We start from the raw sequence: 126,004 nt of genomic DNA, 5'->3' as shown, positions 1-126,004 counted from the left end.
CCTGTGTCGGGACAGGAAACCAAGACCTGTCCACGCAGTGAAGTTCGATGTGTGTTGCTCGTTAAGCCGCGCCGCTCAGGGCCACCCGACAACCTAAGATGACGGGTGCAACGTCACGCCACGCGAGAGTACGAGACGGGCCCTCCGACGAGCAATCGGGTGTCAGCTTTCATAACAACCCTCCCTTCTCGCGACACCATCGCGCTGCGCCTGATGCATAGAAGAGTATGAGTTTAAAGTGCCATCGCGCTATTATTAGAAGCAAATTTCGGTGTGCTTTTATTCAAATTTTCATGCAAAGTTCCCTTCAAAAAGTTTTGTATGTATTTAATCCTTCAACACATGTGTTCAAATATGACAATATTATTTATTGCATTCAAATAAGAGTCCGTTTGTTAAATGTCGTCCAATGTTTAGTGTAAGCGTTGACAGAAGCAACATGCACGTCCACAATTGAAGATTTATTTCACGCAAAGTCATTGTCATGTCTGCTGTTGAACAGTCTCTGCCACGCTGAAGTGAACTTAGGGGTTGGGGAGTCCGCGAACTTTTCCAAAACATCGTCTCGCTGTTTTAACGCTGTTTGGGTGCGTTTTCAACGTTCAGGACACCCTTACTTTTTCCCACGCGCTATGTCAGCCAACACACCTCTTCGCGGTTTGCCAAAACGATAAAAAGTGTTTATGTTCGCTTATTATGGCTATGCTATAAATCGACACTTTTCGTGTGCAAACAAGATTACCAATAACAGGGTTGAAGCCCAATTTGTGCGAGGGCCAATGCCAAACAAACCGCGCCGACGTCCCTTGGCGACAAAAAGACAATGTAGAGATTGACTTTCACTGAATGTGTGTGGCTATCCGGGCTCACCACGTGTGGGGTCTCCGCCGTGAATATTGGGGGCCCGTATAATCCATGCGCGTGCTAATGGCCACCGTGGGTGGCAACAAATACAGGCGTCTCGCGACAGAGTGCTGCCGCGGCAATGACCCTGTCATCAGATACGGCCAGCAATGGCGCGCAGTCATCGGCCAGTCGCTACACACTGTAATCAGATCACTTCTGCGTACTTTCGCGCTGTGACCGTCGCTGCTGGTGTTGTTGTGGTTTATTTCAAACAACCTCGGCTTATGACCTACCTTAAGCTAGATATATTATTGATAAATGTAGGAGGGCCGTAGTCCGCAGGTGTTTCACAGTTTTTGTTGCCTCTGTTAGATGAGTAGACTCAGGATTAGCAAGACGTGCAACTTGCAGTGAGCTATAAGACTCTTCAAGGATCTAGTATCGCAATCTCAGACATCTATATTTTGAGGAATTGTGCAATGAATGTACTACGATTCAGTCAGGCTGACTATGGCGCGCGGTTTGTCAGCTCAGAGCAGCTGCGTGTAAAAAATCGGTTTTAATAAATTATAACCTGACAAACCCCCTTACTTTTAGTACGGTGAAAACAATCATGCCCACAATTGACCACTGTGACGACTTGCATACGTCACTAACACTTAGTTCTGTTTTTAAATTATGTATGTTGTCAATTAACTGGACTAGAATTGGTCTTCTTGTGTAATAGCAGTGCTGTAAACTTGCAGTTTGAAAAAACATATGCCAGGGGAGGCATGCAACATTCTGCAAGTTTTAAAGTGTGGGTGCATGGCCTGGCGATTTTTTTACATCTTGAAACTTCAGTGCATTGAAAATATATTTAATTATGGATTTATAACACTATTATCAAATTCAATATTTGATCCATGCGTATTGAAATTCTTCTTTGAAAGTATGGTATTTGGCTTCGGGGCTTTCGCTTTAACATATTCGTCAAATTTTTTGTGTCACGACAAAGGGCCACGCGGAGTTCTTCGCGCGCAAGCACGATTCATCTGTCGATTGTGACGTGAACAATAACCAGCGGCTGGACCACCTAGGTGCGGGCGTTGTTGGCGCTTCTTGTGCCGTTGCTCGACGCTAAGCTAACTCCGCGAGTTATTTCGCCCGAGTCACCTTCCCATGTAAAGCTGTTGAATTTCACTCCGTGGCTAATCTCCTTAATGTCAACCTCATCGCGCCCGAACAGGTCATGTAAATACACCAAGGGCCCACCCGTTAATGGCAAAACGTAGCAGGCAAATGAGGTAGGCTGTGTTCCCGGTCTTCAACAAGTGGTTGTTGATATATTTCGCATCGCCACCTCGACAAAGCCGTCTGGCTATAACTTATCTCGCGTGCATGCCACCCTTCAGGCGAGTCGGCAGCATGGTATTCCTTGGCGCCCAAGCGCGACGAGCCTGTGCATTAGGTGCTCCGACATTTTCCTGTCGCCCACCCCTGCTATCCTGCCATTATGTACCCGAACGTGTCGTTTGGTGGGCGAGTTCTGTATAAACACCGTCACACATATTCTGCCCGGCTTTGCGCCCCCCGTAACCCCGCCGCCGCGAGGTCCTATTGTTCTCTAGCCAGCCGATCATTCGGCGAGGTTTTTTGCTTGTCGCCTCTATTTTCAAACACTTTTACCTAAGGATCGGTCTTAAGTGCCCATCTCCCGGTTTAATACCGGCATACGTTCACCTCGCGATGAAGTTGATCAGTTATAGTTCGCGGGGTTCAGAGGCGCAGACTCTGTCTCCAGTCTACCATAGGAAGAGCTGCTTTTTGAGAGGTTTGCGCAGGAGACAAGATTTATTCAGAGTGCGCGGATTAGCCGCACACCCGCTGTTTGCGGCGGCCCGTTCATTTCGGAAAAGTTAAGTTTAAGGCCAGCCTAAAAGACTGTGCTTAGACAGCACGTGGCAAGCTAGCTGACAGTTATCAGTTTGTTGTGTTCCGTGTTGCCGAAAATGCGGACGATGAAAGGGCGTGTCGGAGCAGTGCAAGTGGTAGAAGCGACTCACTGGTGATCGTGGTTAATCTTGATCAATGATGGAGTAATGGGAGATGTGTTTGTCTTCGCATACTTTCCCGCTTGGAGGTAGCTGAGACCGATACGCACTGCGGCTAAACCAATAGTATAGACTGGGCGCCAAGATAGGCAGTTTTCGTTTGCCAGCAGTATTAATTCAAGCCCTTGCTGTTACAAAAGTATAAATTTAAAGCAATTTAGCTTCTAACCTTGGATGTTATTGTGATTGTGTAGCGTTCCAGACATGAGAAAAGTTAAATATTTACACCCTAATTATAATTTTTATTGAAAGATTTTCCGGGTTCTTTTCCCGAAAAAAGTTTAGCGGAAGAGCCTGCTTTAAATCCGCTGCTTTCTGAAGTGGGATCTATTTCTTGTGTCGCAGCGTCGGGCCGAAGATTTCGTAACAGTCTTTCAAGGCACAGCCTGGAATCGCGGATCAGACGGAGGCCGCGGCTGGCGCCTGCGGACTTACAGATCGGAAGGAATACAACGTCCACCGCATACTGGGCGGCCACCTAAATCGTCAGTGGGTAATACACCGGGAAGATGGATGGTTGGCCGTAAACGATGAAGACGATAAACTACGAGATGTCGGTCTCTTCTTCACGTACGAGCGTGATGCATGGTTCAGCCGGGATTAGCCCTCCTTCTCAGGTGAGTCTCTTTGGTCCCGTTTCACGCGGGCATTATTTATCATTCCCAACAGACATTTCAGCCACCGAAGCAGTTATTTTAAACGCAGGCGACCGCGCCTTGCATTTTGGTTGGATTATTACGCCAACAAAGAGGATTTCGGTTTTGCACGGAAAAGTCAGGGCGGCGTCAGTGTTTCTCTAAATCAGTTAATTCTGTTCAGTAATTATGTTGACGAAAAGTAAGACCACCGGCAGGTGCTTGTATTAACAATATCCCTTCAGCAACTTCCCAGGAAGTGCACAGATTACGTCTGCCAGTTGCTTTTGTTGTTTTCCGGTTTTAATCCAAAGGAACTCAACCCAAAAAGGCATAATTGAATTGGAATAGGTCTGTTCATTTGAAAATCGGTCGTTGTCGGATTGGTTCTTGTTTGTTGAATGCGGAAACGTGATCACGGGATATTGAAAAAGTAATACTTGTTGCGTGTGAAAGCGCGTGTTTTGAGTTTAAGTCAGAACAACACCAACATTTGATAAAAATGTGAATAGCATATTCTCAGTATCGAGTATTTACGTGGAAAATATTATTTTAGTTGATGTTTGTCTTTTTTGTGCTTTCTGTGCACAATCTAAAGCACCGAATTTTGAACAAAAAGGTTCCGCAAAGTTTCCTGATTTAATATCATTTGTATTAAAACTTGTGACAAATGGTATTGGAAAATGGTTTCAGGCAGGGAATGTTAAATACGAATATGATTTTATATTTTCAATTATCGATTTGTTTGTTTATTTACCGACAACAATCCAAACAACATCAGCGCAACTATTTTTTCACCGGGGCAACTCAAAAATAATGCCTCGAGTTGGAGTCAAGTAACAACCTACCCGCTGGTTATTTGTTTTGAAAAGGTCTTTAGTTAATGAGTGCAGGTGCAGAAAATGATAAGACACAACCAGAGGAAAAGAGACTTCTAAATCATGGCGAATATCGCCTCACACCATTTTAGAACACTTTTTTAAATCTCCAGCTTTCTATGCAGTCAGGTTTTGAATGTAGTTTTCGAAACTTATACATTCAGCATGTAAATCCAGTTGGCATTGGTGACTTGATTAAAACTGAAATCCGAGCCGACATGGGAATACAATACGTCGGTGGTCAAATAGTGCTGTTAATGTCAAAATTTAGGTTTGCATCCAAGCCAGAGTTTTTTCCCAGTAACGTTCCGGATATATAACTTTTTGGAAAACGCCACGAATCTCAAATATGATTGATGGATAATTCTGTCAAACACAGACAGACTGATATTTCCGTCGCGGCTCTCGGAGTCTGCAAACATGTGTAAATACATTAAGACACTCCATGGAACGTTTGTTTCGGAGTTGATTAATTGCAAAATTCTCGGAATAGGTTTGGCTCGGTGTGAGATTAGTTGTAACGAGTGGATCATCACGTAGCAACCGCGAATGAACCGAGGGTAAGTCCAGGAGAACACATTTACATGACTTGCGTTTGTGATTCCGTGAAGTTTGTTGTTTAAGAACGCGTGTCTTCGAAATCGTCGTCGTGTGAAGCCCATACACCGGAACGTAGCTGAAGATAGCATGTCGCGAGAACGTGTTCGCGTTTAAATGTGTTCACGAAATTATATGTACAGTTTGGTTTTAAGGAAGCTACCTAATTACATGAAAAGCTAAATTAATATAAAGCCAGATGTGCAAAGCTATATGTGATAATTTATGACGCATCTACAGGTTTTATTAAAAATTACATGTTTTCACGACTTGGACAGCAGCTACGAAAACCACTTGCGCTGGTATTTACTTGGAATGCTGAAACTGGTGGTTTACGAGTTTTTCCTTTTGTAAACCACAAACCGCATAGTTTGAGTCGTTATAAACGTAGTTTGTGCCCATGGATGGGTTAACGCTAAATGTATGGATCAGGAAACGTAATTTAACATCAATATGAAGTAAGATGGGTTTGGGTAAAAAAGAATTTTCTGTGAACGCTGGTGTAAAAATACGCATGGGAGCGCCCGAGTCAACTCTCACAGTCCGTTAGAAGTTGCGTGCACGGACCACCCAGTAGAGCGGTTATGAAAGTTCGCAATTACGTAACTCTGTGTTGACGGCAAACGACAATGTCAAATGTCACTTTGCGACGTTCCTTTTTATCGCTTAATTACGTCATGGTATTGGGGCGGCAACTTCGTGACAGGCGAAAGGTAATGTTTATCGGATTTTGAATAGGGATTTTGGACCACGAAGGCAGCGAAATGCCTGCAGTAAATCCAAAAGTATATCACAGTGACCTGTCCCCCAGTCGCAATATAAATCGCGAGACAGACCGCGTGAAAATAAAGCGGTTGAAAAAGTTACAGGCGGCGGTGACGATGTCGCAGACATCCGCTGTGCGACAAAAGATGGGTTTTCATCTCGTTCTGTTTACGAAAAAAGGTGACACTGGATTTCGTATCCGGAAATTTAGTCATCGAAAAGCACCGGTCTTAAGTCGTAAAAATGTGCGATGCGCTCCTCGTGACGTGTTCACATATTTGACATTTGACTCCTCGCGAGGGGTCACGATAAACTCTTTTTGCGTTGTCATAACAACTAGTCCGTTGTAACAAAGGTTTGTTTTCGGAGAAAAGGCCACCTGACCTGAATACAGAAAAACATGCAAATGTTTGGCTGCTCACGAACCCGCTTCAAAGACTTGAGCTCTGCCAAATAGCTGGAAGTTTCGTAATACTGGATGTGAAATTCCTAAATGCTGGAGTGCAGTGCTATTAAATTTTGACAACCAAGTTATGCAGATTTAATCAACCAATAACTATTTATTTGAACAACGAAAATTTAACTTAGTGATCGTTTCACACATTGTTGAACTTGTAATCAAAAATATTGCCTCTATAATTGCATCATGAAAATCAAGTATTTTGGATGGGAAATATGGATTAATTACCTTGTAGGATAATGAGTTGCGTGCAGTGTGAGTTTGTCGTCCGCAGTATATCATGTTTGATGGAGTAGACGTTTACAGTCCTTTGCGGACATACAAACCCCCGGAGCAGTAGGACTTCTTACTCAATATCGTCGGGCAACCAATAACACAACAAAGTTGGGTACGTGGGTTGACATTAACAACGTAACAACTGCGAGCGCATAAACTTAGCAGTTAAAACAGGCCGTATTCACTGGCCCACAAAATCGCAACAGGTCCATTCGCGGCGTCGCGCTCCACTGGGGCCGCAGAAGAAGGCGGCGTCTGTCGCCCTGTGTGGTCCATCGCCCAGAGTCGGGAGATAGAGCGCAAGAGGCGCAACGAAGAAATAGAAGCAATTTCCGCGCGACAGTAATTCGATCGTGCTCTCCCGTCCGTGTCGGAGGAATCATTCGATCTTCACGGCTTGCCCGATCACAATCGTCGCGTAAATTTCCCCGCAGTGTCGGTGACGTGTTTTGCGTCAAGTGCAAATTCGCAACGAAATCGTCAGTTCGAAATGTTGCGGTAATTCGTAACATGCCTTCGCAGTCAAATCATTGGGTTATGAGCGGAAGAAGTGTAGGATCGCACATAACGCGGCGTGCGCGCGCCACCCAGTGTAGACAAGGCTTTGGCTTCTCAGCATGGCAGTTGGTTGAACTATTTTGAGAATTGAGTCTTTTATAAGGTTGACGTAATTTTATTTGTGTTGCTAAAACGGTAACAAAAGAAAGCACTATTATGTTTAAAGCACTTGCACACGAGCAGGAAATCAGATAGAATATGTTTAGTGTTGGAAAACAAATACGACCAAAAGTTTGACGAGCGTGGATAAAAATTATGCGCGTTTTATCGCATAAGATAAAACCGTGTCTTGTTGCCGATTGTCCCTAAGGACCCGCCTCTTTTCTGCGTCTTCGAAGCCGCGAGGTTGTAGTTGCGATAAACGCGCCAGGTCATTCGCGTTTTTTTCCCGTCCGTCGGCGCGCTATCGCTTACGAGATCGTGAAGTTTTTGCGCGAGGGAAAAAATGAAAACAAGGCAGCTCGCACGGTGGCTTACTTCGCTCGGTTGGATCTATTCATGAGACTTCGCTTGAAGAAGACCAGGCCGACAGTGCTGGTGGCTGTACTATCTGGCCAAGTCACTCAGTCAGCTAGTCACTTAAATCGAGAGCGCGAGCACATCGTGGCGGATTATAGGGGGGGTAGAGAAAAGTTAAGCTGTGGTCACTGACCTCATGCACCCAAAAAGTTTACTCCTGTTTTGCGCGGATTAAATCGTTCGCTTTGATGTTTTTGTTTAGTGGAGGGATTGTAGTCAGCTGAGGCCAGTGAAAGGAGTTAGGGATAATCTCACGTAAACCAAGACAGAACAGGTGCCCTTGTATTGTGAAAGGTGTGATCCTATTGTGAGTTTACCTGAAGTGACATGGTTGTTTGTATGGGATATGGCTAATCGGCAGTTCCCAATGGTAATCGTTACATAAGTGGGGGCAACCTGGGTTGTGACACCATTGTGTCTTTATGCTATAGGATCAAGTGCACCAGTTACATCAGACTGCTAAGTCAGCCAAACAAATGTAGCAGACTTATTACAGTCGCACCGCACGTCAATTTTGTCTCGACAAGGTCTGCCTTACCAAATGTGCTATAGCTCGCGGCGCACTGTCACACAATACGGTGATCGCTTCGCATGCATTTAACCACCCGTAAACCCACTCCGTGTTTTTAATGCTGTCCATGTCAGCTCCAGTACGCGAGACGCAGGGTAGACCTTGAATGAACGTTTACAGCAAAAAGGCTTAGGTCAAATTAAGGGTTTCTGCCACTCCCGACCAGTAATTCATTGCCCCATTGCGACTGCGGCAATCTATTTAAGCCCTTAATAACTGAGTAGAAATGAGTTGTTGAGGCGCCCGCCTACAACCTTCGATCATCTGTGACTGCTAGGGTTGTGCAGTGTTTTACCTTTTCTTCCAATCCTTTAGTTTCAGTCGTTTTAAACAGAGCATATGCGTTAGTCTGTCAAGTGTCTGTTGTCTTATAATGAAAACGACATCTTCCGAGTACTATTTTTCTGAACCACGTGCTGCTCTGCTCCAAACATGGCATAACTCCGCGCGATATGATGGATGGAAATCAAGCACGTGCTCGCAACGCTGATGTCAACGTTTCGGGCAACTCCCCGCCTGATGGAAAGGCCGGCGGTACTACGCTCGTGGTGGGCGAACAGACAAGCCACGTGATTACCATCACGCCACGTACCCCAAACCAATCAGCAACAATTAGAAATGATGACGTAAATACATTGCACGCGGATGGCATTTCAGGGCAAATCGCCAATCAATCGGAGGATACCAAATCGTTGGAAAATCGTGATGCAAACACTGCCAGCGACGCGTATTTATCCGACGGTACAATCCGTGCGCGTCCAGTCAAGCCCTCTTCGTCGCCAGTGCTTACACGAGGCAAGGATAGGGATCAGCTTTATTTGGCCAGTTTTTCATCGTCTTGCGATTCCGATTGGAGGCTGCTGAACAGTTCAAGCGAGTCGTCACAGTGGAACGCTGACAACCGTAGTTCTTCCTCCAAGCTAACTGAACTATCTGGAAACAAGGTGCAAAAATCTCTGACCACGAACCAGCAAAATAGTTTAACCAACAGGAAGACATTAAGCAGACGAAAGTCCCGATCGGGTTCGTCTTTGGATTCAAGTCGTTCGGAGCGTTCTGCGAGCATGACCAAAGACGAAACTAAAGCAGAAGAAGATGCAACGAGCGCCGCCAGCTCGGACAGGTCGTCAAGGCATGAAATCTTACCTGGCCTACAAGACGAGCCTTTGACAGAGCGCGATGTTCCGGGCGATTCTTCTTCACCAGGCAAGGAAGTTGTTGAGGACCCGTGGATTCGCGCCTCCACGGCCACAAATACCTCGAGGGTCCGTTTTGCAGCCACGCAAGCTGACTCCGTCAACGTGAGTCGCACAGACCACGTAGCTTCGGTATCCCCTCCACAGCCCGAAGCCGAAAGGAGGGTGGTCCCCGAAATTTCGGCCACGTCCCGAACCAATAGTCAGGAAGAGCTGGACAGAATATCTCAGCAAAGGCGAAGCAATAACTCACCTGTGCCTAACGGCGCTCAGCAATCGTCCAACTCTCAGCAGTTACGAGAACGGATTCGCAACGACCTCGATCTGTTGAGTAGACCAAGTTGGTGCGACGCTAAATTTGCACTCTCGCGTGTCCAGCAAGTAAGTAAGGGTGGCGTAACAGTCACGCCACTTTGGTAATGACACCAAAATAGTCAAATACGTTGTACTGCATGCAAATAAGGTGACACGATTGGCCGACGAATAATAAGGCATCGGGCGTGCGTGGTAGAAAAAGGTTGATGCTCACACAGGTCAAATGGGTGCTTGCAGTATAGATTGTGATTGTGTTCGTTTATGCAAGTAAAACAGACATTCGGGCATTATGAAGCGTTTCGTTGATGTCACAGGAGTTAAATGTAAATTTGCCAAACCGCCATTTTGAAGAAGTCCATCAAAGTGGCGTGGTGGTTTTGCTGTCGTGTGTTCTTGCAATTGTATTGAACAAATCTAAATTGACTTTCACGGAAAGTCACGTTGAAATGTCAGCTGTACGTACTGCTGACTGATGACGAAATGTTTATGACCTCTTGGGGGATTGGTTGGGGCGTATCGTTCACGTGACTAATAGTAGTTCCAAAAAATCGTGACGTAATACTTTTTGGTTTGTCCCACGGTTGCAGCAGCGCTCCACAGTTTATCGGGTTTCATTTGACAATTAGACTTGGAATTGTGAAATTGTCTCATGTGTGGTGGTAAAGCGAATAGGGGGAACTCACGGTGATGCGGCAAACGAAAAAGTGGAGTCAAATCTAATTTCCCACGCGGCGGCAACGGGAAACGGCTGAAATAAACACTGCAATTTGGAGTGGTCCGCGACTTTCATTAAATCTTCGCAAAAGCGGATGGCGAGTTCGGGGTTGTGTACATTATTTCAACGCCCGCTTTGCTTCGTTTCTCGTGTTAGGCCGCTTGGCGGAAATCGTGCGCATTCCGCGCGTCACAGACTGTGAATCGCGCGTACGTTGGGGTGGCCAGCGCTTTGGTGGCGTGATGTAGTTGTCGTGTTACACAATAGGTCTTGTCATCATTATGCCATTTCCTCATCCATTCGAAGCTCGCAACGTTCAACACGTTTATTAGATTTGACGAGTTGAGCTAAACTTTGTTAAGGTTCGTGGGTTTAAACTGCAAAAACAATCTTCAGATACCATTTCTGTCATAAATTAGGATGAATGGATTTGTAATCCTTTTAAACCAGGTCCGCCATCGCAACTGACAAGATTATGGGGAAGGTCTAGAAAACGTGAATGCCGATCTTCCCATTCGTGGAAGCGGCGCTTCAAACCAGTTGGGCCAGTGTGAGCAAACTGTCGTCAGTAATTTCCATCCGAAACCTTCCCGAACTCCAGTTCGCGCTTCAAACGCAAAGCGCTCTCCAATTCGTAACTGACGCTGGGCCGGCTTTTTGACGACAGGCCTCCCGTCGGGCGCACTTTTCGGGATTTATTTACTCGTCAATAGGGCCGCGCGAAATCGCATCCCCTTATTAGATTATTTCTCGCCTCTCCTGTGCGTATTTTCGCGACGAAGAGGTTTGATGGTAAAGGGGCTCCGCGCAGGCCGCCGACGTCGAAACACAATCTGAGACATGGCTGCGGGCCAAAGCGGCAGCGGAATGTGTGAAATGGTGCGAGTCCTGATGCTCTTGACCCGCCAGGATGCAGCAGACGGGCAAATAGCATGCAAAGACAGTTCAGCCGAGACCGCGACCTCCATCCCGTCCTGGCCATTAAATTCAAACCCCTTACATTTGGATGTTGATTTTGAAAGCATTAACATGCGCCAGACGACAGTAATGACTGCCGGTTGAATGAGCGGTAATAATATCAGCGTCGGGCGCTGTTTCCTTCGAGTGCTGCTGTCATGAGACGAGCAAAATTAACAGCAAGGTGATTACTTGAAAAGAGAAACACTGCGTTGTAGGAAGTTGACCGCAACATGAAAGATATTACCTTCACTTCGATATCACGGCGTTGTGGCGTCAAGCATCGCCTGTCGTCCAACTATTTCTCGTCGCTCAAAATGGAGTAAGTCGGTTCTGTTTGCGGTCGCGTTATTTTGCCCGGGGCTGGTGGACGGACTGGACCACCCACCAATCGTCGCATTCTCCATTACTATGTTATGGTGTCAAGGCCTACGTCATCGCATCGAAGCGTTCGGTATTACCTTTAAAAAGCTGGTACCGTTCTTTTAAATTAGAATACAGAACCGTGCAAAGACACAAACTTACTACTAGATCCGTGTTAACGGTTTCAGTCGGTGAATGTAAACAAACAACGTGAGACATTGAACATGCCAGCGACAATTTAAACTGCCGTTTACCGAAATACGCTTAACGACTTGTCGTGGTGTCAAGTGTGAAAACTATCGTAGGTCTGTGTCTGTTTACTGACTTTCCGCACTCGACGCGGAAGTCGGATTTGGCGTGTTTCGTCGAATCGTCGAACAAGCAATGTTTTGGTCGGCCATGCATCATAGGCAGATTGTCTGCAAATCTCTCATCAATCAGAACGAGCTAATTCCGTTCGTTTCTCTGGTTTCGACCTTTGCAAATCTCGGGTTGCAGCGGTGAAAGTGGTGCAATAATCTGTTTCTGACTTTCCAGCCAAGATAAGTGCCATTGCCCACCCTGTCTGTCCTAGGTTAACGGTTTTGAGCGAATTATTCAAAAGCCAGTGGGCGCGAAAGAGGCCCATGACGCAATCCCATGTAGCAGTTAGCACTTAACAACGCTGCCGTGTTGCGGTCTTCGGTGGAGTTCGCCGTGACAGACCAAAGCATTTCTGTTAAGCAGCGAGGCGTTTCCTGAGCCCGAACTGTGTGTAGTGATCACAGATTTGTCAAAAACTTCTGTTGCTTGTTGCTTGCCAGGAAAACAATTGGATTGGTCAAAGCCCGCTAATCAACGTACAACAAGTGGCTGTTGACATTGCCGACGTTGGTTCAACGTAGTATTCATGTTGTCACGTGTACAGACTTTAATGTTCTAAAGCAAAGACGTGTTGTGTCATATTCATATACAGTTTGTTTACACTGGGCAGGTTTACTATGATAAAACATTTACACGAAAACAGTTTCGTCAGCTTTAACTTCAGACTTGCCTGGTCGGCGTTTATGGCGTACTGGGCGTTAAATAATGTCAGAATCGAAGTATAACCTCGGACATCATATAGACAAACAAACAAACAAACCTATAGTATTTTCACGTGTGAACCAATGTTGCGTCATCTTTTCCAGGGCAAGGCGGAAGGCAACCAGTACGCACTTCGTCTCCGCGCCTCAATTCATCAAATCCTCTTCAAGGCTGGATGCGCTATCCAAAGAAACGCCTTCTCTGTGCTGTTCGTCGGTCTTCTGCTTCTAAGCGCTTGCTCTGTGGGTTTTCGTGAAGCAAGAATGGAAAACGACATTGAAAAATTATGGGTCGAAAGTAAGTTATCTTAGTTAATATCTTAGAATAATCTTAGTTAAAATTTTGTAGAATATCAAATATTTCTAAGATATCGTCAAATTTAAATACCTTGCAGTACATAGTAGGTGTAGGAATGTCGCAGTTACTTCCTATTACATACCTAGGCAATATAGGGATTCGTTATGCAGTGACTTAAACTATAAAGTCAGATACATGCAACATTACACATTCCCAATTTAAACGACCCTGTTATTTCGTAACTGATTGTGACGTCGAGTATTGATGATAAATTATTTGGATTAGCGAATATTTCATCCATAAATTTACCAAAAACCTAATTGTCAGCACGATTAAATTATTATAAATCATTTGACACACGAACAATCTTTTTTGGGGAAATTTTGGGAGTGGTCTTCCGTACTCAAAAGGGGGAACGAAGACAACCCACACCCGACAAACTTGGGCATCAAACTCGATGGCGTCTGGTAACAATTTAACTCTTGCGCCGCCTCATTGACTGGTCAATTTACCTATTGTGGTACTCTTAATAGTGAATTAATGTACTTCGGCGTGTGCCGCCTGAAGAAAAAGATTGCAAGGGCTTAAATTATACATTGTCTTATGTGGTTTCCACGCCCACCAATTTACGAATTACCACGAGGGCGGCTTTGGGACTAAAACGGTATGGCACACCGAAATCGCGCAGGTGGTCGTCACTGGGCCTTATTATCGTAACCTCATTATGGGCGCACCATTTGGGTGAAATTAGATATTGGGAAATCAGTCGCAGAGACGACAGGAGATGGCTGAACGTCGTCGCGGGTCGGTGGCAAGAGATATCGGCGATAGTGGGACAGATATCGAATTTTCTTCCCCGGTGCAAGTGGTACTGGTGCGATAACCTTTGCCAACTCGGGTGCTGCGGTTGTTGTGAAGGACTTTCTCGCGGGACTCCAGTCCGGTCGTCTTTTGGGGACGTTCTTATTCAATTTCGTCGATCCTTAATCGTATCTCGGGCTCTGATCAATACGTCGGACGCGGTGTGAGTTCTGCATGCTTAAACCGCCATCAGAACGAATCGGTTACTGCCGGTTTTGAAGCCCGGGGGTCCGGCATCTTGCTGCTTGATTCCGTCTGTTCTGGTCAACCTATGCCAATGCAGATTTCTTTGGCGCGCAAGTTTCCCACCTAAGTGCCGGGCGCGCCACCTGCAGATAGAGCTGTATTGTCGTTTTTGCCATCATGCGAATGACAGCATGAAGTAAGTGGCTGCCTCTTCTCACGTCAATCAAGATCACGCCAAACTTATTCTGCACTTCGCGGTCGCGTGTCAGAGCTGTCGACAATTTCGTGTCAGGTTTCGACGCGTTTCGATGCCTGAGCGTCTTGACTCACCATCACCATCTCCTTTTCCGCACTGCACCGATGGGTGGTCTCTGCGAGTTTGGCGCCAGGTGGAAGGCTGTTGTGTCTCTATGCTCGGATGACATTATTGATTTCCTGACATATCACGGAGGGGCAAGTTGGGTTCAATAAGTGCGCGACTTCTGTACACACGGTGTGTAATTATCCTATTTACGACGTTCGCATCAGTAGCAAGCCCTGTTGATTACGGCCTTCCGTGTAGTTGGACCACAGGTCAGTTTCCTATGCGTCCGACTGCTATGTCACCTCAATACCACATAAAGCAGTGCCGCTCTTTGCCAGATGCGACCCGTTCCGGCCTCCATCACCTGGCAATAAGGAGGAGCGTGGTGTTTTGACCTGAAACCATAAACAACGGCGGGGCCGCACGCGTTGCAGCGGCTGGAGGCACGTTGCCTTTAAATCCGCCAGCGCCAGATTGCTTGCGTGTGTGGCATGAACTTTCGCTTTGTTGTGCACAAACAGTGTAAACACAGCAGGGCAGCGAGGCTTGTTGCTGCACAACAGCGACCTTCCAACTTCGCCAGTGGAAGCATACGGAAACGGCGCCTCTCTAAAAATAGTAATATTGATCTTGGGGCGGTGTATTCTAACACGCCGACGTTAGCACTGGTTTTACCTTCAACTTATCAAGATAAAGCGGAAAAATAATTTGGATTTATTGCAATGCCCTTCTTGGGTCTTGCCAGTGAAAACGTTGTTTCAAATTTTAAATCTTGCAGATGTTCAACATTTGCTTTAAAATAACAAAAATATTTGCAACCGTTAATTTCCTGCGGGTTTACAGTGTTTGGCGCGAGCTGTGGTGCGCTTCCAGGTTTTCGTTGATAAAATAGGATGCAGCCTTTCTTTTGTGCGTTGGTGGCACCCTTCTGCTTACCTTCGAACGTTGTCACGGGCGATGGGCGCAAAATGTGGAGACTGTTTTCAAAACAGCATCTTTTTCGCCACTGCTTGGGCGATAGTAATGCAGCGAAGCGGCGAGAAAATTAGCGGAACTCACTCGAAGCCACCCAGTGTCACCGTTCTGCATCGCTGGCGTGCCAACGCGAAACACAGCCTATCTGTCTTGAAATACCGCCACCTCAAACTTCACCACAGCTTCCCAACTCTGTTGGTGAACTTTACAAGGATCGTACCGTTTTGCTGCTTGAACTTGTAGAATTTGCTTGTTGCGAAATATTTATCACATTACACTTTCAAACTTCCATATTAGGTACTATATTCTATAGTTTTACGGACGTTCAGCGATAGTTTTGTGATGAAGCTCGGTAGCTTGCTGAATGACACGTGGCACAATGCCTCCATACTTCCTTCCCAATGAACCGAAACATTTGCGTCAACGTTTCGAGGCCTCGTGACCCCGGTTCAGATGTTTTATTTTGCTGACTTCAGGATTTGACGATCACAACTTCTCGCACTTTGGAGCAGACGCTGAGTATTTCTTCACCTCCCACTTGTAACAAACAAAGTCAACTGGTTTCTTAATAAAGCAGTTGTCGCCATATGTTTTGTATGTTCGGCTAAATGTCGACGATTTGATGGATCGCAGCACAAGGTGGGTGGATAACAGGAAACCGCGGTGACAAGAATGCTGATTTACACAGTCCTTTGTCGAATGGTTGTGGCTCGGCGGTGCCTGTGATTCTGTAAACACGACTAATGCCTCACGTCGAAGTCGGATCTGCTTCTAAATCCCGGCTGCTTATTTGCTTTGCCTTGCACTGCAAACGTGATAGAAGTGGTTCGATCGCGGCTGGTGGGCGACCAGATAAAGGAATGACAACAACGTGCCCCGTAATCTCACTGACGCCAGCGCCCAAGCCATCCGTCGTTGCCCTTGCTGTCTTCACTGGCCCTCAAGGGATGTAAACCCTCAGCTCACCGCAAGTTATTTTCTGTTTCACAATCTAACACGGAGAAGCGTGCTTGATGAGAAATTTGCGGTCATTTGCGTCTGAATCTTGCAACCCCGCAGAACCCCTCCGCGGTAACCCTTGACCGCCTAAGGGAAGCAAAGGCTTAACGGCCTAGCGATTTAGTCGGTGCGTGTCTTCGCGATGAAATGTACTTATTTTTTGCATTGCCCGACGGGTTAAAAGATAAGAAGCGGCCTGGCGCCCGATCGAGATATGCCAATCCACGTCGGGCGGAGTCTTGTTTGAGGTTGCGATTTGTTCGTGTGTGTCTCTCGCACCTCTGTGTAGCCACAGCGTTCAAAATCTACTTAAAAGACCTGTAATAAGCTTATCTAAAGGGCAATCGCCGCGACCTCTATCCTTTGTCGCAGCCTTCGTTCTGTAAAGGCGCCACAGTGCCACCGCTCGACAGCCACGCTAATTCGATCCCCCACAACATGCAATTACGCGCCGATAACGTTATCTGCATGCTGTGGCGCCGCAAAGAATGGGAGATTTAGTCCGGGCAGTAACACAACCGCGGCCATAAATAGCGGTCTAGACCCTCCCAAGACGAAAAGTGTTGAGCAGGTGGTGCACAAAGGTTGCCACTTGTTGATCACAATGGCATGCTGTCGTCGCTTTATAGAGACTGCCACCCACCAAAAGTGCTGTGGCTCGGAGAAAAGCATTGAACAGTAACGTTACCGGTGCGGATTAGGAAAACAACACCAAACCCTTGATTGCTGTGTACACTCAGCGTCAAATGATATGCAATTAACGTACAATAGTATGTCCAAAAATGCGCAGACATCCTAATGGACTGAGTTGTCACATTTCATGGAAAATGAGGGATTTTTCTGTAAACACAACACTACACGAACATACGCGCTATTACCAAGCTTTTGGTATGGCTGGAGAGTACCTCGAAAAATGTTGCCACGAGACCATTAGACGTTAACGACTCGTCACGTTTTCTCAAAACTTTCCTGCTTATTTTTAGCAAACGGCCAACTGCAGTCGGAAATTGAGTACGGTAAATCGGTTACTGGAGGAACAACCTCGAGTTACAGCGCACAGCTTCTCATCCAAACAGGCGAAAACGCTGCCACTGTCGAGGCATTAAAATACCACCTGGAGGCCGCTTTGGCTGCTACTCAGGTGTCTGTCTACATGTTCAACCAGTAAGTGAATGCATTTTCCCGCAAGTATGCTTTCAAGATTTCGCGTATTAAATGTGGACAAACTTTGTAGAACTTGGAGCTTCGAAGATGTTTGCTACAAGCAAACTATAAGCACGGAAGACGGCAATATTTTTGGAATTGTGAGTTAAAAAACGGTCATTTTATTGCCCTATGAACTACAACCATCGCACGACCAAAAACTTTCCAACATTTTTAGATTCTTGACAAAATTCTTCCTTGTCTTATTATCGGACCACTTGACTGTTTTTGGGAAGGATCCAAGTTGTTGGGACCGAAAACTCCTCTTGCTACAGTTTCGTAAGTAAAAAAAGAAAACAGATGTTTGGGAAGATATAAACATGTAGCAGCATACTCAAGCCACGTTTCCACAGCGTTAAATGACAATGTCTACCCTGAGGCATTTAAATTTAGTTGGCATGTGAGGTTAATGATATTTTCTTTATTTACTTTTTACATATCAATGTTAGGAAGTAAGTAAGAGTTGCAAAGGTTATGTTTCTTTCGCAGAGGGGACATTACTTGGAAGACTTTAGACCCGATCGGGCTGTTGGATCGTATGCTGGAAACCAGCTTTGGCTCGTTTAATGAAGAACTGCGCACTTACCGCGCTCTCATGGTGCAGGTAAAGCCTAAAAAACTTGAGCAGTGACAGTTTCAAGTAACGCTGCTTTAAACCAGTCACCGATGTTCGAGCGTTTTCCTACTGCGAAATGGCATTTGCATACGTATTAACGTAGTGTATATATTCCAATAGGGTGGTATTACAACTGGCTACGTCGAGCGATGGTGCTTGGACCCCTACGACCCAGAGTGTCCTGAAACGGCCCCTAACTTCAAATCAAAAGATGTAAGGAAACCTTATTTTGTGTGAAGTATACTCCATGTGACAAAATACCAAGAACATTATTTTTTGGATGCTCCCTAAGCCACCAATACTTACCAAGCAACACTGATAAATGTCCGATATACCGTGTTTAACCCCCAACTAAATTTAACTTTTAAATTTTTTAAGCTTCCAAATGTAAAGGAGATTTTAAACGGCAGTTGTGCGGCCTATGCCACGAAGCTTATGCGATGGCCACTGGACCTTATTGTCGGCGGCATCAGGAGGAACGCCAGCGGTGAACTTACCAAGTAAGGGATGCACATTGGGCGGAGGGTTTGCAAATCGTTTTGTGCGTTCGTTCGCGTGCGCGTACAGGCATTTGGCGCTAAAGTAAACAGCGGCTGCGATCCGGCGAACTCGTGGGTCGCCTATTTTCTGACGGGGGGTTGTCAGGTGGAAAGCTGTTTCTTGGACCGAGCCCAGGACAATGGTAAAGGTTGCGAAAGGGCGTAGCTAGCTAGACAGCCTCTCCTCGGTCTTGACAGTGACTTGTCGCGGCTGTCACTTCACAGCTTCTCAGACCAGCCAGAGAACACCTGTACCTTAATCCACGGCTACTTGGTGATGGATTGCGACGGTTTATCACCGACCACCGCCGCGAAACATCGTAAATGCAGCATGGCGTTCATTGTTTAGCGCAATTCACGGCCTGGAGGCGTTATCACCGCCAAGAAGACTAACTTGTGACAGTCGACATGGTGATAGATTTTCTAGCAATCCTTAATGTGTCCTCAAAGTTTCAATCAAAGTAAATCAATTCATTCTCATTTGGTACAGAATCACCACTAAAAAAACTGCAATAAGTACTGACAGAACCATTGAGGTTATAGAGTTTGGATGTAACATCGTTGAAATTTAAATAAAACTGTGGCAATAAAATGTCTGCTTGGATGTTACCTGAGTATTTACAGCTTACACAGACCACAAGAATGACACGGCGTTTATTTTGTCACAGTGCCCAAGGACTTCAGACGTTGTTCAACTTAATGGCCACCGAAAATATGTTCGAATTTCACGACCAGAGTTACAAAACTGTGAATATCGATTGGACGATCGACAAGGCCAAGGACGTTTTGTATACTTGGCAGAGAAAGTTCGTCAACGTAAGTCACAAAATACTCTCCATTTGAGGTTGACTTCTACAAGCTCAAATATATCACTCTGTAAAATAATCTTCGTGTGACTAATTATCCGCGATTTTGCACAGAAAATGTATTCACTTAAGCAACCGGCAAACGCAACTGTCAACCAGACTTTGGATGCTTTTAGCATTGCAACAGCCGAGGACATACTGTTGAAGTTCTCAAACATCAGCTTTGTGCGAGTATTGGGAGGCTACCTTCTTATGGTAAGATGTTTGCGCCCTCATTTCGGGCTACTGATTGAATACATGATTGTACTGTACATGTCAGCATGCGTATAGGAATACAGTGCCGTGTATTTTAAACCAAGATATTATTTTCTGTTTGGCGATGGTGTCGCTGACATTCGCGACATTGCAAATAAAAACGACGCCGAAAATCCACACGAAAAACAAGGCAAAGCCCTAAGCTAAGACCTAATTGTTGACGGGGCCAAACCCCTGGGCGGTACATATACATATAAGGAGCAGAGTGCTTAAGAGTCGTCGCCGGACAGAGCCTTTGATCGACGCGAAGCGTCATGCGCCGTTACGCAGCATCAAGCCCGTGCAAAACATGCGATGTCGATTGCAGATGGGTTACGCTTGCCTCACGCTCATGAGAAAAAGTGCTTCGAGGTCGCAAGGCTTGGTCGGGTTGGTTGGAGTTTTGCTCGTGGCTCTCTCGGTTGCCGCCGGCCTCGGAATGTGTTCAGTTTTCGGGATCAGTTTCAACGCAGCCTCGACGCAGGTAATATTCCACGTTTTTTTCACTCAAAAGCAACGATTTTTTGTCGTATTTTTTCGATTTACCACAAATATTTTCCAGGTCCTGCCCTTCCTGATGTTGGGTCTCGGCGTGGACGACATGTTCCTCATGGCGCATCACTTCGGGGAAATTGCTGTCCTGTCCTACATACCCTTTCAGGTACGACAAGCGAGGAGAAAATTGAGCTCAGTCTGTTCAACTCGGCCTACAGCATTGCTGTGCTATTTATGAGATGATCGATCAAAATAATAACCGCAATTACAGAAATCCGGCGCCGTGGCAGATATAAAATTGTAAACCCCAAGGGTTTTTACGGGCGCCCAATCCGTCGCGGCCGCAAGATTGTAACACAGTTCTTGTTTCTTTCTAGGAGCGAACCGGGGAATGTTTGAAGCGGGTTGGAGTCAGTGTCGTCCTAACCTCCATTGCCATTTTGTCAGGGTTCCTCTTCTCGCTTATCATTCCCATGCCAGCACTGCGTGCCTTCGGTTTGCAGGTGAGAGAAAAGCGTACGGTCGTAGATTTTGCACCTGGCGCCACCAATAACGCACGGGGCTTGCTTTGGAGCGTGACAGGGGCCCCGTGACACGTAACGCGCCTTCAAATGGGCGACGGTGGGCCCAAGACAGCGGTCGTTCTCATGCCGCCGCCTAATCCTAAACGAAAATACCGAGGTCACGCCGCGATTGATTTATATCAGCAAGAGGGTAGGAGGCCTGGTTGGGCGACGATCCATCAGCTGGGTTACAGGGCCAAGCAACTGAGCCCCGGGCCCTGGCGAGGTGCGAAAGGTTAAGGTTAATACCGGCGATGACGGCTCGACCGGCAGAACAAACACCGGTGTAGATTTACAAAGAAGCCCGGCTACCAAATCTCACCCGGTTGTTTTTGACCGGCGTTGGTTCCTGTGAAGACCTCTGCAGTCTCGGAATCGATCATCGACGGATTACTGAGCCCGAAATCTGCTGAAGTATTTTCCCTGGCGAAGAGTTTGAATTCATGGGCATTCTTGTCGTAATGACGTTTCAAAAATGAGCTTAACCTTGTCAAAAAACTTTTTTTCCATGAACAACGAAGCGTTTTGCAAAATTGTGTTTACCGCCTATCATTTCTTTCAGCCCAGTTAGTAAAACAGCGTTGGATATCGACTGATTTTAGACACAGGTTTTTTTCTAATGTGCCGACAATAAATATATGTTAACGAATTGCATTCCATTTATTGCAACTTGATACACCTGATGTTCGTGGGTGTATGAGCCTACACGTAGCTAAATTCACCGACGTAGTGGGACCAATCGAGCGATTCTAAAAAAATGGAGTTAGTCCAAAAGTACACACTGGTACTGCTCTCACACACCCAACATTCTTTTCAACAAAACTCCACCTAAAACAGGCGTTTGAAGTACCGAGGCGTCGGATGAAGACCTGTCTGTTCCTTTCTGGCCAATCAACATCGGACTGTCAAGGTTTCGTGGGACCACCGGGTCTGTTTTATCCACAAAAGCAGAACTGTGATTGACGAGAGGCCGTGACGCCTTCTGCCATAAACCTTTTTTACTTGGCGTCGCTTTAGGCGCTTATGCTCGCTTTAGGCGCTTATGCGCTTAGGGTTCGACAACCCCGCGTTCCAGAACATATGCAAATGTCATGGGTTAAAAACACTGCCAGTGTGCGTGCAGAAAATTGCATGCTCACCTACACTGAACACAACACCGTTGGGGATTCAGAGCAAGACTTTAAGCCTTCGGAAATGATTTTCGAAACCTGAGATTTGACGTGGTAAGCCGAACATTTCTGAATTCAATCTTTTTGAAGATCTTTCGCCATGAGCATGAACGTTCATTCCTCACTTACCCGTTTCAACCGGCGAACAAACAGATCAATTAAAGAAAATGTCCGCTTGCCAAATTGCAATCGGGTGTGTGTGATAAATAAATAAAGCATGTAAATGGGCGTGGGCATTCCCTGAAAAAACAGACGTCAAGTTCTCAAGCGTGTTTTCTGGTTGTTCTCATACGAACCGAAACGAGCGACGACAGATGTTTTGAAATGAAGCGATTGAACGCGGGCGTCCGCTGCCAGAAAACAGCGTATTCGTCCTGTGTGGCCTTGTTGTCGTCGATAGCCCGGAGCCACCGAGCTAGCGTATGTGGGTCTTTACGAGTCTCCAGTTTGGATTCTTAGTCTTTTCTTTTGCCTGGCAGAGCGAAAGTTGTGTATAGGTCGATTGAATACAGCAGTACTAATCCAATGGGCTCCATTGAACGTTCCAATGCTAACATTTTAGTTTCCAGGGATTTAGGAAGGGCATAATCGCTTTGCACTGAAATGCGCAATACTTAATTGAACTTTTATCTCTTGTTATGTACATTTGACAAGAAATTGCGATTCCATTTCGCTTTGGACAAAGTCTGTGGACCTGAGCCCTCTTTCAACGCGAGTTTTTCTTTTCAGGCGTCAATCGTCACCCTCTTCAATCTGATTTCCGTGTTAGTGATCTTTCCCGCTATTCTCAGCCTTGATCTCGAACGAAGGAAAGCGAACCGACTGGACATCTTGTTCTGTTTCCGCAGGTATGCCAAGTGGAAACTTACTCAAAACGCCCGCAAATGGCGCCCTTATCCTGTAGTTTCATAAAGATATAACGCTGTTGTTACGTTTCAGTTCGACCACCAACGAGGTGATTGACCTGAGTGAGCAAAACAACCCTCCGAGGCCTGCAAGTGACCACACATGCCATCAGTGTCACCGGCAAAACGGGCCTCTGCCTGGCTCGACAACCATCACCATGCATCACACTATACAGGTATGACACAGGCCCGTGTTTATCGCTACGAAATCACACCTGTAACATGATTTAAAATACGCTAATAACAGCGCCTAGTGTGTACTACATTACCACGACTGCATACACAGGCCTACTCCAACGATTCCTATGTGACCGTCCTCGGGCCGGCAGCCAATACAAGTTTCCAATCTCCAAACGGTCCCGATCGCAATGGGGGCATGGACCCAACACACGACCTCAACCCACGTACCCCGCCCCCACAATACAGCCCCAATGACCCACATCAGTCGGAAGCGCCCCCACAGAGACCAAGAGTTGCATTTGCGGAGAGCGAAGGCCCGCCACCTTCCTTGGAGAATGGCCCCGAAAGGGTAACTTAACTTTTTGACATCAGCGTCTGTTTATTTAAATCCAATTTATTCAGGGGTAGAATAATAGCAGAACCCAACTTTGCTTTTTGACAAGCTTTTATTTAAAATACTCAAAACTTAAACCCACACCTCACGGTATTTACAGCCTAGCATGCGGTCGACCATCACTCCTGCATCAAGCGTAAGAACTCTGCGAACCAACGGAAGCAACCCACCCACCAACCTCACCACTCCCATGGAAAGTGTACGCAGCTCCACCCACAGCCTCGTGCCGCATCGCAGACGATCGTCGACTCTTTGTTGTGGCGGCAAGCGCTCCGGGTCTCTCTACGCAAACTTGGCTGTGCTCCCCAATATGACTTTGAACCAGCTGGGCGAGCGCTACTACTCCCCCTTCCTAATGAAGAACTCCTCTCGGGTGAGTTGTGTGTAGTTACACGTGGGCGTGACTGCGGTGGGTGATTAACAGGATGCGTATGTTTATGCGAGGTAAGCACGTAATAGCGCACTTTCCAGAGAATACACTTCATGCTGTGCAGCCTTATGTCGTTCCGGTTTATTAATGCGCAAACCCACTGAGTAGTGTTTTCATTGCTGCTACACTCAAGTGTAAATGTACGTGTGTGGGAAATAATCGAAACTGATTAACGTTCCGAATCCTCCGCACCCTGAAATTATGCCCTCGAAACGTATATTATCTGCTTGCAATCATCACACTAACGCAAGTACACCCGCCTCCTCTTGCAGATCTTCGTGCTGGTGTTATTCGGCGGATTGCTAGCTGCCTCCATATACGGATGTACCCAAGTAAGGGACGGCCTGGATCTCGGCGATGTGCTTCCAAAAGGAACTCGTGAGCATCAAGCGATTGTCGCCCAAACCACCTACTTTTCATTCTACCCAATGTACATTATCACTAAAGGTACATCACGCGACAGGCTCTTACGCGATCTCCAGTTAGCTGTTTTGTGGTTTCAATACTTACCTGAGCCCACTGTAATTTTGTAGAGTTCGACTATGCCCGTGAGCAACGTAATCTCTATCGCCTTCACAACCAAGTGGGAAATATCAGTTACGTCATGAGGCAACCGGACGGCAGCGTTGAGAAGTTCTGGCTTCATTATTTCCGTGAATATTTGATCGGTACGAAAAATTCTTTAAGGATATTTAGAGGTTGATCAGAAATTTTGCAATCTCTTTTTTGGTTTTGTAGAATTGCAGAAGAGTTTTGACAAAGACTGGGCAGCAAACAGGGTTAATTCATCAACATGGTCCACAGACGTGAGTGATAAGACGATACTGGCGTACAAACTTCTCGCACAAACTGGTCGAGTTGAAGATCCCACGGATATTGGTCGCATCGGTTGCACTCCTATTGGCTCCAAATGCGATCGGGTGTGTATAATTTTATGTACGATACGCTAAACTTTGAACTTGGACCAATTAGGGATTACTCAAAGGACAGCGTCAAAAAAATATAGGATTACCCTTGTGTTCAATTATATATCCGTTTATATATTTTTTTTTCACTGCTAGTTTTCGGGATGCGTTATTTATCATAAATGCATCAATTTTGCAGTAGTTTATATACTCTTTGTATTTCTGGTCTTGGCTCATGCGGTTGACTAAACATACGAACCTCTAATCGTTTCTCAAAACAAACAAAAAAATATGTGTTTTCTGCAGACAAATCGCGTTCGTCTTGTATCGGATGACGGGATTATCAATGAGGATGGTTTCTACAATTACCTTACAGTGTGGCACAGCAATGATCCTCTGGCGTATGCCGCATCACAAGCTTCCATCATCCCGGTCCCAAAAACTTTTCACGATTCCCGCGATGGATTGAACATGATCATCCCCCCATCATCTGGCATCATATACTCACAGATGCCGTTTTATCTCAACGGTAAAGTTGTAATATTGTTTGCGGTAACTTGTGTAGGGTTTAAACTGTTTAATCGTGTCTAATACCAACCGTGTATGAATATTTTGCGTCTTGTTGTCTGATATAGTAACTGATCATGCGCAATTGACTTTGTATAAAAAATAGTTTTTAATGATTGCCTGGACAGTAACTGTATTTAAATTTCTATGGACATAATCGAAAAAATTATTTACTTGGGAAATTACAGGCATGCGAGAAAACGAGGATTTCGTCACGGTAATTCGCAGTGTGAGGAGTATATGCGAAACCATGGCCGCTGAAACAGACCTCAACACCTATCCCAGCGGTTACCCCTTCACATTTTGGCAACAGTACATTGACTTGCGCTACTGGCTGTTCATCTCTCTTGGTGCGGTGATAGGAGCAGTGTTTATAGTTCTGTCCCTCATCCTGTTCAACCCTTGGGCTGCTGCTATCATGGTATGCACATAACTGATTTATTTGAAACTGTGCGATTTGGGGACTGAACATTTTGGGAAAAAATTTTTACATTTATGATTTTCGTGCACAAGTTGGACAAAATATTGCGTTGCTTCTCGAACCATCTTAATCTGTGCTGTCTGTATTTGCGATTACTGTAATTGTTTGATCTTTATTTGCAAAATTAGTGACAGAAATAGGGCTTCTGTCCCGAAAATATATTTACTCTAATTGAAGTTTCGGTAGCTAAGTAACACACCTCCATCGGAAAGCTTGGCGGCTGCAGTAGCAAATTCAATTACAATTATTTTGAACCGCTATCTTCTTGTTCCACCATTTTGTTCACCTCCGTGTTCAACGTGGCGTGAATGACACGAGCCCACCTGCGCTGTGTCTTGTTTACGGAACAACCAGGAAAAACGCTAATGCTCGCGCGCTGGAATGTAATTAAACGCGCTTGAGCGTCAAATCTGCGGGAGAAACAGATCCGCTCGCGGCTTGCACGTTTTCACTGCGCTTCCCACCGACTTTCTGGTCTAATCCGCTAAAATCGACGATCGGTCACGCTTACTGTTGTATAAACTTTAGGAATGTTTTCAGGTTTAATTTCTACAATCGCCGCGAACAGTGTCTCAAACACAAGTTCTGTATTGAATTTTGTGCTCTTTCAGGCGCTTTTCCTCGCCATGATCGCCACCGAACTGCTAGGTTACATGGGCTGGGCGGGAGTGAAACTCAGCGCCGTGCCAGCTGTAATACTCGTTGCTGCCATTGGACTCGGCGTCGAGTTTACTGTACACATTACCTTCGCCTACATCACATCATGCGGGACCAGGTAAGTTGACAACTGGAGTAAACTGTTATCTCTCCCGCTCCTGGGTTAGTGATTAACGTTTGTTTTGCTACAGGAAAGACAGAGTTGCGAGGAGCATCGGACATATGCTCGGTCCTGTAGTTGACGGTTCGATATCTACTTTACTCGGGGTGGTTATGCTGGCCGGATCAGAGTTCGAATTTATAACAAAGTAAGAGAGATGACTTTCGGATAACTAGTATTTACATATTTTGTATATTTTCTGTTATTTACCCTATAGGGTTTGTAGTATACTACAAATCGCCTAATCACCATTAGTTCTATTTAGCCACATGGTTACCGTGGTGAATGGTACATCTTTTGGCCACGCCATATTGTTCAAATAGCACCAACAACCATATTAGTGTCCAACATCGATCTTGAAATACAAGCACTAAGATCATTTTACATTTGCTCACATTTCAACCTTTCATAATAGGATCTAATTGAATGATTTTTTCTAACCCAGGTATTTCTTCCAAGTGCTCGGGATTCTCATTTTGTTAGGAGTCGTCAACGGCCTCATCCTTCTTCCGGTGATCTTATCACTAATCGGTCCTCCTGCCGAGGTGATCCCGATTGGTGGAGGACCACGTCTGAAAACACCGACTCCTCCTCCGTCGCCTCCGGGCGAACTCGAGTGTGATTGTCACCATCACCAGTGCTCGTGTCGACACTCGCGAGCAAACAGCAATCAAAACAACAGCAACGTCTGTCATTGCGCGAGGTACGGTTAGACTTCAAATTTCCTGCATGACTTGGGTTTAAAGTGACGACGCTTACGACAAAAACTATCCCCTAGCTCTGTGCCAGTAAATTTTGTAGCAAAATTTGTCACAAAATCGCAAGATCTAGTTGTTAGAAACGAAAATCCAACACTAAATTTGTGCTGTTAACGACGTTCCGTACACGGTGGCATGACACTTGTTGATATTGAAGTACAATGTTTATTATTTTTAAAGGTGTATGCAGTATCGACGTCACGGCGGAAGATTCGGCCATTATACGTCACGCGATGACGTGCCCGTCCACAGACGCTACCAGACGCGTTACGGTGCCCCACCTTACGATCACCCTCCCGCGGAAAACTATGCCGGAAGATGGCGCTACGGGGACGCTGGTTACGACCAGCGTCATAATAGAGCGGACAATGGGCGTTTTGTGCGCATGCGCGACCCGGCAGAGGTCCCACATTCATATCATCCTCATTCTATTCCTCCGATCCGGGAGGAGGAAGAGGCATCCAGAGTGTATTTGCATCCGGGAGTGGATTTCGTTGTTTATAGGGGACAGCAAGCGGAAACGCGGGCGCCGCGCAACATTCACTGTGAGGTAAGAGAGGGATGAAACTAACGCTTATTTTTACCTACTTGAAACCACCGCTTGACGACCAAACTCTTAATTTTTTCAATGTTTAATGTTTTTTTGTACTTATACGCAGCAAACGTTATACAAATTACACTCTTCTCAGGCATTGAAGCATTTTCCCTTCACAAATGGTTTTTTGATATATGTATACAGCCAATTGAATGACATACGTATATATCCATTTCGACAAAGGCGTTTTACTACTTTTAGAATTTTAAATCTTCTGCGGATTTTAATCCGATTCATTCTCCGGAAGAGACGATGAGAAGAGGAGATCCGATCGCTCCCTCCCCTCGCATCATGAGACAACGTGAAGCTCCACCTGGCGACAGAGGACAGCGTATCGCTACCCTCAGTTCATCCCTTACAGTCAACCTTCACCACTCGGGAAGACCGGTAAGAACAAAACAATGTGACTAAATGGGAATAAAGTTGAAAGTATTCATACAGTTTTGAAAAAAATTGTATTTGCATCCCATGCATGTAGCCGTTATATTCAGTTAAGGGATAAACTTATGGAAGGGAAAGTGAAAGATACTACCCACCATTTAAAGGCATTTCGAAAGCTGACCTTATAGCTACTGTTATTTTTTACAGAAGGTGGTGTCATTTGTCGAACCAGCTCCCTCGCCGTCGGACGGCATGCATTCAGATTTCATCTGGCAACCGACAAGCCATGATGATACGCCCGCACCCCTCGAGTTTGCTCGCTTGCCTAGACGCCGATTTGACATTTCCGCGTTAAACCGCGTGAGCGGAGACGACACCGGTCTGCCCCACACACCAGAAACGCGTTGAAATGCTTCTTTACTTCTTGTATATTCCTTGTTCTATTTATGTGCAACACCATCCCGGAAACCTGGCTTACGTCAGACGAACCCTGGACATGAACGCATTTTTTGCTTTTGTGCCATGAGCTGACCGTGACAGAAGAATTGCGCGCAAACATTTAGTCTTCAACGTGCTGCGAAGTGGCACACAGAGCGTGTATAAGGTGTATTTGAATTGCAGATGTGCCGTCGCCGTGCCCACCGCTCGCTTGCAAACACACGAGTTGCCACAGTTGTAATGCTCCCTGCTTGTGATTGTGCACAGCTTTGAGTGATGTAATTTAAAACAAACAATAGGTTTCGAAGCAGAGAACGATTGCGTGATCGGGTTTATCACAACATTCTGTTGCTTTTATGACAACCCGGCGTTTCGGAAACGTCGATACGAAAGGCATTCTTTCACATCATCACTACCGCTCAACAACAATCATCCAAGCACGACTTCCTATACCCCACCATGCAATCGTGCGTTAACGCCACCAACCCTTGTGCCCCCTCTCAGCCATATATGATATATCTATGCGTGATCATGCAGCTATAAGCCACGCTTGTTTCGATGCTGTACAATAGTCGTTACGTCGCCCTTTTGTGAGCGCGCTGCCCCGATCGACAACTTGCTGCTCGAGCCGCTGCCTTTTTTGTGATTACGTTATTTATTAATCCGTATCTTTTCGTTTTTTGGCGCAGCGCAAAGGCTAATGTGCATTGAAGCGTTCTTCACATTGTTGTTGGTTTGAAATACGCCGTCACCTTTTACGTTTGTTGTTTTTCTCTACTTTTTTCATTCATTTGAAATATAATGTCGTTGTGTATGAGCCAAATATACCTCATTACATCCACTACACGGCGTTTGTACAATAGTGCTGCTGCGAGCAGTGGCATAGAATTTGCATCAACCACATTGTTCGAAGCGCTAACGATGATCTGAAGAAAAGGAAGTGTTTCCAGGAAGGTTGCCAGCCTATTTTCATCAGTCATAGGCTTGAAATTGTCCCCAGGCATATAGGCTTGATATTCGTAGCCAGTCGATCACGCCGACAAAACAACCCACGCAACAGCTTGTTTTGCTAAAAAGCTAAAACAACAAGCAATCCGGTCGAACCAAGAAGTAGTAGATATCTGTTTGTCGAAAAGTACGTGAGAAATACAAATTCAGCCAAATTCGAGGTAAATCACACTTGCACCATGCACGAATCCTATTTTTTGAAACTTTGCATGCCCGCAGCCGTTTAGATTGGGAGCGTTGCTGTAACATCAATGCGGAAAGAACGCCCGCGTTGTCAGTCGTGCCGTATGAATGACGAGCCATTTCCTCTGCTTATGAGGCCCAGCACTTATTGTACTGCAAAAGCCGGGCCATATGTTGTAGTGCGGCAAGCGGCGCCTTAAAGTTTAGGTCGGTAAAGAGCAGGAAGCGTTTTTAGTTCAGCTAACCTCTTAATGGAATCATACTGTATCAGCATTTATCAAACAGTCTGAAAGCACCTAGCAGTATAAAATAATAAGTGGGAAACTGCGGCCTTCGGCAACACTTCAGCGAAAGAAAATGACGTTTTATAGTTGGTTTCGGAAACTCGTTGCTTCGATAATGGCGCTCGATGATATCCGAACTCTAATAGAATTTGTATTGCTAAATTACCGTAAAACTTTTACAAATTCACTTACGTAACAAATTCAGACGCCCGTTTTGTAGAGCATACAGGGAACATACTTCACGTTGTTAGCAACAGTTCTGCGCGTGGCGATAACCATTATACAACACGCTTTACGTTGATTTGTCAATCGCCTTACTGTTTGTATTACCCCAGTGTCGTTCACTTCAATAGGGATCAACGTTGGGTATTAGCTGTCACGAGGAGGGAATTGGAAATCAATTGCAACGCATGAAAAACGTGTAAGAAGTTGATTATTGAATTTTTCGCGCTGAGGTTATGCTCTGGTGACGGAAGAGTGTGGCACAGTGTGTATACTGAGAGGCTAACGGACAGCGCATCGATCGCACATTGGAATATTTTGATCAAGACAACTATTAAACAGGATGTCTTACCAACAAGACGAAGGTGAGTGAGATACTGTGTATTTAGTGTTAGCGAACGGGTTTGCTGAGCAGGTAATCCCATAAACCTATACAAAAGAGTACTGGGGAATGTGCAAACCCCTTGACCCCAATATATTTCACAAGTTATCGACAGCTATGTCATATAACCTTGATATGTGGCCTTGTCGGTTCGTGATTGCGTTGCATGAAGATTGGCGCAATATTGTCACTCGTTCATGAATAATTGATGATAGCGGGAGCTCGCGTGCACGTTCGAATTCTGCTCGTGCTCCGAAACTCGCTTCTATTGCTATATCTCCGCCCTGTGCACCACGGAGGGCGATAAGGGCAGGGCGTCCCTGGTTTGCTCGCACCAGGCCTCATGTAATATAAGCTTCCGTCTATACAAGCCTTTATTGCGTGACGTCACACCCAGCTTTGTGCTGTAACAGTGCTACAGTGCCAGCCAGCAAAAATCGACCATTGTTTGTGTCGCTTATTGGCCAATATTTTGCCCATTTGCAACATGTACACACTGTGATGTATAAATTTAGAGAAGTAATGAATTGCATTTCAAACGAACATTGAATGTCTACAGGCGAGGACAATTTGGACACCAACTACGACTTCCTCATTAAAGTGTTGCTGCTCGGGGACTCTGGAGTAGGCAAGACGTGCTTCCTGCACCAATATACCGAGGGAGAGTTCAAACAAAAGTTCATCGCAACAGTTGGGGTGGATTTTCGTCTTAAAAAGCTGGTATGTATATGCGCAGTGCGTCAGAGCTCTGTACTGCGACGCTTCATTGTATGTGAAGTAATTGTGTGGTTTCACATGCCTGGCTTGCATCACAGTTTTACGAGTTTCCGGAGGATGATGACGAAGACTCGAAAAAGAAAATTCACCTCCAGCTCTGGGACACGGCTGGACAGGAAAGGTAAACGTGGTTGTGGAGTTCTAAAGTACGCAATTGTTTTCCAAGATACATAATAACAACAATATATTTATGTAAACAGGGTGACTACATTTCTCCAATTAATGTTGGAGTTTAGATACTATTACACGATTTAAGATACAAAAAGCTTGACAGTTTTTTTGTTAACTTCGCTTTATTCGCACGTGACATGCTAACGGAAGTTCGCACATGTACAACATAAACCTACATGATGATAAGTTTCCTGCAACATACAAACAGTATGTCATCATTTCTTCCGTGGCCGCGTGTTACTAAGCTCCTGGCATCCGCAATATCGTCATGAATAATACGCGTGTCGTTAAACAACGCGTTTGACAAATGGGGCAAATATTGACATCGTCGATTTATTTCAGATACCGCAGTTTGACGAAGGCATTTTTTCGGGACGGAATGGGTTTCCTGCTTCTTTTTGACCTCTCTCGGGAAGCGAGCTTTCAGGCCGTACGACAATGGCTAAGTAAGGACGGAAGCGTTTTAAGGGACTTGCGGTCGGGAAGCTTGTTGTTGGGATCAAACAAGATGTAGAGAGCGTGGCTAATTTAAATTTCGGATCCGCTCCAGCAATCCACGATAACCAGCAACGTAGAAGGGAAAATATTAATAATTGATGGCATCGTTGCATGGATTGGCGAACAATGCAACTCCGATGTAAATTGATGTCAAATTTGACTTGAGTGCCATTTTAAAGGTTATCGCCTGAACAACACCCCAACGACAAATGCAACACAATTTTAAGGACATAATCATCCACACTGTTGGCGTTTGATACCATGTGCTTTCAAACGTTCGGTGTAATTTATGAATATGAATAACGCAGTTACATTTTAATCCCCCGAGTGCCGCTTATCATACACTGTTATTTTGGTCCTATACGCATGTCAGTAAACCGGTATGACAATCCGTGCTGTGCCCTTGCATATTTCATTCAAACCCGTGTAAAACGCGTTCCACGAAATGGCCGTTTAATCACTCAAGCTGTGAAAAATTAACAACATAAACGCATGTTTTCAATCCATTTGGCCTAACCACGCGTTATTTATTAGGTGAGATTAAAGAGCAAGCGTACTGTGACAATCCCGACATTATCTTGATCGGAAACAAGAACGACCTGCAGAATTGGGAAGTGACCAGCGAACAAGCAAAAGATTTAGCAAAAAGCGTGGGGTAAGGTCAATTGGCAATAGTTGTAAGTGATGTACATACTTGAAAAAAACAATTAAAATCTGCTTATTACCATTTTTTTCTTCAAGCTATTTTTGTTTGTTTTTATATCTAAATACTAAAGTCTTAAGGCTTTCGCAATTCTTCTGTTACACAATTGACTAAAAAAACATTTATCACAAAATAATTACGTCTTTTTTGGGAATAAATATAACTTAAATATCAGAGATTCCAACAGATATCCAACAAAGGAAATCACGAGAAAAAGTATGGTAGATTTAAGCGCTAGCGTGGCAAACTGAATCAAGTCGTCCCATGTGGTTTAAAAATAACTAAACAACCCATTTTGCGACGCTTCACAATTGAATTACATTGGCGAAACAAATCGTTGAGTAATATGCACAGAGCCAACTAAAATACTCACCATCCAATGATTGTCAGATGCTTGACAAAACGCGTGTTTTTGAACTTTGTTTTAACAGAATTCCTTACATCGAAACCAGCGCGGCCACCGGGGAAAACGTGGAAAAGGCGGTTAATATCCTCCTGGATCTGGTCATGAAGAGGATGCGAGAATACGTGTCCTCAATGGATGCAGAAAACCCGAACGTGGATTCTGCCCAAGCCGAGCAGATTGCACGAACCACGCCCCGGAACGACAATGTGGATGTTCAGAATTCAACATCACCCCCGGAGGAAAAAAAGAGCTCCTGTCCATGCTGAGCAGTGGCCTAGTTTTGTATGCAAGATATCTCTTATTAAAGTGCAATACAACGAAGTTTTTAAGTTAAGTTTTTTGACGCCGCTTTAAACCACGTTTCTTCGATGGCCGTAAAATTATCGCCAAAGTTAAAAAATGTTTTTGGGTACCTAAGATTGGTCCTTTTGGTTTTTATAATAAGATTGGTAGAAAAGCCAAAAGCATGATCCCTCTTTAAGAAGTATGACAATTTTTCCTAATTGTCTTGTACTGTTTTGCAAGGGCTGCAGTGGACAATTATTGCATTGTTTTCGCAAAACTATGAATCCCACTTCCCATGTCAAATGCAGTATGACTTTACCAGCTTTGTGTTATTTAACAATGCCAGTAAGTTTATGTGAATTGGCAATTTTAGGATTTGACTAATGTTTAAAAGCAAAGTTACGTTCTGCAATAATGTGCTCTTGTATTTGTGTGCTATGTTTTAATACATACAGCTTCAAAGAAAGGAAACATTCCCGTGAAATGAACTTTTTATAAACTTGCTTTACATTATCAATGCATATCATGTCGTAGAAATAAATATGAGCATTAAAGTGTAAGTTATCTTGGGTCAGAGCATTGCTATGTTGGACAGGTTGTCTTGAAAACGCACTAAAAATCAATACATGTAAGATCGAAACAGTGGTTTTCGCCAGCAGATTGATTTCTATATGCAGCGGTTTTGAACCGTAGGACAAAATTACCGTTAGCACCCCCTCGGGCGAAATTGGTCAATTGTAGTTGATTGCATGTTGGACGGCTTTTGTACTGCTTGTCAAAGTTGTATGGTTATAGCGTACAGGAAGACATAGTTCGTGTCTGAATGTCTAAAAGAGATTTTATGAAAAACCATGTACTAAGGTCAGGTGTGGTCTGAAGCCCATTGGTATGTGGCGACTTTTCATTTTTGTCTTGTCTTTGACTTTCTGTACCACCCTACTGACAATACAGCAAACACACAAGGTAAGTACAAGCGAAGTTCATGTTCGGGTGTTTCGTGAAACATTTGGGCATTTCAGGGAGGGTTTGAACAGAATCTTGAGGAAACTTGATATTGGTGATCATTCCTAATTTTAGCTACAGCTAGATTTGGCCTGTTGTTAACAAAACCCATAAGGATGAAATGACTCACTTTGTGTATACGTTAAAAACTTAAATGCTTTGTATTTCTGACAAGCCTTTCGGACGAATTCAACTGTTTAAAAATTAATTTTGTTTGTTAACTTCACAAGCAGAACTGCGCCACATATGGCACGACCAACACCTGCTGTACAGTTGTTACAAATACAGGGTTCATCACCGGCATTTGGGGAAATGCGTTTTTTGTGTGCGAAGTTAACGACAATTGTTTCAACAGTACAAAATACGTTACAATACGCTTCAACCTCCACATCATCCCATTTATTTGGGTCAAAATCGAATTGTTCTGAACCGTGTGGAACAACACGGCGGTCGATTGCGTCCTGGACAGCGCAAGCAAAATGTCAAGAACAAGCCCCATTCTGCCGCAAGCGAACAGCGCAAATTTCATTCGAAACGTAGAAAGACCACAGGAGGCAAAGAAAAATTTCTTCTGCCAGTGCTGTTTTACAACATGGGACCGAACAATCTTTTCAGGTACGTACCTTTTACTTTTACTCTATATTAGACGACTACAGTTTTATCAAAAGGTATGCAATCTTTTCCAAGCCTATATAACAAAGCCGAACTCGGGGCTTAATTGTTTTCTACTAACAATATCGTTTTCCTGAAATTTTATTTCGATTAATATTCTCAGTTAGTACTACACAAGATTGGCGACGGCTGTTTAATATGTTATATATAAGATGTCGTTTGTCACAGAATTTTTAAAGAAGCAATTCCTATAGCGAAGGCGTTAAACAGAACAATTGTTGTTCCACCCTTTCATCACCATCCTCGTATGAAGCTTGACGCCGAAGGTATTGTGCAGCTATCAGGACCAACGCCATTTTTATATTTGACCTGTGTTCGCAGAAGCAATAAATGGAAAGACTGGTGTTATTGACATTCAAATCTTTGACGAAACCTTCAAGTCGGTTGTGGAAAAAAATGCTGAGCAAGTGATGGATGTGAACTTGCTTCGACGCTACGTCCAGGTTCAACCGCTTAAATCGTAAGCCGATGTTTGTTTTACTTTGGTCACTAAATTGCATTTTGAATTGCGAGAAAAGTGAATATAAGGGTCCTGAAGTGTACAAGGTCAGCGAATTCCGCGAAACTTTAACATAGAAAACGATGATTTTGCCGAAAACATTTTAACACTTAAGGCTTATTCTATTTTTACGATAATTTGGTCGCCATTTTTCAATAAATTGTGGAGTAAAACATTGGTACCTGCAACCTTCCATGTCTTGTGTTCAATATCAACCACACGTGTATTGTCATTTTCAACCAGACCACTAAATAATATAGTACGTTGCCGCAAACAGGTTCCTAGCTCAGTGTGGAAGATACATAGACGTGCTGGTGAAGTGCGGTGACGTATCTGGAAAAAGGGATACTGGACTACGTCACTTTACCTCATTCAATGACATCACTGTAATCAGCAACCTCAGCGTAGACAGTCTACGTGACGTCACAGAAAACCGAGAATTGAAAATGTAAAAACTTTTATTTCAGTTTATAATTTTTCACATAATAATTCTTTAACTTTCTTATTCATTAACAACAGGATTGAACTGTCGGTATTATTAATTATCACGTTTATATTTGTATCGACAAATGCCAACGGTGGAAGTGAACAATGCATCGAAAGGCGACCCAAAAGTTTACAACTATTCTTTTCTTCCTGCTTACTATAATGACTTCGGTGTACGCAACAAAAAGACAACCTTTCTTGTCAAAAGTGTTAGAAAAAGAAACATAACATATTTATTGTTTTGTTTATGTCGCAGAAACCTCAAGTCCGTCGAACGGAAAAGTCACGAGGAACCGTGTGTTGGTTTGGCGATTGGATCCAAGTGCCTAGGAAGCCGACCTGCGTGGTTTGAACATTGGCAAAGTGTGTCAAGATACGTGAGACGGCCGGTCGATGTGAGGGTAGGTTGCAAAGCTTCATTTGCGTTTTTAAATCACCAAACGGCACGTACGGTATCACTAAGCACGAAAAAAGACACCATGTCTCGTCGACCAAACAGCAACGGACCTCCACAACCTTTGTCGTGTAAATCAACATAATTTGCTTTTTCTAGATGTTGGTAAACAGATTTCTATCCAAAATATTAAGATCAAAAAGTTACTTGGCTGTTCACTGGCGTTACGAAGCCACGGATTGGATGGACATGTAAGATTAGTTTCTAACGTTGCAGGACAAGAAATCATTGAAAATATATTTTAGGTGCAAGGAATCGCGTCCAGAATCGGTTCGAAATATTAACAATCCCATGTGTGACCTCGCGGGAAAGTTTGCAACCAATTCCTCATTTCTTCAAAACATGTTGACGAGGTTAAACGACTTTGCCATGAAGAAAAAGTTAAGCGCGATGTACATCTCAACCCCCCCGCAGGTTCGAATCCCCATTTCCATCACATTTGCACTAAATTTAACGCCTGTACAATTCACAGTTGACATCTGCGTTAAGAAAAATGAAACGAACGTGGAGTAATCTATACACAGTGAGCGACGTTGAAGAATTCGCCCACGATTCCCGCGCAGAGTTTGAAACGAATATTTTTGCAAGCAACTTTGCCGCGTCCTTCCTGGAGCAAGAAATTTGTTTCAGTACGACTTTGCACGACCGTACAAAGTTGTTGGATTCCAATTTATTTTCGTGTGTTTCAGGAGGCAGCTTCTTTTTGGGGAGTCCTCTATCGTCGTGGACGCAGACAGTGTTGCTTGACCGCGTGGCATCAAACATTCATGAACATGGAAGTGTACTAGACGTTATATCTGAAGGTATGTATACGACAGCGCAAGGAAATGTGCTTCTTTCTACATAGGCTTAAAGCAAAATGTAGCTCAACATGTAACAAATAAGTAATAGCTTGCAATTTTCAAGATAACATTGTCTGTTGATGCCACACATATATTGATTATAACAGTGAGGCGCCATATGACGTTATATGTTCTCACAGGCGACGATTCATTGTTTCCAAAACTCGTTTGGTACTTCCCCGAAGGTGACTGATGACGATTTATTGATCTCAAATGAAATTGAAGATACTGTGATTTTTATCGTTGTTAAGCTACATTTTACAAAAATTGTTTTATGATTTGAATGCATTGTAGGAAAATTGTGCACTGTGCCTTCAAAAATATACCGAGAAACAACATGCTTCGTTGTGTGTCTATTGCAGCACTGGTATTAACGTGCAGGATTTCAGAAGAAACAAAATCCAGGTTATATATGCACGGTGCTCGACTGTGAATAAATATTTACGCCGGGCCCCAGGTTCGTGAGCGTGTGGCGATGGAAGTGGGTGATAAACAGGAGCCCTGCAGCGTCTTATCGACACAACATCAACTTAAGGCGTTGATAAAAGCACTCCAGCTTTTATTCGATCGTCGGAATCTAGACGAAAGTTTACAAATAAACAGCATGAAAATGACGAAAGCGAGTGATTTTGCGGCGGGGCAACGCGGTTCGCGCTGACGTTCGAATTTCACTGACTGCTTTCCATCTTTCGACTCCTAACAATCCTTGTGATGTTGATGTCTATATAAATGGTCACCACCCCTAGGTGTCGTTTGATTCAAGCTAGATAGCACAAAACGACAGTTCAAAAAATTATGAGATAAATGCAAAGCAATATACTGAATTGGGAGATTTATCGGTTACCGTTAAATGCGGACCCCTTACAGGATGCAAGTAGCCATTCAACTATTTGCGATTAACTTGCTCCTGATTATTAGTCAAGGCGATGGTCAAAAAGCTTCACATGGTAAGTAAAAAAACTAAGTCGTATCGATACGATAGCTGTGATCGCCAAATAGGGACCTGTGCAGTGGGGAGATCCTGCCAATCATGCCATTGCATAAAACATTACTGCGTTGTCTGATTATAGTGGTAGAGATCCCCTACGCATATGTGAAGGTTGCCTAACAAGTTGTGCGCTTGCATACCAGTGTACCTTGGCCAGAAAAAAAAACGTAAAACCGCTGAGCTCCTGTAGTTTAGGTGGTAGAGCGTTGGGCCTGGTTCAAGCCTCACCGGGAGCTTATCTGGCGAAAAATTGTTCAAACAACTTTAGGTGAAAAATAACAACCTGAATTATTTTGAAGCCGGACATGCACATGTACAGTTCGGAAATATTAAGTCACTTCCATATAAACCACGAATGAAACCTCCAGCATCCAAATTGAACACTGCGCGAATTGATGACGTGGTAAGTGGTGAAAGTTTCGTTTGATGCACAAACATCCATGATGTTTCCAGTAAAATTTCCACGGTACAAGTCCAAAACTGGTGAAATTTCATTGTTTTCGCAGGTTGGAATATTCAAACGAAACGTTCTGCGCTTACGAAGCAATCAGAAACTAGATCTTGTTTTTGTGATAGATGCTTCGCACAGTGTCGAATTACACAATTTTAAAGACGAGGTTTGTTTTGATCGATAATAAACATTTAATTCTCTCCCTTTTTAATATACTGCGTATTTCTCAGATTAGTTTCGTAGCTCGGTTTGTCAGTGGGATTCCGGTCTCTCTGGACACCACCAGAGTTGCTGTCATCACTTTTGCTGACAACGCAAAGGTTTGGGTTGATCAAGTAAGCGTAGGCAACATCCACGAACACAAATGCTCCCTGCTTGGAACCGCATTGCCAGCTATAACTTATGCGTAAGTGTGATTCAGTGTACAAATTAGAGTTAAAGGAAAACCGCAAGTAGCTAAAAGTGTTAAGCGAAATGTGACAAAAATGCCCAAGATAAACTTATCATGCACAACGACAAACCACTTAAAATGGCGGATGTGGCAACCCTAGAAGCTTGTATTTGGTAATAGAGGATAAATAAAAGAATGAATTTTTGACGTAACAATCATTGATTGTCTAATGACTTGTCGCAATAGTCGCGTTGACTGACAACGAGCGGAACAGCGTGAAATACTTGTTGACCAAAGTTGTATATTTTCCTCAGGAGTGGATCGACTTACACTCTTGGAGGTTTGACGAAGGCAAGGGTGAGTAGATATGAATTAATTCACTTTTCGAGGTAGAAGATTTGTGGCAATATTATCACAACTGAATCGACTTCAAAACAAGATTGTTCGTGTTACGAGCGATTGCGTCATTGCATTTATCACAGTTAGGAAGGCAATATTCCATATTGACAATGCCAGTAGATGTAATTGGCATGACATTATTTGTTTTTGTAGATTGTTCTGGAATCTGCACGAACTGATTCTAAGAAGGTTGTGCTGCTGATTACAGACGGTCGTTCAAACGGCGGGGATCCGATAACAGTCGCACAAAGATTGCGTCGCGAAGGTAACACAGCAAAGCCACCTGCTTTATAGAGGCCATGGGAATTTAAAAATACGAGCAAAAGTCACTTCTGTAAATGCGTTTGGTTTACGGTCGCGCGCTTTGGGCAAATAAGGAAAGTAGTGGCCTCAAAGTTGCGTGGCAGGCTAACAGAGTAAGTTATATGTCACAGGTATAGAAATTTTCACGTTTGGCGTTGCGTCCGGAAATGTGGAGGAATTAAACAACATTGCATCTAACCCGAAACCGGACCACGTGTACGTCTTGGACAGTTTTGCTGAATTTGAGGCTGTTGCGCGAAGAGCTCTACATGCAGGTGTGTTGTAGTTTTATCATAATCCAAATCAAGTGACAAATTTCCTAAAATGTGCATAAGTTAACTAAATTGTGAAACCTGGTATTTTCAAAGACGTATTAATATTTTGCCGACAAATAGTGTTGTATGGTACGAAGTATATTGGACACGTGGTGGCGCTAAAGTGGCGTCAAATTAACATGTAGAGTGTAAATGTGATAATCATTTTTCTGCTATCCATCCGTCATAGAGATGTTCTTTATGAATCACCAGTTTCTCAGTGTACCTTGTGTTAAGCCATATGAAAACTAGTGATTCATCGTTACTAGGATACGCACCGTGTTACATGCTACTCACAAACGGATTTGATAGTTCCAGTTTTGCTGCGACGTAGGGGCGACTGTTAAAACGTCACTCCTGTTGTCAGACATCAGTCACTAATTAGTCAGATCTACCTTGCTTACATGATGCAAACTTCCTCCAACACGACTTCACCGTGGTTCATTTATAAAACAATCTAAAATAGTGTATTGCTCTAATTTCATGACGATAATTCAAAAGACAGTGTTAATATCAGCAATGAAACTTACAAAAGCACATTTATAAAAACTAAGTCCTTCGACAAAATTAACACCTACACAGCTTTACAGCGAACCCCTTTTTGTGTGAAACGAATTTCTTTCGGTAAATGCTGGACTTCCAGGTTCTGACGTCATAGAGTGACTAACTGGGTTTTCGCCAACGCTCTCAAAGTTTTCGTCAAAAGTAAACCTTGAAGGGCTCGTCCCATGGCGTGACCAACTTTCGATCTGTTTCTCATTTCGTCTTGAACCGGGAGATGCATCGCTAGTTGGTGGCGCAATAGAACTCCTCTCCATTCTTTTTGGCGCACTTGTGCCGACCTTGGACCTCGTACACAAAGGCAGAAGAATTTCCTTCCATCTGCTGTACGTTGCAATCAAGCACAGCTGATTCACGACGATGTTGAAGTTGTTCATTGTGCTGATAAACAGTAGAGGTGTCCCGGGCCCGTACAGCAAAGCGACAGTCACCATCGTCACGTCGGTCAGAATACACATGGTCGTCCAAATACTTGCTCTTATCACCGATCTTTCCATGCCCTTGCTAATGGTGCACGCGCTAGTTTTTAATCGGAGATTATTCTGTCGGTCGCTGGGGCTCGGAATTACGTCCGTTTGTTTCCTGTCGATTTTTTCGGTGTTGGAGAGTCGGGTTTTTAGCCACCTATAAGGAGCACCGATTTTTTTCGTGCTTAAACGCGAGGGGGAACAATCCGCGGTGCTGTTTACCTAAAACGTTAAGGTGCGTTAAATTCGTGGCATAAAACCAAGTGTCCAAATAGCAAAGTACAATGCTTCAACCGCATTTATCAAGTCAGAACAAAAACAGTATCAACGTGACTTTTTTCGAAAAAGTTATCAAAAAATGCTTTTAAATTTAAAATGTTTTTTTACATTTATATTCATAGCAGTTAGATACAACCAATAAATCATATAAAACTTTCGCTTACCGCCGTTGGCGACGAGGCGGGTTTCTGCAAATTTTGTGTGGGCGGAGCCAAGAAGTTGTCACACGATCCTCGCGTCATGTCTGGGATGGACGCTCGTAATGCACTTGCTTTCCTTGAGTGGAGAGACAGGCTAGGTGAAGGGCAGGTGACTTGACCGAGCCGGTAAGCGTCGATCTTGCGTCTCACAAGCGGATAAAGAAACAAACCCAACAGCGAAAGTTGGAACGTCGACGTGAGCGCGATGTAGAAAAATATCGGCAGCGCTTCGTGCGTGTTTGCGATGTCGTAAACAGCGACACAGCCGAGGTATTGGGTCCCGAGTGACGTATCCGCTTTGTACTTGATCGGGATGAGATGAAAAACCGAGAGCACGAGAAGGAGCGTCAGGATCACTGCCGGGAGAAATCGACTGAAGCGGATTAAATGCTTGCGGTAGATGAGGTTTTTTACCGCCGGGTTATGGTAGAACATCCACTGCCGCACCCACAGGAAAGCATACACACACACCATCGTCGATCCGTACAATCCAACCTCGGTTACGTCATTGATGACTTCGCAGGCGTCGTCGGAGCGCGAGTCCCAGGCGTAGAAGAACTTCACTTGGTCCACGAGGCACTTAACCAAGGCCGAAGTCGACGCCCCAAGTCCTAATAATAGCATCCATTTTCTATACACATTTTCTCGCGTTTTTGGACGCCTTGCAGGCAGGTTTTGGGCAAAAGTATCCGCGCCCGTGTTCCTGCGACTGTTAGCAATTCGCGACGCGGTACTTCCCCACTGGGAGTCGTTCTTGGCGCGCGCGCTTTTACTGAAATAGCTCTTCAACGGCGATCGCCACTCCCTCCGCCAATGCAGCGAAAGGCATATGATGAAGTAAATGTCAAACAGCGAGCAAACCACGGTTACTACCTGGCAGGCAATCCACAAGCTGTGCCCATTTTCCACAAATTTCTGCACGGAACCGAGCAAGGGCTCCGTCACGTTGATATTTTCAGTCGTGCTTGCTTCGGTCATGGTCAAAATTCCAACATTTCTCTATTACAGAAATACACCTACTTTCACAGTGACTGCCTGAAAGATACACAACAGTGTTGTGAGCGGGTGTCCATAAAACCACAGCGTTGCAGTCCCTTGATGGGTTTAGTGACTCATTTTGGTGCAATTAAAGGTGACGCAGATGGGCTTTATATTGTGCTTTGTTTTGTCCGCACGTGTGGCGTGTTGTGAGACATCACATCATCTGACGCGATGATATACGCAGCTATTGTTATTTCTGTTCATAAAATTTGCAAAAGCAGCGGCGAACTCATTTGCCTTCATTGCCCATGAACAGTCTGCACAGAGGAAAAAAAAAGGAAATGAATTTACTGCGCATTGACAAATCTCACAACGAAGCGAGTTGCTGCAGTGCCCATAAAGATAACGTAGCATATAACGTAGATAGTAGTGATTGAAAATCCCTGTCCCCGAATGGCAACAGCCGTGATTGAAAACCAGTTTGGAGCAAAATCAAATGGCACTTCAAACGAATGGCGTGACAGCCGTCGTGGGAATTGCCACAAGATGCGTCACTAGGCATTCGACCAACTCTACTGCGCAACCGAAAGAAAGTTATTGCTCCCTTCTGTTTCCTGTTCGAATTGTGACGTAATTTAAAGCCCAATGTTTACGCAGTTTCATACGCTGCCGTTTTCACTTGAGAGGAAAACTTGAAAGTCATCATAATGTGTTAGATTCAGAAGTCAAAAAGACTTAAATGTTTATATACCAATACCTATATAGGTTTCTATTGATCAAGCGTTTAGAATTTCTCCCAGTAGATCCAAGCTTTTATGACCGCGTATCGCACTCCCCCCTTTACGAAACGCGACACACAAAAACTGACGTATTTTCAAAGACGTTGTTTTTAAGCGTTTCTCTTGACATCTTTGGACGACAATACGTCTTTGTTAAAATAGAATGGCATGTAACCCCGAGTGAAATTCGTTTTTTTTATGCTATGCAATACTCAAATGCCACCCACTTTCTTAACGCTTTAATTGCTGACATCAAATTACAACTTGAGTTACAATGCTGAAACATTATTCTGAACAAAGTTTAACTCTAACTTTGCATGCAGGACTTGATTCAAACTTCCGCCCTGGTGCGCAGGGGAAAACCAGGCACCCTGAAACGTAACTTGCAATGAATCACTAATTGCCAAACACGTAAACTCACTTCTAAAAGCCATTTTCGACAACAGTTTTTCAGCACATACGTCACAACGACGTCAGAAATCGATTTTCAATTTACGGATCCGAGTGTTTCATTTATCTTGAAAAACTGTCCCACTTTGCAGCTATCCTCGGGACGCGAGTAAGCGCAGAAAAACATACAAAACAAACAGGATTGGTGACGTTTGACCCTTCGATCGAGACGTAGCGGATGCTTATTAGCACGTTTCCTGCTTCAAAAGCGTAAACACGGAGTTAAAATGAATGCCCACGTTTGCATTATATCATTTTAACAACATCCCTAATTTGTGAGCAACGAGTACACAGTAACACCCAGTAAAAGAAAAAAAGACGGCATTAACGCACTTATTTGTTAGGATATCGACCTACAATGTAGACTCTCCAAATTAGTACCTAAACTGTAATCGACCACACGTACTTGTTAGCGGTAAATTTGTGGCATATTAATCTTTATTATCAGTTATGATTACTGGCGACTAATCTGCATAGAAGCCACATACTTATAGTAGAACTGCGCCAAATATGACAACAGACCCTGGGAACTTTTTTACATAACCGTTAACATCAGGAGCCGGGCGGGTTTACAGACGAGTTATGCGCGGCTTTTTACATGATATGCATTCGACACAGACACCGGTCCAGCTCCAATTTCTAGCAAAAAGTGACAAAAACAACCCTTGAGCAATATCATAGTGTCTGCCAACATGCGCGTGGATACTTTCAAGTATGGATTTCCCTTTTACTCCAGGCATGGGTCGGATGTTATGGTTAAATTCAGCTCGTGTGTAACACCACGTAACTGTTGACAGGCCTTTTGATGCATTTATGTAATTTTGAAACGCATTGCTTCCGTTATCCCCGTCACGCGTATACCCCCATCGCACGCAGCAGGTATTTTGTTTATTATCAAAAGCATTTGGCAAAATATAGTCGCATCGCTGTTGAAAAATACACCACAAAATTTCGCACATATAGCACAAACACAATTAAGTGAAAGACATTTAGTTTGTACAAAACAAGGAGTTCAAGCCTAAGTCTCATGGAGAACATTTCTTCGAGGCGCATTTGCCGAAGAAGATTTTGAACCATGTTGCGTAGGTAAGCACGATGCAGTAGTTTCCCACCATAGTGAAGGCATTCTGCGTCACGAGGCTGGTGACAAAGAGGTCGCTTTGCACAATTGCGCTCGTCAGCACAAAGCCGATCGCGGTTGATATATATATAACCACAGACACAACAGCTCGTCTAACGGCCGCGGTCTCCTGGGCTTCCTCGTCCATCATGACAGCGTTGCTCTGCTGGGTGACATTCGGGTGGGTTGACGTTGTCTGTTTTTGCGGTTTTGTTTGATTGTCGACTGAAACCACCTCACTGCATCTGCTGTTGTTTTCAACCGACGAGGAGCTGGGGTGTCGCATGTACTGAATGGTCCCTGACGCAACTTTGATTTCTCCTACGTCCATGGAAGGGTTGACACCACATTCAAACGCGTTCTTCCTTTCCGCACTTGTGGCCCGTATCTGTCGATCGCCCTCATTTGTATCTACCACACTTCCATTCATCTGACAACCTGCGGGAGGTGTCGTACAGTATTCAGGTTTCAGCTGTGTTGTATTGCTTGGTGGAATATTTGCGCCCGTCCCTGCGCTGGAATTTCTCTTTATCTCCCTGTACCTGCGTAGTTCGCGCTTCACGAATGGATAAACGAAAAGTCCGAGCAAAAGCACCTGGAAGAAAAACATCAGGTAGATCTGAATGGGCGGCAATACATCCGCCCAGCGTTGCAGTTCGGATAAAAGCAACGGCCAGCATACGGAGAACAACCCGTTGAGAGCGTAGTTTACAGCGGGTGCAACTGGAAACAACACGCTTACAATCACCAAAATAACTCCCGCTAACCGACTGATCCATATTAACATTGGGCTGTAGATGATCATGTTTACAGCCGGGTTGCTATAGAACAACCACTGGCGGAGCCACAAAAACATGTAACCGCCGGTAATTGACAGACTGTGTGTCAAATAAATAAAAAATACAAGCCAAGTGCTACAAAGCACCGAATCTTGTGGCAGACCGTTTGTCTGAGCGTACAGCATTCCTGAAAGTTTTGCGATGACCAGACAGTTGCTGGTGACGTTAAGTGCTGGCGCCAGAATGCACAACTTGGACATACAACGTTTAATCTTAGTTTGGGCGGTGTTGTCCCTATGTCGGAATTTCGACCCCGAATGTTCGGTCGAATTTTCGCGCAGCTCCTTAAAGTATCGTCCGATTTCTGATGGCGATATTTTCTTCTGCCTCTGTTTCTCCCTCAGTCTTAAACTGGCGTCGTACGCCCGTCGCTTACTTCGCTTTTTCGCCAGTTTTCGGTGCTCAGTGTAGAATAACCTCACGATGAGGTAAGATTCTACAATCAAGCAGGCCGCGCAAACGGCCAAGTTCACGACGACGGAGTTGTTGTATTCTTCCGGTAAATACCTTGTCGCGTTCATCACGTCGTCTTTCTCTACTCCAACTCCTACCATGTTGTATAATCACTCCGTAAAGTAGAAATGCCGACAGTAACCAACAGATGAAAACCTTGTTGTAGATATCAAAACGTTTGCCTAAACACTCTTTTCTGCTCTTCACCGAATAAATGCTATTCCTGTGGCTGACTGGCGTTGTAATTCTCACAATATTTGTGGCAGTTAGACAGATATTTTTTCGCTCTCGCCTAACCGATCCATTCATTGAGAGAAATGCCCGTCGCAGTTGTGCGTCACGGCGATGACGTAGCCACAAGCACAAAAACATTGCTGGTTCTTACACGTGATTAGTGAGAAACGAATTGGCGCGAGCAAAACACGCAGCGCCAAAAAACCTTTCGCCTACTTTGGACAACAAGTTAATCTCCCGAGGCGGTTAGAGTTAACAGCTGTTCCTCGAATGTATAATACAACGCGTTTTTTTTGCCGAAACAGTGGTTTGTTTCATTTGAATATTCTCCAGGTTTATAGTGGGGATGGTCATAACGCCCTAAAAGTTTGCTGATTTTCCTGTTTTCGAAGAACTATGTGCTGTGTAAAATATATTAGGGGTGCACCGAAAGTTCGGTTTGCCGAATTTATTCGGCCGAAACTAAGGTTTTCGCAATTATTCGGTTTCGGCCGAATATTTCTGCAAAATTCGGCCGAAACCGAAACTTTTTTACTGCATATAACGCTGATACGCGAAGTTTCGAAAAGGTTAAAATCATTGTTTACACTGTACGAATATGTTCGTTTCATTTGCTGACTTTCACAGAAATGATAAAAATCAACTTTAAGCATTTGGTACAGAAGACGAGGTTATTCTTCGAGCGCCAAAAAAGGCTGTATGATAGGATAAGATCTAATCCAGTATATGATTTGTTTAAATTTATTGCGTTTAAAGAGATGGATACCAAAATTAGTTTCGGTTTTTTCGGCCGAATTAATTCGGCAAACCGAATATTCGGTTTCGGCCGAATATAAAAACAGCTGTTTCGGTGCATCACTAAAATATATGTTTTTTCTAGTGACATGAAGTTGCGGTCAATTGAAAATAATTGCAATTTGGTGTATCGGAACTCCAATTACGGGATATAGTTGATTTCTTTGTGACCTGTGACGTAGCAATAGTATCGATACTTTCGAACACATAGCGTGGCCTTTCTTGCAGTCGGCACTTAATTATTCTTACTGATTAAAACACTGGAGAGATATTGCCAAAAACACATCGGAAGATTACGATTCATTGCCGTCCTGATGTTTAAGTACTGATTTGTGGAAATTATATATAATTAGCTCGACTCTCATGTGACTATTGAAGTTCGATTGCCAAAAATGTCGGATTTACATTTTTCAAGACATTACATGAGGTTAAACCGCTGTCAAATAATGGAATTTCTGGCATGTTACGTTTTCTCAGTTCATGCTGAATGATCGGTTTTGTTTCGAAATTAAAGTTGTCGCTTATTTCTTCAACATGCTTTGCAAGATTAAACTGAAATGCAACTACAATTAAAGTAGCCCTGCTTTGGTTCTGCCCCAACAACACAATCAAAGTGTGTTGCTGAGAGCAAGAATTCAACATTGACGTTAGAGGTACATACAAAATAGATAACGTCTAATAAGGCAGGTTTAGCTTTAATACTGATTTAAACGTCTTGTGTTTCGAGTTTTTAGCTTCATTGCGCTATATAGTTAAATTCATTATATCGCTCTAACGGATAAATAAGGTGGAAATAGTGAGAAATTCTCACTCAAACGTCGGTGCGTTTATTTTGACGAACTCTCTGCATGACAGACACACACACACGCATGCACGCACCATTGGCAATGATTTATATAGGTATTTACTGGCAAAACGGAAATCCGCGCGACAATCCCCCCTTTTCAAATTGATTTGCGCAACATTAGGTTGATCTGCCACAATAACAAAATACAGAACCAACTGTTCTACAAAACAATCTCGTCTTTATGCAAAGCTTACTAGAATATAATTCTTATTCAAGACATCCATTATCAAGCTTGCTCCACAAGTTCCTTATTCAAAATAGTGTAACACTTATGAATCAATTTGCATGCCTTTATAGATGTACCTCTATATTTGCATACCTCTATATACACGTTTTAAACTGCTTGCTGCTTGCATTAAAAGTTTGGTAAACACAAATGTCACTGTAACTAACTTGGCGCACAACTTCCGCCAACACGTCAAAACAGACAAACTATATGACTTGTTGCGTTCGCTGTGCCATTTCCTCCAACAAAACAATGGTTCCATTATTATCAATCGCCACTCACTGCACGGCCCAGTGACAGTTCCCTATGGGATTATTGCCCTTAGTATTTATATAAAGCGGTAATAACACCTTATTACCACAACTTGGTCATTTAACTTCCTTGTGTTTAAGTCTTTCCTTTCCGTCATATCCTATTTTTTCAATGATTCATTGTTTCTTGTGAAAGCAGAAAGATACATGTAATTTCTTTATTTGTGCACGAAAAACGTCACTGATAAGAAAAGATAACACTACGTCGTCAACGGTCGCAATTCGATCGCACAGAGGGCATTCGCTGCACTTTGGTTTGAAGTACGGGACTATTTGAAAAACAATTTGCGTAAACCGAGCGGTAGCGGTTTTCTTTAAAGTCGATACTTCAATCGTCGTTCCTATTTATGTGCTGGCAGAAGCTGTGTGAGAAACTTCGCAGTTTTGCTAACTTCTGTTGATTGGCTTCGAGTTACCGCTGTTGTATTCGCGATCCAAATGCCACCGTTTGAACGATATAAGATGCGGAAACGAGCTGATCAATTGCGCCATCAGCCCCCGCATCTCTCCCTGGCACTCGCCGCACTTGGTGAAGAAAGACCATTTTACTATGATTGCACGTCCGGCTCCAAAAACAGCTCCCCGCGTCACAGGTGCTTGCCGTCGAAAATCCACAACTTGGACTTGGCCAACAGCGTTGCCGCCACCTTGGCGTTCGTCTGTTTAAATGATTCACTGCGGGAGGTCTGTATCACCAACGACGAGGAGCGCTTGCGTTCAAACTCCGGACGGGCAATTTGCAAAACGCTGTCTGAATAATTCTGCAGGTCTTGGTCGATGTTTTGATTCAAGTTGGCGAGCAGAGACTCCGTATACCACGTCTCTTTCTCCGGAGGGCGCTCCACGCACACGTGGCTTTCCATCATTGGCAGCAATACGTCGGGAACGGGATTGGGGACAACCTGGATCGCCTGAGTCGCCTCACGTCTGTTGGCCTTGTAGCGAATCGAACTCACGGCACTTCGCTCCATGTTTGACGTACTTTCGACGGAAAAGAGGCGGCGTATAGGCGGGCGCGGTTTGTTGATGTCGTAAACGCCCGATGTTCCCGGTCTTATTCGACGCGAACAATTGCCCAACCAGTCGAAGAGGCCTCGGCACGTATCGGTGTAAAGCCATGGAAACAACATCACCCGCCACCGTCGGAACGTCATTATGATGCAAATTATGTTGATGATAAGATTGATGTCGTACATTGCGAGCGGTGCGAACGCCGCACTCGGGAAACTGTTGTAGACGGTTTTTACCAGCAGGGCGATGGCCACGTCCGAGAAGATGCACAGGCCGGCCAGCACGAAGGATCTTCTTATGAGGGTTAGTAAGCCCACACTCCCGCTACGCAGGTGCTTGGATCTTACAGCGCGGAGCTTGTTATCCATGATCGGGTAGAGGAACAAGGCCAGGAAGGACATCTACAAATGGAAGTTACTAACATTAACTTATTTTTTGTCAGAAACCGTTTTGGGTGATCAATCTTATATTACGGATGGACAATGCAAAAATTATCAAACAACGTCGATGTAAGAACTAATGTTTATATTTGTGACACAAGTCAAGTGCTAAAGGTTTTCGTTGTATGTCTTTGTTTTTCGAGCCTTTACAAAACCTATGGCACTTTTACATAATATTTTCCAGTCTGTGATCACCAAAAAGTCAGTGATTAATTAAGCGGCTCGGTCAGTTCCTAAAATCGCGCATCATTGCAACAATCTCTTGTACCTGAATTCCCCCTCCCAAAAGACCCGCCAGGGTATTCACAATCACCCCCTGACGTCGGCCTCCGTCTCCTTCTGGCAGGGACCCGTTTGAATATTTTTCTTCGTCAGTTTTGCCTTCCAGCAACGAGTAATGGCACACCCGTCCGCTGGCGCTGTTTTGCGGGTCAACCACGAATATTACCATCGACACGATGGTGACGGAGATGAAGCACAACAGCGCCGCCCAGCTGAGGAAGCGTACCGTCTTGCTGTAGAGGTGCTTCAGGGCTCGGTTCGCGTAGAAGATGCGCTGCGTCATACAAACAATTCAATATAATTCCATTCGCAATCGCAATGCAAAATCCAGCATTCGTTTGTTTAAGACAAGTAATAGAAATATTATTGATCGGAATTCAAACCTATGGTTTTAAACAAACAACTTCCAATTTCTTTATGACTGCTTTTCTCAGCTAAAAATCGACCTTGTAACGCAGTTTACATATCAATATCTGCGAACTTTCTTGTTACGGAATTATGCATTTTCATACAACCATTACATTATGGGGTGAGATATCTAAGCCGACTGTCGCAGTATTACCTGGCGAACCCACAGGAAGAGATATATCGGATGGACGGTCACGAAATACATTGCGATGCTGACGTTGATGAGGACCGAACATCGCGATCCGGACATAAATCCGGTAAAGAGAAGAGCTTGATTAATGGCAAATCTCACCAGAGCGAAAAGAATGGCGATAATGCAAAGATTCTCGAGCCACACCCCGCCTTTCCGGTGGCGCTCTGCGAAAATCGATCAGAATTTATTGTGGGTTCATGTCTATAGTATAGCTTGCAGAGGTACCACAGCACGTGTCTGAGACTAAGGCAAGAAAAAGCAATCCCGAACATTACAGAAATTCAACTGGGATCCCGTGTTTCGAATTCTTTACTTTTGCTAATGATGTTTTTTGTACACCGATTTTGTTTCTCGGTGTTATGAAAAAGCTGTTTGGTGACAAATCCCGATTAAACGTATATTAAAGTTGGGCGTATATTCAAACAGAGGCGTACATTTGTCGCCCAAACCTACACAGTTGCTATATGTTAGTTCGCCAAAGCTAACGACAATCAAATGCATCCATTCATGTGGTGCCTTATATGGGATTTTATCACTTACCAGCAATCCTTGGGTGCATCATCTTCAGGGCGCGATAGTGGAGCAAGGCGTACAGTAAGTACAACGCCACGATCACACACGTCAAGTGGATGACTTCACACGCAATCCAGGCCGAATTGCCAAAGGGCACCATCCTGGCGTCGTAATCCAAAATATCGGGTTCCATTGCCACTGCCACGGCGTCGGTTACCTTATTGGCGGCCATCGGCAGTTCCGTTGCAAAAATACTCCCTTGCCGCGTCATTTCGTCTTGCGTCACTTTCCGGCACGCGCACGTCAGAACGTGATCAGGATTTTGTTTCAAATTGCACAGATTTGTTTATTGTTGCCAATAAACTTAACGCTGGGGAAACGTTTTTTTGGATAATTTTGTGCTGGCAAAGCAATGCATGATTGAAATTTACATTTGAAGCAATTGACCCTGACAGTCAAAAATATTCTCGTTGCCTGTCTCCGGATGCCCATCTCTTGTCCTTTATACGCGGTGCAAAGATACACCCGCTTGCGAATCAACTATATAAGAAACGCAAAGCGTTGACGCACCTGAGCTAGAAAATGTTTTTCTGAAACATTGATTGTCACTTACATTTCCCTCATAAGAAACTTAGTTGAAAACAAAGCTTCATAATTCCATCCACTGTATGCGGATTACAATTCAATCAACATTGCTTTAAATATTTAAATCTGCAGTTCAGTAAAATAGCAAATGTAGAGGCGCCTCTTTCGGCATGTGACTGTTCCAACCAATCCGCGTTCTCATCTCATATCTCCCACCACAGCAGGAGAACCTTTCCCCTTTATATCTATCGACCCTCGCTATCTGCTTTTTCCCTCCGTGTCTGCCGTTCAAAACAAGTTTTCCCAATTGATCACGTGGGTATGCGCAGATGCACGGACGAACTTGGCCTCTTGCTGTAACCCCGTGATTCAACACTCTCTCGACTTGTGTCTCGCACAACCCCGTGTGGTATGCCTCATCAGTTAATTTGAAACACTGGACCTATAAGCGGGTGGTACGACCGACAAACACGTTTCGATTCTTTGATATTTTCAAAACCTCCGCCTTCGTCAGTTTCCTGCCAAGAAGCCTACTATATTACTATATTTGTCGAGTCTTCGAAGCGGCGGTGCCTAGCCATGTATGCCATTTGCATCGGCGGAGTTGTTTTTAATCGAAAGTTTACAACTAGCGTAGATTTTGCTCAAATCAATTCAATTTAACCTTAAGATCATTAGGACAAACAAAAGTCGACGTATTTCCATCAAGCGGTCTATTCTCATTTATAATGCAACAACATATTGATTGTGTTAATCCGCCCTGCCTATTTTTCCTGCGTTTTAAACGATTCTTCGACGTTTTTGCCCGCGATAATTCTGCTTTTCGTCTCATGCTGCGGTTCGCGAAAACACGGCCTCCATCACCTCCGCATCGCTACTTTTATAACCGCTTTTCAACATATCTGCTACTATCTTCATTAAAGCGACGCGATATAGAAGTAAAGCTATAGAATGGAACAGATTTTTTTCAAGAGCGAAGCTTCCAACGCGCGGCGGAAACGCCTGAAAAACGTTCTGTGGTCGCCGACCTCACTGATCATGTCTCGTCGACGGCAATCAAGCAGTTCGGTGTGTTTCTTCCCACGAACAATGCGGAAGTCACCGCGAAATTAAGTCGCCTCACTCGCAAGTGCCGCTCACCGAGGCTGCTTTATAAGGCACCCTCTCTTTGCCGATCAACGCCGCGATGGTAGCTCCTGACTCCAATACACGCCGCGAAGTTGTATATTTCGTCACAATGGGATGTTTACGCTATGCCGACTTCCCTGGTGCGTTGGGAACTACAGGAGAGCGGAATAAGTCTCATGCGCGGCACTGACAGTTTGTGTCGCGTCGTGCCAAGATCAACTTTTATCTACCGCAGACGCCGATACTTGGTTGCGAGAAAACGAAAACAACTTTTTGACTCCGGGACGTGGAAAGTAGGTTGTTTACCGACATGCTGTTCCATTTCTACCGCACTCGCTTGCATCCAAATGGCGATAACAAACCTAATTGTGGCAGAGCGAATAGGCCCCATACAATTCATCATAAATCGTTAATTACTTTACTTCCGCCGCCGATCGATTGGCAGGATACCAGGGTACTTGCGGTCATTGATTTTCCGCGAACAATTTTCCTGCAGAAAAAACTCTTACCGCTTTACCCCCTCCTTCCATTTCTATATGTCTGACATATTTGTTTTTCGGTTCCGTATGACTATCCAGACAGACGGTTCAACTGCCGTTGGCAAACCGCCCCGAACAGGGAACGCGGCCTAATGCATTTGTCCCCACCTATCGGTGCCAACCTTATGGTTCGGCAATTAGACAAGAGTAGGCATTTGCAAAGGGGCTGCCGAGGCCCCAAGCTAGATCGATTGATTTGGTGCAGGATCCCGTTTCAAGGCCTCCGATTTCGATAGCGGAGCGCGTTATCTTCCCCCCGGGCTGACAAGTGTTGCTGATGAAATTGCCACTTGATTGTTGGCAGATCACTGGGTGTCAGCAGTTCCTCGAACAACAGATTGTGCAAAGCAACCCGCTCTGCCCTCGCAATCAATCGCAGCCGCCTAAGAGGGTTTGGCTGCTGGGCCCCCGAATGCTCGCGGTCTAAGGGCGCATCGCTTGTTGACGGGATTCAGGATTAAGAGCTGTCTTGACGTTGATAATACGCACACCCCTTGCCCAGGGACAGGACTCTTTCGCTGCCAAAGCTACAGACTGGTCTATACGGCTGCTATTTTTACAGTTGTTTGTTGTATAAATGTTAACTAAATGACAAAAAGTAAACCACATATTTTGTCTGTGAAACGGCTGCAGAATGTCTGACCTATATTTTTGAAAGACCTTTAAAAACGCTTGTTTTTTGCCATTTCAACTTGTGGGGTCGGTGTTTGGCCCCACGGCAATTATGTGACAGGTTATGATTTGAGCCAAATTCCAATGCCAATTATCTGACAAACTGTCGATGTTCTGGATTGTCCGCCGGATCTATGCTTCTTTGACCTATGTCTGTTCGACCCAAAACTATATGCGTGGGCATACACTGCCAAAATGCCCAATTAATTTTGACTGTGCCGCCTTAAAGGGCAGGGATTTCACAAAGCTACGTGACTCGGCGTAACCACGGCTACGTAGGCTCGACCAATCAGCGCCCGTTGTCGGGCGGGTCAAAGCAAGTAATCAGCCCGCGGTGAGGAAGCAATCGCGACTGGCGAAGTCGTTTCACACGCTGCGAAGTTTTGCGACATTTCGCAGCACAAAAATACGCCCGCGAAATGTCTCAGTCGTACCTGGTGCTTCCTTTACCCGCAAAGGTGTCCAATGCGACCTTTTTGGCCCGTCTTAGGTCTTACGTAGTCGAAATCGGGGGCAATTTTTGCTACCGATCGCATTTCTGGAATGACACGGTTGGCAGATAGTTACATGTTATGTTGCAATATAGATAGGCCTTGATAAGGCGACTTTGTCGAATGAAATATGGCCTTAGCCAGAATTACATTGCTGGTATTTTATGTCAGAGAACCTATAGAGTAGTGCTCCTTATCCTTGTCCTCAACATTTTTGGTAAAAGCGGTGAACCCAATTCAAGTTAGCGGAATTTTATTCACCCAAAATGTTTTAACCTGTATTTTCATTTTTTTGCAATGAGGTTAAACATTAGAAATAACCGATCCCATGTAGTACATTGTGTATACAGAGACATTGAACAATCCTATAAACGCACATAAAGGTCATACCTCACAATAAGATGCGCGGTTTAGTTGGAGTTCTACGTAAATGTAAGCTGTGAAGGAGTGCATTTTACGCATGCTGGTTTATGGACAGTTCTGAATAAATTCTGGGACTGAAAGAATTTTAAGCATTACCTTGCAGAATTATTCTGCTTTAACCGATAGTGAATTTTGTCGCCTTTCTGTTCAGATGCCGAGGGCGGAGACTATCTTGTAGAGGACAACCTTCACTGCCACAAGTATTGCTCGGGTGAAAACTGTTGTCATTCGCTCGGTAAATGCAGATGTGGAACCACCACCGGGATATACGAGTGTGTGTGCGACGCGGGACATTTCGGGTTTGGTCTGCTGCCCGATGGATGCATGCGTGAGTTTTTCTTTTCTGTTTTTCTGTGATGTCTTGTTATTGTTCTGTTTACACGATTTCGTCAAAACTGCCTTTCACATCAAAATCGGGATTTTGATTTAAATTGCCACCTAACCACCTAAAATTGTTATCGCACAAAAAATTGGCTTTAACAAGCAACATAACCAAACAAACTTTGTAAGTCTCTTTTTCCAGCCTGTCCTATCGGAACGTACAAAACCCATCCGGTTCCCGGAGGTCCTGAGTCATGCACTCCTTGCCCCGATCCCAACATGGTTTCGGTGAACGGCAGTTCCTCTTTTGATCAGTGTCTGTGTATCGAAGGGTATGAGAAGGTATGACGTTTGATCTTGCATATCGCGATTCCATTAAGGAAAGCTTTTATCAGTAAACTGATCGTGTGATGTGTGTGTGTGTCTATGTGTGTGTAGAGTACGATGTACATAGGTACTGCGAACCTTTGAATAAGAAATGTCTGTTTGTCGTATTACCAGTGGCACGTGACCCACTCTATCACTGACAGGTTGGAAACAGGTGTGACGTGATTCGCTGTCCAGCTCTCTCCGCTCCTACTGACGGCCGCTTTCAGGGATTACATTGCGATAACCGGTACGGATCCAGGTGCGGCGTCATATGTGACGAGGGCTTTGACCTTGTCGGCACCGCCCGTATGTCGTGCGCCATCACTGGAGCCTGGGAGGCGTCGGACGGCTCTGATTTCGCATTTCCGTGGTGCCAAGGTAAACTTTTCCCGCGACAGAAGTTTGTTGAACAAAAATAAAATTTTGGTTGACTAAAAACAAAGCAGTTTTGGTTGGTTCGATTTTTAAGGGGGGCTTTTAGTGGACCTTGACAATTTGTTTCATCAAAAGAATCGAATCAAACTCTCTTAAATGTTGCTTAATAACAAACATCGGAAGATATTGCGAACGTGGTAGCATCGTACTGGGTATTATTTTACATGATAGGTTCGTAGATTATAATAATGATTTTCAACCACTTTATACGGGTTTAGGAGTCGTCGAACAACTGCAAAATACAATTGGTTTAAATAAATTGAAACTGAATACAGCTGTCACAGACCGCAGGTGGCCAGATGGCGCGTGTCCTCCAATTCGATTGCAGACGAATGAGTCACGTGACCACAATCCCATCTAAAATGTAATTCGCAAATTTCCCACATGTTTGTGGCGAAAGCAGGGTCCTGGCAACGTTCGCCGCCACACGTTCCGGGGGAAACATTGCAACCGCAAACGACGACGTCGCGTTGCGTTTAGAATGTTAATTGTGGCGTTCCGGCTCTGGGCGGCGAGAAGCGTCGCCTGTTTTCGTGAGATTATTGCATTCGATCGAACCCCAAAGACCGCATTTCCCACGCAGGCTGCGGGTAAGGCCAACAACATCGAACGATTACCTCATAAAATAAACTGCCTCCGTGCTCGTGCCAAACGGCGCCAGGCATCGTCGCCACCACCCTTACGGTTGTCACTTTCAATAAACGTCGATTGTGTGCATTTGGCCTCCAGTGTCAAGTGCTGAGAACGATTGTCGTGTAAATGCGGTTAAGTTTGATAAGCTTAATATGGGCCGCACCTTCTCGTGAACTAACAGCTCAAATGAGATTCCAAGGCTCTATTACGTTGATTTTTTTGCTGAATTGATTAAAAATAACAGCGAAGGTATTTAGAAAAGCTGTCGCTACTTGTTCCACGCTAAAATATATGCCACGAAGTACCAATAAGATTTAGGTTGTTGTTGCACAGTATGTTGCGAGATTTTCTGTTTTTGGAATATATGCTGTGTTCATGCGATTCGTTTGAATACGAAAACATGCGATAAATTTCGACTGAACTGTAATTTAGATTTTGAAAAATCTCGTCTTTCGTTACGGATTTCGAATGTTAACTTTTATTTTACCAAAACCCCCACGAAAAAAATGCCCATACGTCTTTTAATTGCCTAGAATTAGAAATCTTGGTCAGTCAATAACTCGACAACTCTCTATCAAACTGTTGCAGTTCGCTACTGCCCTGCTGTGGTGCAACCCGCCCACGCTACCTTCAACTGCAGCAAAGTCGACTTATCGTATAAGACCGTGTGTCAGTTCACATGTGCTGAGGGGTTCGCAAACCTGGGTACAACTCACGTCTATTGCCAAGCTGATGCCACGTGGGATGGAGAACCAGGACAATGTCAAGGTGCAGAAAATAACTTTGTTTTTACCACTGCAATTGGTCGGTAAATTTCTTCCATATTTATCCAACCGATGGTGTTGACACTGTCTTGTTTTTGACGGTTTTGGTTAACTACGCATTTTTTGCTTGCGCTTGACTTGTAATTCAGTTACGTGTTGCATGGATTACTTAACGTACCAGCTATATAGTATAACGTGCACTCTGTTGCGGTATTTCCTCCTTAAGTTAGCTACTCGCTTACTTGTCCAATAGAAATTCTGTGCGAGTTTCCCAATGCTCCTGTCGGCGGCTCCATTTCCGAAGATTGCGTGGTAATAAACGGGGGAACTTTGCCCTACGGCCACACTTGCACCATGACCTGTCCGAGAGGATTCGCCTTGACCGTACTCAACGAAACGACGTGCTTCCAAATGAACAGGTGGAGCGTGGAGACTTCCAACGCCAAATGTGTCGGTATGTTGGGTCAGACTTACGTATAAACTGCTAACCATGCAGGTAAGACTAATGCTTAAGATCTATTGTAGTGAAAACCTTTTACTCATTCGCGAATATTTTGAACTAATACGTACGAAATGGAGCTGTTTTTTAATGTGATTTCTGTAAAATTATTCACATTGTTGCGCAAAAAAGCAACACAGTTAATAACGATAATGAAGATATTATTCCCAAACATAACAATTTTTTCATTTGGGATTTTTGTAACTAAAAGCGTTTTTGCGTCTAGGATTACCTCATGGCATTCCGTTAATAAATCTTCGTGCATTGAATTTCTTTGCTTTACAATTATACCTCCACCCATTCAGCTAAACTTGCAACGAGCTGGAGAGTTGTAATTTTCACTTTCCTTGCAGATATCGAGGCACCCACACTTATGTGTCCCGGTGACATCGAGGTGGAGGCGAGCCCCCAGCTGACTACAACAGAAGTTGATTGGGTCGTTCCTGTTCCAAGTGATAACTCCGTCCAAGTATGAGATTATTACCTGATTCCCTGTTACCGAAAAGCCGAAAATTTCATTTTGCATAATGACCCTAGATGCAATTAAACTGCAAACAAAGACATACAATGTCACATATGCAACCGAAGCGGTTATCGGGTCTGGCATTCCAGTAAAAAGTGATTTCCTTTTAGTTTCACCTACCCACTTAATTATTATTGCTGCAATTTTTGGCACACCAAAAACTGGGCCATGTAATTCGCACAATATTTTTACCTTCTTCGTCCTGAAACTGATTACATTTTATTAAGGTGACTTTAAACGCGATTCCCGCTGTTTCGCCGCCATCTTCCTTCTTCATCGGAGACCACACTATTTTGTATCGAGCGATCGACTCCGGCGGACTTGAAGATGAATGCAATTTTACAATTTCTGTTATAGGTATGTTGGTGGATTCATTTTAGGAGCATTTTTTTCCTGCCCACGAATCCCGATTAGGTTTTCTTCTTGGTACATGGGTCGGGCGCTTGTCCGATGCTGCCAATTACCCGCCATTTTAGGAGCAATTTCAGAGTATTTTTCACAAAGTTGGAGCAAGTGCTTCACCAAGTGTTCAGTGTTTTCCGTTTCAAGAATAATTGCCTTTGTAACTGCTTGGCCAATACTGATAATAAAACGAAAATTCAAAAACGAAAAGAACGTGGCATCTTTAATAACGTTTACGTAGTTTCCCATTTATGCCAAATCTCCTGCAAAGAGTAAGTGCTCGTACAGTGCGTCATTTTATTCGCTTTAATCAAAATTGTTGACGTAAACACAGATACCACACCACCCCGCATTGAGACATGCCAAGATCCTCTTCCGTTCGTTGTATCTGATAATGAAACTACGGCAAGACATGCAACATGGGAAGAACCGACATTCTCTGATAACTCGGGTTTGTGTTCACGTGTTTTGAAAGCTTTAAGTGTTGTAACATTATATGTTGTGACATTAAAACATAAATTAAAAGTAAAAGGTTTTAGCTCAATCGTTTTGGTAGTCCAGGGATTAGTTGAAACTTGCCAAAACCATTGAATCTTCAACAGTTGTTTGTTGCAAAAAAATGCAGGGGATATTTTCTAATTTGTTGCGAAATAAATACAGCACTTTGACCTATGAGAGACGACTCCCATCGAACCACTCCACCTTTTAAATTAAATAAAAAATTATTTCTAAAAATCCGTTCTTATTGGCAGGGTCGGTGTTTGTCAACAGATCGCAGGGATTCATGGACATGCCGTTCGGACAAACAAAAGTGACGTATGTGGCACGTGATGCTACCGGCAACAGCAGGACTTGCGTAATCACCGTCAGTGTTCAAAGTAGGGATAAAACCCAAATAATTTAACGTGGTTGGTATTTGAAGTCTTACAGTCGTGTGGCGAGTACACGATGCCACAATCATATCGAAAAGACGCAGACTATGCATACTTATAAAATCCATACATAAAAATGCGGTTTAATGTAATGTAGTTATACTTTGTTGTGTGATGCCACCAGCGAAATTATATCTATCATCATACAAAGCAAAAAACACGGTACTCAATGCTTTTCCAATAAATCACAAAACGTTTTGGCGAGAACAGGCACTGACTGTGACGTTGAAACATACATAAAATGTGATTTTTTTGAGAAAACATAAAGTTATGGTAAAAAACACAATATGTCGCTGGCCCGATTCGACCTGGCACCGAAATACAACCTTACTCAATTTAACATCGAGGCGTTGATTTTCACAGACAACATATGTCCGCCTTTGGAGGATCCGAAATACGGACACAAAAATTGTCGTGTTACTTGGAACGGAAACGTGGGTTGCGAGCTGGAGTGCGACAGCAAAAGGTTAAAAAATCATTAAATACTCGTAACATGTGTTAGACAACAGCGATATTTTTTATCATCGCCTCCTTTGATCTGGCAATTCGTCAATTGTATTCAAGATTCCACTTTGAGCTTTGCTTTTGTCTTTTTAATGTTACTCTTTCGAGATAGAAACTGATGATAACATAAGTCTAAAATAATATTTCCGTATTTTAAACTAAAACATTATATTGATGCTTTTTTGGATATACAACAGCCATGAGAAAATGCTGGCCACCATAGCCATGTTAGATTCTGCATGCATTGGATTCCATTTCCTATTTTTTCTGTGATGATGCTTGATGTTGCATTTCTTGTTGCTTAGATACGGGATGGCGATGCATGAGGTCGGTGTACCTTATTACGAATGCGTGGATATCGGCTTGTGGATGCCAGAACAAACAATACCAATGGATTGCTCTCGTAAGTTGATACCATGGAAAGTCTGACTTACAATTCGGTCCAGGCTTCTGTGACACAACCAAGCACGCGCCTGACGCAAACTGGTTTTCGGTTTGCAGATCAGCGTTACTCCAGTGAGGTGGTGAAGGGCTTCAGAGGAAGGTACATGGCGGAGGGGATTCACAATTGCAACGACACACACCTGCTCGAGTCCATTAGAGTAAAACTCGTCGAATTTTACACTGCTAAGGTGAGAGCACGGATTTCGGTGCGTTCCAACCGTTTCAACATATAGCTTAAAAGAATGACAACATTTTCCACCGATGGTAATTTAAAGCTATGGGAAATCATTTGATCTGTAACATCTACTCATGGTATTATTGGTTGGTAATGGTAAAGATTAGGACGTGACGGGTTTAATGTGTGGTGTCTTGGAGGCAGCATTGGGTAGTTTTACTTTCTTTCTTCTATGTTAATATTTTTTTTTGCATTTAATTTCATTTAGGTTCCGCAGTGGTGTATGGCCGCTACAGTTCCAATGATCTGTACTCTGATGTCAGTTGATGTGTCTTGCGTGGACGAAGAAATCGTCGTACCCACCACTCCGATGTCTGAAACCTATTACGATCCTTACGCCTTCGGAGAATATTACAATGAAGAGGAACCACGTACGGGCAGTTATTTGTATGGTAGTGCAAAACTAAGCTGTACGCAAGGCGTCGATTTTTTCTGCTTGTCGAACATCTTGAGAAAAATTGTCGTGCGTTTCGAATATTAAAAATGTCGTATCTGGTAACTAACGCATGAGAACGACCAGGCTTATTTCGTTTACAAAATTTATTGCGGTTGCGTTTATTTAGCAATCTAAACAGACAAATTTATTTTGGTGGGGATCCCAAACGATGATGCCATTAAGTTTTCAACAGTACGCAACCGTGCAGTTAAACGCTGTTGTTTGATGGAGACTCGAAGTACAAATTTCTTTCCAAAAAATTGTTTGCGGTTTGAAATTAAACGACTTATACTGGCACCAACGTCTTCGAACCACTTTTGCCACCAGCATGTGCGGCAAAAAATTGACAAATAGATGTCAATAGGAAAATCGTTGCCGTCCAATCTTCGAAAAAAGAAAACTAGTAAGATCGATGTGAATGTTGCAAGATTGGCGTAACCGATATGTTAGGCTTAATTTAGGACTTTGGTAGATAGCAATGGTCTGTTCGTGGTACTATATACCGGTAACTTTACATTTATCCACTCCGCCCGTGTCGAACAGTGGCGTCGCGTGTCGAACACTCAGAATGGCGAAAAGGGCATAAATCGACACCCTGGCTACGTTCTATGGCTTTTAACATCGCATAGTATTATTGATAGCCGTGTTTGTGCTGTGTAACACGAAGTACTTTAAATATAGAAAAAACTTGCATACACTGGATGCCTTTGTGTTGATAAGCCACCTTAACCGTTTGTTTGTTTAGCTGCCAAACGAAAGAAAAGATCTGTACACGCCAAGAATCGAGTTCGCAGGTAACATATTGACCTTACACACTTCTTTATGCATATTCATGTGATTTTGTGTTTGCTATTTAGGCATGTACCTAACCTTATTGCAAATACACCTTACATACAGTGTTTCCCATCCGGTGGTACGCGTACCACTATGGTACGCTACGGCATTTTAGGTGGCAAACGAGCACCTTTCCGTAATTTGAAGATGAGTTTCGAATTTAAAAATTCGCAGGGGCGAGGATGAGCCGATTCCACCCGACGCCCACTATTCAGATTACAACGGAGGCGTGAACGGCGGTTTGGCGGAACCGGGGACTCCCCCGGAGCTGGAACCCACGCCTGCTGTTGACTTCCGGGATGTTCTCAACCTTCCCGACAATTTGATTTTAGACATAATTCCGGAAAATCGAAATTTGGCGCATTACATTGAAGTTACCGTCTCCATTGAAGGTATTTCGGCCTTCTACTTGTACCTGGGAATCCACCAGAATTCGATTAACGGAACGTGGCCAGTGTTGCTTTTATTGAAACCACCTACGTATTTACCTTTTACAGAGTGAAACTACACATCTGTATTTTAGTAATATGTGTTCGTTTGTGCGAAAGTAACGTCTCAGTATGACGATATACGGTTTCTTGATCAAGTTTCTATTGTAATCTGAATATAAATAAATAAATCAAACTTGCCCTGCCAAATTTAACTTGGAATAAGCTTTTTCTTTATGTCCATTTTAGGTAAAATTCAGATTGTGAATGACGACAGCGTAGAGGAAAGCAGGAGACTACACGGTCAGATGAGCGAGTTTTTCGGCCAGATGGACAAATCCGTGACGTTTAGCGAACCAGTGTGAGTGAAACCTTCCGCCAAGACCCGAACGCAGAAACCCTACGAAACATTAATTGACTATTTTGTGTTTAGGGGCCCTATACGCAACATAAACACATCGGAAGTTATCAATATCATTTACGTAAATGACACGTACGCACATTCCTCCGACCATGGACTGCAGTGTCCGCTAGGGGCGGTATTGCGCCAGTCGGCAACTTGTGGTGAGTCGGCTTGTGGCTGAGTAAAGAAAGCGCACGGCATTATAAGTGTGGATATATATTCCTGTTGTTCCCTGAGCAATATATTGAAATTTGATATTTATGTGTCATGTCAAACTATTTGTGTGGTTTTCGATACAAAACCAAATTGTTGCGAGCTGTCGGTTAAAATTGTGTTCGTTTAAAGAAGTCAATACGGTTACAAAACTCGGGTTTACATTCATAAACAACAAAGTTTATGAAGACGCCAACAATGTTGTTGTCTCATGTTTGCAGTGAACTGTCCGATCGGCGCATTTTACGACGTTTCGACACTCGACTGTTCGAGCTGCCCGAAAGGTTTCTATCAAGACACTGAAGCCCAACTTTCTTGCAAAGCTTGCCCCGTCGACACATCCACGGCAAAAATACACGCTCGATCGTTGGCGGAGTGCAAAGGTATGACCCACAGTCCCTCACTGTGCATATTTGTGTTTTCATCATAAATCGAACGCATTGGAATAATGTGTTTTCATTGTTTGACATGATAGTGGGTGCAAAGCTAACATTATCCTGGGCAAATGTGAACAAACCTGGCCAAAACTTCTCGTTAATTCTTTTGTTAGAATCAATTTATGTTTATTTGTGAAATCGCAGTAAATCTTACATCGGCAATAAATCGATAATACCAACATAAACAATACAGCTTCATTGTATTGTTGCTGCTGCCTCGCATATTAAAATTTCAAAGGATCTAACCTTCTGTCACAAATCGGTAAAATATAAAATATGCATGTTTGTTACAGTGCAGGCCCTTACAAATATTTCCGTCAGTCATAAGGGGGGTATTATTTACGTTGAAAATCCTAAAACATTGACTTTATTTCTTTGATTTTTATTTTGATGACCAGACCTTTGTACGCCTGGCACACATTCATCAGACGGCCTTGAAACGTGCATTGCATGTGCCAGAAACACCTACAGCGATGAGTTTGGCGCCACCGAGTGTGTGGTTTGTCCGCCGGAGATGGGAACAACTGTGGCCGGAGCTTCGTCTTACAAACAATGCGGCTGTGAGTTGTAAACAAAGTTACAGTGGAATCGCAAATTCGTAAATGTAATATCTGTTAAAATTCATTCCGTTCAATTATTGTGAATTATTGTTTTTTCCGTACTGTAGTTTTGCTTATAACGCGACATTGCAAACTTCGCAATCATTGTCACTTTTTTGACATATTTCCATCAACCACATGTGTTTTCTGCGAGCAGTCTTGTGTCAAGCGGGCGAAGCTTCGTGGACTGGGATTGGGCCTTGCTTTCCCTGTCCTATAGACACATTCCAACAGACCAGCGGACAAACTTTCTGCCACGAGTGCCCTTCTAACACCACGACCGCTACAAAGGGATCCACAGCCGCAAGCGATTGCATGGGTAAGCAAACTTCATGGTTTCTAGTCAAATCCGGATAAAGTCTCAAAAGTCCGAAAGGTTTTGGGAGCTAATTAATGGCTCTTTGTTAAAGGTTGATCAAAACAATGGTTGCAAATTGTTTGTAATTTTACTGGGCTATTTACTATGAGTCTGGACTGTTGGTCGAATGAATATAAGGCGAGCTCATTATCAGTTAAATCAAACTTTTGTGTCCTCTTTGGATAGCTTGTTGTTTAATGAAACCTGCAGTTTGTAAAAACAGTTACAAAACGTGGTGCTACCAAAAGGAAATGTGGCAGGTAAATGCCGAAAACACTATAAGCAAGAGTGTAAAATTTAAGCATGCAAGTGCGAGAAAATAACAAAACGGTCAAGTTCACATGGTGCCCAAGTCGAACATTTCAATGTCTGTGGACACGTCATCGGTTGACGATTCTGTCATATCGACGCACAAGCGCTTTAAATCTGCGGCGTTAAATGCGAGTCTGCGCACGTCATCGCTGGAGTCGGAGGGATGAATTAGAATGGAAGGCACGATTCCGACCTGTGAGTTTTTTTCTGATCGCTTTGGGAACACAGGTTGGTACGCACCTTTCCCATTCGCTACACGCGTGCTGTCGAATTCTATTGAAGACACGCTCTCGGTGCCCTGACTGGAAACCGACGGAGGTCTTTCCTGTTTGTTTCTATCCTGATTTTTTGCTAACTTTTGGCGTGTTTCCTCCTTGGCGTCGGATTTGTTTGGAATGATGGTGTCTGTGGATCCGGCCGACGACCTTCTACTCGCTTTGTCGCAGCGCCGGTCACGTTTCACCGAGTTTTCCCACTCGGAGTCGGAAAGTGACAAATCGAGACGCGAAATTCTGTTCATGGGAAAGTGGGTTTCCACATCGTCACTGCGATGCCGATTAACCGAGCGATAAATGTAACCATCTGAACCGAGTGCGTTTGACGCAGAACCCCCCAATCCCACACCACTGGCAAGTGCGTTGTACACCGATGGGTTAAATGCCGGCATTGACCTTCTGTAATCCGCCCTGGAAGGCCCGAGTCTATCAACAGGATGCCGATATCGCACCTCGCTGTAGTCGTAGCGCGCTGGCAAAGCGTTACGATCGCCGCGAAAACTCGAACCGGGACTCGATTCGTCCGAGTTGGACAACGACTCGCAGTTGGTATCACGTGACGCGTGCATCGAGTCAACCGAGTCCATCCTCCGGTGCAAGGCTGATTTGAACTGACGCTCAGAGCGGGAGTTCCCCGCAGGATCACCGCTGGAGCAAAGAGCGAGTTCTGAGTAGTCGTCGCAGGCCTGGTTCCCATCTTCATACATATCACTATGCGATGTAGGCGTTTCAAAAGTTGCTTCAGTCGGGGGAGGTGGAGGGAGATCCAACTCGTAAGACGCCTCTGAAACGGAAAGAGTGTCGGCCGGGCTATCCTCGTTGCAGTTATGAGCACACGGAGGCGGTGGCGGAAACTCAAAGTCTATTTCGTCGGCGTTGGACGATTGTCGTTGTCTCAAGCTTACAGAACGCGCCACTCGATCTCCACCACGAGATTCGCAGTCACTTTTCCTCGTCTTTCTGGAGTGATAGAAATACTCTATAGGCCTCTCGCCGTTCAACCGCGCGGATGCCCCACGCCGAACTCTGCGCGGTGCCACCGATCCCAAAACGCACGAGTTTCCAAGGCTTTCTTGGAATACACGCGCCGAAGTGCATTCCGGCGTTGTGTGCGATTTTCCACTGGATTCGCGTTTAACAACCAGCTGCATCGGAGTTTGCCGCGATTCACCGTGATCGCGCGATGTCTCGATCTCGCGGAGAATGCCAAGCGCTTGACTGACGTCGCGATCGCGTTTGGACCTGCGCGACGAGCGACCGTGTCTGCCAGATGGATTGCGACTGACAGGCGCCGAGACGCTTACTGGGTCTGCCTGCCACCGGTCCACATGGTAGCGGGTGGGCGTAACACTAAAACCTTCTTCTCGAACCCGACGGCGCTCGTCGATTTGCAAAGACCGTCGATGGCTCTTCCGCGGTGAGCTTCTGTGTCGTCGACGTTCACCTGCTCGTACGTCCGTATAACTTGAAGCCCCGGTTACAAACAGCATTGCTTCGTCGTTGTCAAGATCCCTAGCCGCATTGTTCCGCGGCCTCCTAGGTAAGTCTCTATCCCTTTGAATGATATCGTCCCTGTCGTTCCACGATATATCGACTGGATCCCGCGGAGGTACAACTGGGGGTGGGCAGCTGGAACTCAAACGAGATATAAATCGTCCAGGGACAAGGGAACGTTGGCGAGGCGGAACCGATGGCGTTTCTTCCCCGATGCCGAACGAACCCCCGCACGTCCAGCGAATATCCACGCTTCTGTTGGTCATCGTAGATGTCCCGTGACGAATGTTGTGACCGACTGCAAGTGGCTGACGTGGCAATGGGCGCCTGGCCAGCGGGTTTTCGTACAGAAGCGGAAAGTTGGTGAATGATCTGATTAAAAATGGTTTGAGTTACTCGACTGAGCTTGGTGGATTTTACTTTTTGGGCTCACCTTATCGATTCACCTGAACAAGGCTGACTTCTCTCTTCGCGATCGGCGCAACATCTACAAAATGTTAATAAACACGTTAGGATTGGTTTGGTAAGGAAAGCTGTGACCACGATGCAGGTTTGATCAAAAGAACTTCAGTGTACACAGTCAGGCCAATGGGAATGTCGTAATAGTAAATCAAGCTCTTTCTGTCCAAAAATTGGTTTCATTCCGAAACGTTGATTTAAAACCAAAATGCCATTTTAAAAACTCTGTTTAAAATTTATTTGCAAATGGAAAATTTAACTTGTCGTTTACCCGCATCCGGATCCACCACTCTTCTGTCGTCTCAACGCCAACCCGCCGCAAATGAATGCAACGCAGACGGCCACAAATATGGCAAGCCCCAGAAGCCACGATATCATCTCGTCCTGTTGCTTCGGGGGATGGAGTGATGCGTCTTCGAACGTATCTGTTGCCAAACAAGCAAAGTTACCGAACCTCGTTCCGCACGATATCTCAAGGTGCGAGGTTGTACGTACCAAGTTGCGAAATATCTGTGCCGTTTTGGTCGCTCCGGCTGCACAACAAGAATTTAAATATAGATTATCTGGGAGTAATTACCTGCCCGACGAGATGCTGCGGGCTTCTCGCGTGCAAACGCGCTGTTTGTTCCTTATTCGGTCGCAAGCGTATGTTGATTGCAAATGCAACTACACTTACATAACATCCACTTTTGCCGCATCCGCGGTTGCTGACTCGGTCTCGCTATTGGGCGACGTTTCCACGTGACTTGTGACGTACGATGTCTTGGCTGGGCCTGAGTCAGGAAGTTGAGTAGTGCTCAGGCTCCACAGTGCCGGCGATGACGGTAATTGGGAAGCGGATAAGTCTACCCTTGATGCAGAGGTCGCCGTGAGGTTAGCCGGGAACGGCGAAGTGGTCAAACGTCTTGCAAGGACTATTTCTGTCGTGAAAGCCCCTTTGTCGTCATTCTGAGTTGATAAAAGACCGCATTTTTATGACGCAAACCTTTCTAATGCGGTTTGCAATTACTAAAAGAGGCATAGTGTCAACTTTCGCGTTAAGTTTTGATTTAAGTGTTTTTCGGTTGGAGATCGTTAACGGTTGGATACTTTCCCTCAAAGTCTTAGTTTATTCAGTTTATTTTCAATATTTTTCAAATTGAGGGTTTTGATTTATTATGGCCCCGTCCTCGTTTATTTGTGTCCTCTTAAGTCCCCTGAACAATTTGCACCGCGACCCACCAACTTAGGCTTGAGGCTTATTTTCCACTCTTCCCGTTGTCTGTGCTGCAAATCGGGGTAGTGGGAGTAGTTGGTGAAAGGCTCCAAGTCATCCATGTTCAGTTGTTCAATAGACACCAACCTAAACCTCTCAGGGAACCAACAACGAATCTGGTCGTGAGGCACTGCGTCGTTGCCATGGTCACGGCGAAGTCGCTCCAGAACCCATTTAAGGTAACAGTCGCATCTGAATGTAATGGATTGTTGTGGTTTGGTTTGGGAACAGCTGGTTTTATGGAATGTAGAAGCGAGCTCCATATTGATTATCGCGCAACAGAATGTTATATCATTTTGATGCTCCGTATGCCGCGGCGTGTAGCTAGTTGGTGTTGTCGACAGCAGAATGTTTAATTGTCCTTATAATTATTTGTACAGTCTGTTTCCCAATACTTCTACCACACGCCGTAAATTTTCTAGGTTTAGGTTTTTATCACAAACAATACTAATAACAAGGGGTTTGGATAAAAACTTCTCATGCAATAAATTCTAACCTCTGTACTTTATTATAGTTACTTGCTCTGTAGTGTGCACACAACAATAAGGAACCCGTAGGGGTGCTTCGTAATCACACCGTCGTATAGCGGAATATACATTTCGGCTAACACTTTTAGATCTTATTGTAATAAAACGATTTTCGCAAACCTCCAGCGGTTGTCGGTCAGCGACAAGGAAACGAGTTTGGTGAGGGTTGAGAAGCTGCTGTGAGTAAGTCTGGAAAGGTCGTTGCCCGAGAGGTTGACGAATCGGAGTTCAGGCATCATCACCAGACAACCTCCCCGCGTAGATCTCTCTTCCGTGTCCTCCTTGAGCTGTTTCGTTACAAATTTGTGGTGATTGTGGCGAAAGTGGAATGGGGTCATGAACAAAATAAATCAAACCTTGCATTGTAAAACGTGATTAATTCTGGCCCAATCTAAGTGTGACAAATTGTTATGTAACTTTTATTACGTCACAAAAGAGCCTTATCGTATTTGTCCCCATAAACGCTCACCACATAGACGCGATTAATAATAGCGTCAAAAATAGGTTGACTTCACTGACATAAAGCACCACCCCCAACATCGTTAACAGCGCGCAAATCCTGCTTAAAGCTTCCTGCAGCTGCGTAACACTTTTGTATTCCTCGAATGGATGTAATGAGCATAGCTACGTTTGAAAGGTTATACTGGTTAATAGTTTTGTCAATTTGTAAATGTAGTTTACAATGGAAATGTTAAGCGGTGTAGTTCGGTAAAGAACACAATCCTTTGTCTTTGATGCGACAGGTCATTATTTTATTGTTAATCGTCAAATTGGTTTGCTTTTATCTGCAAAAACAATTTTAAACTAAAAAATACAAGTCACAAAACCGCCATGCTGTTACACTTACTTGTTTGCAAGTCGCGTCGGGTGGTAGAATGCGGTAATCGAGCACGGCGATGTGGTTTCCTTGCAGTTCCAGTCGTCGCAGCTTGCCCAAGCCAACCGTCCTCTCGGAAGTAATTCTCCGGAGCCTGAAAATTGCTCGTAACGTTGCGGATGCGGACTCGGGAAGTGATACAATCGGAAATTGTAGGCCTAGCTTAATCCCTTGCAATATCGGCGAAATCTGATAACCTGACTAGGCAACGCGCCCTGTTGCGAAAGCGGGCCTTCCTTATGAGCTGTGATTGCCAGTCGGGCGGATATCGGCTGTCGATCTGGTTGTATGCGACTGTGACAATCCGTCACAATTGGGCTCCGGTCGGACGTTTCTACTGGTGTTGCATTTATATAGCTTTTGGATATTGGTGGCTTTCCACAGCACGAACTGACTCATAACAGTTTCATAGTGGCCTCAATTTCATATTTTATTGCTTTGCTAAACGTGATTGGTGCTCAACAAAAGCCAGATGTTTTTGCATACCTCCTATTGTCAATCAATACGCACTTATTGGTTACTACTTTAGAATCACAAGGTTTGTTTCCACTTTCCAGCACATACGCAAGATGTCAAACAACACAAAGCAATTTATTCTGCTGCGCACCAACCTGTTATAACTCAGATCCAGATGAGTCAACTTGTTTAAACGGCGAAAAATTCTATTAGGCACATTCCTCAGGTTGTTCGATCTTAACTTGAGGTTGTTGAGGTTTGCAAGCGACAAGAATGTGCCAGAATGCAAGTTGTAAAGTTGGTTGTGGGACAAGTAGAGTTCACTGAGTGATTTCAAACCCTTGAAAGCGTCGGGTTGTATCGCTGGAAAGGAAAGGGCACAGATGAAATACGTTTATTATGTGGCTTTTACGGCAAACTAACGGAAATAACTCTGTCGAGTGGCTTAAAGCGCAAAACAATTTTACTCTGAGAAGTCCGTGATCTTAAATTCTAACATGTCTTAAAATATGACAAATCTAGTATCAAGGAATGATCTGAAAATAATAAGTTATATGTTGGTCCAAACGTTTTTGACTTGTTCCGGAAACAATTGACTCACAGTCACGCTCTGTTTTGTTATAATTCACGCAGCCTGGATCGGCTTACAACGAACAGATGTAACCCTTGGCCATTACGTAACTCACTTGAAATACGGTTTCGCGTTAAATTAAGAAACGTCAGTTGGTTGAGGGATGAAAACACACGGTCGGAAATATTCGTGAGGTTGTTGCCTCCGAGATCGAGATACTGAAGATTGTGTAGGGAACGGAACGTGTTGGGGTGCAGAACACTGATGCTGTTGTCGTGGAGATATATCGATCGCATTTGGCTGTTGTTTGCCAGTGCTTTTTTTGGTATCTGGAAACAAGAATCCTGCGGTTTTCAGTCGTCTGGCGTTTTTTTGTTTTCTACGATTTTATTGAGATTAAGGGGTCTTTAAATGAAACTCCTTTTTTCAGGAGTGTTATATCGGGTTTTTAAATATGTCAAATTTGCAAAAAAGGAAGCTTTTGCACAGCACGAGTTACACTGAACCATTACCCAAATTATACATGTTTACTTTTTATATTATTTTTATACAAGACTATGCTGTTTTGTCAAATGTTTATAAGACTGATTTTTTTTAATGGAACTAAGTCACGCTTGACCTGCTCTTTCGCACTCTAGGTTTCAAGCGCGTCAACAAGGTGTTATCCTTTAGTGGAGTCCATTCTAAACCTATGTGAATCCACCATTATGTTTGTAACATCTGCACAGTACTTACCTCCCTTATGGCGTTGTTGCTGGCCAGAAGATGCAAAAATTCAGGCGGGACGTTTATTGGGAACTGAATCAAACCCAAAGACTCGCAGTGTGCCGCATTGCTGCGGCAAATGCACTCAGAAGGACAGCCATCAATCAATACCAATAGACTCAAAGAACCAAATATCGCTATCAAGTGAAGTGTTGTAGTTAGATCCATCTTCACTTCCATGCTTAAAAACTTAATTAGTATCGCCACACAGCGTCTGCCACTTTCATGCTGCAAAAAATCACGTCAACCCTGCTGCTCACAACTTCACCGTAAGTAATCTGTCATAATCTGAAAGTTTGAGCCAAGAGCAAGCCGCGCTCCAAAGAACGGCCCCGCGCAGTTTTTCTGATGCCCGCCGTTTCCGCCGAGGAAGCGAAGTCCGAGCCAACGATTGCTTCCGCTTGGAGTCGCCCTTGAGCGCGACTGTGAGAAACAAACAGCGAGTGGCGCTCGTCCAAACCGCGGCAGGCGGCGTAACGTGGGAAAGCGCAGTCCTGCAGCGTTGCATGTCGCCCGCCAGTAATGTTAATAACCGGCACGCAACGAGCAATACAAGAAACGTGATATGGTTTTCTTGTGTTCGAGCTTCTCGTGACGTAATGGCGGAGGGTTGCAACTTCCTCTCCGGCGATGCCAACCGCGATTGTTTGACAAGGAGGCAAAGCCGCCCGATGTTGACATTTGCGCAGTCGGTGTCGCGCGAAGTTCAAGTGGCTGGTTATTAATTGTTTTGGAAACGTTACGAAATGCCGACGCGCAAATATTTCCTAAGGAGTGGTGGATAACCTAATTGCGTGATGACCTACCGCCGAAAGCTTGGGCTTTGCTTACGTCTACGTCCACGTGTCGCTGTGGTACACTTTGTCACAAACATTAAAAATCCACAAGATATATTCACACAGTTCGAAAAATATATTAAACTTCTGTTAAATCTTGCAGGTTCCGGCGTAATTTCCGATGACGTCTTGGGCCAGCTCAGATCTCGACCGTTTAGCAGTTGTTTTATGGGTAAGTTTGACCCCATGTATAAAATAAAAACAATAATCCAGAAGTTAACCTTGTGATCATCAGATCCTTGTCAGAACGGAGCTTCTTGTGGGGCAAGTTCAGCTGGTTATATCTGCTTGTGTCTGGCCGGTTTTGACGGTAAGATGATCGTGCGTCGTAACTATACGTGTATAGTGAACTTTTATGACTGTGCAATATAGGTGTGAATTGTGAGATTAACATCGACGAGTGTTCAAGCGACCCTTGCCAGAATGGTGGAAGTTGTACGGACCTGGTGGACGGCTACAGGTAAGTGAATAATCTTCACATTGCTTCTGAAGTCTGTGTCTGCATGAAAAATAATATCTAAGAACTTGTTATTGGGCGACTATATGGGCGCCTGACTCGACAATGCTAGGTTAATGTCCGTCGACTATATATCTGACAAAACGCCTTTTTATGGTTTAGTGCAAATTTTCTTGTTTAATTACCTAGTATATTTCATTAAACTAAATAAAATAATTTGATTCCTTATTCAATGAATAATAATAACAATGGGAACATACCATTGTATATAAAACCTTCGCAGTTGCTCGTGTGTAAACGGGTACGAAGGAGATAATTGCGAAACTGAAACGAATGAATGTGAATCCGATCCGTGTTTGAACGGAGCCACATGTGTCGATCAACTTGCAAGCTACCGGTGCGATTGTGTGCCCGGTTATACAGGTGACGATAATTTTCTGATACTACCTGGAAATTCATTGCCATTGATTGTTGCCAATTACTACTGTTGCACAGTTTAAGTGTTTTGAAAGATAGATGCTACAATGTAATTATTATCTTACATTACAAAACCAAACCCGCGTATAACGCTGTGTTACAAATGTTTAGTTTTAATGTAATGTTTTTGCAGTGTTGTAACTCTGGCATTTCATTTTATAAAGACATCCATCAAATAGTCATTGATTTCAATTAGATTGCAATTCATACAAATTACAATACATATTACAGACGAACACCAATACCAAGCAAAGTATTTTTCTTACCAACAAACGTTCCACATTTTGCGTTGCTTGCCAGCTACTGTTAACTTCCCCATATTTATAATCAAGTCTTTTACTTCATCTTATTTTCCTTTCTCAGGCCAGCTTTGTGGAACCGACATCAACGATTGTCTTTCGGATCCATGTGAGAATGGTGGAACTTGCTATGACGGAATCAATTCGTTCAGTTGTAATTGCCCACCCGGTTATAGTGGGACAGTATGTGGGATTGATATCAACGAATGCTCCTCCGATCCTTGCATCAATGGCGGGACCTGTGTCGACGATGTCAATAGTTTTAGGTGGGTGTCAATTTTATCTGGAGCAACAGCTTCTATTTCTTTTAGCTTTGTTTAATGTAAAAGTTGTTTTACTTTACGGGCATAAGATTATTTTTAAAACAAAATATGTGCAAGTTGTAAAGGTATTCAAATGAAGAAAAACGCTAGGTGTAAAACCGTAAATGGGATGTTAAACGACGTCACAATAGAAACGATAATGGATCTGTCGATGGATAATCGTATCGGGAGTTTTTGTGTTTATATCACTGTTAATGTTTCATCCACACTCCAAAGTCACAGACACTGGAGATGCCTCTTTGGTTGAAATCTATTTTTTAATATAAAACAGAAATAGTGCTGTCTGTTTGATCGGTATTTTCAACTTTACACAGAAACACCTTTAAAATAATGTATATTCAAATAAAAAATCTGCGTTAATAAACATAACAAAAAACTACGGCAATAGGTACTGAAACAGCTAAGCTAGATATTTCTATCTATTGTGCAGATGCCGTTGTCCGGTCGGATTCACTGGGGAGTTGTGTCAGGTCAACATCGACGATTGCGCTGGACAAACTTGTAACAATGGCGGCTCCTGCATAGATCTGGTGAACGGCTTTAGATGCTTTTGTGCCCCAACTTTCTCAGGGTCTCATTGCGACGATGGTAAACCTTTTGTTGTTTTATTTGTGTGACGTTTTTTTTATCCGTTACTGGAAATGGTCGAAAGGAATGAACGCGCAATACAGTTTTTATAGCTTCCCTTGGCACGGTACAGATAATGTTAGTTTCGTTGCATTCAATCGAACAAGTTCAGACCTGCAGTTTCCATCAATGACAGTGTAAGTTTGTGTGGTAATTCTGCCGCATCGAATTTATTGAATCACCAACGTTAACCAACACAGAGTCTTTCATTACTATGAGTTATCAATAAAAAGTTGTGTTTGTTCTTCTGGACAGAACTGGCACCGGATTTCGATCTCTCCTTTAACAAACCCAACACCTACCACCACGTGCACTTCAGAGAAGGATTCCGCAATATGACTGAGATCACAGTGGCTTTCTACATGTTTTCAAACAACACTGAAAATGAGGGGACACCCTTCTCATACGGAGTGGGGAAAGGACGACTCGCCGACGCTTTTACACTTACCAACATAAAGGCGTTAACCCTGTGAGTAGGATGGTATCTGCTGTTCCTCCCTTGACACATAATTTATTGCATAACCAACATATTTTCTGATGAAAGACATTGCTTGTATCGGCATAAATATAACTGAAAGACTTTGGACAAAAGTGGTTGACAAACCACCACTGACGTATAAGATTTGTTTGTTGTTCATATGCAAGCTGCAAACAATTGCATCTAATCGTTCTTGTCACAATGAATATTGAATAGATGCCACAGCAGCAAAATAGGACATGTAGGAAAAAGTTCTTGCCTAACACATGTTGTCAGCACTTTTCTTACACGTTTGTCTGCAAGTGCACTGAAGTCATAATTTAATTTGTGTGCAAAACCGCTTGTCTTCTCAAATATGCTGTTGCCAAATTGTTGGCCAGTCTTTAGTCCTTGACAGTATTCAAAGAAAGCAGTCTTTAGCCCTTGGGAGTCATTACCCAATATTCCAGGAGTATTAATATATGTCTTATTCAAATATAACCTTATTCAAATAGAATCATAAAACAAGTATATAATTAATGTTAACTATAAAGTAAAACAACTTGCTACAACCATGCACCTAACTCAATACAATCATACAATGCACTGAGCACCAACACTTTGACCTAAACATCACTAACCCACAATGTCATTAGGTCACAAGGTCACATGGTCACATAGTAAATCCCATCTAAACCAGCAGGGTAGAAAATAAGGTACAAGATACAACAACAATTAAATTAAGGTACAACGGCAATTAATATTAACATATACCTTTATATCTTTCTTATATAATCCATAAATGTTTAGATATGTGAATGGGGAAGCGGTTGTCACTGATGTGGAAGAACTCAACAACGGTCGTTGGTATCACGTGGTAGTGACGTGGAAGAGTGAGGGAGGATTATGGAGCATCTTTATCAACAAGGTGAAGATGGCAAGCGGAAGCGGACTCCAGGCGGGAACTGTTATTCCTGGAGGAGGGATCATGGTGATCGGGCAGGAGCAGGATTGTCTGGGAGGATGTTTCTCCTCATCACAGGAGTTTGTCGGTTAGTTTTACAAGTTGCTTGAGATTAGTCGAGTCCAGAGGTCGGCAACATTTATTGCAAAGATTCGATACAGACTCGTTAGCACTTATAAACTGGAACAAACCCAGAGCCACGAATTATAGTTATTGGTACGAATTATGTTGCACTGGCATCCTTTCTATGTATTCCCTACGTCTGATAACAATAACAAAACAATATTTCCTATACATTTTACCCAGGATGGATTTCACAGTTTAATGTTTACGACACCGCCATGCCAGACTCTACAGTGGTCAGCCTCTTCCTCAACTGCATTAACAACAAGGGCAACGTGCGTGCGTGGCCGGACGCATTGGGAGGAATTGTTGGGCAGGTGGAAGTCGAAAGACCTCCAACCTTCTGCCAGCCTTGTCAGTCGATCACTCCAGCCCCCAACATGAATGTCAGGAATATTGTAAGCACAGTGGTTTATAATCAAAAGTGTATTATATTGACATGTCAATTACCTGCCACATAATCATTGTTTTTTCGGGGAAAAGTTAGACCATTGACTAGACTTTAACCGATCCTACAAACGTGCCCGTACAGGGAAGCTACAAGAGCTACATCACGTGCCAAACCGGTTTCAACCTGTTCATGCGGGTTGGAATCGGCAGCAGGCGAATGCGCAGAGGCCTATTCGTTAGATGCGGAAACCTGGGAAAGTGGAGATACAAAGGAATCGATCGCGAAAACCCTTCGAGATTGTTCTTCTGCGTTCGCACAAGCTGTCCACCATACACCGCGGTATGTATTAACCAGGGAGATGAAAAAAATATGGCCAAGTACGTTTGCTTTTTGTAAAATGACGTAGTTTTTTCTGTGAGCAATTTTAATGTTTTATTATTTTAGCTCTCTAACCCATAATGCACCATGTGTATGGTTTGTATTTTGCAGCCACCACGCGGAAGAGTCGATGCCACTGGACGTCTCTTCAACGACACAGCGATTTTCTATTGCAACGATGGGTTTAGGTTAAAAGGAGCGAAGAAAATTAAATGCCTTGCAACACAAGTAAAACTTTTTACCTAATCTATTACTGCTCGATTCGGTTCAGCGAATCTTCTCCCTATCAAACAATGTGAACTGAGAATTATAAAAAACATTAATTTTTGAATCTTATCGGTGATGGTGGACAAACTCACAGTGGTGAGGTAACATTCGAATTTCGTTTCCATTACACAAGGTCCGATAAAAGTTGCTTTGTTTTTTTCAGCTAACGCCCAAAACATCTTTGTGTATGAAATCCAGTTTTTTTATTCATCTGAATTTTATAGCACGCTGGTCGTTACCATTCATATTCCTGTCATTGTCAACTGTATTATAGAAATGGTCGGGGACAACACCCGACTGCGTCGACGTTAACGAATGCAACGCCAGCCCTTGCCACGAGATGGCGCTGTGCAGCAACATTATAGGAAGTTTCACCTGTTCTTGCAACCGTGGATATACAGGTAGTCTGAGTTAAATCCGTACGTGGATGCAATATTCCGATTTTGAAAATGGTATATTTTCTAAGAGATCTTGACAAATATTTATTTGTTGCCGTTAAAAATGTAATGGTTAAAAAAATGAATGTATTGCAGAATTTCGATGAAAACAATTAACTGCACACAACATTTAACTTTACACACATTCTAACGGCCGCAAATCACATAGTGTAACACTCAGTTTTGTATCAGGAAATGGGGTGAACTGCACCAAGATCGATTGCGGCCAACCCGCTGAACTGGCGAACGGTCGTGTGACTGGCAACACATATTTCCTGGATGACGTCATTACACACACCTGTGACGTAGGCCACGAACTTACAGGGCCGGTGGAACGAACTTGCCAACTTAGTGGTAAGTGAGGTTTTTTTTAAATTCACCCCTTTCTGTTCCCCCCTAAATTGTTTTGCTTTCGAAAGGGACAAATGTTAATCAAAGCGTTTGTTACACTGCATAGTTTCCAACTCGCTGAGTTTGCTTTATGTAAAATGACGTCGTTTTTCGGGTGTTGGTTTCGAAGTGAACATAAAAGCGACAACAGTATTTGAAAGCCTTTAATGGTCGGTAATTTTTTTATTTATTCCCGTGATGCAATTTCTGCATTTACTTGTATTGCGCAGCTACCACGGGATTGATTTTACCATTAGCTTTATTTATCTGGAATTTATACAATATGAATCGCAAAGTTTCATTGAAGTGATCCGTTAGAAACAAAACTTCGTTTTGAAGCACTTTGTCTGGCAATCGCGGCTTTTGGAAAATAACTTTTCCACAATGGCAACTTTTTTTAGTGGGCGCAACGGTTTCAATGTGCAAATTTCAGCAAATGAAAAACACGCACATTTTTTTGAAAACACAGGTGATTGGAGTGGGGTCGATCCATCTTGTGACATTGTGCACTGCCCCGATCTACCTGCAGTTCCAAATGCACAAGAATCCCGAGGCGCCGGAACTTATCTCAGCGAAATATCCTACAAATGTGATCCTGGATACGAAAGAAATGGACCTCCGGTCCTCGGTGAGAAAACCCAAAAAACCTTGACGTCTTTATAACTTACGAAAATCTAATTTAAAAATTTCAACTTTAAATTTCCTTATTTTCGAAATATGAATTTAAAAATTAGGATTTTGATAACTTTATTTCAAGTTGCGATTTTTTTAGTTTGCCAAGAGACCAAGCAGTGGTCTGCCTCACCTCCCACCTGCGACAAAGTTCAGTGTCCACCAGCACCTGTGATAGATAATGCGATTGTCACCCCCATTGGCCAACCCCTCTTCTTCCAAGACCTCATTCACGTTGTCTGCGCTGCAGGACACAGGTATTGTTGAATGAAAAAATCATTAAAATAAACAGTTTGGTGAAAACTATTGCACTGAGCCTGGTGAGAACTGTTATTCTTTTTAAAAGTATGCTTGTATATACGTAACATGCATTTTTGTTCACAAAGAGTACAATTAGAAAAAAACAGATGTGTACTTGGCACTCAAAAAATTATAAATTTAGCCACGAAGCTTTCCCCACATGAAAGTTTTGGAAAACAATGTTGTATTTACGTAGGCTATCGTGCGTCATACAGTATTGTGTTTTCGCAGCTTAACCGGTGACGACATTCTGCGCTGCGGTGAAAGTGCGACATGGGAAGGCCAACAACCTGTTTGCACTCCTGACTCTTGTCCTTCCCCGCAGATCATCGCAAACGGCCGAGTCGAAGGTAAAGGACAAAACGAAAATGGTTTGACATCAATTTTCCGCTTCTTGTAAAACAAATCCCTTAGCATAAATAAAGGCACTAAAATCTTTTGTCACTTTACTGTTCGTTTTTGTACGATGGAATAGCTTTAAACTAATGCTGAAACACTAACATCGGCGGTTGCATTTTTTACCCCACTTTCACAAACCAACATCATTTCCAAATGAGAAATCTGCAAACCTATAAGATACAACATGCAGTCGGTGTGTATTAAAATCCTCATCAAGTTACTTCAAATTTTGTAGGTAGTGATTACACTTTCCGGAGCACTGTGGAGTACATTTGTGATACCGGTTACAACCTGAACGGTGTCGCGATATTGGAATGTTTGGTCGGACCAGCGTGGAGCGAACAACCTCCTACCTGCGACCCTGTACCATGTGGTAATCCCGCGACCATCACTAACGGTCAAGTATCCGGTGAGTAAAGGAATTTTGAATTGGTACAAATCGATTACCAGAACCTAAATTTCCTGCTTTTAGTTGTTTTAAATATCGTGACAGACATGTGCTTTGTACAAAACCTACTTAGTTTTTAAAAAAAAACTTTTCACAGCGGACAGCACTGTTTTCAACGGAGTTGCTACTTATTCGTGTGATAAAGGCTACGACATGGTTGGAACGGATAACCTTACTTGCCTTGCAAGTGGTACTTGGGGTGACAAGATGACTGGTAAGTAAACTAATTCACGAATAAACTGAAACTACACTGCCATTCGTCCTAACGACAAAACCCAACAAATATATATTGCTTTAAAACACTATCAACGGATTCACTCACAATTCGTAAAATATAGAGACTGACCCAAACTGTTGAAATATTGACGTCTTTTGCTACAGTCAACAGCTGCAATGACGAAACCTTTAAGGTCGAAACATGTCTGCAGCTCCCGAGATTATTTTGACTTGTTTTATTGATGTAAAACGTTTCGGCAAGAACTTATGGTGTGCAAACACCTACACACAAAGTACATTTCAACGACCCACAGATCCTGCGCGTCGGCGAGAGACATCTTTCGTTTCCTAATGGAATCGCTGTTCATACAACAGCAACAACCACAATTTCATGTGGACAATACTTATTTGCCTTATTACTTCTGTTCAACGTTTAAAGTACTTTTTAGCGTTTTGTGCCGTGTACTGCGTATTTTCTGCCTCTACGAGTGTGTGACTGATAACAATGGTATATGGCGTCAGAACCCACGCGAGCCTTTTCTACGATCTGTAACGTCAGTCAGGACTGCTCTATATAATTCTGGAGCTGAACCAACCACGTCATTTTTAACCGATGAAGTTCTTGCCGAGATCTTCTGAATAAATAAAACATCTCGATATATTGCTTTATTCATGCAATACTTTGATATTGCAGTAGTTGGTAAAAATTGTTTCAAAGTTTTCTCGATTCCTCATACTTCCTGAAATTTTACGTTGATTGCAGATACAGCAAACTCCCCACCCACCTGCCAACCCGTCCCATGCGGAACTCCGCCCGAGGCAACGCACGGAAATCACCTGTTGTTTGGCGCCGTCGATTTCGTCTTCGGAGCACACGTGAAGTTAGTGGTTCAATAATTTTACAAATGGGTTCCAAACTTTAGTCAGCTCGTGGCCCACTTTTATTGGTATGTTTTTGGTGGACTGGGATCACTTTTACAAATGCGTTAACATTTTTCCCCCATGAGATTAGTTTTTATGTGGACAGTTTGCATCTTTGCACAGATGTGACAATAACGTTACCAAATAGCCACAAAAAGATGCTTTTCCAGAAAATGTAGACTTTTTCAACTGACCCATGGGTATCGTAACATGTTTTGCGGCCTCCTGGAAGAGGTCGCCTAGCTAGAGCTCGAGTGTTGACAACACGATAGCAACACAGTATTCTGTCATATAAAATTACCACGATATTGACACAGCTGCACTTCACCAACGATCATGATACTACGGAAACATAAAATATACATGTCATAATTGTATCCCGAATTCCATTCATCAACTCCCTTAACGAATCAAACGCTTGGTTAGGTATATTTGCCAAGAAGGGTATTTACCTGTTGGGGATTCTGTCTTATCGTGTCAGAGTGATGGGACGTGGAACTCATCGGTGAATCCTTTCCGTTGCGATCCGGTCCCTTGTCCCACACCCGACCCTCTCCTAAACGGAGCGATTTCACGAAAAGAGGTTTGTTTGAACTAAACTAGCTTTGTGTATGACTGACGCAAACCGATTTGTTGGATATTTTGCTTGGAATTCTTTGACTGAGTGGAGTTTCGTTACGTGGGCGATCGTGACTTTTGCAGAAAATCGTCAACGGTGATTACACATATGGACAGACGATTTACTTTGCCTGTAACGCGGGATTCAACCTTACGGGTGCTCAAGAAAGCATTTGTCAACATACGGGCGAATGGTCGACAGCGCCACCTGTGTGCGAACCTGTACATTGCGGGGAACCACCTTTAGTAGAAAACGCCGCAGCAACGTACGTTTTGAAAATTAAAGTTAATGGAACTCGCATGTATTGTCATATAATTGGAATGTTTCTTTACATTTAAATTGAACATGTCTGAGTAACATGTTCCTTTCATTATATTAGTGTGCTATGTTTTTATGTTAGTATGGTGGACCGTGACGTACTTGTAAATAATTAAAACTGTTAAAATGTCTTGACGAAGCAGATTTCATATCAGTGTTCACCAACCAGCACTCATTTACATTTAATCTTTTGTTTCTACACTTCAAATAAATTTGGTATCGCATGATGTTGTGATTAAGGTTGAACAATGGCCCACATCGACCTGGTCCACATTTCATGAGTGAGGCAACTTACAAGTGCAACAAAGGATACATGCTTACCGCGTCAAGTCCTGGCAGTCGTGTGTGCGGCAGCGACGCCAAGTGGACAGGTAACGAAATTATTTCACGTACAGTTTGATGACGGGAGACTTTTAAATCAAGTTGTCGCTAATGGCATACCAATAGGTTGTAGCACCTGTATACCAGTATCGTTTTATTCAGGCTAATCAGTTCAACCCTACGGTTTGAAATCAATGGCGTCAGGCGGGGAAGTATAACTTTATGTCCGCTTGCATCTTTACCAGATTGTATAAAAGCGGTAAAGATATAATATGTTTGGGAACCAGGGTATTTTCTCTTTTATTATGGGTGAACACTTTCTTAACATACACTTTTGCAGGAAATCTTCCCAGCTGTGAGAGAATATCTTGCCATCATCCACCAGGGGTCGCCCACGCCACCCCTTCTCCCTTCGACGATTTCAGCGATATGTTTTATGGTGACGTCACGGTGTACGCGTGCGATGCCGGCTTTCAAATTGCTCCTGGAGAGAACGACCAAGTCGAGGTTACTTTAAAAATGGCAACGCGTAAAACTTACATCAGCTTACAGATTAGGAAGTGTAGTTTCCATCGTAGCAGTAGAATGTTTATGTGCATCTAAGCCAGAACGTTTTTAAATACTGAAACAAACAAGCAATGGCGTTGTTCGCAATTTTATGGATCTTTTATTTATTGATAGAAATTGGGTGTTGCTCAAGGTGCAGCTCCAGCAATATAAACAAAATAATACGTCAAGTTTATATCATCTTGCGTAAAATATCACCATCTCTGACAAATCATTCACTGCTACTAGTGTCTAGCCACCGGCCGCTTCAGCTCTCCACCGTCTTGTGTGGCGACACCGTGTGGCCAACCGCCACAAGTCGCTTACGCGGAAACGGCCGGATACCATCCCCACGCCAAACACTCATTCGGCAGCAAATTGACGTACAACTGCGAGACGGACTTCACCCTTAGGGGAACACCCACGATTCACTGCTTGAAAACAGGAGATTGGTCGGGCGCTGCGCCATCTTGTGATCCAGTTTTCTGCACCGTTCCAGGTAATGAAACGAAAAAAGTTTCTGCCTGTCTTAGTTGCTGGCGAAAAATTGATCGCATTGTTTAATTCGACGGCATTCAAATTTTGTTTAATTTTACGTACAAACTTAAGATACCGGAAATTCTGCATTATAGATTCCATTCCACACGGCTTCACCATGACTGTGAACTCCGATGACGTCAGATACCCAAGTGTTTACGACTCCAGTAATTTCTCGCCACGTTCAGCCGCTCTAACTGCATGTGATGATGGCTATCAGGTAACTTGCAGCGAAATTTAACACTTATTTTTTTTGAGAGTATTTGTACGTCAGTGTTCCATGGACGTTTTGTATTGTTAATGTTGTGTAACTTTGCGTGTTTAGATAATGGAAACGATGGCACCTCTGACTGCTGGAGATGAAATGCCTGAGTTGTCGAATGAAACGGTGCTCCCGAAGTTAAAGCAATGTAAGATGGCTTTTGCAGCTAAATGTCGTCCTTAATGAAAACGCATATTACCTTCCACATCAACACTGAGTCGAGTACAACCAATGTCAAGATTTTATCTCAGATTACGGTTTAAAACATATACTTTTGCAATGTAATTTAGAACCTACTCTGTAATGAAGTAGTCAAAATCACGACTACTGGGACAAGTTTAAAGAAAACAAAACAATTCCAAACTTAAGCCACAAGTTTTCCACAGCCAACCTTTCGCCGAGGCAACAAGAAAAACTTGGCATCGCCCTGGAAGCCATGTTTGCAAAGCTTCAAGCCGAGTACGAGTCTAACGATTATGATATTACGCCTCAACCCCAGCTAGCGGCGGCTCTCACTGACGCTACCACTGCTCCCGACATGATGATAAGGAGATGTTCGCCGGTGGGAGCTTGGCTACGAGCAGCACCCGTTTGTCAGCCGATGACTTGCCCACCTCTGCCATTGCCTAATAATGGACATTTAGCAGTGGGTAAGTTGTAGGTTAGCCTCACAGATTTACCTGATAAGTTAAGTCTTTGTATAGAAGTATCATGTTTTAAAAGTGACGACAAGACAGATGCCTACAAACACGGTTATTTGGACTTTTTATACAACCCAAAATGCTCGATTTTAGCAAAAATTCCAAACAACTCGATGGGTCCCCTCACTTTTGGCGTTTCTTTGATAAAACATAAATACTCATATAAAAATAAAACGTTTTGCTTTACAATTTATCAGCCCTAGGAAATTAAACAGTGGAAGCATGCTATTAACTTCATGCCATTTATGTGTATAGTGCCAGGAGTGATCTCTTCGTTCGAGTTCGACAGCCAGCTCACATATCAATGTGACGAAGGATATGCCTTCGGCAACGGTTTAATCAACGCTAATACGACTTGTGCGTGGCAACCTTCAACCTCCACTGTAGACTGGACTTCTTTGCCAGCTTGTCACCCAGTCCCCTGCCCAGCACCAAGTGTCGCAGATAATGGATTTTTCACAGTCAACACTCAGCAGTTCACCGATGCTTTCGTCTACACGGATTCCATCACGTATTCGTGTGATTCAGGGTGAGTGTTTATGCGCTTGATGCATCATTGCTGACATAACCCTGAGGAAGTCTCGCCGGATGGCAGACGAAACGTCGGTTTTAAATAAATAACTTCAAGCACAATTCTGATTAATTAGAAAGTTTACTCGTTCCATATTCAAATTTTTCCGCCGATAACAATTATTTTACTTCTCTTCCTCGCAAGAGTGTTAAAATTACATGTAGTTTTAGGTTTTCAAACGCATAAAATTACGATAAGCATAGTGGAGCCAATAATATGAATTGTGTAAGCTGCATACAGATGGCCACTGTTTCCACCTATAAGGTCTCGTCAGTGCAGCTAGCATAAAATTACAAACTGATATTCGATATTTGATGCAGTTTTACTGCATAAATAATTGTGTGAAGCATTTAATTACATTTTCCAAGAAAATATAATCCGGATGCCAGAACTTAAGCGTGGGCACTGAAGCGAAATATTTTTGCGATTCTTTTTTATTTTGATTCTAGTTTCGATTTGTTCGGAGCTCCCCAGATGAGTTGTGAGAGTAATGGTGGATGGAGTCACCACCCTCCCCTCTGCAGTCCTGTTGTTTGTCCGATGAACGACAGATTAGTGAACGGATACATGCAATATACGACCACCACCTACAAGTCCATCATAACATTTGCGTGCGTATTACACTTCAACACCCATTTTACCACAAACGCGGGAATGCTTCCCGGAACATTTAGGTTGCGTGGAAGGCGGGTTGAAGAGCTTTGACTATTTTAAATAACATCCTTGTTATCCAGCGAGAGGATTATTTTAAATAACCTCCGCGTGGTGGAGCTAGAGGACTATTTTAAATAACCTCCGCGTGGTGGAGCTAAAGGACTATTTTAAATATTCTTCGCGTGGTGGAGCTAGAGGACTATTTCAAATAACCTCCGTGTGGTGGAGCTAGAGGACTATTTTAAATAACCTCCGCGTGGTGGAGCTTTAGGACTATTTTAATAACCTCCGCGTGGTGGAGCTTTAGGACTATTTTAATAACCTCTGCGTGGTTGAGCTAGAGGACTATTTTAAATAACCTCCGCCTGGTGGAGCTAGAGGACTTCTTTAAATAACGTCCGCGTGGTTGAGCTAGAGGACTTATAACTGGTTTTTGGTGAATTGAATGGTTGACATTTACTGTTCTCCACAGTTGCGAAGTTGGCTACGAACTAAAAGGCGCGACGGAAATAACTTGCCAGGCTGATCGTCGATGGAGTGATTCCGTGCCTCGTTGTGACCCCATCCCGTGCGGCCCACCTCCTCCCATCCAGGACGGAAGCGTTGAAGTAACTTCGGAAGTTTACGGCGGCGAAGCGACATACGCGTAAGTCTTGGAAAATCGTCATTTTCCTCTTCGCCGATTAGGTTTTTTGGTTGTGTACATTTTCAGCACGTTGTAATAATGATAGGGGGTTGGTTCTGTGATTGTGAAAAATTTGAAACATTTACAGATTGAAGATATTCTATCGTAACGTCCGCATGCAAACATAGAGTTCTTAATAAAAACGGTTGCGGTATAAACAATGGGATGCTTATAATTTACGTCCATCCATGCTGGTTTAACTGCTTGTGTTCTCGCACATTTTCACGTGAATTTGTGTCATTAAAAATCCCTTACAAATTAATGGCGATAATAGTTGCTGATAATACTTGCGGCAATAGCAGCGCCTGTAGCTATACGCAATGTAAATCCAGACAAAAACGCATTAAGGCCTAAAGACTACAAGCTAATTGACTCCTAACGTTGACAGATGCGACCCCGGGTTCACCCTGAGCGGTTCCCAAATCCTTCTTTGTCTGGAAACGGGAGAGTGGTTTCCTCAGGACATCATGATGGGAGAACAAGCTCCTACCTGCGAACGAGTCAACTGCTACGAACCCCTCATGTGGCAACACTCCACCTCCCATGTGATCTCGTTCCCGGGTGTTGATGACGTATACACCCTCTCGGACCAGGAGTTTGTCGAGTTAGTGAAAAAGCTTGTATTTAATTTTAAATGCTTGATCTGAAGTCTGGTGGCTTCTAGGGTAACAATCCCGTAAGCATGGTTAACGGAATATGTTATGCCGTTTGTTTGAGTTTCACAAAAATTATTGTGGAAGAATTAGAGTCAATAGTGATAAGTGAGATAGTGTAACATATAGATTTCTCGAGGCTCGTTCTACATGCTTCAAACCAATAGGGTACATATGCCTCAAATGTAAACCTTGCAATTGACGAAAAACAATGCCACCGTCTCCTGCCTAAAAAATATTATGTCGATACAGTTCAATAATTCTATTGATGTTCCAGTTAAATATGTTTGAATAATATGGCTATTTTGCTTCTACGTTTCTAAAGCACTTCCCCGATTGTTTTTTGCAATGTGAATCGTTTTTATTTATTTTTCCAAAATAAATAATAATTAATGCAAGTCGTTGTCATCCATTGCAGCAATATATTGAGCTAATTCAACAAACCCACACTTTTACTACCATTCAGTTTTTGATGCACAACCACCAACGCCAAACACAGTGAAAAAGAAAAATTCCCTGGTACAAATCACAGGTCTGTTTTCAGCTTGCCATGCGTTGTGTTTCAGTTTTTCATTCGTTTACGAAACGGTTATTCACTTCGACTGCGACATCGGCTACGAAACATTTGAACAGGAACCGATTGAGGCTGTCTGCGCCGCGGATGGATATTGGTCACGTAAGTTCGACGCAGTTGGTTTCTTTAACACTGCAACTGTGGCAAGGCTTCCTGTAAAATGTGGGTGTAACTTTGAACGTCGGCAATGCAGGTGATTCCCCCTTCTGCGAACCGAAGAACTGCGGTATGCCCCCGCCCCCAGACGAAAATGGATATTTTGAGGGTGATGCGCCGACGTACGGCAGCGAGTTTTTGTATTATTGCAACACAGGATATTACACTCTGGCTCCATACATCAAGATATACTGCAGCGAGCACGGTGAGTGTATGCAAGTCATGACAACACTTTCCTCAATAGATGTTCGAAAGTAGTCTGTGAAGCTCAGGTCATGGAAATCTTGGAACGAATCAGTTGTTTGTTAGATGCTCTGCTGGTATAATGTTTGTTATATGGCTTCACATTTAACTTCCCCCATAGAAGTATATCTGAAAACCTTGATAATATTAGAGCACTCCAACAAACATAGTCCTTTCTGTGACAGCCGTAGTCAGACGCCTCGCATATGAAAACACGGCAGAGATCGCGTTTGATTCTATTATTTTTTATTACGCAGTTGGGTACACGCTATACGTGGCGTACGTGGAAGTATTTGATGACATACAGTGCATACAATTGTGCCAGAAGACATAATAGAAACTAAATAATAAAAATATTATCCTTTGTCTGAAGGCAACTGGTCATCGACAGTCATACCCCCTTGCCTGCCGATTGAATGCGGTCCACCTCTTGACCCACTCAACGGGGGTCACACTCTCGATGGAGATGCCTACGTTTTCCCCAACGCTGTTAACTACACATGCGATCAGGGCTACGAACAGTTTGGAAGCGACGTGGTAGCTTGCGGCCCAGACGGTACGATATTGACACCACAAATGTACTTGTGGACGTAATATATGGAAGTAATGACATTTCCTGCAGAAGACCAGCATCCATTTTGCTTTTGGCTAAATAAAGTTTTTGTAGTTAGTTTACATAGTTAATGTAGGTTTTAATTTTTAAGCGTGTCCAATTACAATGTAGCGTTTGCAGTATCCATACACAAGCCATAATAGACAGTGGTATCAAATCACCACATAGCGCGGGGACTACTTGTTTTAAACTTTGTCTTGGTAATAAAATTTTTAGAGCGTGCTATCTTGCGCAGGTGAATGGGAATTCGGACCCCCACATTGTGTTCCTGTCGATTGTGGATTGCTACCAGATATTGACAACGGGGTTCTAAATGTAACTAGTAAGTTACCTTTTATCAAGTATACAATTTGTTGACTGGACAAAATATGTAAAAGTAGGATTGTCCAAATCCACTCGAAATTTGTGTATGTCACAAACCATGTGATGTTTCGCACTTTTTGATGGTACTGCATTTGCCCCCGTTCGAACTACCGTGAACCTGCCACATAATTTTACTGGTTAAAGAGACTCCCCCTGCTATGAACATACTGTTAACGTTACAATCGAAATATTAAACAAAAAAAAGTTGTGCTCCTTTTCTCATTCGCCTAAACTCGATCGGATTAAAATGTTTTGACGCAGAAACATATTATCCGTTCTTCGCATCTTACCACTGTCTGCCCGGATACGAAATGTTGGGATTCAGTTTGCTTCAGTGCAGTTGGAACGGGTTATGGGATGCCCTCCCTCCCGAATGTTTCCCAGTTGATTGTGGTCCTACCCTGATGCCGGCAAACGGCTTCTCTATTGGTGAGTTGGCTTGGTGAGAAAATACATAACACGTAAATGTGAGGACCGAGTGGCTTAATTAACGAAATCATCGAACTTGTTGTAAAATAATGAAATTATGGGTTAGGACTCTTGGGAAGGAGGCTACATTCATAGTAGCGGGTATTTCCAAGCTTAAAATTTGTCAGCTTTTGCACAAAACAAATACATTTCGCTAAACAACAGTCATTGCCTGTAATAACAGCAGCAAGAATAATACAAACCCAGAAAAGGCTCAACCCTAACTCAAGCACAAAAATAAACTTTCAATAATTTCGTTTCTTACATAAACCACGCTTAAATACATAAACACATTTCCTGTACATTTGGTTATTTAAAAAACGTGTACTCAACATATTCAAAACATTAATGCGTTTCTAGGCGACACAACCATATTCCAGTCAACATCTTACTTCCTATGCGACGAAGGCTACATCTTGCACGGCTCCAACAACTCCACTTGCACCGAGTCAGCCACGTGGTCAAACCCGACACCGGACTGTTTGCCTGTCGACTGCGGACAGCCGCCGGATTTGACGGACACCAGTGCATTGTGGGACGGTCATTCGACCACCTTCCAGTCAATTGTGATGTTTCAATGCGACGGCGGCTACGAATTTGAAGACGCGACGTTAGCGTTGATGAAGTGCATGGTAAAACACTTGATTCACTCTTTTTGTAACATGTTTGTTGTGGTTTGTTGGATAAACAAATTTGTTACCTGTAAAGCATATTTGCAAATGATATCAGGCATAACATTTACGAAGTAAGCATGACGATGGTAGTCATATTCACATGGGGTCTTGTCCTTCGAATTGCTATTGCCGCGTTTAGGATTTAGGCATGAACAGGCACTTTTTTAATCATTTAATTGGGCAATTGTTTATTGTTCCCTTGCCAGGCGAATGCTACTTGGAGTTCAGCACCCACGTGCGTTCGAGTGAAGTGTGATAAGCCAGCGGTTCCCGACCATGGACAGGTAATTTACAAGTGAAGAGATAAGGAAATATATTTTTTACGCAGAAGATAGAGCGCTGGGCCTGGTTAGCCCAGGGTCGTGAGTTCAAACCTCACCGGGAGCTTGATTTTTCAGATCTCGCTCCGACTTGTCGTGAAAAGTGGCTGATCCAGCTTGGCTGCAATGCCTTGGCTGCGAAGCCTGTGAACTTTATTTTTTACGCTTAAGTATTTGCTGTCGTGTTTGCGTTGACGTACTTGTCCTGACGAGGTCGGTTGGATAACCACTGAAACGTCGACCAAGTAAATTATTTTTGCCGGAAGAGCTTTGAATTTAATGAATATTATGCCCGGTGCAACAAAAAAGAACAATGTATTTTCAGATCGTGGAGGCATCTGTGCAGACATTTTCCTACGAGGACGTTGTGCATTACGTTTGTGACAAGGGATACCCGATCCAAGGAAGTGAAAATATTTCGTGCACCGCAGATCGAACGTGGTCCAAGTATGTCATATGCAAATCCCCCATATGTACCTTTCTGTTCTTTTTCTGTTTTTGTGGTGATTCTGTATCGAGTTAAATTCCTTCTGTGATATTGAAACTCTTCTGGAGGTTCGACTATCAAGTAGAAGGACCAAGATTTTTTACGCGTAAAAAGATAAATGAAGGTTTTATTTAACAGCCTTCCACCAACATGCGAGCCTGTCGACTGCGGACGACTTCCTGATATCGTGAACGGTGCAAAATTCAACAACCATACTCTGTTTAAGGCCGTCGCTTCATACCTGTGCAACCCCGGGTAAGAAGGGATATCACTTATCCTTACGCTTTTACTAATTTTCCAGCTTGCTGCGTTAAAACAAATACAACGACTGTACAAGCGTATTTCTGCCAACGTGATTACAGCCAAGTTGGTTAACGTTTAATGCTTTTCAAAAGCGACCTGATAACTGTTCCACAGCTTGTTTACAAAAGGATGTATATTTGCATACAGTTACGAAGCGGTGGGTGGAGTTGACCTTGAGTGTCTACACACTGGGTTGTGGAACCGTGAGCCCCCGACCTGCGTTCCTGTTAGTTGTGGAACACCACCTCCCCTTGCTCACGGCTCCTCAATCGGGGGAAGTGCTCCGCAGTCACAGCTATTCAAAAACTTGGTTGCATATGACTGTGATGAAGGTGAGTGGTTAATTTTCTTAATGTTTGAAATATGTTTGCTTGATATAGAAGCCGGTATACCTTACACTACCATCAACTGCAAAACCTGCAAATTATACTAAATTTTATGTGATTCTAATGTCCATTCGTTTAAATTATATTGCGATTGGACACTAAACGAGGTTTGTTGTATGTTTTTCTAAAATAAGGTTTGTTATCTGAAGTTAATAAAAATGAACGGGTTTCTCATCAGGTTATTATTTGGCTGGACCAACCACAGCAAAATGCTCCGCGGATCGAACTTGGACGTTCATGGAAATCTTGGGGCCAGGAGGTGCCACGAGCACGAATCGACCTTCGTGTAGAAAAATTTACTGTCCAACCCCCCCGGCGGTTGCCAATGGTTACCACAAGCCACGAAATCACTCGCACGGCGAGGTGGTCGCATTCGCGTGTCACGTCGGCCACGACTTGAAACTGTTGTCGGATGGTTTTCAGTGCACCGCCGCAAAGGGAGATGTACAGGTGAGTACGTGTACAAAATGCGTGCAATCCAACATACAAGAAAAAATCAGCTCATGTGACAAATGACATTATTTTTATACAATGCAAAAGCCTCTGAAATGTTGTAAACGACTTTTGTGTGACTGTAACAGACAACACGACATTGGAAAAGCTTAGTCCACAGTATATTGTGTAAAATGTCAAATAAGGCAAATGTAGTTTGCATTCCATTCTACAATTTAATGTCCTTCTGCACTAAAAATACTTCAATATGAAAACAAGCACCCAATACGACAAACACGAAAGAGTGTTTGCTATTACGCAATGTAAACTTTCTGTTCAGGGCTATTACAAGGGGATTCCCCCAGCGTGTGAGCCAGTCTCATGCGGGATGCCCGTTACTATTGACAACGGCTTCTTTGTCACGAAAGGAACCACCTACCTTCAAACAGCAAATTACACCTGCCACGACGGACATTACTCAACAGGTAGAAGATACGACAAGAGTCGAAAATGTGAAAATCCGATCCAGACCCTGGGTTCGGTAAACTAGTACATGTGGCAATTGGCAAGATAAAAAATGCTTTTTAAAAGTGTGAGGTGTTTGGCAATGTGCAGCACGCAGGCCACGAGACCTTTACCCCCGGTATCCTACTTCTTACACAATAAGTTTACTTTGTTTAACATGTTAAATTTGATCTGAAAAAATAAAACTCTCTTTGTATTTCGTCGTGGCAAAGATATTTGTGCGTGATCTGTTCCACAATAAGTTATCCTCTTAAACACATAATATGCTTCAAGCCACAGCACTGATTTTTTAGCTCGCTGCCTACTTTTAATGGCATATTTTGGCGGAACACAGTTCGCTGCCCACTGGTCACAAAGCACTTCAATAAAATACAGTAGTTATTTATTTATGATTTTTTATTTTTAATGAAGGTCAGACTGACATCATGTGTCAGGCGAACAGAACCTGGTCTGGCTTCCCATCGTGCAATCCCCACGACTGCTCACAACCGCCAGAGGTCGCAAACGCGCACGTTAACGTGACGTCATCTCTCTTCGGCTCCGTGCTTCAATACGATTGCAACACTGGATACGAACTTAAAGGTTTTCAAAATTAAAAATTGCCAACCGTGTAAAATGTACAAGAAATTAGTCGTGGTGAGGTAGTGTATTTTCATTGTTTACCTTTACTGCAAGTTTGATGCGGGTTTGTTGTGCAACAGATAAGTAGTTTATCTTATGCCTGCCTAATTACCTGAGTTACCACCTGTGTGCAGGGCCTGGGATAACTGAGTGTCTTGCAACTGCCATGTGGTCTGACGTCAGTGGTTGGTCATGTGACCCAGTGCCGTGTGGCGATCCTGTAAATGTTGCCAACTCTTCACAAGATGCCACTGGGAACGTGTTCGGAGACATGGTAAACTAAAGAAAGTTACTACCAAGGAAACAGTGCATTAAACATATTTTATTGTCAAGGTAACGTACAAATGTGACCGCGGGTTTTATATGGATCCGAGCGCGCCATCGAATGCAAAGACCCTTGCTTGCCAGGCGACAGGACAATGGGAAGTCGTGACGTTCACGTGTCAACCAGTGAATTGCGGCCCCGCCCCACGCGTTAACAATGGGTATGCGTTACTCCGCCTATGATGATACAATAAAAAAAAGACGAGTGTCAAATTTGGTCTAGGAGCTTTACCCTTACGCCACATGTGGAAACCAAGACCATGGGCAGCAATGAATTATTGTCAGGCCACAAAAGCTAATTCAGTATTGAGGAAATATAGTTTTAAATAACCTCAAATGTCCAGTAGAACTATTGCCTTCGATTGAGTCATACAAGTAACGTTTCACACAACATTATAGAAAGAGAGTTCTCGCTCCTAGTACTTGGTTGCACAGCAGTCCCACTTCCCTCCATTACCCTGACGTGGTGGAATACACGTGCGATCGTGGTTACTACTTAGAGGGAACATCGAAACTCACCTGCACAGAAAACGGTAAAATAGGCGCGGGGTTGCTGGAGACATCAAGCGAAACAGAGTTTTTATTTTTAGGAACGTTTAGCTCGTCGCCGCCCAACTGTCCCCCGGTTTTGTGCGGTTTACCCGACGACCTACCCAATGCCGCACGCACTGTGAGTGGAATTACTTTTGGTCACAACGCCACGTTTACCTGCAACCCTGGTCACGTGACAAGGTAAGTTTTTACTTACCTGGATGTGTAGGTTTCTCTCCAGTATTTCCTCCTCATTGGTCTTGACGTGTGCAACCAAAATAATCAGGTTAAGGTGGTGTATTGTAACTATCTGTTTGCTTCTGTATCTTTGAAGATTTTGAACCTTTAGTAACTGTCAGGTATATGTAGTGTTAAAAGAGTAAACACCAGGAAAAAAACGTTAAAATGCGCTCAAAATGTCAATATAATTTAATTCCACTGGTATTCAGGCAAGGGGACACTGAGCAGACCACCCACTACCACGAGTGCAGCGCCGACGAAACCTGGTTGCCTTTAGCGCCACCTGACGGTTGTGTTCCGATCCATTGCGTTGCACCGCCAACCGTAACGCACGCCACTCTTTCAGCATACACCCAGCCTGCCAAGTACAAGGACACGGTGACGTACGCGTGTGACGCTGGATACGAAGCTTTACTTGAAGATCTAACGATCACTTGCTTGGTGAGAACTGGCGAATGCGTCAGATTTTCATGACATCGAAATTTGTGTTTGGGTTTTATCGCTTCCAGATTTTCTAATTATTATTGGATGTAATTTACTTTGACAATTACAAGTGCGTTTCTATTTAGAAAATTGAAACTTGTAACAAACACGAGGGACATAATCACGTGATATTTACGACTATTTCTAAGTTGTCGTTAGACGTAAATGGCGGAAAGGAATTTCCTAAAATCCACCAGACACAACGGTTTTGCCGTGAAACCTTATTTAAAATTGCAATACGACTTTCATCAGGCGGACAAGCAGTGGAGTGGTCATCCTGTATGCAATCCTGTTAGTTGTGGATCACCTCCCTGTCCCGCCCTGTCGCACTGCAATCAAACTGGCACCACCTACCAACAGACTGCCACTTCGTCATGCATCGTCGGCTACGAATTCTCACCTGACGTCACACAGTTTGAGGTCACGTGCCAGGCAGACCGTCAGTGGAGTTTACCACCGTTGCAAGCTGATGGTGTGTAATTTTGTTATCAGTTTGGAGTTTGTTGTAATAGAACTTTTCCTTTTAATGGTAGCAATTACCCTAAATTGTGCTTCTTAATGATTACCGATTGTATCACCTATTTTCACCACAATGTGACAATTCCAACTGCAACTAATATTACTTTGTTTCAGTTGACGCATCAACCTGTCGACGTCACTCCTGTGGTGATCCCCCTGTTGTGGAACTTGGTCAACAAAGGTTAGATGATTTGGGAACGACCTTTGGTGCTACGGCCACGTACACGTGCAATCGGGGTCACCAGCTTACAGTCGGTTCAAACCCAACCATGGAATGTTTGAGCGACAAAAGCTGGGGACCCGACGTGCCGCCTGCGTGTGAGCCCAAGGATTGTGGCCGTGTGCTCTGTCCAATGCATGGTAAGTATATTTCTAGGTGCAAAATGTAAAAAAATCTCACTGATGACAAAAGAATAAATCTGATTTGAAGAATCAAAAAGAATTTATGATGTCGAATATTTTAGTCATAAAACTTAATTTAATGTATTTAAACCACATATTATAAATTTTTCTTGTGAATAAAGTTCGTGTTTCAGTGAAACATTGGATATGAAATAGGCCGTTGGTGGGCAAAGTCAACCCCAAAACAAACAAAAAAAGAACAACGCTAATGAAATCGTCATATTTTACCGCGCAGCATCTTGCGTCACCGAGGGCACCACCTACCAATCCTCATCCCACGTGACCTGCGATTCCGGATACGAACTTTCTTATGACGTTTTCGACACCACCCTGACGTGTCTTGACACGGGTGTGTGGTCCTCTCCCCCCAGAGAGTTGCAATGCACGCCGGTGATTTGCCCTCAACCCGAATGGGTTAAGAATAGTCAGATCACAAGCGGAAACGCCGACAAGTCAGTTGTGATTGGTTGCATGAATTGTTTGAATGTATAATGATGTTGTCAGTGGTTTTCGTTATGCTGAGTGTTAATTTTAACCTCCATCAGAAACACAACGGTTTTTGCTTTATTGCCTACGGTCTAGCCTACCACCGCAAGTTGTGATTCCGGCTTCTGGCCAATGACAAAAATTATTTTTCTGCCCCACGTACAAAACTATTTCTTGAACATAGTTTGTTTTGCAGAACAACCGAGTTTCAGACTCAAATTTCCTACCAATGTGACCAGGGATATTACATGAGTGGTCAACCCACAGTCACTTGCACGGCAGATCGAACGTACTCTCACTCACCTCCTCAATGCCACCCAGTATCGTGTGGTGATCCTCCGAACGTTCCTCATGGACTTGCAAATTTTGCAGGCAAGTTATTTTTCATATCAAGGAACTTTAACAAATTCAGGAAATACCTAAAATTCAAGAAAATTACAGGCCTTTAAATTATATAATTACATCATCGCAACCGTATGAAAATCGCATGTTGAAGAGACCTTCACCCGGTCACCAAAACCACAAATCGCCTGTTCTGTTTCCAGATACAATATATTAATTTTTCCGACCTTGTTTTAACATGTAATACTGTTCAGTCTTTTGTTTTGACGAAAAGATTTTGTGCGGATTGTGGTTTCACGGGATATTTTACAGGTGTTACATTCCAACACACGACCAAATATTTATGCCTGCCGGGTTACGACATGTTCGGTGACGGTGACTGGGTTTGCTCGCTCGACAAACGGTGGATCCCCAACATCGATATCCCCGTCATTCCCCCTCCACTTGGTACGTCACCATGTATCTTGCCACAGAGTGAACAACGCAACGCGTCGTTTCTGTTGTGACAATTCTCGTTTGTTTCAGCGATTGATTGTGTATTTGCGATGTCATTCTGTTTCGTATACGCGACATAAACATATATAATTTTCAGCTCCAAGATCGTTCTTTTCTGCCAGTTTGTCTATGAGCAGCGATGCGTCCGGAAGTGGTGACGCGTCCGGTCTTGGTATGACGTCACATGACGGTAAACACATTAACTTTACCCAACACTATGCAATGTGGTCGAATTTCAAATACAGCACTGTTTAAAAACAAAATACAGAAATCGCTTTCACTGAAAAGTTTTTTTGTTTCAGCCACCTCCTTTGCCGCGCTGGCACCTCGCTCGGCTTTCGCATCAATGACAGGTGATCGCAATATCGTATTACTGTTGTGCACTTTTATCCGCGTTACCAAATCTTTTTATCAGCTCCGCAACCTCCCACGTGCGAACCTGTCCCGTGCAAATCCGTTCCCGACCTTCCACATGGGACCAACGTGAATGGAACCTCGAGCTTCGTGTTCAGACAATCAGTCGCGTTCATTTGCGACGATGGCTTCAAGCTGAAAGGTGACTCCACGCTTAACCCAAATACATTTACGCTATTCACCTTAAGTGCTGGTCCGTTTTTCCAGGGAGCGCCCAACACATAATTTGCTTCAAAAAAATTCTTGAATTGTTTCGATTTACGTCGTGTAGGAACGAGAGTGCTTTACTGCCTCGAGGACGGAACATTTGGTCCAACTTCGATGCCCACGTGCGAAAGAGTACCCTGCGGGGAACCCCCAACCTTGGCGCATGGCACTTATACAGCACAATCTGTATCGGGTAAGACACAGCCAAATATACCAATCATAAAGGTTAATCTATTTTCCTGTAAACTCATATAATGGTTTCTATTGCCTTCTCCAGGTGGTGCCGCACGTTATGTGTTTGAGGACGTGGCGACCTACGTATGTGACAACGGGTACGAACATCAACTTGCAACCCCGATCACTCGACTGAACTGCAGCGACATGGGGACATGGAGTCCTCTGAAACCCGACCCATGTCACCCCGTTTCTTGCGGAAACCCCCCCTCGACCCCACACACTGTTGTCAATGGTTCGGAGTTCACATTCGGGCGGACGGTCGAGTATTCATGTTTGTCTGGATACAATCTGGTTGGATTTCCGACGCTGACCTGCACTGCAAACAAGTAAATGAAATGCCGCCTACTTGTTTACAAATACTGTAAATGCAACTATTGAGAGCGCCAATTTCATTCCTCTAGTCGTTTTTTTACCCTACGGTCTGTGAAATAATTTAAAATCTGCAGGTTATCGGTCGTTTCAGGTAAATGTGACAAATCAGTTTTTTTCAAAAGAGATTATAATTTTCTGTAATAAAACGAAAGACTCTGATGAAGATACCAGAAGTCAATTGGAACATGTTCAGTAAATTTACTATCACATGGCACCATAGAATTGTATTACAAAATGACCGACTCGTCACGGCACGCAGATCATGGTCTCCTCTAAAAGCCCCAACGTGTTCACCCGTCTCTTGCGGAAGACCTCCCAAAGTACAGCACGGAATCTACACCAACCAGCAATCCACAGACGAACTCGACTTCACCTTCCAACGGACGGTGACGTATTCCTGCGATTCAGGATACAGACTGAACGTAGCGGTCGCGGCCGGCGAGAGTGATACTGTAGTCTGCCAGGCAAACGGAGCCTGGAATGCGAACGCACCCAGTTGCCCTCCGGTTTCTTGCGGAAATCCTGCGTCAATCAGCAACGGCCACGTCAACAGCACCGCGCTGACGTTCGGCATGGAAGTGGAATACAGATGCAACGTCGGATATGAAATGACGGTAGGAAATTGTAAATTTCACAGCAGAGCGCAGCTTATGTGTGCAGCTTCATAAAAAGCAAAGACTGAAGTTAAATGGCAGTGTTGTTCAAACGTTTTTGTCCCTAAAACAGCGAAAGTGTAGTTTCGTTGATACGGAATCCCCAATATATCAGAACCAACAAATCAACGCCAACGTTTTTTACGTTCATTGTTGTCATTTGGTTTTCATATCCGCTCAACATGCATATCTGTGTTGCTATTTTCTGGCTTTGCTCTCGTAATCCTGTCGCCTACGCCCTAAAACAAGATAGTGGTTTAAGGAACTCATTAGAATATTTCATGGAACCCTGGTTTTCGTTTTCATCAGGGAGAACCGGTGAAAGTTTGTCAAGCTAACAAGGCGTGGTCCGGACCCCTTCCTACTTGCTCCCCAGTATCATGTGATCGCCCACCGCACGTGGAACATAGTCACTACACTCTGACACCTTCCATGACATACGGAAACACAGTCACCTACGCATGTCACGACGGTAAGTTTTGGAATTTAAAAGAATTAATGTTCCGCCATTCCGATTTGGATTTTTTTAAAAATAATTTATTCAAGCATAAATTTTATAACTGTTGCAGTTTGTAGAAACTCTTTTCCTGCTTGTAACTAATAAGCATGTCTTTGCGAGTATTGCGTTACATTTCAGTGTATTTACAGCTGCGACTGTTAAATATCGAATTTCTATGGTTTTATTTTTACAAAAATTAGCAAACTTGGACTTTGACCAAACTAAAAACGACTTTATTGCTTTAAAAACTTTTTGTTATCCAGGATACGATATGTCGGGTTCTTCTACTCTCACATGCACGGCAGCACGAACCTACGACCTCCCATCCCCAGTCTGCATCCCCGTGTCTTGCGGTGAACCGCATGGTGTCGCCAACGGTCATATCTCGTCTCGAAGCGGATCGGTGACATTCGGACACAACGTGACGTACGCGTGTGACACTGGATACCAAATGAGATCGGGTTGGTTTGAAGAACAAGCATATAAACTAAGATATAACATATATAAGCATGTATCTGATGTGATCAAATAGGTCCAAACAGTGGCCATCCATGCTGCTTACATATATTGGGTAAATTTAGGAGGACAACGTTGCCAGAATGTTAATGGAAAATCCCTCTTCAGTCATTTCGTATTTATTACTGATTATTTTCCATGCGCAGTCCTCGGGTTGAAGTTGTATTACTCACAAAGTTAAATGTCCGGTCAATCACCCTAAGTTTGCGCTTTAAAAGGCGTACTTACCTTCTTTTTGAAACTTGCGCATCCCTATTGTTTTGACAAAGAGCGTGGCTTTGGAATATAGTACACTTTTGTTAATTTTACATGAGCACGACCTGCTATTTGTTACACTATCCTAACTAAACCACTTTCTGATTGTCAGGTGCTTCAAGCAAAACTATCACGTGTACGGCCCACCGAATGTGGAGCCAACTGCCTCCAATTTGCGACCCTGTATCGTGCGGAAATCCGCACTCGGTGACTCACGGAAGCGTGAATACGACCACTACCACATATCTGTCCGTCGCTTCGTATTCCTGCGACCCAGGTACGTATTTCTGTAGCTACAAGTGTGATTGCTTTCCATTAAGCCAAGTTTTTTAAGTGGTCTTCTTTCTGTCAAGCTATCTTATTAATGCAAGATGTAATCTTTCCAACTAAATACAATCTTCAATGTGAATGACATAATGCACAGGGTATGAAGTTGGAGGATCTGGAATCGGTGAGAGATGTGCAACCGGCAATATCTGTTTGATTTGTCAAGCTGACAAGTTGTGGGGAATAGGAAGTGGTGGGTCTCCCACCGACCCTGTAAATTGCAGCCCCTTGACGTGTTTTGAACCAACTGGTATCGACAATGGCAGGTTAGTGTGCGTTTTTTCGTCGAGGTTACAATACAGACGTGTCCTGCGGTAATACGACCCAAAAACATGTGCATGAGAAAAGGGCTATAGTGGTTAATATACGCGAATTGAGCGATTTCTGCTTGGCACAAATTCCCCAACCGTAAGTTGCCTTTATGATTAAAGCTCGTTCGCTGGCTATGACTTAAAACTTGTAATGCTTTAAATGGTTATGGTTATTCGTCGTGATTGGGTCGTCCCAGTTTATGTATTCTAATGCGAGTGACTTCCATACCTATGTTCCACAATGACCGTCATATCGTTTCAGAGTGGAGCTATCGTCATACCTCTACCAGAGCACACTCGAATACGTGTGCGACGAAGGCTACGAACTGCATCCGGCGTCAAGTGCTCGACTCCAATGTCAAACCAACTACGAATGGGGTCCTCAGGTACCCCCGGCGTGTCGCAGGGTTGCATGTCCCCAACCCACTCACGTTAGCAATGGTCATTTCACCCGTACACAACCCTCCGCCACAACTGTCCGCACAAACCCCTCAAGAGAATATCTGTTCGAGGATTTAGTTCAGTACACATGCGACGCTGGTTACCGGTTTGCCAACTCCGGACAATCTGAAGCCGCCGGGTCCCTCACTTGCATGGCCAGCGGTTCCTGGGACCAGCCCGCGCCGACGTGCGAACCGGTACCCTGTGGTGTGGCGCCACCTAGAGAGCATGGACAATTGCTCGCTGAAGCCGGAACGAAATTTCATTTTGGCCAGACTGTGTCTTACGCATGTGACACCGGGTACGAATTCACAGGTAACAGGAGTGAGGAAACATTGCACTGCACTGCAAGAGGGTAAGTTCTGTGTGTATTGTCGTTTAAGAACAGTACGCTGTGATCAACCCAAAGCAATTAAAGCTCGTTGTAAAGTACTATAAGTTCAATACATTCACTGTTGTGACGTTGGTGGATATGCAAGTAAAAAACAAACCTTAATGCGTTCTTTGTAGTGAGTGGTCACCTGCTAGCCCGCCAGCATGTCAGCCTGTAAGCTGTGGTGGCGATCCTACAGTCACAAATGGGGTGGTTGAAATGTCTAATGGAGGGACGAAATCAAGACGGACATTTGGATCCACTGTCACCTACCGATGCTTGCATGGATATTACATGACTGGCGACCGTAAGAACTAACCAAGAAGTTAACTAAACAAAAACTAAAACTATGCTGTTAAATGTTTAGATACGATCCGTTGTGGAGCCTACAGACACTGGACGCCCCATGCTCCAGAGTGCCACCCAGTGCCTTGCAATCCACCTCCGACGGTCGCAAATGGCCATCTAGTGTCCAGTGCACCCGTGTTGTTGCGGTCATCCGTGTTTGCCACTCCAGGATCAGGAATTGGGGACGATGCGCAGGCGACATCAAGCGGCGACGCAGACTCAGAACCTGTGCCGCCAGATGTCGTTCAACTACGTAAAAGGCGATCTGTTGGCGCGGGCGGACACGTATTTGGAGAAACATTGCATTACGCTTGCGATAGTGGATATAGGATACAAGCTGGGTTGACTGGTTTCACAACCTGTGGTCCAAGTGGAACTTGGTCAAAACCATACCCAGAATGTGAGCCCGTTCCTTGCCCACCTTTGCCGAATATGTAAGTGATAAGTGTTTATATACAATCAACAACATAGACCAGAAAAGTTACCTGCATTCTCCGAACGCAGAGCTAACGGACGGCGTGTGGGCGACAAGTTCACCTTCGGACAACGCGTGTCGTATGCGTGCGACCGGGGTTACGAGAGTTCATCCAAAGATACGTACGTTTGCAAGGCCGACCGTCGCTTCCACGTAGACACGGGCACAGCGAACGGATTTGCAGCTCCCCTCGCTACTCTACCAACATGCTCAAGGGTGTCTTGTGGTGCTGGCAAAGGAATTGCCAACGGCATTATGAAAACCAATAAAACTGACTATGTCTTTGAGGTGTGTATCTATTATAGCAGAACGACTTTGGATATCAATGTCTTTAAATTGTGCTGGCATTTCCATGTCATATCAAACTGCAACTCACCTACTTTTAATTGTTGTTTGCATTGTATGGCATACATGACAGCATTTACTCAATTACCTTAAATCCTATATGTATTGCTTGGTAGTTGACGTGTTTCTCACTTACACACAGGACAAACTACAGTACGGATGTTTACCTGGACACAACCTGCGAGGCGAATACGAACTGACGTGTCAGCATAGCAAGAAGTTTGATCATTCACCACCGACTTGCGAACCTGTGCCATGTGGGGATCCCCCTAGCTTGCCGAACACACATCTTCAAAGTGAGTTTGTAAAGAGTTTTTGTGCCTTGCTTTGCGTTCTTGGGCAGTAAAAATTGTCGTTTTACACTTATTTGGCTTAGGATTTAGGACAGACGACTTAGGATTATTCATCACCATTTTGTGCTTATCGTTACTGAGTCTCTGTCAGCCATAGAGAATATACAAGCGATTCCAAAAAATCAAACTCTTATTTACACTTATTTGGGGATTTTTTGCCCAATGACTGATTGCACTTTCAGCGCAGTTCAGTAACACTTCCTTTGTGAACTTTTATCAACCTCACGTTTTGTTCCAAACACAGCAAGCAACCTTCCTAAATTTGTCTTACAAAGATGTTAAAACTGTTTTTGCAGCTAATTCTACAATATTCCGCGGTGAAGCAACTTACACGTGCGCTAGGGGTTACATTTTCCGGCAGGACACAATCACGTGTCAAGCGGACGGACGCTGGTCGGCTACTTCATTGTTGTGCGAGAAAGTTGACTGTGGAACTCCACCTCCTCTCACTTTCGGATACGACGGTGAGTAACTTTTCCTTTTCATTTTAAGTGCTTCCATTGATTCGCTTTAATATACGCCTGCTTATGTTAGCACTTTATAGTTTCCCGTTATCATAAATATTGCCATTTTTCTGGATACGTTTGAGCAAAAACGTCTTCGAAATCTGCATTTTACATCCCGCAGATGCGAGAGGCCTGAAGTTCGGTGACTCGGCAACTTACCACTGCAACCCGGGCTACATTCGTTCCGGCAATTACCAGACAACTTGTTTACCCGACGGAAGTTGGTCTCCCGCTAATCCCTTGTGCACTCCAGTATACTGCGCTCCACCCAGCGACCCCGTCAACGGCCACCATGTGGCGCAAGGCAACTACACGTTTGGGGAGGCGGCACTCTATGGATGCAACACCGGTAAGATTTTACAGCAAATTGCGTCTCTTTTAACAGAACTTTGTGATTTGGGCCGTGATTGTTCATCTGAGTACGGCTCTCCAAGTTTTGCGATAGAAATGAGAAATGAAGGCAGTTGTACTTTATTAATGATGCTTTCTGATTGAAAAAAATTCTTAGTCTTGGCCATGGCGCTATTTACAAAATCAAAATGTAAAAATTTTAACTGAAGCGAATAATAACCTTTAAATATTGCGTATGTACAAATTGTTTGCTTTGTTTTACGAAAACTGTCTTAAGTTTTTCGTTTTGCATTTAGCTGTTAAGTTCTTTTGGCATTTATTATATTTCCACCCAGGTTATCTTGTATTAAAAATGCCACCGATTTCCTGCAGGATACGTCTTGGTGGGTGAATCGTTTACCGTCTGTACTGCTAGTGGAAAATGGTCAGTGCAAACCCCAACATGTGAGCGTGTATCGTGTGGGTCAGCTCCAGTCGCCACTAACGGCGCCCACGACCAGGCTGATACCGAGCAACGGTTTGGTGACCAATCTACTTACCAGTGCGATTTCGGGTAAGTGAATCAGACCTTGTCTAGGATTACAGTAGCAAACATGTTTGTATTACCCGAAATGTTTTCGAAGTTTCACCACTTCACACCTAGGCGGTTATTCTGTCGATTTAGGCAAAGCCACTTAGAACTTGTTGTTTGCATTCCTTAAAATGACCTTGCTTGAAATTTGTGAAAACAAAAAATTCATGTTGTCTGTCTCCAGACATGAGTACGGAGAATCCCTTGTTCTGACGTGCGGAAGCGACGGTGCGTTCAACTTTCCAGCACCAGCCTGCACTCCGAAGAATTGCGGAACACCCCCGACCTTACCCAATGCTGAACCAGCCTCAGGTAAAATTTAATTATTTACATTCGCATTATGAAGTACAAAAAACGATTCTGATCAGAGTCATGTAGACCTGCATTTTTATGAAGACTTATGACGTCATGTCGTTGCTGGTGTATCACTATATACAAAGTTTGTTTTTGTGTTATCATTTTTTGATACTTGGGTCTAAAATCACACGAAAAAATGTGCGCAGAATATATTTTCACTTCCGTTGTTCCGGTTTTTGCAGCTTTTCATCAAGGAGTGACGTTCAGAAGTGTTGTAAATTATCGATGCGTGACCGGTCACGTGTCCGGTGGTAGTGTCGTCACTGTCGAATGCGGGGGAGATGCGACCTTTGGCGAACCTACAGGTCAGTGCGTTCCAGTCGAGTGTCCAAATCTCCCGGATGTTGTTCACGGATCAGTGAGCAAGACTAGTGGTCGATTCAGGGATAACGTCACTTACACATGCGACAACGGGTGAGAACAGTCGACTTGTTACCAAACATCGCCAAAGCTGTTTCCGCGTGACATCAATTTTGTGATATCGTAAGGCATTTTTTGTCACAATATGTTTGCAAGTTGTGTTCGAAAAAGCCTGTTTGTTATAAAACCATGTAAATATTTCTTCACGAGAAAGCTATTTTTAGCTTATTGTCAAGCGCTACCCTGCAATCGTTGGCTGGGGTCGATTATACACCTAAGTATTCTGTTTTGCTCTCATTTCAGTTATGTGATGCACGGGTCTTCGACTGTGACGTGTAATGCACAGGGTTCGTGGTCTCCTCCTCCCCCAACTTGTCCACCAGTTAAATGTGGTTCTGCCCCGATTGTCCAACATGGATTCGTTGTCGGTAAGTCGGAGAAATCTATCGAAATCGACGCGTGTTTGCATTCGAAAATATGATCACCTGTTGCAGTTCTCCACTATCTAAGAAACTTTCGTTTCAGGCTAAAATTTGTCAGTCTTGTGACTGATATATTTAAAATAAGGGGGAAGTAGTCAAGGCCACTTTCAACAGAATGAGAAATGGTTCCCAGAATCAATTCACAAGAACCTGTTGCAGTTGCCGGTAACCTGACATGTTGTTGTTTTATCACTAAACCACCTTTTGGCTTAGACGAGCAAGCTGTGTACACGTACGGGATGTCGGTACAATACAACTGCAATGAAGGGCACGAGATTCCAGGAATCAACACGAAAGTCTGCCAAGCCGATGGAACTTTCTCCCATCCTGACGTCAGTTGTCCTCCTGTCCAGTGCCCAGAACTCGCACCGGTGTTTAACGGTCAGTGATCGCAAACATTTCAATGTAGGTGTATGTTTCGTGTTAGAGCCGCGCTTTATGTGTACAGGTCGCGTAACATACGAGAGCTTGTTGTACCAAGCCCCAGGCGTGTTGGAATGCGACCAGGGTTTTGAACTTGCACCGGGAGAGAGCAGTTTGTCTTTCTTGTGCCAGGTTTGTGTTTAAATGTCTTTGTATGTGTCGAAATGATATTTTCACGGCGTAGAGCTTGAATATATCTACATGTCAGAGACTCATTGAGAAAAACAAAAACAATGCCAAGCGGAGGTCCAGATTTCCTTAGAATGGATAAGCAAGTCTTGTAATTTAACTCGTTTTTTTGTTGTGGTTTATTCCGTTATAATTTGTAGTAACACAACACACTAAAGAAAGCTTCCGCAACGATTTCCAAAAACCCATACAATGAAATATATTTAAACTATGTTTTTTTCGGGCTAAACAGGCAAACAGGGCGTGGTCAATCGATTTTAACTCTCTCACTTGTTCACCCGTACCTTGCACCACCTTACCCGACGTCACCAACTTCAACATCACCAAAATCCTTCAACCCCGTGATGAGTTTAATGGCCAGTCCGACCCGGGCAGTCTTTTGTTCGGCGATTCAGTGCAGTACGAATGTCACAACGGATATTATTTGGAGGTTGGAAGAAAGCTTAATATCAAATGTTTGAATCGAGTGTGCATGTTTGAATCTTTTCATTGAATAGGGTGCGTCAGAACTACACTGCCTCAGCAATGGGACCTGGAGTTCCGCAACACCTTCCTGCATGCCTGTTGTTTGCGGAAAACCGCCTAAGACTCCCAACGCACGCGCCACTGGTAGGTGGAGGTGTATTGTCGTATGCTTATGTGGAACATTTTTATGATATCTTCAAAATACACGGATATATTTAAACAAAATAATAATAAAAACCCAACAGTCTACAGCTGCATTTTTCATTAAATCAGCTTTTTCTGAAACCACACATATTTACATTTTTACGTGATGTTCAACGAAAGTTAGCATTAATTTATTGCTTCCAAACAGATGTTTTTAATAAAAGATTTCATGATTTCATTACAGATACAACAATACACACCTTTGGTATGACGGCTCAGTACGAGTGTCACACCGGTCACGTGGTCAATAGCGATACAATGTCACGTGTCTGTCAGGCCAGTGGTTCTTTCAGCGACCACGCGGTTACGTGTGTGCCCAGGTCATGCGGGGAAGCCCCCGTCGTTTTGCATGGCGCACCATCGGCCACTAGCGGCGTATTCAACGATACAGTGACTTACTCGTGCCAACTTGGGTGAGGGAATATGTAGCTGACATAAAACTTTTCACTTGCCGAGTAATTAAAAAACACAAGATTGATTTTCTTCGTTACTTTTCCTATAGCATTTATAGGCATACCTTTTTGTGTGGGGGGAATTACTAAAATTTTTGGTCATTTTCCATTGGTTACAGTTTACTCCACGTAGTTGCAACCATTCAAATATTTTTGCCGAAAAAATTGGTTAAATATATGGTGATTTGCTGTGTTATTTTTCCGAAAGGCACATTAAGACGTCACTGATTGGTTAACAGTTGGTAAAATCGTAATATTGGCCTTTTGGCTTCCATTGAGTATAGACATTAAACCATATTTGTACAGGTTCGACCTTAAAGGATCTAGCGGGATTACCTGCGGAAGTGACGGATCCTGGACACCGGAAACACCAACATGTTCACCTGTTTCATGCGGCGACATTCCTTTGACAAGAGATTGTAAGTAGTATTGCCTGTCGCACTTTGATTTGTATTTAATTGTAAGAACCTACTTCCAAACTATGTTTTTTGCTTAGCGATTGTAACCAGCACCGGAACGAACTTTGGAGATGGCGCCACAGTGAAATGCGCCGAAGGTTTTGAACTCAGCTCTGGGGAAAATAACACCCGTATAGAATGTCAAGTAAGTATGTTGATGTCTGCAGCCTAATATACTATTGTTTCTGGAGTTTGTTTGTCGGTGATTGTGCTTGATTATTCGTGCAAGGTTGCTCTGGCTAATTCAACAAAACCGCTTGAAATACAAACTCATGAGTATCTCTTGTAGTTTTCCATAAATGGACGCTATTGTCGGGCGATTCTACAGATAATGCGCAATATAGAGTTTAACGTCTAAATCTGCTGAAACTTGGTAACCCGAGTATGACTTTAGCGAAAATTTGACTTTCACAACCCATTATTTCTGTACGTCCGAAGTTAGATGGAATCATCTTGAAAAGACCATCTACATATAATATATATGTATAACCACGTTGCAAAGCTACTTGCACAGATAACCAACATTTAGTTTTTTTTTTGCGCAGGCAAACCGCACTTGGTCACGGGACCTTACAGTGACAACTTGTGATCCAGTCCCCTGCGCATACATACAAGCTATCAAGAACGGGGTTATCACTGTGGTTCCCCCGCTTCGCAACCCGTCTGGCATTCCCAGAAGACGAAGGGACGCAACTTCGGTTGCGGGAAATTCTGGTTCTCACACTTACGGCACAAAACTGCGATTCAACTGCAACTCAGGATACCATCTTACGGTAAGTTAGATATACCCAAACATAACTTGTTTTTAGTTTTTATTGGTTCCAAGCTACCGTCTTGTATTTCTTAATTCAGTTTGCTGCGCCAAATAGCGTTGTTATCTCGAAATTTACGGCTTATCTCGAAAGGTTTCGTTTAATATTCGTTTCTGTTTGTGTGTTGTAAGGGTTCTGGCGTGATCGAATGTTTGTCTGATCGTCTGTGGGGCGATTCTCCACCAGTCTGCAATCCGATAGAATGCGTCAACCCACCAACCTTGCCTAACGCCAAACTTACGTGTAAGTTTTTTATTTTGTGATACTAGCCTTTGCAAATACAAGTTGACCGTCATGCTGACCAGTGTAAACAAGTTTTTCTTGTATAGCCAGTATTTCCTGTGGCAAAAATTGCATGATCCATCATCTCGACTGCTTGGCTACACCTTCTTTGTTTTTTTGTGTTTAAGCACATTTTGCAACTTGCTACGTGGGCCACGTCAAAACTGCAAAACTTGCGTTGTAAAGTTCAATATCCACCACCGCATAAAGCGAAAATTCGATGACTTTCGCTAATTAAGAATGATACAATGTTTTTCAGCAACATCGCACTTCTTTGGCCAGAGGGCTGAATACTCGTGCGCGGAAGGTCACTCGTTGAGTAGCGCGAGCAACTTCCGAACGTGCAATGCTGATGGAAACTTCAGCACACATGAGGTGACGTGCAACCCAGTGCCCTGCAACAGACTACCACCGATCAAGAACGGACGGGTTGTTTCCATTTCAGGAAGCAAACCTGTGTTCGGAGACCTTGCCGACACTGTGTGCGATAATGGGTGAGGGTTTTTTGAGGTCGGGGTTATTCTACTCTAAAAGATGTCAATACAGTATTATATATATATGACGACCGATGCAGTTATTATATCATGACTCGCGCAAATTTCAATGACATTATGAAGTATTATCTGGTCACACATACCTGGAAAAAATCCGTAATGACTACTTACTGCCTTATTATATGGCCTGGACTAGGCCTAAGTTCAAGCGCATACACCATTTTTCCGTGTTCACTCCGCACACTTGCAATGTGTGACAGATATTCACTCGTTGGACCGGGAGAGTTCCAATGTTTAGCAACTGGTGATTGGAGCAACACTGATCCCACGTGCAAACCCAATGAATGTGGAACAGCTCCTGTCATTCCAAATGCTCACAGCACGTCAGGTAAATCATTTCTTCGACTCCCAACGAAAGCACAAAATATATTGTGGCTCAACCTAATAATTGGGGTGTTTCGTTCACAAATATTTTCTTAGACCCAGCGGTGATTTATTCTTTCGGCGACACGGTGACATACGAATGCGACCAGGGATACAACTTGGTTGGAACAACGAACAACAGAACCTGCGGTCCGAACGGTGAATTCAATTCCGTTGCAATTCGATGCGATCCGGTGATGTGTTCGCAAGTCACACAAGTGAAGTCTGGTAAGAACAACTTTTCACTCGAACTTAATATCGTCAGTTATGAAAACGTCTCAAGTGATATATTTTCGATATAAAATAACAAATGTAATTGAGCTGCAGACACTACATGCTGTTTCGGCCTATCAGGTCCCATTGGTGCAGCCAGGCCCCTGAAGGACGGTCTTGCTTGCTATCCAGGCTATTACACTTGGTAGTAACTTTAAAGTTGCCGTCGATTCGTCAGTCTCAGCAGCGTACACTGTCTGCAGCTCTCTTATTGTTGTTGGGTTCAACATCAATGGCATTGTTTACACAAGCTTTTAATATTTATCTACATTTCGGCGCAGCATCCATGCAAGGTACGGGGTTGGTGTATGGAGACGAGGTAAAGGTGACGTGTGATGCTGGATATCAACTGGACGCCACAGGCAACAGTGAACTTACTCTAACTTGCTTGGTGAGCACAACAACCTATTTTGTAATGCGGATTTAATTGCACCATGCCTATATTTTGTTTTCAATGTCCTGTTACACAAAACTTTTATTCCCGATATCTTGTGGTAAAAAGGCATGTCAGTGTTTTTTCACGTTTTATAAACGATAAAAAAATCGAAATAATGGTATAAAGAAAGGATATATATGAAACTATCAACTACAACATAATATAAACTAAACATATCGTCTTTTATATGCGCCATCTTCCAATCAATTGCCCGTCAAATTTGGAAAGCTTTCCCTGTGATCCTATGCACCCCTGGCGTAAACAAAGCGGAAACGGAGTGTTTATACAATATGCCCATTGACTCGGTGCACGAAAAATAAATACAGCTCTGTTCCTTTTTTGTATATCAACGCATTGCTGATGGTTACTGTGTTGCCAATTATGATTCGCGTAGCATAACGGAGAGTGGTCGGAGGACTTGAAACAAGTTTCGTGTGTTGGAGTTCCCTGCGATCAAGTGAAACCCTTCCCACACGGAACTGTGGACGTGGGGCTGGCGCAGTTGAGTGGTGAAACTCTTATCTACCCCTCCACACTTGTACACAGTTGCGACCCCGGTTACATTCTTGTGGTATGAACATAAACCGAATTCGTAGTAGCTATTTTGAATGCTGTTTTGCATGTGCTTACAGCTTGCTGACGACTCTTATAACTTTGTCTCTGTTAATACAAAAAAAAACAATACTGTATGAGCTTGGAAAAGGAACGACGTTGTTAAAACACTTTTCTTTCCAGGGGCACTCGAAACGCACATGCCGAGTTGACGGCACTTGGTCGGGGACTTCTCCGAGCTGCAACCCCTTGGATTGTGGCGCACCGCAGCAGATTGTGCACGGTTACATAGTAGGCGACAAGACGTAAGTCAGCTTTTAACCTAGTGTTTGACGTGATTATGTATATTTTTTTACGCAGGACTATTGTCGGAAGCGCGGCAACATATCACTGCGACAAGGGTTACGATTTGTGGCCACCTGGTGGCGATAGCGTGGTGTGTTTGGAGACAGGAGCTTGGAGCGCGGAACCGCCAACTTGCCAACGTAAGATACATTAAATATTTATGCAGTTTTTGAAGCAGAACAGATAAAATAAAATATAATTATATATTCTGTGATCAATTCAATGCATATGCCAACAAGATACGTAATTACTGTTGGGAAGTGTTGTCGTTACTTTTAACAAATTTCGATGTAATTTATTTTTTGCACATCGTCACACTTAATCCTTACTTCAGTTATCACGTGCTTTGTGGACTTTGTGGTGGAGCATGGTTCAGCGAATCCAAGTACGTTTGTTGATTACGGGTCGTCCGTCTCCATCAAGTGCGACGAAGGCTACGAAATTCGCGGCAATTCGACGAGGTCATTTCTATGCGAAACTGACATTGTCTTGAACAAGACAAATTAAACGAATAAAACGAGTCGCTTCGGGTCTCTAGTGTATTCTAATTGTAACTTTTTCAACGACACAGAACGTGCAAAGAAGGTTTCTTCGACGGCACAACACCGAGTTGTGTTCCGGTGAGTTGTGGAGCTCATCCTTTTGTTCCGAACGCAGTGGTGAAGCCGCTCACAGATGTGAGATATATGGGCGGAGTCAACATCACCTGCGACCCTGGATTCCAACTTTCGGATGGTAAATTATATTCGCGTAAAAAAAGCAAGGCATTTTTTTAAAAGTAGATTGGTGTGCCTGAATTTTTGCGAAAGATTTTGTGCGCAGTAATGTTGTTATCAGGCAGTGAACGTTTTTGTATTTATTGTCCCATGTATGGCTCTCTTTACTATATATATTAATTCAACACACAGAAAGCCAGCAACCAAACAACCCAACAATCAAAAATGAAACTATTTATTGACCAACTTTTGGGAACAAAATTTATCTAATTATTTTTAATCGCAGATATTATTCGGTTATCCTGCTGCAATAACTTTTGTATTTTTGCGAAATGATGTTTCAGTAAATTTGTGAACCTTTGTGTCATTGACGATTTAAGCAACAAGTAGCGTGTTGGTCTTTTTACAGGCGACCCGGAAAGATTCTGCCAGTACAACCGCACGTGGTCGGGAAAAACTCCGATCTGCTCCCAGCCGTTCGCATTTTTTGCAGATATAATGGAAAGATCATCACTGCTGCCATGCGATCCTCCTATCATTGATGGCCGAAATGTGAAGGTGTGACAAATAATTTCATATCGTTCAACTGATGCATGTTTTTTTGCATACGACGACCTGTGGTGTAATATGGTGCTGAATATTGACTCGGAAAGTTTAATCAGGTTTTTGTCTGTTTCTTGTAGTTGCGACATCACGCCGAGCTTCAGACTTTCTACGATCCGTTTGTGACTCTGGAGTTCCGATGTTTAAGAGGTTACATCCCCTCCACCAACCTCACAATTACATGCTTGTCCGGATTCTGGAGCGGAGAGCCTCGGTGTTCTTGTAAGCTTTCTCTTGATTTGCGTTGCTAAATTTGCGGACGGCAAATCCTGTGCAATAGGTTTTAGTTTGTACGCAAACGTATACTGAATGACCGTCTCACAAATCTGTGCTAAATACTTGACAGTCAACCCGGCGATTGTCCACTTCCCGTGCTTACGTATTTTGGCTGTAACTATATAAAATACACATGCCAGTATTGACTCTCCAATCGTCTCCAAAGCACAATTTTGTCTGGCAAGGTAGAAAGTAATGTTATAATAATTTTGCTTCAAAAAGCTTTGTTCGCCGCCCCAAATTAAGTTATTTGCTAATTGTTTGTTAACCGTAATTTCGCTATGAAAATATTCCGCTTTGAAGCTTTAGAATCGATGTTCATAAGTACTCAAAATATGCTTCCACACCGTAGTTCTATACAAAAACCACCGTCTTTTTGTACAGCAAAATGTAAGCATGTGTGCTTGAACCGGGGAACGTGTTCACCTCGTGGATCGTGCAACTGTCCTCGAGGATGGAGCGGCTCCAGATGTCACAGACCCGTCTGCATCCTTCCATGCTTGAATGCGGGTTACTGTTCGGCAGCTTTCACCTGCACATGCTCCACAGGATGGGAAGGCTCAAGATGCCAAACGCGTAAGTGGAACATCACGCAACATTAATGTGTCTTTGACTTGGTATAATGAAAACACGTTCCTTTATTCACCGTCAAGACATTGAACAATGCAATTTGTATCAAACTGCACATGTGGAGATACAGTGTTCTGTTGTCGTTAGCGACAGTTTTTCTCCCAAATGTTAAATAAAATAAACATGTTGCCTTCGTTTTCAGCTATTTGCAGCCGACCCTGTCAGAACGGAGGGGTCTGCGAGTCGCCCAACCAATGTCGCTGCCCGCATGGTTACCACGGCGACGACTGTTCCAGGGAATCGTTTTATTCCTTCTGGTGAATAAATTCCCCAAATACTCTCTGAAACTTAATGACGACACGGAAACGAACGACCACGAGTATTGTTTTGTTTTTATTTTTTTGTTTTTTGCGTTTTTTTGTGAACCTGTATCATGCGAACCGATTTGATGACGGACCGGACACGACTCGACACGACTCTTTCCACTTTGTTAAAGTTCTTTGTTTTTCTGTGAATAAACTGCATTGAAAACCCAAGTTGTTTGCGTGAATCTGTATTGGAGAAAATGGTTAAACAACCTTTACCACGACAAAAAGACTCAAATATGATGATCAGAAAAAAACGTTAAAATTGCCTGGTAGAGACTGCTATCAATCGCAGTGGTGCTGACTCCCGGCACAAGTGGCATGAACAATGTGCAATGGACGTTGCACGAGATGTTACGAAATAAAATTAAGGGTGGTAATGCGAAAGTTTGTGACCTCATTGTAACATCGCACGCGTTGTAACACAAAAATCTGCTACATATGGAAAAAAGGTGAATATGGAGAAAAACTGGAGGCACCCACGAAAATTACGAACGGCAGCGCCCTGTTGGAATCTGCATAGCGCGTTTTTCACGTGTACTTTGCACAGCATTTTTTTTGTTAAAATTATCTTTCCAAATTTCGAAAATACTGTGCGTTTACATGTCTGCAACTGCGGATTAAAAAATCTACTCAAACAAAAGCATTCAACCCACACTGCCACGAATAGAGAATATAATACAGTGATATGATCAGAATGCTCATATTATGCCTTAAGGTACAACAACCTTTATCTTGTTATCACGCAAACCATTAAAAACTTAACTTGTATGACGTCAGTGTTATGGTTAACATTGCGACATACAAAAACACTATTGTTGTGCATTGCGCTGCGTCACAGTCAATCTGGCATGAAAGAGGAACGTTAACCCTGAACCTCCAAATACAAGCGGAACCATTTTAGCAGAGACTTGTGTTTACTGTCAGTGCAAATACATAGTGCTTTGAAAGAAACATATGGCAAATTTATTGAAGGACCAACTTTCGGTTTTGCGGAGAATTTTAAAGTTGAACTGCTGTTTATATGTTTCATTCAACATATGTTTAAAGCGTTATCTTTATTACTACAATACGACCTATCTGGCAATAACTTTATTATATCGATATTTCGGTTGCCATGCAGCTGCCTTCATCAGGTTGTAGAAAAGTAAATGGGCAGAATAACACAACCGTATTCTAGACGCCTAGCAGCACCAGTGGTAAATTAATCAAAGCGTTATCTGTTTGCTGAGAGATTATATGGATTAATTGTGATAGACTTGGTCAACTGGGGCCTATGTGGAAACTTCCACTTAAGTGTCATGACTTAAACTTGTTTCCTCAACAGATGACGGTTCGCCAAATAGGAATCAAACCGATGAGTTTGTTTTTATATTGACAGCATTGAGAGCGAATATCTCGCGTGCAAAACAACACAGCAGACGTTTGTCAATATCAAAAGTGAACATGCTTTAATGTGAAATACCATTTTTTCCTTTATTATAAGAATGTCGTTCGTTTTCTTTTGCTTTAAAATACAAACTCGTTTTGTTCATGAATGCATCATAGTATACTTTGTCATGCAAACGCATTGTTGCTTTTCTTGTATTAAATATATAAAGAGTAAATAAAATGATGCACTTGTAGTTTTGAATTTTCTGTAACATGCCGCAGCCTGACGATATTCCCACCCAGGTTGAGCTCAGTTATTTAATCTTGTGTAACAGAGTTGGTCAGTTTGACGTGGGCATTGTTATCGCTACCAGTGGTATATATGATCACTCATTTGTCTTATCTCTCTCTTTACAACCAATTCGCACACATTAGGAATAGTATTACATTTTTTAAACCGATTATTCAAATAAATCGTTTGAAACAGGGATGCACATCATGTGACACCAAATTTAGTTCGACAATGATTAAAAATGGCACGAGGAGTGATTTTCACCAAGACTGTAAATACTTTTCAAGTGCTGTCCTTCAATTGTATTTTGTTTCAGATCCAGCTGCGTCCAATCAAGCTTCTTTGCAAACAGGTTTTGAGACACCACCCCTAAGAAAAAGGTCACACAAGTGTTTGGCACACGATAGATAGAGTGCAACAACAATGGCACTCATCACAGTTTGTGTTGATCAATCCTGGTTTACAAGCAACTGTTTGCAAACCTAGCACAGCGCAGTGAGTCGTCCCACACATAACGGATGGAGCGACGTAGTATTGAATATGTTTATTATGACGTATGGTGTGCGTCAGACCCATTGCTGGAATCGTGACGAAAACGTTACAAAGGCATATAATACCTGTGTGGTGGTTTTATACGGTACAGCACAGGTTTGTGCCACATTTCGGTATAGTTTTTGCATAAGCAACAGATTTTCAAACAATTTGCAGTGTCAGATAAAGTTGATTTGCATTTCTATGGATTTTCATTGCTTAAAGTTCACTTTGATATTGTGCTCAGCATTTTTTATTTCCCTTTTTTATGCGAACAGTTAGAAGTCTTGTTCATGTTATGAGAGAAAGGCTTTTCCCCGTCCCCACAAGGTAGCATTAAAACAGTATTGTTTGGTTTGATGTTATCCTTCTTAACCGTGATGATGACGCACCAGAAATATTAGCGATAATGATGCGTAATGAACTTTGATCGTACGTTGTGTTTATCATTATCTTTTTTCCACTTATAGCCCTGCATCGTCATTTAGATAATGAGTTTATTATCAATTATAAATTGGTCTTTAGTGTCCGTATTTTTCCCGCTATCTTTGTGCTTGTTTACGTTCTTTGTATTCTCAGGCCAGACGCATATATGAGGAAAACGGTGCATTTAAAACATGACCGGTGTGGGTCACTAAGATTGTGACGAAATGATCAGTGTGTTATAAAAATTGTGTAGGTTTGTTTTGGTGTATCTGTAGGCCTGAGTTTTTCTCGTGGTAAAACTTAACAACTGTATCCACCTTATATTGGCATTGTTTCAAATAAGTTGTGACATCTTTCTGTAATCTGCATGTTTGAATGCCAATACAATTTTAAAATTATTAGAGCGTGAAAATTCGAATATTCTGCCTCAAATCAGCTAAACAGAGAAGAAACGGCAAGCATGTCGTATAAACCCCTAGCCAATAAAATTTCAGCACGTGATGTGGGTATTGCGCCACTGTGTGAAACACGTACCTTTGTTCCCCAACAGCGTAGGAGGTTTCTATAGGCTGTTAGGCGGAACCTACCTGGCATTATTTGTACTGTACAGAACCTCAGATTGGCAAGTGTTAGATTAAAACATTACTTAGATTCAGAAGGTGTTTAAGGTCGAGTATTCCATTTTTAATGGATAGCATTCAATATAAACGAGTTTGTTTCATTTTTGGCTGCAGAAATTGTTTGAGACAGAAATAGTTTTGTGCAGTTGCGCAGTAAAGTAACAAGTTTCTTCACACAAAACCAGAACTGCTAAAAAATGAGAACAACAACATTAGTCTGTGTAGTTATATCGGTTTCAATCACGCATGGTTCCAACCTGTGCTCCATGGAAACACCTTGCACGCCATTAAAAGGTGAAAACAAGAAAGAAAAGAGTTTTTTTTCATTAAACCTCTAAACTAACAACTTTAAAACTAACGTACGTTGAAACAATGCATGATAAACCCCATTAAAACATTTTACCACTTAAGGCGGGAAAGCGTTTGCAAAACCACACGAAGAGGTTTCAGAAGACGGTTTTCTTAATACCAACATCAAAGTTGGCATGGCCACCTGCACGTTGGACTGGTTGTCGACTGAAAGAAGGCTGTACAACGGGTCGTTCCCCGGTCCAACTCTTCGTATCAAGGCTGGGGATCGCGTACTTTTGAATCTGGTAATATATCATTGGATTGTGAATATACATGTCTTGAAATGCCCAACAAGAGGCACAATAAGGGCCGTATGAGTCTATTGGGCCCTGGTATGTCAAAAGAGGGCATAAACACCATTGTTTGCTTTGAACTGAGGATTTTTTTCCCGCAACAAAGGATTGGTATAACGTTACGTGCACATGTGGTACCCTTTTCACACCTATGAAGTTATCTTTGTAAATAAGCCCAGAGCTGCATTTAAAACTATATTAAGAGTAATATTGTATTCATAACAGGTTTCAAAAATTGTTTCTGTCCTAACAGGTAAATTCTCTGCAAAAACCGGATTATGTGAATTTTAGTCCAAACACATTTAGATTTCCCAATTCAACCAATGTTCATACACATGGTTTGCATATCAGCAGCGAGGTAAGTTTTTAAATAAGCAGGAGATGTTTTATAAGATAGCTTTTATGATTATCTGTTTTCAACCAGGAACCACAAGATGACGTTCTTGTTAAGATTCCACCTAACAGTTCGTACAACTACGATTACCGCATACACCCGCATCAACCAGCTGGTACTTTCTGGTATCACCCGCATTTACATGGGAGCGGGTTTTTTCAGGTTTGCATGCAATTTGATATAAATACACTTTCAAATAATTAAAATATTAAACGTGTCGTATCAGTATTTATATGTCTACGAACTTAATGCTCTTGATTTGACACTCTTTTAAAAAGACTGATTTTTGTATTCAAAAATGCACACTAGCTTTTGCGGGTACCTCTCGCTTAATCAGGTGTAAATAAACACAATGCGATGCAACAAACAAGCGCAAGGCGGTCGAACAATAACGGTACTGTGAAACGATAAGTCGTTAAATAATTAGAAGCCACCTTTATTTTTCTGTCCCTTCTATCCTTCTGAATGCGCATTGTGCATGCAAGGAGATACAATGAACAAAAAGTGAACAACAAAACCATAACAGAGACGCGTATAGCGGTTCGCACAAAATGCAAACCACTGTATTTTGCAGAACCACGGTGGAATGGCGGGGATGTTGATCGTTGAAGACGATCCTCAAACCATGACCGCTGAACTGAACTCGGCATCTTGTCCGAACAACTGCGACAGAGATATTCCAGTGGTTTTCCAACTCTTTCGATACTCGACAGCGGATGAAGGCAGTTTTTCTTTGGTTCAACGGGAAATACACGACGACAAAGATTTTAGGTAATGGGCATACCGCAGAATGTGCGGTTTTAAATATATAACCATCTTCTATTAATGTAGATTGAACAAAGTAAACCTTGCAAGCGGTCATGGAAATCTTGAAGAGTGGCTGGAAAACCCCGCGAACAACATTCAGTACGTTCTCGTCAATGGCCAGCTTCAACCAACATTAACTATTCGTCAAGGACAAATACATCGTTTCAGGTAACCGCCCGTTGTTTTGGTTAAAGTCGCTAATATTCTCCTCACGGGAAGTTGCACACAGAGGCGTGCACTGCACACTTGTAGCTTCCTGGAAACTATCAGAGTAAACGAAAGCAATGGAATGAAACCACTCAAAACAATGGTTTTCATATTGCTGCTCCAATTGTCTCGAGAAATTTCCTATGTCGTTTGCAGGTTATTGAACGCTGGGGCATTGTACGCACTTGCTTTGCATATTACCGATATGAATGGAGCAGGTAACCCTTGCAAAGTAAAAGAAATCGCATTGGACGGACATTACCTTGAGAAACCGCGCCATCAAAGGCTTGGCAGGAGTATGGTAGTGGCGGCCGGTCGCGTCGACTGGTTGGTAATATGTCCGCAAGCAGGTCAATATCAGGTTGGTTGCAACAAAGCGTTGCATAAAAATGTATTTTGTATTGTTGACGCAATTTTTTTTTACAATTTACTGGTGAAGCTGAAGTCAACATTTCTTGATGCCGATGCGCCATCTGTCGGCGAGATTCCAAAGTATACTGGACAACTGTTGACCCTGGTCGTGACCGAGTCATCAGAAAAGGCAGACACATTTCCAACCAACCTGCCAGAGAAACCAGCCTATATGGGTGATCTCAGAAACGTCAAACCTTCCGATGTGTGTGGCAAGTTTGCTGTGGAATTCACACCGACAGCAACTGTAAACAGAGAAAATTTTACACGAAGCTTTAGGTACGATAAATTAAAAAATATGAACTGTTCCCAGAGCTGTTTTGTGCACCAATAGGAAACACAGCCTATCGGCACTAAGCAAACAGTTGCAAATTTTATAACAGGTATGTAGCAAGTGTGGGGGAAATTCAAGAGTTCCATATCACCAACACAGAGTATGCATCCACTCACACCTATCACATGCATGTCAACTCCTTTCAGGTTCGTGTAATCTTCCTGCTCTTGCTTTTCTAACATTGTGTTATGTAACAAATCAAACCTTTCCCCGCATACCAGGTGATCAGTTACAACAACTACACTGGTCCATACGGTGTCGATGACGGTGGGTGGCATTGGAGACTGTTCAGCCAGAAAGGAGAAACGTGTAAATGGCAGCACAGTGCATACAATGGTAGTGACGCAAATATTTAAACCAGATCAGTTACAATTGTGAAAATGGAAAAAATTAACAATAAACCTATCCAATACAATCTTTGATTTTATTTCAGCTTCCGTCCAGATCGTACCTCCAACTAACCCTTTAAAGTATCTTGGACACGACAAAAGACAAGCACGCGGTGGTGTGAACACAATAGGATACGCCCAGATCGGAGATTGGATGGACACGTTGCTTATACCTCCCTTGGCTAACATAACGGTTTGCTCTTTCGTCATTGTAATTGTTTAAGTCTTGTAAATAAATTGCTATAAAGATCCGATTTCGAACGGATACCTACACTGGAACTGTATTCGCCCATTGTCACTTGCTGGACGATGCTGATCACGGGATGGTATTACTCATGAACATCGTAGAAAAAGGTCTGTAAATGTAAAATACGGCAAATTGTTGGTTTAGAGGATGCTTATGTAATTCCAGGAAAAAGTCTGAAAGCCAACACCACTTCTGCTGGGGCCTATGAGGGTGCATGCATGGAGAACAATCCAGTAGATAAACATGGTTGTAAAAGAAACCCGAACTGGCAGAGTTGGTTCATTTTGTCACAGATCTGGAATTTAGGGATTGCAGCTCTTTACGTTTTGTTGAATTTCTTAGCTCAAATAAGCAGCTAATTTTTTTCAAATTTTTAGTAATGGTAGCATGGTGTTTAATTTGATGCTGCATATGTAATGTCGATTCCGGGTCGAATTGATAAGCTGCAATTCAATTTTTGGGTTTGCTATTGTGTTTATTGTACATGCTTTCTTCAAAATCAAGGATATATCAAAAAATATTAAAGTTAATTAAATTCTTACGCTTGGAAATACCCCCGTTTTCCCCAATGGCAGTGATTTTTACCGAAATTCCTGATTGAGCTTCCATGTGTATAAAATGTACTGTCCAACAGTGGTGCAATCATACTCCTACCATTTACAAAATATATGTATACCATTATATTTGAAAAAAGGGGTGGATATAGCACATATGCAGTCGGAAAGAAGAGCGAACGTATCGGTTATGCAAGTACATGGATGCCCTAAAATATGTTGTCACGTGATGTTTCAGTCAAGTTAGTTTCGCTCGTCTCTGCAGTCACGTGATGCTTATGTGGGCATCCAGTTGAACCTCAGTTACCTCAAAGCAATGTAGATGAGCACAGCAGTGTTTGAAACGTTTGCTCTGTTATTATTATCATATTAACTCGGACTTCACTATTTTGTGCTTTCGAATCTAGTTAGTGATGTGGTCTATTTTACAAGAATCCTTGTGATTCAAAAGTCTCAAACCTTTGCGTAAATTAAAGTCGTTAAGCGTACTTTTATTTTTTGCACAGATTTTTGAGTTGCCAAACAAAAGTATCTTTATAATAGGATGTGACTAAATATCTAGTTTCTTTGAATGAATTTAGGCATAGTAACATTTAATATAATCATACATTCGTATTTTACAATGTTGAACCCGGATTGAAATCTCGATGATACGTCTACAACTAGTATTTCGTTGTTTAACATACTCCAGTCTTCTTCGAAACAAGGAAGAGATCTAAGCACAAAAGCCACATGAAACTAACACGTCACGTCCACCGGATATATAAGGACGCGAAAGACCAGTGAAGTTTGCTGCCACATCTACTTCAGTACTTGTAGCAGCTGTGCAGATATTTTTAAACAAATTACTTTTGGTATGAAACGACAGAAACAATAATCGTAAAAGAGCAGCCATAGAAAGGCGATTTAGCCGGTAAGATTTATACTGACGAGAATAACGTACAAACTGACTAAATAACAGTCTGCTGCAGGAATTTGCTTACTGGTGTTGTTGTGTCTTATGACGTCCAACGACATGACAAATAATCCATCATTCATTCAGTCATAGCATTCCTCTGAAGGTGTACACATCAGTGTTTGAAAGTTTGAACAATATATGTCTCCATTATAACATTAAAGCTCTTCACAGAAAAACGGTTTAAAACTTTGCACATTTTTACAATTTGTGAAACTGAAATCGATTGTTTGAAAATGAATCCCAACAATGTAAGTTACTACGACTTTTTCTACCACAAATTACCGTTTGAATGGGGTATTGTGTATTCTGTTTCCCTGATACTTTTGGGTGTGTTTGCAATTATATTCAACGCACTTACCCTGACTGTCATCGCTCGATCTAAAACACTTAGGTAAGTCAAATACAATCTAAAATATTATTTTCTAAAAACGCTGAATATAACATTTCGAACAACGCACTTAGCACTTGCTATAAGAAATTAAACGTTTAAAATATAGTGTTATAATCCCATTAGTTCTGTAATCCCATCCTTAAAAAAATGCATCCAATTTATAAGAAATAAAATTATGATTACAATGTTTTATACATCAGCCCGACAATTACATTCATTACCACAGAGGGCCATTTAATATTATTTTGATGAACTTGTGCGTGTTGGATATAATATCTGGAATAATCAGTTTATATGTCGGCGGCAGTCAACTGAAACATGTTCGTTCGCACTATACGGTAGGTTTTGCAACCATAGGAGTTCCAATTTTGAAAACATTTTTGTTATATTGCAAATACGTGTAATCCAATATAGGGAAGACATATGATAACCGGGTTTCCAATGATGTTGACGAGCATATTTGTATGTCTGTTCTCCATATGTCGTTATATTGCCTGCCAATGGCCATTCAGGAAAATCTCAGCTAAACATGTCAAGGCAAGTGACTTCTACATAAAACAAATTGAAATGCAAAATTGCGATATAATACTTGTTTGTTTTTTCTCTATCTTATATAAAACTGCTCTCTAGTAAAAATATCTTAAATGTTTCAAAATAACACTATTTAAAAAATTTTTTTTTTATCTTTAGTGGTTATGTGGATTTGTATGGTCGATGACGATATTGGTTGGAAGCATCACATTTGTTCTAAACTATTTTGGGATACCGATGTAGGTTTTGAATATTATCAAGCATCAGCCAAAATTTTAATTCACATTAACCATGCGTGTTTATAAGACTTAAAAAAAATTATTAATTTGTTGAAAAAGAGCACACTTTAAAATTTTACAGTTTCAAGATTATCAGAAGTACTGCCACATATATGCTCATAACATTAATGATCACCATCACAATTTCTACATGTGCTCTCGTCATTTGCATTTATTACAACACGAAGAAAGTTTTGCCACTTTTATCGAGTAAGTAAATATTTCTATCAAATCATTGCAATATAACAAAACAATATAAGATAATAAGCGGCGCAAAATACTTGGAGTTGATTACTTGAAATAGAGAAGCCAAAGCTAATATGCTATTAATCATGTTGACTGGAGTAGACGTTTTGAACACTATCTGCGTTCACCGTCAGTACAATAATTAAATGAGTTACATGCAGCAGAGCGCCGTAGTAGACATGGAAATGAACGGGCAGGAAAAAACAACGACACAAAGCAACACGCCAGAATCGCATCACGTGACAACATCATCAACAACACAGCAGCGACGTCATCAGTGGAGATGTGTGAAGACCTATAAGTTGAACAGGTATAGAGAGGTTTGGAGCTGTCATCTATGTTCAATGATGGTTTGTGGTGCTGTATGTACATTGTTTCGAGAATTAGCAAAAAACTTTAGCAAATTGAAGGATGATACTCTCCTTCATGCGAACTCACAGGAGCACGTAAGTTGGTAGAGGACATTGCATGGATGGAACTTACGTGCTATTGTGGTGCTACTTATATTGGTGAGACCACACGTAACTTTTCGGTTCGCATGAAGGAGTATCATCCTTTGACTAATGCTAAAAGTGAGGTCAGCACCCATCTGTGGCAATAATCGGATCATTCTGTTTCAACCAAAGTTCTACATAGTTGCAACATCAAATCCAAATTGCTAATTCTCGAAACATGTACATCCAGCATCATTGAACATAGATGTCAGCTCCAAACCTCTGTATCTGTTCAACATTTAGGTCTTTACTGCAACTTGCCATATCTCAACTGATGACGTCGCTGCTGTGATGAGATTCTGGCGTGTTGCTTGGTGTTGCTGTTGTTTTTTCAGCCCGTTCAGTCCCATGTTAACCTCGGCGCTCTCCTGCATGTAGCTCATTCAATTATAGTACTGACGATGAACGCAGATAGTGTTCGAAACGTCTACTCTAGTCAACATGATTAATTGCATATTAGCTTAGGCTTTTCTATTTCAAGTAATAGACGGCTTTGTGCAAATAAGTTAAAATTGAATTAAAATAACTCATCACTAACTTGTTTGTCATACTTTCAGTGTAACAACATGTCAAACAAGCTTTTATTGCTTGAATACTTACTAATCGTCGGAAAATGAATATGTTAACGCAGATCTGTATATCAAAAAATAGTAACAACGAGTCATGCCCTGTCGTTGTTTTTTTGCAGCTGAAGTTAAAAACCGTAAAGAAGCGCAATACAAACGTATCTCTCTTCAACTTGTGCTTATTGTGATGTCATACTACTTGGGATATATTCCTTTTTGCAGTAAGTAATAAACTTTGTTTGGAAAAAAATTTAAACGTATGTTATCAACAACATGCCAAAATTTACGTTGTTTGTAAGCTTCTAGGCAATT

General features: G+C 43.1%; 9 protein-coding genes across 9 annotated transcripts; 5 read left to right on the top strand and 4 right to left on the bottom strand.

Annotated features, from left to right (window-relative positions):
• The first annotated feature begins 8,499 nt into the window (after nucleotides 1-8,499).
• On the top strand, nucleotides 8,500-29,803 carry LOC145914207 (protein patched homolog 1-like). The gene is made up of 28 exons (XM_083002001.1): nucleotides 8,500-9,775; nucleotides 12,914-13,106; nucleotides 17,415-17,595; nucleotides 17,666-17,735; nucleotides 17,813-17,913; nucleotides 18,124-18,238; nucleotides 18,371-18,463; nucleotides 18,629-18,750; nucleotides 19,458-19,605; nucleotides 19,710-19,850; nucleotides 20,218-20,373; nucleotides 20,452-20,550; nucleotides 20,762-20,887; nucleotides 22,846-22,964; nucleotides 23,056-23,197; nucleotides 23,308-23,550; nucleotides 23,696-23,968; nucleotides 24,298-24,472; nucleotides 24,559-24,693; nucleotides 24,764-24,945; nucleotides 25,237-25,459; nucleotides 25,686-25,918; nucleotides 26,590-26,753; nucleotides 26,827-26,943; nucleotides 27,241-27,498; nucleotides 27,734-28,103; nucleotides 28,350-28,535; nucleotides 28,737-29,803. Exons 1-28 carry the CDS (start codon nucleotides 8,651-8,653, stop codon nucleotides 28,935-28,937), a joined length of 5,691 nt encoding a protein of 1,896 aa, XP_082858127.1. The 5' UTR covers nucleotides 8,500-8,650; the 3' UTR covers nucleotides 28,938-29,803.
• A 978-nt stretch (nucleotides 29,804-30,781) lies between these two features.
• On the top strand, nucleotides 30,782-34,436 carry LOC145914218 (ras-related protein Rab-27B-like). Its single transcript, XM_083002013.1, has 6 exons — nucleotides 30,782-31,029; nucleotides 31,606-31,766; nucleotides 31,862-31,944; nucleotides 32,337-32,440; nucleotides 33,027-33,147; nucleotides 33,627-34,436. The coding sequence occupies exons 1-6, from the start codon at nucleotides 31,008-31,010 to the stop codon at nucleotides 33,865-33,867; spliced, it is 732 nt and encodes a 243-aa protein (XP_082858139.1). The 5' UTR covers nucleotides 30,782-31,007; the 3' UTR covers nucleotides 33,868-34,436.
• Nucleotides 34,437-34,685: 249 nt separating this feature from the next.
• LOC145909887 (uncharacterized) lies at nucleotides 34,686-38,034 on the top strand. The gene is made up of 11 exons (XM_082997136.1): nucleotides 34,686-34,849; nucleotides 35,244-35,503; nucleotides 35,729-35,826; nucleotides 35,882-36,020; nucleotides 36,337-36,507; nucleotides 36,802-36,946; nucleotides 37,099-37,190; nucleotides 37,245-37,413; nucleotides 37,472-37,628; nucleotides 37,689-37,802; nucleotides 37,982-38,034. Exons 1-11 carry the CDS (start codon nucleotides 34,775-34,777, stop codon nucleotides 38,032-38,034), a joined length of 1,473 nt encoding a protein of 490 aa, XP_082853262.1. The 5' UTR covers nucleotides 34,686-34,774.
• A 675-nt stretch (nucleotides 38,035-38,709) lies between these two features.
• On the top strand, nucleotides 38,710-114,957 carry LOC145909746 (uncharacterized). Its single transcript, XM_082997127.1, has 124 exons — nucleotides 38,710-38,788; nucleotides 39,129-39,232; nucleotides 39,336-39,446; nucleotides 39,511-39,686; nucleotides 39,986-40,028; nucleotides 40,224-40,335; nucleotides 40,505-40,648; nucleotides 56,066-56,242; nucleotides 56,438-56,577; nucleotides 56,766-56,982; nucleotides 58,261-58,440; nucleotides 58,690-58,890; nucleotides 59,289-59,404; nucleotides 59,686-59,815; nucleotides 60,195-60,311; nucleotides 60,613-60,738; nucleotides 61,156-61,258; nucleotides 61,602-61,699; nucleotides 61,798-61,928; nucleotides 62,184-62,346; nucleotides 63,157-63,205; nucleotides 63,420-63,637; nucleotides 63,923-64,034; nucleotides 64,107-64,237; nucleotides 64,511-64,672; nucleotides 65,125-65,286; nucleotides 65,483-65,644; nucleotides 73,614-73,682; nucleotides 73,746-73,820; nucleotides 73,883-73,970; nucleotides 74,251-74,390; nucleotides 74,808-75,009; nucleotides 75,497-75,654; nucleotides 75,949-76,162; nucleotides 76,961-77,202; nucleotides 77,421-77,635; nucleotides 77,770-77,967; nucleotides 78,118-78,234; nucleotides 78,548-78,674; nucleotides 78,903-79,064; nucleotides 79,570-79,728; nucleotides 79,873-80,029; nucleotides 80,304-80,422; nucleotides 80,707-80,880; nucleotides 81,017-81,133; nucleotides 81,899-82,016; nucleotides 82,483-82,639; nucleotides 82,759-82,940; nucleotides 83,234-83,364; nucleotides 83,655-83,821; nucleotides 84,110-84,359; nucleotides 84,493-84,617; nucleotides 84,723-84,807; nucleotides 85,046-85,309; nucleotides 85,616-85,889; nucleotides 86,381-86,542; nucleotides 87,058-87,231; nucleotides 87,659-87,874; nucleotides 88,490-88,599; nucleotides 88,691-88,858; nucleotides 89,270-89,452; nucleotides 89,745-89,831; nucleotides 90,134-90,301; nucleotides 90,701-90,972; nucleotides 91,221-91,298; nucleotides 91,660-91,781; nucleotides 91,960-92,076; nucleotides 92,272-92,456; nucleotides 92,689-92,960; nucleotides 93,283-93,427; nucleotides 93,879-94,049; nucleotides 94,223-94,362; nucleotides 94,422-94,573; nucleotides 94,812-94,945; nucleotides 95,003-95,144; nucleotides 95,393-95,624; nucleotides 95,919-96,138; nucleotides 96,300-96,545; nucleotides 96,823-97,039; nucleotides 97,270-97,445; nucleotides 97,728-97,862; nucleotides 98,008-98,100; nucleotides 98,213-98,263; nucleotides 98,326-98,466; nucleotides 98,596-98,724; nucleotides 98,809-99,094; nucleotides 99,400-99,754; nucleotides 100,103-100,265; nucleotides 100,556-100,753; nucleotides 101,176-101,340; nucleotides 101,488-101,656; nucleotides 101,964-102,497; nucleotides 102,653-102,822; nucleotides 102,883-103,297; nucleotides 103,368-103,626; nucleotides 103,826-103,979; nucleotides 104,333-104,500; nucleotides 104,664-104,891; nucleotides 105,266-105,446; nucleotides 105,649-105,776; nucleotides 106,004-106,235; nucleotides 106,485-106,609; nucleotides 106,877-107,044; nucleotides 107,112-107,218; nucleotides 107,508-107,705; nucleotides 107,773-107,884; nucleotides 108,129-108,357; nucleotides 108,703-108,815; nucleotides 108,893-108,999; nucleotides 109,400-109,627; nucleotides 109,798-109,909; nucleotides 110,208-110,442; nucleotides 110,703-110,830; nucleotides 110,923-111,093; nucleotides 111,420-111,529; nucleotides 111,969-112,145; nucleotides 112,310-112,431; nucleotides 112,487-112,611; nucleotides 112,806-112,932; nucleotides 113,043-113,206; nucleotides 113,597-113,745; nucleotides 113,871-114,012; nucleotides 114,451-114,642; nucleotides 114,839-114,957. The coding sequence occupies exons 1-124, from the start codon at nucleotides 38,710-38,712 to the stop codon at nucleotides 114,955-114,957; spliced, it is 20,253 nt and encodes a 6,750-aa protein (XP_082853253.1).
• LOC145915785 (uncharacterized) lies at nucleotides 41,168-43,186 on the bottom strand. The gene is made up of 2 exons (XM_083002753.1): nucleotides 42,159-43,186; nucleotides 41,168-41,937 (listed from the first exon to the last, which is right to left on the bottom strand). Exons 1-2 carry the CDS (start codon nucleotides 43,170-43,172, stop codon nucleotides 41,272-41,274), a joined length of 1,680 nt encoding a protein of 559 aa, XP_082858879.1. The 5' UTR covers nucleotides 43,173-43,186; the 3' UTR covers nucleotides 41,168-41,271.
• Nucleotides 45,281-47,062, bottom strand: LOC145915817 (uncharacterized). The gene has a single exon (XM_083002755.1). The coding sequence runs from the start codon at nucleotides 46,915-46,917 to the stop codon at nucleotides 45,430-45,432; it is 1,488 nt and encodes a 495-aa protein (XP_082858881.1). The 5' UTR covers nucleotides 46,918-47,062; the 3' UTR covers nucleotides 45,281-45,429.
• LOC145915801 (uncharacterized) lies at nucleotides 49,382-52,471 on the bottom strand. The gene is made up of 4 exons (XM_083002754.1): nucleotides 52,104-52,471; nucleotides 51,525-51,727; nucleotides 50,949-51,236; nucleotides 49,382-50,641 (listed from the first exon to the last, which is right to left on the bottom strand). The coding sequence occupies exons 1-4, from the start codon at nucleotides 52,345-52,347 to the stop codon at nucleotides 49,817-49,819; spliced, it is 1,560 nt and encodes a 519-aa protein (XP_082858880.1). The 5' UTR covers nucleotides 52,348-52,471; the 3' UTR covers nucleotides 49,382-49,816.
• On the bottom strand, nucleotides 65,778-72,938 carry LOC145915769 (uncharacterized). The gene is made up of 11 exons (XM_083002751.1): nucleotides 72,645-72,938; nucleotides 72,025-72,238; nucleotides 71,494-71,701; nucleotides 70,853-70,976; nucleotides 70,126-70,292; nucleotides 69,445-69,670; nucleotides 68,900-69,171; nucleotides 68,719-68,756; nucleotides 68,495-68,648; nucleotides 68,198-68,251; nucleotides 65,778-68,136 (listed from the first exon to the last, which is right to left on the bottom strand). The coding sequence occupies exons 1-11, from the start codon at nucleotides 72,852-72,854 to the stop codon at nucleotides 66,021-66,023; spliced, it is 3,783 nt and encodes a 1,260-aa protein (XP_082858877.1). The 5' UTR covers nucleotides 72,855-72,938; the 3' UTR covers nucleotides 65,778-66,020.
• A 3,289-nt stretch (nucleotides 114,958-118,246) lies between the features above and the next one.
• Nucleotides 118,247-122,357, top strand: LOC145905953 (laccase-like). The gene is made up of 13 exons (XM_082993290.1): nucleotides 118,247-118,535; nucleotides 118,653-118,837; nucleotides 119,139-119,243; nucleotides 119,310-119,441; nucleotides 119,854-120,050; nucleotides 120,111-120,254; nucleotides 120,450-120,654; nucleotides 120,733-120,983; nucleotides 121,088-121,184; nucleotides 121,260-121,374; nucleotides 121,472-121,620; nucleotides 121,676-121,781; nucleotides 121,840-122,357. The coding sequence occupies exons 1-13, from the start codon at nucleotides 118,439-118,441 to the stop codon at nucleotides 122,031-122,033; spliced, it is 1,977 nt and encodes a 658-aa protein (XP_082849416.1). The 5' UTR covers nucleotides 118,247-118,438; the 3' UTR covers nucleotides 122,034-122,357.
• The last annotated feature ends 3,647 nt before the right edge of the window (nucleotides 122,358-126,004 follow it).

Source organism: Ascidia mentula, chromosome 1, assembly GCF_947561715.1.
Source record: "Ascidia mentula chromosome 1, kaAscMent1.1, whole genome shotgun sequence".
NCBI lineage: Eukaryota > Metazoa > Chordata > Ascidiacea > Phlebobranchia > Ascidiidae > Ascidia > Ascidia mentula.
The sequence above is the reverse complement of the archived record's forward strand: the minus strand, read 5'-3'. Positions and strand labels throughout refer to the sequence as shown.

What these genes read in the sequence shown, in the direction of transcription:
- LOC145914207 (XM_083002001.1), top strand. Translation starts at nt 8,651, where the DNA reads ATGATGGATGGAAATCAAGCACGTGCTCGCAACGCTGATGTCAACGTT. An exon ending in CCATGCATCACACTATACAG is followed by an intron (nt 23,198 to 23,307) that starts GTATGACACAGG and finishes CTGCATACACAG; the next exon opens with GCCTACTCCAACGATTCCTA. An exon ending in AATGTACATTATCACTAAAG is followed by an intron (nt 24,473 to 24,558) that starts GTACATCACGCG and finishes GTAATTTTGTAG; the next exon opens with AGTTCGACTATGCCCGTGAG.
- LOC145914218 (XM_083002013.1), top strand. Translation starts at nt 31,008, where the DNA reads ATGTCTTACCAACAAGACGAAG. An exon ending in ATTTTCGTCTTAAAAAGCTG is followed by an intron (nt 31,767 to 31,861) that starts GTATGTATATGC and finishes CTTGCATCACAG; the next exon opens with TTTTACGAGTTTCCGGAGGA. An exon ending in GATTTAGCAAAAAGCGTGGG is followed by an intron (nt 33,148 to 33,626) that starts GTAAGGTCAATT and finishes TTGTTTTAACAG; the next exon opens with AATTCCTTACATCGAAACCA.
- LOC145909887 (XM_082997136.1), top strand. Translation starts at nt 34,775, where the DNA reads ATGTGGCGACTTTTCATTTTTGTCTTGTCTTTGACTTTCTGTACCACC. An exon ending in GGAGCAAGAAATTTGTTTCA is followed by an intron (nt 37,629 to 37,688) that starts GTACGACTTTGC and finishes CGTGTGTTTCAG; the next exon opens with GAGGCAGCTTCTTTTTGGGG. An exon ending in ACTAGACGTTATATCTGAAG is followed by an intron (nt 37,803 to 37,981) that starts GTATGTATACGA and finishes ATGTTCTCACAG; the next exon opens with GCGACGATTCATTGTTTCCA.
- LOC145909746 (XM_082997127.1), top strand. Translation starts at nt 38,710, where the DNA reads ATGCAAGTAGCCATTCAACTATTTGCGATTAACTTGCTCCTGATTATT. An exon ending in TTTTACAATTTCTGTTATAG is followed by an intron (nt 59,816 to 60,194) that starts GTATGTTGGTGG and finishes ACGTAAACACAG; the next exon opens with ATACCACACCACCCCGCATT. An exon ending in AACTTACTCTAACTTGCTTG is followed by an intron (nt 111,530 to 111,968) that starts GTGAGCACAACA and finishes TGATTCGCGTAG; the next exon opens with CATAACGGAGAGTGGTCGGA.
- LOC145915785 (XM_083002753.1), bottom strand. Translation starts at nt 43,172, where the DNA reads ATGACCGAAGCAAGCACGACTGAAAATATCAACGTGACGGAGCCCTTG. An exon ending in CCGCCTCGTCGCCAACGGCG is followed by an intron (nt 41,938 to 42,158) that starts GTAAGCGAAAGT and finishes TTAACGTTTTAG; the next exon opens with GTAAACAGCACCGCGGATTG.
- LOC145915817 (XM_083002755.1), bottom strand. Translation starts at nt 46,917, where the DNA reads ATGGTAGGAGTTGGAGTAGAGAAAGACGACGTGATGAACGCGACAAGG.
- LOC145915801 (XM_083002754.1), bottom strand. Translation starts at nt 52,347, where the DNA reads ATGACGCGGCAAGGGAGTATTTTTGCAACGGAACTGCCGATGGCCGCC. An exon ending in GATGCACCCAAGGATTGCTG is followed by an intron (nt 51,728 to 52,103) that starts GTAAGTGATAAA and finishes CGATTTTCGCAG; the next exon opens with AGCGCCACCGGAAAGGCGGG. An exon ending in TCTTCCTGTGGGTTCGCCAG is followed by an intron (nt 51,237 to 51,524) that starts GTAATACTGCGA and finishes TGTATGACGCAG; the next exon opens with CGCATCTTCTACGCGAACCG.
- LOC145915769 (XM_083002751.1), bottom strand. Translation starts at nt 72,854, where the DNA reads ATGGAAGTGAAGATGGATCTAACTACAACACTTCACTTGATAGCGATA. An exon ending in AACGCGAAACCGTATTTCAA is followed by an intron (nt 71,702 to 72,024) that starts GTGAGTTACGTA and finishes TTTCCTTTCCAG; the next exon opens with CGATACAACCCGACGCTTTC. An exon ending in TAAGCCTCAAGCCTAAGTTG is followed by an intron (nt 69,172 to 69,444) that starts GTGGGTCGCGGT and finishes TTATCAACTCAG; the next exon opens with AATGACGACAAAGGGGCTTT.
- LOC145905953 (XM_082993290.1), top strand. Translation starts at nt 118,439, where the DNA reads ATGAGAACAACAACATTAGTCTGTGTAGTTATATCGGTTTCAATCACG. An exon ending in CACGACGACAAAGATTTTAG is followed by an intron (nt 120,051 to 120,110) that starts GTAATGGGCATA and finishes CTATTAATGTAG; the next exon opens with ATTGAACAAAGTAAACCTTG. An exon ending in CTCCCTTGGCTAACATAACG is followed by an intron (nt 121,621 to 121,675) that starts GTTTGCTCTTTC and finishes ATTGCTATAAAG; the next exon opens with ATCCGATTTCGAACGGATAC.